General features: G+C 45.6%; 3 protein-coding genes and 6 long non-coding RNA genes across 69 annotated transcripts in view; 7 read left to right on the top strand and 2 right to left on the bottom strand.

Moving 5' to 3' along the window:
• LOC144329974 (uncharacterized) overlaps positions 1–16,261 on the bottom strand; it is an 18,301-nt gene extending 2,040 nt beyond the window's left edge. The window contains exon 1 of the long non-coding RNA XR_013395743.1: positions 15,248–16,261. This is a non-coding gene — a long non-coding RNA (uncharacterized LOC144329974). The remainder of the gene's footprint in view (positions 1–15,247) is intronic.
• The window catches only part of HEXA (hexosaminidase subunit alpha), a 36,159-nt gene extending 2,155 nt beyond the window's left edge, over positions 1–34,004 (top strand). The window contains exons 2-14 of one of the 2 annotated variants that reach the window (XM_077937817.1): positions 18,346–18,471; positions 19,373–19,438; positions 21,234–21,280; positions 21,799–21,909; positions 23,733–23,834; positions 24,317–24,449; positions 25,706–25,886; positions 26,830–26,916; positions 27,207–27,279; positions 28,552–28,735; positions 28,936–29,026; positions 29,711–29,815; positions 31,130–34,004. In XM_077937817.1, the coding sequence (XP_077793943.1) occupies positions 18,346–18,471; positions 19,373–19,438; positions 21,234–21,280; positions 21,799–21,909; positions 23,733–23,834; positions 24,317–24,449; positions 25,706–25,886; positions 26,830–26,916; positions 27,207–27,279; positions 28,552–28,735; positions 28,936–29,026; positions 29,711–29,815; positions 31,130–31,193 (1,370 nt within the window). In that variant the 3' untranslated portion in view covers positions 31,194–34,004. 2 annotated transcript variants of the gene reach the window in all.
• Positions 3,612–9,029, top strand: LOC144329959 (uncharacterized). Its single transcript, XR_013395728.1, has 2 exons — positions 3,612–4,485; positions 7,414–9,029. It is a non-coding gene; the product is annotated as an uncharacterized LOC144329959 (long non-coding RNA).
• Positions 34,005–35,139: 1,135 nt separating the features above from the next.
• LOC144329961 (uncharacterized) lies at positions 35,140–35,525 on the top strand. The gene is made up of 2 exons (XR_013395730.1): positions 35,140–35,310; positions 35,444–35,525. It is a non-coding gene; the product is annotated as an uncharacterized LOC144329961 (long non-coding RNA).
• Positions 35,526–36,350: 825 nt separating this feature from the next.
• Positions 36,351–44,155, top strand: LOC144329965 (uncharacterized). Its single transcript, XR_013395734.1, has 2 exons — positions 36,351–36,982; positions 43,341–44,155. It is a non-coding gene; the product is annotated as an uncharacterized LOC144329965 (long non-coding RNA).
• A 2,139-nt stretch (positions 44,156–46,294) lies between these two features.
• On the top strand, positions 46,295–48,212 carry LOC144329969 (uncharacterized). Its single transcript, XR_013395738.1, has 2 exons — positions 46,295–46,444; positions 46,580–48,212. It is a non-coding gene; the product is annotated as an uncharacterized LOC144329969 (long non-coding RNA).
• Positions 48,213–52,775: 4,563 nt separating this feature from the next.
• On the top strand, positions 52,776–88,368 carry CELF6 (CUGBP Elav-like family member 6). 11 transcript variants are annotated; one of them, XR_013395112.1, is made up of 13 exons: positions 52,776–53,347; positions 57,046–57,128; positions 68,534–68,582; positions 82,570–82,698; positions 82,807–82,886; positions 83,055–83,198; positions 83,318–83,450; positions 83,538–83,687; positions 83,895–83,957; positions 84,210–84,287; positions 84,415–84,517; positions 85,716–85,871; positions 86,757–88,054. XR_013395112.1 is itself a non-coding variant. In XM_015142598.3 (13 exons), exons 1-12 carry the CDS (start codon positions 53,086–53,088, stop codon positions 85,841–85,843), a joined length of 1,443 nt encoding a protein of 480 aa, XP_014998084.2. In that variant the 5' UTR covers positions 52,776–53,085; the 3' UTR covers positions 85,844–85,871; positions 86,757–88,367.
• A 12,081-nt stretch (positions 88,369–100,449) lies between these two features.
• On the top strand, positions 100,450–132,132 carry PARP6 (poly(ADP-ribose) polymerase family member 6). 50 transcript variants are annotated; one of them, XM_077939758.1, is made up of 25 exons: positions 100,450–100,608; positions 101,818–102,082; positions 103,181–103,258; positions 105,392–105,588; positions 106,241–106,318; positions 107,074–107,168; positions 107,593–107,653; positions 107,895–107,985; positions 108,445–108,511; positions 111,353–111,502; positions 112,360–112,510; positions 113,388–113,441; positions 114,874–114,969; positions 115,562–115,654; positions 116,421–116,546; positions 118,163–118,228; positions 119,178–119,245; positions 121,740–121,788; positions 122,041–122,150; positions 122,890–122,962; positions 123,669–123,738; positions 130,629–130,708; positions 131,092–131,155; positions 131,327–131,411; positions 131,757–132,132. In XM_077939758.1, the coding sequence occupies exons 4-25, from the start codon at positions 105,586–105,588 to the stop codon at positions 131,857–131,859; spliced, it is 1,833 nt and encodes a 610-aa protein (XP_077795884.1). In that variant the 5' UTR covers positions 100,450–100,608; positions 101,818–102,082; positions 103,181–103,258; positions 105,392–105,585; the 3' UTR covers positions 131,860–132,132. The 50 variants fall into 50 exon arrangements, 37 of the variants coding, with proteins under 37 accessions (XP_077795884.1, XP_077795875.1, XP_077795860.1 ...); XM_077939749.1 differs by having other exon boundaries at positions 122,038–122,150; XM_077939734.1 differs by having other exon boundaries at positions 112,360–112,570; positions 122,038–122,150.
• LOC144329970 (uncharacterized) lies at positions 117,361–120,521 on the bottom strand. The gene is made up of 3 exons (XR_013395739.1): positions 120,366–120,521; positions 119,625–119,916; positions 117,361–119,315 (listed from the first exon to the last, which is right to left on the bottom strand). It is a non-coding gene; the product is annotated as an uncharacterized LOC144329970 (long non-coding RNA).
• Positions 132,133–141,377: the final 9,245 nt, after the last annotated feature.

Raw genomic sequence — 141,377 nt, 5'->3', positions numbered from 1 at the left:
TTTTAGTAGAGACGGGGTTTCACCATGTTAGCCAGGATGGTCTCGATCTCCTGACCTCGTGATCCGCCCGTCTCAGCCTCCCAAAGTGCTGGGATTACAGGCTTGAGCCACCGCGCCTGGCCTTTTTTTTTTTTTTTTTTTTTTTTGAGATGGAGTCTTGCTTTATCACTCAGCATACACTGAGGCTGAGTGCAGTGATATGATCTCAGCTCACTGCAACCTCCACCTCCTGGGTTCAAGCGATTCTCCTGCGCCAGCCTCCCGCGTAGCTGGGACTACAGGTGTTCGCCACCATGCCCAGCTAATTTTTATATTTTTAGTAGAGATGGGGTTTCACCGTGTTGGCCAGGCTGGTCTCGAACTCCTGGCCTCAAGTGATCCACCCGCCTTGGCCTCCCAAAGTGCTGGGATTATGGGCATGAGCCACCGCGCCTTGCCTAATTCCTATACTTCTAAATTAGGCCTTCACCTCCATTGCTATAGTACCATAGTTTAATCAAGTAGATAGAAATGGAGAGATTGTGAGACAATGAAATACTATAAATTCCCTAACGAAAGAGATTTAGAGCCAGATAAATTCAATAAGATGTTTATTTCCATATATTACCTTCCTGTAAGTTCATTTGCTTTATTAGTTGAGGGTTCTTGTCCTTTGAGAGAAAATGAAGACTGGGTTGGGTGAACATTACTAAAGACTTAAAAGTAACTTCTTTCTCTATTGTTCTTCCCATGGAGTCTTCCCTTTGGAACATAGTTTCCTGTGGAGGCTTTTAGGTGACTTTAAGCTAAAATCCTAGTTCTGCAGAAACAAGGATGAAGCAATAGCATGGGAAGCAAATAGAGGGAAAGCAGTACCAACAAGGCTGAAGCCAGAATACATGCCTTTATGAGTCTGATTTTAGTAAAGAAGGCAACATATGCAGGTTAAATCTTAACTAACAGATTTCCGTCCTCTTCCTCCAAACAGCTTAATTGTAGGTTCTGGGCCAGTGGGTTTTGTTTGTTTGTTTTTGTTTTTTTTTGAGACAGTCTTGCTTAGTCACCCAGGCTAGAGTGCAGTGACACAGTCTTGGCTCAGTGCAACCTCTGCCTCCCGGTCTCAAGCGATCCTCCCACCTCAGCCCCTTGAGTAGCTGGGACCACAGGAGCATGCCACCACACCTGGCTAATTTTTGTATTTTTTGTAGATGGGGTTTCACCATGTTGCCCAAGCTGGTCTCCAATTCCTGAGCTCAAGTGATCCCCTTGCCTTGGCCTACCAAAGTCCTGGGATTACAGGGTGGAATGAGCCCCCCTGGCCGACCCAGTGTTTTTCATTAAGCAATGCAACTTCTGGTTTTGATCTAAACCTGAAACTAAGAATTCATACTCCCTTTTCTGGAAAACAAGGCTGGTATTGAGGTTCAGTTCTATTTTGAATTCACCTTCAAAGGTTAGTCCCACCAGTTGCTAAATGTTCTGTGAGGGTGTTTAGTATTTGCCACCTTTCTTTGTCATTGAAAAGTGTACCAGTTGGAGGGTGTGTGTTGCATGTTGTTGAACCTGTTAAATAGACTTGTTTTAGGAACTAGATACTTGAATGAATCTAGTTCCCTGTGTGATTATTAAGCCACATCCTGTTTGCAAAGCAAAGATGTGATCATTTGGAATTTGGAATGGCACCCATCTAATGTTGCTCCAGACACTTAATAAGCATGGTGTGGAGCATGGTGATTGATGGAGCTGATAAAGCCCAGATTTTTCCAAGTAAAGTGGCTAAGTCTGTTTCTGCCATTTGACTGCGTTTTTTTTTTCTTTTTCTTTTTTTTTTTTTTTTTTTTGAGATGGAGTCTTGCTCTCTTGCCCAGGCTGGAATGCAGTGGCGTGATTTTGACTCACTGCAACCTCCACCTCCTGGGTTCAAGCGATTATCTTGCCTCAGCCTCCCAAGTAGCTGGGATTACAAGCGCCCACCACCATGCCTGGCTAATTTTTTATTTTTTAGTAGAGACGGGCTTTAGTAGCGACAGGGTTTCACCACGTTGGCCAGGCTGCTTTCGAACTTCTGGCCTCATGTGATCTGCCCACTTCAGGATTACAGGTGTGAGCCACTGTGACTGGCCATTCTTCTTTGCTTTTCCTGAAACTGATTGATAGAAGCCATAGTATATCATAGATATTATAAGGTTCCCATCCTGGTCTGATGTTCACCTGCACATCTCTATGAGTTGCTGAGGATGCCATTGTCCTTGAACAGAATAATCCTCTTTCCCTTCTCCAGCCCTTTTATTCTGGAATGGAAGATGATTATATGAGAATCTGTATCCTTCTACAGCTTTTATCAATATTTGATTTGCTCATCTTCAGATATGAAAGAAGTGACTGGGTTAATAAGTGGCATAGTTCAGTATAATCTGGCTCTCCTAAAATACCTTCTTTGGCCTTTTCTTCTATATCTGGAACGTTGTAGATATGTAGTTATTATTTGTAGAATATATTAACGTTAAAGAGCTACTTTGTGTAAATATTTGTAAGAAGGCTTTATGGGTTTGGGTTTTGTTTTCTTTCTTTTCTTTTTTTCTTTTAGAGACAGGGTCTTGTTTTGTCACCCAGGCTGGAGTGCAGTGGCACAAACACAGCCCACTGCAGCCTCGACCTCTGAGGCTCAAGCTGTTCTCCCATCTCAGTCTCCTGAGTAGCTTGGACTCCAGGTGCACAGCTAATTTTTGTAGAGATGGAGTCCCACCGTGTTGCCCCAGCTGATCTCAAACGCCTGGGCTCACCCAGTCTGCCTGCTTCAGCCACCCAAAGTGTTGGGATTACAGGTCTGAGAAGATCATCAGAAAGATATGATTTGCAGTTTTTCATTGAGGATTGCCTTTCCTTTCAGGTTTCCAATTTGGAGTGTAAGTGTGTGATTCTGGGCAAAGGATAATCACACTGTGCTGCTTATTGTGTGATCCCAACTTGTGCTGCTCTTAACTCAGCACACAGTGGGAGATGCATTGGGATTGCGTGTAGGAGGGAAACAGACAAGGTCAGGCAGCTGGGCTGGGGAGAAAGAATAATGCTGATTAGTTCTCTCCACTTTAATTAGGCTAGTGGCTAAGTATACTTTAACCTTTCCCACGGCAAAGACAAGGCATATTCCTGCCAAAGGCATGGTTGCCACTAAGTTTATTGTTTTGAAAGCAAAGAGGAAGAAAACAACATGGGAAGAAGGTTTTGTAGTAGAATTACTTTTCTTGTGAAGGGGTATGTGGAGAACAGAGGGATACATAGGAGGAATACAGTGATGAATAAATTTTCTTTAGAAAAAAGGTGATGGCAGAAGCACAGTTTTTAGTTGAAGGGCAAAATAAGTGTCGTATTTGATTTTGAATCCCAGGGCCTAGATTAGCTCGGCCCGCAGTCTTCTCACAGCCCTGTTTTTTTCTTTTCTTTTCTTTCTTTTCTTTTTTTTTTAAAGAAACAGGTCTTTCTCTGTCATTCAGACTGGAGTGCAGTGGCGTGATCGTGGCTTACTGCAACCTCGAACTCCAGGACTCAAGCAATCTTCCCGCCTCACTCATGAGTAGCTAGGACTACAGGCGTGTGCCACTGCACCCAGCTAATTTTTTTTATTTTTTACATTTTGTAGAGATGGGGGTCTTAGTATATCGCCCAGGCTGGTCTTGAACCCCGCTGGCTTCAAGCGATCCTCTTGCCTCGGCCTCCCAGAGTGCTGAGATTACAGGTGTGAGCCACCATTTATTACCTGAAGCATGATACTTTTCCAGTATCCCTGGATAGTACTGAGTCCAAGAAGCTAAACTTGATCAAGGTGTATGTGGGTAGCCTAGCCCTGGTTTATAAAAAATTCGAGTTTTATTTCCATGAGCTGTAGGTATTCCCCTGCCTTGGATATTCTGTTTGAACACAGTATACGTGTATTAGGGTCTGGAACATGATTTATTGAGGAGTCAGCCAAGAAAGTGTTTATTAACCCCTTAACTATGTGCCTTCAGACTAATTGCCTAATTTCCAAGCTGTTGCTGCTACTTCCTTCTTTTTTTTTTTTAAACTCTGCCTACCTTCCAGACATTTCTAAGGATAACAAGAAAATAGTTATGTTTTTTCAGTCTTTGAAGGAGGCTATAATAGTGGGAAGAACTTGGTGATTTTAAAAATAAAACAATAAAAATTAAAAGTCCGAGCCCCAGAGATACCCTTCCTTCCATTTCCTTCTACCCCAGTTCCTTACCTCCAAACAGAAGCAAGAAGCATAGCATTGGAAGGTTTTTGACAATGGATACCTGTTGTTTTGTTGTTGTTTGTTTGTTTTTAACAATCTCATGCTAGAGCATGTTGTCTGTTTCTTAGCCTGTTAAAGGCATAAGCCTCAATCCCTTTCCTGTTGATTATATAGAGGGAAAGGAGTTTTACTGCCTTATCAGTACTTCTTTTAAGAAATAAAACTGGGCATGGTGTCTCATGCCTGTAGTCCCAGCTACTCCGGAGGCTGAGGTAGGAGGATGGCTTGAGCTCAGGAGGTGGAGGTTGCAGTTAGCCAAGATCGTGTCATTGCACTCCAGCCTGGACAACAGAGCCAGACCTTGTCTCAAAAAAAGCAAACAAATAAACAAAAACCCAGAAACAAAAACAAAAGAAGGGTCACTCTTATGTTTCTGCAGTTTCCTAAATTTCTTTTCCTGGCCCTGAAAATAAGTGATAAAATAGAATCAATTTGCATCATCCTCAGGAGGTTCCACAACCTTTGTGGAGCCAGTGACGACAAAGTCAGCGGAAGAAAGGAGGTTGGGTCCGTAGGGGTCAGAGAGGTGTATGTTTGAAGAGTTTTCTGTGGTGTGAGCTGTCTCAAGGTTTACATGTTCACAGTCTATTGTAATACCAAAATGAATTCTATTTTCTTCTCTATTCCTGGTTGTAATGAACAAAACCCATTATTGGGTCAGGAACTTCAGTCTTCTCTCTTCTTGTCCTTTGTTCCTGTTTTAAGCTATGGCATTTGCTTAAGCTTCCTGGCCACACACTCAGCCCTGATCCCCAGCCAACTTTGGTATGCTATTGTTGTGTCCACATCTTGAAGCTGGTTAGGCTTGGGTGTGGTGTGGAGCTCCTTCCTGTGGAAGTGTATACTCAAATGCAGGACGTATGGGTGCTTGTCAGCTTGTCACCTGTTAAGCAGCCTTCCCCTTCTTTTGTAAAACTCTTCGGATTGAGGGGGTAAGGGGGATGACTTACCAGATACACTGTGTTATACATGAACAGTTTAACTACTGTACTGTTTGTTCAACCTTGTCCTTGTTGTAACTAGGATTCCACATTAGTGGCTTTGTTGTTTTGCCTGGAGCTGCAGTCCTAGGTTGGGGGAGATTCAGAGTTCTAAGGCTATGTCGCTTTTGTATGTTGAAGTGTCAGCCTGTTCACATACTGAATGGCATCTCACAATAGTGAAGCCTTCAGTCTCCTATAAGAGGCTCATGAAAAACCCTTCATGGAAGCTGCTCCTAGAGTGTGGCTTTGCCATAGATGACCCTACCCCAGGACTCCTCTGGCCAAATGAGAGAATCGAGGTTTGCTGGGGCAAAACTGTCTTATTGGGAAAAGGGAAGTAGAACACGGAAGGAAACTAGCATTTATTGTCTGGCACTTGATGTATGTTATTGCCCTTTCTTTTTTTTTTTTTTTTTTTTTTTTTTTTTGAGACGGAGTCTCGCTCTGTCCCCCAGGCTGGAGTGCAGTGGCCGGATCTCAGCTCACTGCAAGCTCCGCCTCCCGGGTTCATGCCATTCTCCTGCCTCAGCCTCCCGAGTAGCTGGGACTACAGGCGCCCGCCACCTCGCCCGGCTAGTTTTTTGTATTTTTTAGTAGAGACGGGGTTTCACCGTGTCAGCCAGGATGGTCTCGATCTCCTGACCTCGTGATCCGCCCGTCTCGGCCTCCCAAAGTGCTGGGATTACAGGCTTGAGCCACCGCGCCCGGCCGTTATTGCCCTTTCATCTTCATAACAGCTCTGTGAGGTCAGTGTTATCCGAATCTTTGAGAATGGAGACATAGAAGCTAAGTAACATGCCCAGGGTTACACAGTTTGTAGGGGTGGAGCAGAAATTCCAGTATGCATAAATTTTGCTCCTGTCACTGTACAGTCTTGTGGCATACTCATACACGCCTTTGTCAATCCAGTTAGCAATTTGGAAAACTACTGGCCTCTGGCAGGATTAAGCTCTAATCATATCTTAGCATTAATTACTTCAAATAGGTAATAACTTCTAACATCTAGTTACTCAGTAGCACTCAGGTTATGAATATTTTGATCCCTGGCCCATTGTTACCAGATTCCAGTAGCATTTCTTTCTTCCTTCGCATCTATTCTTAGTACAAGTAGTATTTATTAAGTAACTTTAATTGTCAATAGTACTAGGGCCAAGGAATATTAAGTTGAACTGCCCTGTCCTTAAAGTATTTACAGTTCCTGGAAGTGGGGATACAGACAGACAGGGTGTGATATTTTTCTATAATAACTGAAGCACAAAGTACTTTGGGAGTGCAGAAGAGGAACACCCGACCTAAGTGTGTGGAGGGGAAAGGAGAAGGTGCATATTGAAAAGGCTTTCCTAGAGAGCTGTTGAAGGAGGTCTAAAAGTAGAAGTTGGTGGGGGTGAAGATAGTATTCCACATAGAAGGAACTGCACGTGGAAAAGGCCTACAGGCGAGAAGCCTTCATGCCATATTCAAGGAATTCAAGGTGTCTAGCTGAAATACACAACTCTAGGGTGGATCAGCAAGTTCTGAAGCTAAAGAGGAGATAGATGGAAAGGTCATGAAATGACCTAATAAGCCCTGGTAAGGAATGGAGCTTTATCCTAAGGTCAAAGAAGGCCAGTAAAGTGCAGTCAACAGGATAAGTGATGTGACTAAACTCTGGCTACATTGGGGCTTGCTGTAGAGTGGAATTAGAGGCAGGAAACCCAGTTAAAAGGCTGCCAATAGTGATCTAAATAAGAGAATAGTGGCTGAAGTTGGGTTGATGGCTGTAAGGACAGAGAAAACTAGAAAGACTGAAGAGAGATTTAGGAGATGGCTGCTTGGAAGTGGGAGTTAGGCTGGAGGGAAAGGGTGCTGAGGATGACTCCCAGATTTCTGACTTAGCGGTTTGAATGTTGGCTCTCGTTCACTTGTGCTGCCATTAACAAAGATAGGGAAAATAGTAGGAGAGGAAGGGAAGGAGTAAAAAGAGAGCTAAATTGGCCAGTCGTGGTGGCTCATGCCTGTAATTCCAGCACTTTGGGAGGCTGAGGCGGGCGGATCACCTGAGGTCGGGAGTTCAAGACCAGTCTGACCAACATGGAGAAACCCCATCTCTACTAAAAATACAAAATTAGCTGGGCATGGTGGCGCATGCCTGTAATCCCAGCTACTCCGGAGGCTGAGGCAGGAGAATCGCTTGAATCCAGGAGGCAGAGGTTGTGGTGAGCCGAGATTGTGCCACTACACTCCAGCCTGGGCAACAGGAGCAAAACTCCATCTCAAAAAAAAAAAAAAAGCGAAATTGATGAAGAGGTTGAGAGGTAGAGTGAGAATCATGAAAAGTAAATTTAATTTTGACGTGTTGACTATGAGGTATCTAGCAAGCAGTTAGCTATGTAGTACTAGAGCTTGGGAGAATGAGTTTGAACACTTCCCGAGGAGAAGAAGGTCCAAAAGGCAACCATAGGAGGGTGGTTGAGGAAGAGGAGGATGTTGTTGGATGACTGCTAAGCCAGAACATGGGTTAGTTCTTCCTTTTGGGTGTTAAAATCATCTAGGATAATAAGCAGCTTTGGGGTGGAGAGGAATACTGGGCACCAGGATCCAAAGTATTAAGTAAATAAGGTCAGGTGCAGTGGCTCATACCTGTAATCCCAGCACTTTGGGAGGCTGAGACAGTTGGATCACTTGAGGTCAGGAGTTCGAGACCAGCTTGGCTAATGTGGTGAAACCCCGTCTAATTTGTAAACATACAAAAATTAGCCGGGTGTGGTGGTGCACACCTGTAATCCCAGCTATTTAGGAGGCTGAGGTAGAAGGATCTTGAGCCTGGGAGGTGGAGATTGCAGTGAGCCGAGATCGTGCCACTGCACCCCAGCCTGGGCAATGGAGTAGGACTCCATCTCAAAAAAAAAAAAAAAAAGTGAATAAAGAAGTGATCAGGAAGCTGCAGAGGGTTGTAACAAGGAGAGCTGGAAATTTAACAGCTGGGTGACATGAACCACAGAAGAAACGTGTTTTATTACTTGGTGGCGGTGGAATGGATGACCCAGAAGCAGCCCTATATCTCAACCCTGTGATGTGGGAGGTGGCTGCCTCTCAGAGCATGTTGTAGGGGAAGTGGTGTGTGGTATTCCTGGGGAGAGCCAGGCTTTGGTTAGGGAGGAAGTAGAAGAAGCTGAGTAATTAAATAGCTACACAATAAGATCTCAGAGGGTTTACAAGGTGAATGATATGTAGTACCTGTGGTCTGGTAGAGAAGAGGAAGCAACATGTATAAGAATAGAAGTACAGGACCAGAAGTGAGCAAAGGGGGTTATATATTGGGCAAAGTGACAAAATATGGTAGAGATATGACATGGTGGATTTCCCTGGCAATAAGATTGCCAAGAAAATAGATTCCAGAGGCAAGCAAGCATGTGTATGTATGTGGGAATTTAATATATGATCAAAGAAGTATTTCCAATCAAAAGTGAAAAGATGTATTAGTCAATAAATACGTGAGGATAACTGGTTATCCAATTGGGAAAAAAAAATTCTTTACCTCATATCAAACTCAAAAGTAAATTCCAGGTATTAAAGATCTAAAGATGAAAGACCAAGTGTTAGGCAGAAATGAAGGACACTATTATTAAAATTTTAGGGGTAGAGGAGGCCTTTCTAAGTGAGCAAACAAAGAGACCATAAAGGAAAAGAGTCATAGCTTTGACTGCATAAAAATTAAAGCAAAAGAAAGCATAAGGTTAAAAAATAAAGGATAAAATGAGGCAGATATTTGTAACAAGTCAATAAAAGAAAAATAACTCCCCCCCCCCCCCCCCGAGACGGATTCTCGCTCTGTCGCCCAGGCTGGAGTGCAATGGTGCGATCTCAGCTCACTGCAAGCTCCGCCTCCCAGGTTCACGCCATTCGCCTGCCTCAGCCTCTTGAGTAGCTGGGACTACAGTCACCCGCCACCATGCCCGGCTAATTTTTTTTTGTATTAGTAGAGACAGGGTTTCACCATGTTAGCCGGGATGGTCTCAATCTCCTGACCTTGTGATCCGCCCACCTCGGCCTCCCAAAGTGCTGGGATTACAGGTGTGAGCCACTGCGCCTGACCAAGAAAAATAACTTTAAAAAGTAAAGAATTTGGCTAGTAGGTGCAAAGAAAGACTTGAGGCCAGGAGTTCAAGACCAGCCTGGGCAGCATAGAGAGACCCTGTCTCTACAAAAATATAAAAATAAAAATTAGCCTGACATGCTGGTACACGCCTGTAGTCTTAGCTGTCTGGGAGGCTGAGGCAGGAGGATCACTTGAGCCTAGGAGATTGAGGCTGCAGTGAGCTATATTGGTGCCACTGCACTCCAGCCTGGGTGACAGAGCAAGGCGCTGTCTCAAAAAAAAAAAAAAAAAAATTAAAACTTAAAATTAAAAAAATACAAATTGAAATTGAAACAATTTTTTTTTGTTTTTTGTCTTTTTGTTTGTTTGTTTTTTTGAGACGGAGTCTTGCTCAGTCACCCAGGCTGGAGTGCAGTGGCGCGATCTCAGCTCACTGCAAGCTCTGCCTCCTGGGTTCATGCCATTTTCCTGCCTCAGCTTCCCAGGTAGCTGGGACTACAGGCACCCGCCACCAAGCCCAGGTAATTTTTTTGTGTATTTTTAGTAGAGACAGGGTTTCACCATGTTAGCCAGGATGGTCTTGATCTCTTGACCTCATGATCCGCCCGTCTTGGCCTCCCAAAGTGCTGGGATTACAGGCGTGAGCCACCGCGCCCGGCCTGTGTTTGTTTTTTCAAATCCAGCTGGCAACGGTGAAAAAGAATTGAGATGGTCTAGTGTTGGAAAAATGTGGAGCAATGGGCCCATATATGTGGATTTGGGTATAAGTCAGTACAGTAACTTGGAAGAGGAATTTGGCAGTATCAAAACCAAAACTTTCATATCTGTGGCCTAGCATTTCCACCTCCAAGAATTTATCCTACAGATATCTTTCACAATTGCTTATATACATATATATGAATATTTGTTTACTAGAGCATTGTTTATAATACTAAAAACTTAGAATAAATGTCCATAAACAGAAGAGAAGTTAGGTAAGTTAATGTATATCTCCTCATTGGAATTCTATTCAACATTTATAAATAAGGATGTAGATCTATATGTATATTGACATTAACAGATCTACAGCTCATTTTGGTAAGGGGAAAAAAGTTACAAACTAATAGTATTAGGATCCCATTTTTGTTTTTGTTTTTTGTTTTTGGGGTTTTTTGAGACAGTCTCGCTCTATCACCCAGGCTGGAGTGCAGTGGCATGATCGCTCGGCTCACTGCAACTGCCACCTCCCAGGTTCAAGTAATTCTCCTGCCTCAGCCTCCCAAGTAACTGGAATTACAGGCGCCTGCCACCATGCCTAGCTAATTTTTGTATTTTTAGTAGAGACAAGGTTTCACCATGTTGACCAGGCTGGGCTCAAACGCTTGAACTCAAGTGATCCACCTGCCTCAGCTTCCCAAAGTGCTGGGGTGACAAGTGTGAACCACCGTGCCCAGGCCCATTTTTATTTTAAAAATTAATAAATTTATGTATTTACAAAAAATTGGAAAATTGTGCAAACTGTTATAACTAAAGTTATCTCTTGAGATCTAGAATTTTAGGGAGATGTTCTCTTTCCAGTGGGGATAGGATTGGGAGGGGCAGATCAGTTTTAAAAGTAGGGGGAAATAGAAAATTTTTAACTACAACTTTTCCCAAAAAAAAAAAAAAGAGGTGCAACTTTTACCCAAAAAATATGTGATGGGAATGAGAGGAAGGAAGAACATTCAGGATTCACCTGTGGGCTGGAGAGAGTGATACTTCCAAGTAGGTATTAGTAGTCTGTGGAGGGTGAAGAATCTTGGGACTTGCAGGAGGAGATACCATGATCTAGACTGAATTCAGCAGCACTAAGGAGAAGGCCCCAGCTCAGGGCAGCTGGCTTCACAGACTCCCACTTTGTTGGGATAAGAAGTTTGACAAGGTTGGCCTTGACTTGTCTCCTAGCCACACCAGTTCACTTCCCAGGCTTGGAATACCTTTTCTCCTCTTGGTAGCTTGGTGAATACCAATTCAGTGTTCAAGATCCCACTCAGAGGTCCCCTTCAATGTCAAGCCTTCCACCTTCGCTGGACGTGGCTATTAAATCTACCATAGCCCTTATCACAATGTTTGTGATCATTGTTTGTGTTTATCTCTCCTGCTAGATTGTGATCTCCTCAAGGGCAGGGACCAGGGCTTGTTTTTCTTTTTAACTGCCCCAGCACCTAGCACAGTTCCTAATGCACATTAAATGCTCAATATATCTTGGTTAGAATGAAGAAATGACTGAGAAGTGAATGATATAATGGGCTTTTATGAGGCTGAATATGGGGGAGATGAAACCTGGATATGATGTTTATAAAGGTGAGAGGGGGAAGAGAACAAAGTGGGCATGGGAACAAACTTTGGCACCAGCCTAGGAGGGTACCAGGGGATATGGGGGCACAGTAGACATTAAAGAGTGGGAAGGTGGCCAAGCCTGGGTTGCCTTTCTTAGTTTCCAATCCAGAAGCAAAATCAAGTACCACTTTATAACCGAAACCAATGTGTTTTTTTTTACATACTGCTAGGATTCTGTGAATCAAACACATTGATAGGATAGAACTGTTTTGATTCAGGAGGGAACAGGGGTAGTGGAGGGAAAGGCTGTTTTGCACTGAGGTAAAGATTGATAGTTTCCAGGTTACCCTAATAGTTATTAGTTACCCTAATACAGCAATGAGTTCTTCCTTTCAGAGAAGTGGAAAGACCTAAATCTTGGAATTTATGGATCCAGAGGTCTTCAGAGCAGTGTCTGAAAAGGCAGTTTGTGTAAGTCTGGGTGTCTTAGCATCGCCCACCCCAGTCTCAGGATTTCAGAAATACTAGGTTTGAGGATATAAAAGTAATCTCTACATTAACTACTTGCTATTTATGCCTGATTGTCACATAGCACAATCATAACATTAAATATGCATTTTGTAAATTCCAACATCATTCATTTTTTCAGCAAACATGTATTGAATGACTGCCGTGTGTCAGGCACTGGGAATACAGAGACACTGAGATTGGTCCCTCCTGTTGAGGAACTCACAACCTAGGTGAGGAGCTAGACAAATAAACAGCATATCTTAAGATAAGTGTTTTGAAAAGTGTGTGTATACCTTGCTGCATGATTACATAGGAGGGTCTCTTAGGAAAGGGCAGGGAAATAACAGAAAAATTTCCTAAAAGGAAAACAGAGCTGTTTCTTAATTGGGAGAGATGTGGAGGGAAGGCAAAGTTTGTTTCAATTGGAGGAAACAATATGTGCAAAGAAAAATATGGAGAAAATATGGCATTTTCAGGACAGAGTTCATTGTTCATTGTGAGAGTTCCTGCACAGGAGCAGAAAAAGACAAGGCATTTTCTTATGATTACCCAGTGAATTCTGGACTTGATTCTGAAAGCTGTGGGAGCCATTGGAAGATTTTAAGCAGAGATTGTCATGCTCCTATCTTCATATTCTAATATCCCTGAGGATAGTAGATTGACATGGGTATTCCTGGAGGCAGGGGAAGATTGCCTGGGAGATTTTTTTATAGTCATCCAGGTGAGAAATTACAAGAGGCCGAATTAAGGCTTTGGCCCAGTGGGGTTGGGAAAATGGCGATGTGTTAAGAGATTATAAGTATTGTGTAATTGTAAGACTTTTAAGAAGTCTTTTTACTGTTGTAATCTCAGTGCTTAACAGAATGTTTGAGCTAGCAGACAGTCTGTGAATGTTATTTTGAGTTAATGAACTTGTGATCTACTCAGTGAGATGGAAGGTGTAGAAGAAGGAGATTTCTGGTGTAGGTAAATAGATGGGGCTGTTATCAAAGTGAGAGAGAGGATCAGCCAGGAGGAGGAATGAAGAGTTAGGTTAGTCTTGTGTTGAAGATTCAAGTGGCGTTTGAGACATTTGCGTGGAGGCATACAAGTCTAGAGCTCCAGAAGAGCTGGCTTGGAAAGATAGATTTGGGAGTCATTGGCCTGCTGTGGGAGTGGATGGCATTGTCTAGGGAGAGTGTAAGGGAAGGGAAAAAGAGAAGTTTGGAGCCTTGGACACCCTGGGTAACACTAGCACATTGGGGTTGGTGAAGGAGAAGTAGAATGAAGAAGCATATTCAAGGAGTTAGAAGGAAAACCAAGAGAGCACTGTCCCCTAAGCTAAGGGAGTTTAGTTTCAAGAAGGTCAGGGATGTCCGATGCTGTCAAGAGGTCCCAGAAGGAGTGAGTGGTTTCTATGAGCTCTCTGACAGCAGGGATTTTTGTCTGTTTTGACCACTGCTGTATCCCCTGGCACATAGTAAGCATTCAGTAAATTACTGTCGAATGAATGAATGAATTGAAAAGAGTCCCTTGAATTTGGTTACAGAACCACAGGACTTTGGTGAAGCCATTTTGAGAGAAGTGGTGGTGAAGGAAGCCAGATTATAGTGGATTAAGGAATAGATAGGTTGTAAGGAAGCAGCTACGAAGAGAATACTAAGCATAATCAACATCATGAGCACTTACCATGTGCCAGGCCCTGAGCTAAGCACTTTACATGTGTTAACTCATTTAACCTTCCCAGCAGCCCAGTTATATAGGTATTATGACCCCCATTTTACAGTTGAGGAAACTGCAGCTTAGAGAGGGTAAATAACTTGCCTAGGGAAGGCCTGCAGCTAGAAAGTGTTAGAACCAAGATTTGGATCCAGATCTGTCTTCCTTTGGAGTTCAGGTCCTTAGCTGCCTAGGCTACATTTCCTCTAGAGTGTCTTTGTGGCAGGAAGGCAAAAGAAACAGTGAGTGTTTGAAGTGACATGCAGTTGAGACCAGGAAGATTGCAAACATTTTAATGCTGATGAGAGTTGAAAGAAATAATCTGAAGGCTTTGGGAAAAGGGGAAATAATTTATACGAGAGGAGACTGAGAAGAGCTCCAGAGCACAGGGAAAAGGAAACCCCTTCCATCAAGGTGAAGGTCTGGGAAAGGGTACAGGCGGGTGTGTGTGTTGCAGATATTTTTGTCAGCAGGGAGAGGGGAAGAGGGTAGGGATAGTTGAAAGTTCTCTTCTGATTGTCTGCTGAGCATAAGGGAGGTGGTGATCAAGTAGACTTGAGGAAGGTGTAGAAAATAGAATGAAGCAAAGGTGGAGATAGAAGATTTTCAGGGTAGCATCACAGGCCCAGCCAAGATAGAGACCATGATTTTTGCAGTGGTCCAATCCTGCTCTTTTGTGACTTTTCTCCCTTCCCTCCAGTAGGGTACAGTAGCCAGGGTCGGGGCACAGCCGGCAGATGTTAGATTGATCCAGGGTTGAAAGTTTTGCCCATTGGTTGTGACAGCAGAAAAGAGGCAGATCGCTGAGAGTATTGGCTAGATTGTGTTTGAGGTGATGGATCACTACACATAGGCCAGCAGGGAAGGAAGCAAGGATGAGAGAGGACTGAGAACAGAAGGGAAATAGAGGGGTCATAGTACTGGAGTCTGGAGAAGGTTCAACAGTAGGACTTTGGTGGTAGGAGTGTCCTTGTTCTGAGAATTCCATGTCCGGAGATGACCTGTCTGTGATGAATAAGGCTAAGGCAAAATTACACTACAAGGTACTACAGGGGTAGAAAACTACCAGTGATGTTTATCTCTTTACTGAGGGGACTAAGGAAGGGTGCCAAAGATACTTTTTTTTTTTAATTGTAAACATTTTCTACTGTTTGGTAGTACTGTTTTATTTTTTTTTATTTTTATTTTTATTTTTTTTGAGACAGAGTCTCAGTCTGTTGGCCAGGCTGGAGTGCAGTGGTGCAATCTCTGCTCTCTGCAGCCTCCGGTCTCTTGGGTTCAAGTGATTCTCCTACCTCAGCCTCCTGAGTAGCTGGGATTACAGGGCACACCACCATGCCCAGCTAATTTGTTTGTATTTTTAGTAGAGACCAAGTTTCACTGTGTTGGCCAGGCTGGTCTCTTAACTCCTGACCTTAAGTGATCCGCTCTCCTCAGCCTCCCAAAGTGCTGAGATTATGGACCTGAGCCACCACACCAGGCCTGTACTACTGTTTTGATTTTTTAATTTCAGTGTACCCAAAGAGAAGAGTAGGTCTACATGAAAGCAGGGAGACGAGTGAGCTGCAGAGGTAGGAGGCTGTGGTCCTGGAATGGGACCCTGGAGTGTATTATCTGTCTGTGGAATCACAAGGTCTTAGATCTGAAGAGAAGTAGCTGGAATCTGGTCCCACCCTGCCATTGTTTACAGGGGAGGAAATGGGAGCCCTGAGACTTGCTCAGCTTGGCAGCAGCAAAACCAGAACCAGAAGCAGCCTGTCCTGATTTCCCAGCCCTCTGGTCTGTTTTTCATGCTGCCTCCTAAGCTCTGGAGGCTCCTCAATTTCCTGCTGTCCCAGCTGGACTCATAGCACATGTGCTCATGACATTGCTGGCTGACCGGGCTGTTTGCCATACCGTGCTTCCCACACATCAGTGCTTCTCAGTGTTCAGGTTGTGGGCGGGTGTGTGTAGAGGCAGCTGTACTACTGTCCCCTGCCTATTTCCTGCCCTCTTCATAGCCAGGCAGAGTAGCAACTTGGAGGCGGAAAGCCACAGTGGTGATACCCTATTTACATCATTTTCAGTGACCTAGTGTCCCTGCTGTTTTGCCAGCTCTCGTGTTGCTGCCTCCCCCAAACATCCCTCTCATAATTTGTTTAAACAGCAGCCATGCTCCTGTATATACGTCTTTCAGCCCAAACCCAGATGAGTCACTGAGAGAACTTCGGACAGGGATTCTTCACCATGAGATTATTGGCGGGGACTGGAAGAATTGTAATTCTGGAGAAACAGCCCTTAAATTAGGGGCATTGTTCTGGGGGAAAAAAGTGCTTTCCTATTCAGCAGATCTGGGGGGAGTCTGTGACTCTCCAAAAGACTACAGATTTAGGGAGTACAGTACAGGTGTGTTTTAGAAAAATAAATTTTAAAAAAACGAAAGATTAGGTATTTTTCTGTCTTCCAAGTAATAGTTCAGATAAACCTGGTGTTTGTGCAGCCTCTCTTGTTTTGTCATGAGGGCGGCGAGCCACGGTAGTTGCATATGGATTAGTTGTGATTTCTCCTTATGTGGCATGCTGAGCCCCAGTGGATTAGAACTAAAGCTCAGGACTTTGGCTGTCTTTTGGATGGCTGCCTGGGTAGATATGCAATGAGCTCTCCACACAATGATATTGGGGCTCCATGATGTCGTGGGGTTGGGAGTGGGGACAAGAAGGCAGAGGATGGGGTATAGTTTTTCCTCACCCTTGCTCCTAGGTTAAGTCCTCATTGGTCTCCCTGTAGAGTCTCCTGTGGAGATGGGTTTGTAGCCTGTCTGCTTGGATGGCCCTACAGACTCTGCCTTGAGTGTGGTCTTCGCCTTGAAGGTCTGCTTGTCCTTTGTGTTGTAACAATGTAATTTTAGGGTTTGAGAATGGAGTTGTGAATTGACCTGGCCCAGAGTTGCTTCAGATTCCCTCCTCTTTGCAGAATGGAGGCAGGTATTGGTGTGGGGATCCACGGTATTTACTGATAAAGGAAAGAATGTGTTTATTCATGATGGTAAGAAAGAACCCCTTATTGGCTTGCTTCTTGGCAGACCTAAGAGCTGAGATACAGCCATGTGGTAGTGCTCAAGAGGTCTGAGCAGGCTTCCTTGAGATGATCTGAGTGCTTGGATTCCCTCTGCCTGGAGATGGGTAATGTTTGAGATTCCATTTTGGTTCTGAATTCTCTCTCGTTGCCTTCTGCCAGGCCATCCTATCTCTGACATTGTAGTGCCATAAAAAGTCATGGATGTTGTGTTGCCAGTGGGATGAATGTTTCTCCAGGAAAGAATAGAATAGAGAGGGGTTCATTAAGTTAAGGCTTGGGGCTATAACATCAGAGCCATCCTGAAAATCACAGGGAAGAACCAGTAGGAGGGTGAGAAGAGACAGTGTATTCATATTTGGCTTGGCATTTTTTCTGCATAGGCAAGGGTCTCTAAAGCTATATTAGGTACTACGTTGGCTCATACTGGATGACCGTTCACTGTTAGGGCAAAATCTACCTTGGACAGAGAACCTGTTTGGGAAGAGGAAGGAAGGAAGCAAGATGGACTGGTGACCCTGACCTTCTCTGAGGTATCAGTTGCATCATTTCAGGCCTCCTCTGCATGTGAGATCCTTCTGTCATCTACTCCATTAGCTCCTAGGCTTTTGCAAAACTGGAAACCCTTCATCTGGAGCCCTCAAGAGCAGTACTACTTAATATGCCAATCTGCAATGAGATAAGAAGCATATGTACCAGAATGTAAAACTGATCTCTTCTTCGAGAAAATCTTGGCTGGGCGCAGTGGCTCAAGCCTGTAATTCCAGCACTTTGGGAGGCGGAGACGGGCGGATCACAAGGTCAGGAGATCGAGACCATCCTGGCTAACACGGTGAAACCCCGTCTCTACTAAAAAATACAAAAAACTAGCTGGGCGAGGTGGCGGGCGCCTGTAGGTTGAGGCAGGAGAATGGCGTAAACCCGGGAGGCGGAGCTTGTAGTAAACTGAGATCCGGCCACTGCACTCCAGCCTGGGCAACAGAGCGAGATGGAAAATCTTGTATGAAAAAATGTTAGAACTAGACACTGTGTTCACTCTGACATAATTGATTTCCATTCAGGCTTCATGTAAGTTTTCTATATAGTGACCAACCAGTAACACAGTTTGCAAATTGGCAGCTAATCTGTAGACCACACTGAGAGTAGCATGCTCTAGAGCTGCCTCTCAGTCGGAAGCAGTTGTTGAGGTCATGGAATTGTTTGTTTGGTACAGGCCAAGGGCAGCCAGAAGTATAGAGCCCTGGTTAAGAAGAGCTGTCACCCAGAGCATTCAGACATGGGTCAGGGTGGCTACTGAGGAGAAGAGGGGCACAACCAGAATGAAACAGCTGAACAGATGATCAGGCAGTACCTACACCAAGAGTAAATGCCATGTCCTCCCTTTACCACAGGCGTATGAGCTGGGGTACTAGAGCTAGGGCCTTGGTTTTGCTTGTTGCTTCTAATGGCAGGTTGGCCACACCAAGCTTACCCTGTCTTCCCAGGAAAACGGCATACACCTGAGAAGAATGTGTTGGTTGTCTCTGTAGTCACACCTGGATGTAACCAGCTTCCTACTTTGGAGTCGGTAGAGAATTGTAAGTATCATCCTGTTCCCTGTCTTAGAAGAGCAAGCACTTGTCTGAAGCTGTAACTCTGGATGGCCTGGCCTAAACTGCTGATGCTCGGCCTGGAGTCTCCCTTGACCATGGGGACCGAGGGTCACCAAGTGCTGAGAGCCATGGAAGATGAGTTTTTCCTATGCAGAAACTGAACCAGTGCTAAAGGTTGGCTGTGGAACATTGCACTGGCTCTTCACTGAGTCCCACAGGACACCTACCTGCTGGACAGAATACATTTCTATTTTAGGAAAGTGTATACTTTGCTAGTTTTCTCTAATAGACCATTCATTGGGGAAACAAGGGGTTCTGGTCACTTATACTGAGATGAAGTTAAGTCATTAGTCCAGTGACCGCCTCCTGTCTTCCCTGAGCAGCATTTGGGGACTTCTCAGTCTCCAAAGTGAACATCTGAGTTTTGGCTTCTTCCTCACATTCTTGGAGGAAGTAGCTGAAGCACAGAGGAAAGGGAAAGGAGGGTGATTACAAAGGCATTGGGAGCATTGCATGCTGCACTCCCCCCTGCAGGCATCCCTGTTCCCTTTGCCAGGAGAAGACTTCCTTCATCTTTCTGCTGTGGAAACTGACCCATGAGGTAGGTGGTGCTTTGCACAGAACTCCGCTCCAGCCTGACTCTTGCTGTACGTCATCATGCAGGGTCTACAGAATCACTGTGGTGACCACCCTCCCGCTCTGGCCCCAGACCAGCCCATCCTATAGCTATCTTGCTCTGGGGACATCTCCTCATTGAAAGATTTTTTAAAATATATGGTCTTACTGTTTTTTTTTTTTTTAATCCAATGATTTATAGAATATCTGGTCTATAATCTGAGAATAGAAAACCTTAACCAACTAAATGAGTTCATTTCTGTCATTTCAGATACCCTGACCATAAATGATGACCAGTGTTTACTCCTCTCTGAGACTGTCTGGGGAGCTCTCCGAGGTAACAAATTAAAAGAGAGAGAGAAAGGATGATGTGGGAAGGTTGGTGTTGGTGGAGTTCAGTAGCCCAGTCCCTGCTCACTGCAACCTCTGCCTCCTAGGCTTAAGCAATCTTCCCTCTTTAGCCTCCCAAGTAGTGGGATTATAAGTGCCTGCCACCATGCCTAGCTAATTCTTATATTTTTAGTAGAGATGGGATTTCACCATATTACCCAGGCTAGTTTTGAACTCCTGAGTTCAAGTGATCCACCCATCTCGGCCTCCCAAAGTTCTGGGATTACAGGTGTGTGCCACCTCGCCCAGCCAGGAAGCTTTCTTTATGGGAACAGTTGGCGTGTTTTCCCATCTCTGTGGAGCTGTCCCTGGAGGTTGACAGGTTTTACCCTGTGCAGCATCAGCAGCTGCTGCTGCTGCCCTAGTCAGGGACTCTGGGAAGCAGTGTGAGAGTCTGCAGGCTGATGCTCTAGGTGCCAGCAGGGGACAGGTAGCTGGGGGACAGGGGGAATGATGCTACCACAGACATTGCCCGTCCAGCTCTTGCTAAAGACATGTAATTGGAAAGGTATTTTTTAAAAGGAAAACTATAACAAAAGAAATAGATACATGCAAGAGAAAAGATAAATAGTAGTGAAATATTTAGAACTACATTATTTCTGGAGAAAATGAGTTTACTGGCTAAACTGTCAGCCCTTGCCCTTCCTCTGGGTTTACTGAGAAGGTATTTGGTGCTTAGATACAGACTTAGCCAAGTACCTCTTCCACTTTTGGTAAACCCTCTGCTGGTGAATGATGAGGGAAATTCTCTCGGAATTCCACACCTTGCTTTGGTTTGTCTTCCTTCCCTTTCCCCACTTCTATGCTTGGAACAACAGCATGCTGCCTCCCCTTCCTGCCCTCTTGTAACTTTGGTGCAGGTGCCGATAGTAAGGGAGGACCTCGGACTCCAGAATGCTGGGTGTCAGAGTCAGAGTGGGGAGAAGCCAAAACAGTACACTAGCAGTCTGCTCAAACTAGGTGCTGAGTGACTGCTGAAGTCTCATGGATTCTTTCACTTTGAAATTGGGGACTCTGATAATTTTTCATGGGGTTTCTGCAGTGTTTCCAGAAGAGGGTCCCCAGCTGTTGAGAACATACAATGCTCTGGATTCAACATACCTGTGTGTGGGCCTTGCTAGACTCTAGGAGACAGTGTCAGTGGACTAGGGGAGTCCTTCTGAGGCAGTTGCTGTCCACCACACCTCAGCTCCCTATAGCTGGGTCTCTTCTCAGTCTCTGAAGAGGAAGAGTGGATGATTTTTTTTTTATTTTCTAGGTCCAGCCATGAACCCAGGCTCCTTGGAAACCCAAGCTTATGATCACTTTCTCACAATTTATTCTGGGACCCCTTTTCTCAGCTCTGTCAGCTCCTGATAGGGGTTAACTATGGAAAGCCTTACAGGCTGTCTTGTCCCTGTGTCTGTCCTTATGAGTATATGTCTTGGCCTCTCTTCTCAATATTCTTGTCAAGGCACAGGAAATATAGATGAGAGGTTTGTGGGTTTTGAAAGTTAGTGTGTTGTAAGAAGGGGCACTAAAACCCTTACTCTGACATCTCCCAAAATGAAATACAGAGTAAAGATGGATACTGGCTTCCTAATATCCCCTTTTCATCGGTGTTAAAAATTGTCAAGCCTACACTACATCCATTTTCACTGTGTACCCAAACGTTACACTCTGCTACATTGAGAACCTTCCAAATAGATACACCTCTTTCTCCACTCCCTGAGTCTTTACTCTGCCTCTCTACTTCTTCCTAGGTCTGGAGACTTTTAGCCAGCTTGTTTGGAAATCTGCTGAGGGCACAGTAAGTGTGGACCCTCAAAAAGGGCTCCTTTTTCATCTCCGGGGTTTGATCCCAATGTTGAGAATCCTAGAAAAATCTTGTTTTGCCTTAGGATCCTGGTGACTTGAGATAGCCCCAGTAGAAATGGAAGAGGAGATGTGGGTGGAAAACTGGTTTGGTACTGTTTGGAATCACTGTAATTTGGTTCCCTTGAGTCATCATTTAGTCATTTAGTCATCATTTAGACCTTGGGGCCACACTGCTTTGAAGAAAATAAACTGTGTTAACAGGAAAATCCAGAATTTTTAGGCTGAGTGGTGTATGGGACAGTTGTTTTAGGCCGGCGTTGGACAATTGCTCTATGGGAAGGTGGCTGCTCATGGTCATTTATAGAGGTGGGGGGCATTTGGGGAGACAGTGACCCTGAGAACAGTCAAAGATTGGCTTTTTAAGAATCCTGGGAGAGGTATCTTCATCTCCCTGTGCCCCTGTAGTAAGCTTCCTTTGAATCTGACATGTTCAATGTTTGTTCTGCACAGTTCTTTATCAACAAGACTGAGATCGAGGACTTTCCCCGCTTTCCTCACCGGGGCTTGCTGTTGGATACATCTCGCCATTACCTACCACTCTCTAGCATCCTGGACACACTGGTACCCAGGCCTGAAGGCCTTCTTCACACTTAAGAGTTCTGGGGTGATGGAGCAACGGACAGACCAAGTTCCAAATTCTTAAAGAGTTAGAGAGAGAATGTATGGACTGGGCGTGGTGGCTCACGCCTGTAATCCCAACACTTTGGCAGGCCGAGGTGGGCGGATCACCTGAGGTCAGAAGTTCGAGGCCGGCCTGGCCAACATGGTGAAACTCCGTCTCTACTAAAAATACAAAAATTAGCTGGACATGGTGGCGCATGCTTGTAATCCCAGCTACCTGAGAGACTGAGGCAGGAGAATCGCTTGAACCCGAGAGGTAGAGGTTGCAGTGGTTGGAGATCACGCCACTGCACTCCAGCCTGGGTGAAAGAGTGAGACGCCGTCTCAAAAAAAAAAAAAGAGAGAATGTGTGTAACTCTATGAGCTCCTGGGAAAAATGTAGAAGATGAGCTGCTCCAAGACTCAAAAAATAAAGAGTGACTTAAATCTACCTTACAGGCTACCGTAGATCAATGCTCAGGCTGTTTCCAGGGATACAAATGTTTAGGGGAATTGGCTTCATTGGCAGAACTAACTTTATTTATTTGTTTTTGAGAAAGGGTCTCAATTTTTTTTTTTTTTTTTTTGTAGAGCTGGGGTTTCATCGTGTTGCCCAGGCTGGTCTTGAACTCCTGGGCTCAAGCAATCTGCCCACCTTGGCCTCCCAGAGTGGTAGGATTACAGGCATGAGTTACCACACCTGGCCAGCAGAGCTAACTTTAGTTAGGAGAAGGTCATAGGAGAGAAATGTTCAAAGCCTTACCTCTGGGCCGGGTGCAGTGGCTCACACCTGTAATCTTAGCACTCTGGGAGGCCAAGGCGGGTAGATTGCCTGAGCTCAGGAGTTCGAGACTGGCGTGACCAACACGGTGAAACCCCATCTCTACTGAAAATACAAAAAATTAGCCAGGCATGATGGCGCAAACCTGTAGTTGGCGCAAACCCAACTACTCAGGAGGCTGCAGTGGGAGGGTCACCTGAGCCTGGGGAGATCAAGGATACATGAACTGTGATTGCACCACTGCCGTCCAGCCTGGACAACAGAGACCCTGTCCCAAAAATAAATAATAAAATGAATGAAGGAAGGAAGGAGGCTGAGGCACGAGAAGCCCTTGAACCTGGGAGGTGGAGGTTACAGTGAGCTGAGATTGCGTCACTGCACTCCAGTCTGGGTGACAGAGCAAGACTATGTCTCAAAAAAAAAAAAAAAAAAGCCTTACCTAGGAGGTTCCTGACTCTCTTGAGTTTTAATGTGCAGTCTTATCTGACAGTGCCCGATCCAGTTCCTGTGTCTGCCTTTTCCTTTGCTCCTGTGACGGAACCAAAGGAGGCAACACATCTGCCAGCCTTGGCCTCTGAGATTATGAGTTAAGAGACTACTAAGTTCCCAGGAGGTCTCACAGTTGGGATTAACATCAGTCAGACAACACAAATGGCAAGAGGAAGTGTTGCTCTTCAGGCTTTTGGAAGATTCCAGGGTACCACAGTAGCTGCAGCCCTCCTCTTAATGTGGCCAGAATTTATTTCAAAAAGAGGAAAGACCACTTCTATCATCCATCTTTGGATGTGTTCTGGGAAGAGTAGAAGTGTGCGGGGCCTTCCCTCCATGCCATCCCTCCCTGATGGGAAGGTTTGATAGACCCCATAGACACTTAATTGAGAGCTGAGGCAGGTCAAGCCTGTAGGGGTATGTGGAGCGGCCTGAGAGCCTGCCCAACATTGCAAGTTTGAGGCTGAAACGGGAGAGACTGTGATGGGTTCACAGTGTGCACTTTAACCTACAGGATGTCATGGCGTACAATAAATTGAACGTGTTCCACTGGCATCTGGTAGATGATCCTTCCTTCCCATATGAGAGCTTCACTTTTCCAGAGCTCATGAGAAAGGTATGTCCCCATTTCACTCAGACCAAGTTTATGGGTCAGTGTCTGAATCTGGCTGTGGCCCTCCTGGCAAGAACAGGGTCTCTCATCCTAACCAGTCGGTTTTAGACCAATATAGGGGAAGGACACTGGATTTGGAGTCAGAAGACTTGAGTTCAAGTCCAAAACTTTGCCAATAATTTTCCTTGTGACCTTCAGGAGAGAATCTCTTCTGGCCTTATTCCCTTTCTATTTATTTATATTCTGTTAAATGGACATAATATTAATACCTACCATGATTATCTCACTGGCATTATGATACTCAGATAAAATAGATGTGATAACTTCTAGGAAATTATGATCAAGTTTTTTGAAGACAGTCCCTGATACCAAAAGGCTATGGGCAGGTTTTCTGATGTCTGGGGAGTCTTGTGGGCATTTTGAGTATCTTCTACTCTGCTAGCTTTCAGGAAATGTGAACCTGAAGGGTGTCTTGTGCCTTTCAGGGGTCCTACAACCCTGTCACCCACATTTACACAGCACAGGATGTGAAGGAGGTCATTGAATACGCACGGCTCCGGGGTATCCGTGTGCTTGCAGAGTTTGACACTCCTGGCCACACTTTGTCTTGGGGACCAGGTAAGAATGATGTCTGCGGCCAGAGGGACTCTGCTCATTATGCTCAGAGTGAAGCTTCAGGGCAATGGCTCATGGAAGTGGCATATTCCAGCCTTGGTCCTTGGAAGAATGTTTTCCATCGACTTCTTCCACCTGGGAATTTAGATAGGAAGAACTCACTTTGGGCAGTGGAAGCCACTTCTTACTATTAAAATATGTACTGTTAGACTATGTAAGGGCACATTTTTCTCAGATGCCATTGCAGGTAGTTTTGCCTCGAGTGGATGCTGAGGAATCTGACCACCAGGGTAGAATCTGAAAGAAAGAAGCCCAAGGGCAGCCTGCAGAGGTCAGAGTCAGTTACTACCCCTGCTCCCTTTCTTCTGTATACCCTCCGCCCTCCAGTGTGAGTCCCCAACGCAGGTTAAATGACGGTTGAAAAGGGCTACTGGCCTGATAGAAAACTGAAGATACTGGCCAGGCGTGGTAGCTCATGCCTGTAATCCTATCACTTTGGGAGGCCAAGGCGGGTGGATCGCCTGAGGTGAGGAGTTCAAAACCAGCCTGGCCAACATGGTGAAACTCCATCTCTACTAAAATTACAAAAATTAGCCAGTTGTGGGGACAGGCGCCTGTAATCCCAGCTACTCAGGAGGCTGAGGCAGGAGAATCGCTTGAACCCAGGAGGCAGAAGTTGCGGTGAGCCAAGATCGTGCCACTGCACTTCAGCCTGGGTGACAGAGCAAGACTCTGTCTCAAAAACAAACAAACAACAACAACAAAACCCTGAAGACATCTTGTGACCTCAGCAGCAGGAAGTAGTCTCTGGGCCAAGGGAGATACTCCTTAGGAAATGTAAAAAGATTCTGGGTGATGGTTGACCCCACCTGCAGGAGGAGATAGAGAAGAAAGATTTTGCCAGTTTGGCTGGATTAGACTCTCCCTCAGCCTAAAGGCCTGTGAGGAGAGCAGCCTTGGGAGCAAGGGTGGTGCCTGCTAGAAGCAGTGTGTCAAGGCAAGAGTGTGTGCACTGACAGTTGTCTGGCTGAAACTCAGCCTCTGCCTGTCTATGATTGTGGATATATTTGTATCTTTTTACTGCGACTAAATGGTGGTGACTACCAGTGTCTGTGAGTGCCTGAGTGTGCCTACCTAAATGTGTGTGATGTTTATGAATACACTTGTCTTACTTTGTGTGACTTGTGTCCTTACGTGTAGGACTGTGCTTGGGGGTTTATGTATTTGTGACACTCGTATGGGGTTTTCTGTTGGCTTAGGTATCCCTGGATTACTGACTCCTTGCTACTCTGGGTCTGAGCCCTCTGGCACCTTTGGACCAGTGAATCCCAGTCTCAACAATACCTATGAGTTCATGAGCACATTCTTCTTGGAGATCAGCTCTGTCTTCCCAGATTTTTATCTTCATCTTGGAGGAGATGAGGTTGATTTCACCTGCTGGTATGAGCCCTTTGATCTTCCCTTTGTGGCCTGATCAGTTGCTTACTCAGAATAGAGGTTAGCCCCCGAGGGGCCACTTAGCTCAGCTGCTGCTCTCAGTGGTCTGTATGGACTCACATTGCTCAGGTCTTAGGCCTTCCTCTGCCCATCTACGTAGAGATCCTACCTGATTTGGGCAAGGCGTTCACTGTGAACCTCTTCCTTCCTACTCTCATATCCTTGAGGTATTGATAGAAAAACCAGCCCTGGACACAGAATTGTGTTAGAAAAGTTCAGGATAGAGAAAAATAATCCCTGTTTATGAAGGCTTAAAATTGTCTGGTTGAAGAGTCAAGACACAGAATTCAAGACTAATAGATGACAGTGTCTAATTAGTATTCAGTTGTAAAGTCCAAACCTTGGTTCTGGTGAGCTCAAAAGAGGCTAAGGGGCTTCTTTGAGAAGGGGGCACCAGAGCTGAATCTGGGGAAATGATTTGGCTTTTTGGAGATGTGAGCAAGGGAGAATATTCCAGAAGGAGAACAATGTGAGCAAAATGTGGACGTTGTAACGCAAGGGATCTGCAGCAGGTAATAGACAGCAAGACTTGTCATCCAATTGGAAGAGCAGATGAGAAAGCCGGAATCCAGTGTGCTGGAGCTCTTAAGTTAAGACCTTGGATCCTCATGTTGCAGTCCGGAGAGGATTAACATGTTTTCTCTTTCGGAGTTTGAACTTAAAACTCTTCCGGTCCAGACTCAGCCTTTCTCAGCCTGTGTCAACAGCTCACCTGCTTCACATAACTTTGCCTGGCCACACTTTCTACATGTAGGGCTTCTGAGATCCTTGCTTATTTGATTTTTCAGGTGAAAAAAGGAAGTTATAGGGGGCCAGGTGACTAATCCCCAGGCATTAGGCTTTCAGGATGTTGAAATATTAATCTTCATTTTCTCTTGGGATTCAGGAAGTCCAACCCAGATATCCAAGACTTTATGAGGAAGAAAGGCTTCGGTGAGGACTTCAAGCAGTTGGAGTCCTTCTACATCCAGACGTGAGAAGGGAAGGAGGGCGGGTGGGGTCCCTTGGGGGTCCTCCTGTGGGGTCCTCCCTTTCCATACCGGAGTCAGGCCCTGCTTGGCCACTGTCTGGCCCCTGCAGGGTTCCCTTGTCCTTTTTCCCATCCTTTCAGGTTTGGAGTGGTCAGTTTCCCACCCTGGGGAAAGACACTGCTTAATGAGGAATAGGCCCCTGGCCAGGCTCAACCCCTAGAGCACTGGCACAAACAGTCTAGAGCCCGTCTGAGCTAAGCAGACACTTACGAGACACTCCTCTCCTCTCCAGGCTGCTGGACATCGTCTCTTCTTATGGCAAGGGCTATGTGGTGTGGCAGGAGGTGTTTGATAATAAAGTAAAGGTGAGCCGGGGCAGAGAAGAGAAGAAGCCACCAGCGGTGCCTCCCTCTGGTCTCCCCAGCTCCTCCCTGCCTCTACAGAGACTGAACCTCCTGGTTTGGATTGGGCTTTAATGGTCAGAGCACTCTCCTTTTCTCTCTAGAAAGGCCACAGAGTGCTGGGTGCAGTGGCTCACGCCTGTAATCCAAGCACTTTGGTAGGCCAAGGCAGGTGGATTGCTTGAGCCTAGGAGTTCAAGACCAGCCTGGCCGACATAACGAAACCCTCGTCTCTACAAAAAATACAAAAATCAGGAGGCTGAGGTGGGGGTACTGCTTGAGCCCAGGAGGCACAGGTTGCTGTGAGCCCAGATGTGCCACTGCACTCCACTCCTGGGCAACAGAGTGAGACCCTGTCTCAAAAAAACCAAAGGCCGCTGTGGTATGAGCCCTGGGTTTATGTGTCAGAGTTTCTATCTTCCCTCACTACAAACCTGATTAAGAACTATTTCTGGGCCGGGTGTGGTGGCTCACGCCTATAATCCCACCACTTTGGGAGGCTGAGGTGGGCGGATCACGAGGTCAGGAGATCGAGACCATCCTGGCTAACATGGTGAAACCCCGTCTCTACTAAAAAAAATACAAAAAATTAGCCGGGCGTGGTGGCGGGCGCCTGTAGTCCCGGCTACTCGGGAGGCTGAGGCAGGAGAATGGCGTGAACCCAGGAGGCAGAGCTTGCAGTGAGCGGAGATCATGCCATTGCACTCCAGCTTGGGTGACAGAGCAAGACTCCATCCCAAAAAAAAAACCTATTTCTGCTGCTAGGTTACTTGGATAGGCTGGATTTTTCTTCCTAAATCATAGATTAGGGTCTTCTGGGTCTGTGGGACCAAGGCTACCTTCTCCTTTATTGTTGATCAGTAAGATCCCACTCCTGTCACATGCAAGGACTCTTCAGGAGCCTTGTCCCATTCCCAGAATCATCTGGAGACTTTTGGACATGGCAGCTCCGGGGTCCCCCTGCTTGCCGCCCTCAGCTCACAGCTGGTATTACTGTGTGGACAGGGAGGTTGCAGAGGGACAGAGAGGGGAGCTGCAGGGAGGCCTTTTGGGGCCCTGGGTTCCTTGGCCTCTGTCCTGAGGTGTGAGCTCAATGGTCAGGAGTCACAGAGACATACTTTGCTGCTGGGGAACAGAGGGAGCACACACCTGTTGTCCCACGTTGCCTGTGTATGAATAAGGCCCAGGAATCTCCTCAGCTTTGTGTCCTTACTGCCATTTGACCTTTTATAACAGATTCGGCCAGACACAATCATACAGGTGTGGCGAGAAGAGATTCCAGTGAACTATATGAAGGAGCTGGAACTGGTCACCAAGGCCGGCTTCCGGGCCCTTCTCTCCGCCCCCTGGTACCTGAACCGTATATCCTACGGCCCTGACTGGAAGGATTTCTACATAGTGGAACCCCTGGCATTTGAAGGTGAAAGCAGAGAGCTCTCCTTGCTGACCAGAGGAGGCTGGGCTGGGGCACAGGATGGGAGGCAGGAAGGTCTGGGCCAGACATTTCCGATTAGTAAATGAAACAACTTAGCTGGGGTGAGGGCCACATTGTGAAGGTAGTTGAGAGGGACCCTAGAGTTACCCACCATCACCAGACTGTTGTTGCTTGTTTTCCCTCAGGTACCCCTGAGCAGAAGGCTCTCGTGATTGGTGGAGAGGCTTGTATGTGGGGAGAATATGTGGACAACACAAACCTGGTCCCCAGGCTCTGGTAAGGGTTTTCGGGGGAAGGTGGAGGGTTGGACCTGAGAGCAGGGGTTCTCCCTTACAGACCCAATCCCATCTAGCCACCTCTGGACTAGTACCCTCCTTTCAGGCCTGAGAGAGAGCAGGCCGTACAACGAGCCTTCTGAAGATTTGTGTGCAATATTCACTCTCCACATGACTTCCATCTATATCCCTCCAGCCACCCATTAGGTGTGTGGGATAGGGATTGTTAACCTCACTTCCCAGAGAGATAATGAGGCCTGGAGAACATCGGTGACTTGCTCAGGATCCAGCACAAGCATCCATGATTCCTGTAATAAGGCTTCCCTCTGCTCTTTTCACTGCAGCCTTACCAAGTGTGGTTGGTTGTGCAGAGTTTACATTTTAAGGACATCTGCTGCTGTCACTGTCATTGTGGTTAATGATGCCTTTAAGGTTTATTCTTATTCCCGTATCTTTGAGAGAGGAAGAGAGTGGGATTGCTACCGACATTTTAATGAAGGTGTAGCTGAGCCCTAGAACTTTCTGGGAGCCATCTAACCTGACTGTAGCTCATAACAAAGTATTGATCACTTCCTTTGGCCTGAGCTAGTCCAGGGCACTTAGACAAGAGGTAGCAGCCTATGGATGTCCAGCACCTTTGCAGGGAATACAGAGCCCAATCTGGCACATGCCCCCTTTCCTCCAGGCCCAGAGCAGGGGCTGTTGCCGAAAGGCTGTGGAGCAACAAGTTGACATCTGACCTGACATTTGCCTATGAACGTTTGTCACACTTCCGCTGTGAGTTGCTGAGGTAAGCAAGCTGTGGGGCCTTCGCAAGGCAGGGTAGGGCAGATCCAGGGCTGGGGAACCCCTTAGAGAGAGGAAGAGAATAATAACAATAGCTAACACTTACAGAGGCTTATAGTCGGCCCTCATCCATGGATTCCACCAACTGCGATAAAAAGTATTCAGGAAAAAAAATACAACAAAAAAAAAATACAAATAAAAAATACTGTATAACAACTATTTACATAGCATTTATATGTATTAGGCATATGTAATCCAAGATCATTTCAAGTATATGGGAAGTTGTACATTGGATATATGCAAATACTATGTCATTTTTATATAAGGGACTTGAGCATCCTTGGATTTTGGTATCCACGGGGGTCCTGAAACAAATCCCCTGTGGATACTGAGGGACAACTGTATTTTGTGGCAAACACTGTGCTAAGTTTGTTACACATGTTGTCTCATTTAGTCTTCACCACAACCCCATAAGATAGGTGCATTTTTGTCCCCAGTTTAGAGATAGACACTGAAGCACAGAAGTTCAGTACCTTGCCCAAAGTCACTAAGAAGCAGGATTTGAACCAGGCTGACTTACAGGATCTCATGACACCTTTGCCTCTGTCAGGGATGTGCCTGTGTAAGATAGTCATTTCCCTGATTCCTTCGTTGGCTAGGTCTTGAGAACTTGGGGGACATAGCCTAATGCAGAGCAGAGTCCTGGGCTGAGAGTCAAGCATGGTAACATCTAAGCCTTAACTATGTCATTCACTGGGTGACTTCCAGCTGGTTCTCTAAGCATGTTGCTTACTTGGAAAATAAGGGAAGCATACCTAGATGTCCCCTAAGGAGATTGGTCAGGTTATAGTCTGAGACCCAAGGACAGGATTTCACGTCCATATTCGTGGACAGGACAGCACCTAAGTCCCCCAATGCTACCACATTTACAGTGTTTTAGAATCAGGAACAGAGGGCTAAGTAGGCCAGGAGCATTGGCTGCCTTTCAGACATCTACCTATTTTCCAAAGGGATTGAGTTATTTGGGGTTAGGGTACGAGATAGGCAGGATAGAAATAGACGTTGCCAACATTTCTGGATCTCCAAGACCTGTATCAAAATCACATGAGGCACCTGTTCAGCTTGCAGATTCTTGCCCATACTTTGCCCCACCCCAAGTGAGAATCTGTGGAATTGAGATCCCCAGGTACACCTGGTGTACAGTGACAGTTTGAGAGTCACCGAAATGGGGAAGGAGAGACTGTTGACGGGTGTGAAAAGTGTTGCTGGGGCCCCTTCTTAGGGGCTTATCTTGCCATTTCTTCATGTCCTCCTGCAGGCGAGGTGTCCAGGCCCAACCCCTCCATGTAGGCTACTGTGAGCAGGAGTTTGAACAGACCTGAGCCCCAGGCACCGCGGAGGGTGCTGGCTGTAGGAGAATGGTAGTGGAGCCAGGCTTCCACTGCATCCCGGCCGGGGGACGGAGCCCCTTGCCTGCGTGCCCCTGTGCTTGGAGAGAAAGGGGCTGGTGCTGGCGCTCACATCCAATAAAGAGTAATGTGGCATTTTTCTATAATAAACATGGATTACCTGTGTTTAAAAAAAAAAAAAAAGTGTGAATGGCCTTAGGGTAAGGGCACAGCCAGTCTGGAGTCAGTATCTGCCCCTGAGGTCTTTTAAGTTGAGGGCTGGGAATAAAACCTCTAGCCTTTGTGCTACTCTGCTTAGCCTATGAGCTATGTCACTCCCCTCCCACTCCTGAACATATTCCAGACACCTGCCCTAATCCTCAGCCTGCTCACTTTATTTCTGCATTATATCTCCAAGGCGTTGGTATATGGAAAAATGTAGGGGCTTGGAGGCGTTCTGGACAGTGGGGAGGGCTCCAGACCCAACCTGGTCATAGAATAGCCTCTCCCCCATGCATACTTATCCACATCCCTCCCCTAGAGCTATTCTCCTTTGGGTTTCTTGCTGCTTCAATTTCATACAACCATTATTTAAATATTATTAAACACATATTGTTCTCTAGGTCAGTGAGGTTTTTTTTTTATGTTTTTGTTTTTGAGACAGAGTCTCACTCTGTCACTTAGGCTGACAGTGCAGTGGCACAGTCTTGGCTCACTGCAGCCTCTGCCTCCTGGGTTCAAGTGATTCTCATCCATCAGCCTCCTGAGTAACTGGAATTACAGGCACGCACCACCACGTCCATCTAATTTATGTATTTTTAGTAGAGATGGGGGTTTCACTATATTGGTCAGGCTGGTCTTGAACTCATGAGCTCAGATGATTGCTTGCCTTGGCCTCCCAAAGTGCTGGGATTAGAGGCGTGAGCCACTGCACTCGGGCCTGTGGTAAATTGTTGAATTTGAAGTACTCAAGAGGCCCTGGCCAATGCCAAAATAATGCAGATGACTTCCATCGCCCTCCTCCCAACCATTTTCAGCCCAAAGCATATTCACAGGGAATGGATGGTGGCGTGGAGGGTGTGGAGGTGGGCTGTGGCTCTGGAGAGGGTCTTTGCAGGTGTGATTTTCTCTAGAAGGAAATGTCTCGTAGTGAACCCAGACTGCCCCCTGGCGGTTTCAAGTGCAGAAGTGACACTGTAGGCCAGAGGTGGGAGCAGTAATGCATCGCAGCCATTTTAGGTGAGGATTTCCTTGACTGTTATTTGTTAAGTTCTTTGGCTGGGCCCTGGGCTAGCGGTACAATGGACAGGTTTCAGGCATTTTTTTCAGAAAGCTTCCAGTGTAGTGGATACAGAAACTTGGGGAAGGCAGGGCTGAGAAGGATCTGAGTAAAACTCGTCCTTCAACACCATCCTTCAGCCCCTGGGTCATGTTCCTTCGAGGTCCTGGTGGGAGGTAGACCAGCCTAGCCTTGTGCTGTTCCTGTAAGGATAGGGTGAGCATTTTCTACCAACAGAATTCTTGGAATTTTCACACAGCCCAGCCTAGCCAAGTCCAGGGCTATAGCCCAGATATACATAAGTTAAGGTCCCAGCACTGGCACCCACCACAGGAGCCCCCTTACCTCTATTAACCAGAAGCTTGTAGGAGGGGTGGTCCCCAGACAAGGACCCTGCAGAGGTGCAACCCTGCTTCCATCCTGGTCATAACTTTCACGTTACTATTGCTTGGGATAATGTTAAATAAAAATAGCAGACACTGAGTTTTAAGTCTCAAGTGGATGAAGGCAGAGATTGTGATACACTTGAGTTAAAGCAGTAAGGTTCTGTCATTTTCTATTCCTGTTGTAAACATTTTCTTTAATGTTATTATTTTTACCACTAAATTAACATGGCCTGGTCACGACCTTCATTGGTAGAGTGCTGTTCCTCACCTCCACCGTTGCTCCTTTGGTCCATTGATCATGAGAGCATTTACCTGAAGGTCATCAGACCTCGGATGCCAACAGGTCAGAGGCAGTGGCCTGCAGTTACCACCCAGACTGTTCCAATGCACAGAATCGCTATTTCCCCAACTCATCTCCCTTCACCTGGGCTGCAAATTGAGAGTCCCACCCCTGAGCGGAACACAGGCGGCCTTGTGTGCTGTGCACCGCCAGGGGGCGAGGAAGTTCCCAGACTGACTTCCTGGCTCCAGTCATCCTAGGAAAAGAGTTCTCCGGTCGCTCCCCACCCCCACCCCTTCCCTTTCCAGGAGTCTATTAAGGAGGCAAAGCAGGCCTAACGGGTATCAAAGCAAAGGAGTGAATGGAGACTGGGAGAATTTTCAACCTCCCCTGTCGGTAGGAGCTGAGGCTGCATGCCAGGTACTGTTCCTTCTAGGAATCCGTTAAGTTATGTCACTGGTGTTTTCAGGTGCGTCTCAAAGGATTACCGTAGGGATAGGATATCAGGATATGGGAGCACAGGTGCCATCACAGCACTAGTGATGGAGAGTCATTGCCCCTAGACTTCTGGGACTGTGAGGAAAGCTGAAAAATACTGGGAAAGGGTGAAACAAAGGATGTAGGTGGAATTTATTTAGTATTAATGTAGGTACACATGCCTTATGGCAACTTTCCTAGCACTCTAAAATCTAGATTTGTATAGTTTTTGTCAGTATCTTTTGTAAGCTTAATACAGGGCATGACAAGTATGTGTCACATACTTTTTTTCCACGAAGAAAAAAACATAAGTAGGAATTGGGTGCTTTGTTTATCAAAATTATTCTGTATTTCCTTTATAAATAAATAAACTTTGAAATAAAGGTTGAAAATTAGTATCTTTTCTAGCCCAGCCACCATTGTTTTTAAAAATCCTCTTTGAAGCAGGGGTGTGTGTGTGTGTGTGTGGGCGGGGGGGGTGTCTATGTTTTTCAACAAAATTTTTAAAAATCGCAATGTCAGGGCCAGGTGCAGTGGCTCATGCCTCTAATTCCAGCACTTTGGGAGGCCGATGTGGGAGGATTGCCTGAGCTCAGGAGTTGAAGACCATCCTGGGCAACATGGTGAGACCTCATTTCTACTAAAAATTAAAAAGATTAGCTGAGAATGGTGGTATGTGGTTATAGTCCCAGCTACTCAGGAGGCTGAGAAAGAAGGATCACTTCAGCCTGGAAGATTGAGGCTGCAGTGAGTTATGATCTCACCACTGCACGCCAGCCTTGGCAACAGGGTGAGACAATGTTTCAAAAAAAAGAAAAAATTGTATATGTCCAGGAACCTTGCTTTTTTTCACAGTAATTACTGTACTCTAACCACACCCATGTTTAGTCTAAACTACCCCAGTAAATACTCCTATTTTTTGCTGATTTCAAACGTTTCAAACAACAGAAAAGTCTGGAAACTAGTAAACAGTGTAACCGCCCAGCTTTGTTGCATCTCAATAGTCATATTTGCTTCAGATTCGTTTTTTTAAAACAAAGATGAAACATTAAATTATTAATATCGCCCTTCCCTATGCTATTCCCTTCTCCAAAAACAACTATTTTCCAGAATTTCTTTTTAATCTCATTTCCTCTGGAGAATCTGATACTTAACTGTGATTTTTTTCATCATTGTTAATAAATTCTTTATGGCTCACTCTTTATAGCAAATTAGAAAGAGATGTTTTGGAAGCCACTCAAAAAAAGGAGTGTGTGTGGGAAAGGAGGAAGAGCAGCTGGCAGGCAGACACGGGTAGGAAGGGGTGCCATGCTCACTGGTGAGCTGCAGTGTGTGAGTGAGAGCGTGTGGCTGGGTGTCTGGATGATCTATTATGAAAGAGGATATTTGAACATAGGAACTCAGAGAACTGCTGGTGTTTATCTAGACTCACATGAGTCAGAAATCTGAATGAAGATAGATGTGGAGATCCAGCTAGGAGAACAAAAGTGCTTCGTCATTTTTATGTGCTTGCTGTGTCAGGCACTTCTTTTTTTTTCTTTTTTTTTGTTTTTTGTTTTTTGAGACAGAGTCTTGCTCTTGTCACCCAGGCTGGAGTGCAGTGGCACAATCTGGGCTCACTGCAACCTCCACCTCCCTAGTTCAAGCAATTCTCCTGCCTCAGCGTCCCAAGTAGCTGGGACCACAGGCGTGTGCCACCACACCTGACTAATTTTTGTATATTTAGTGGAGACGGGGTTTTACCATATTAGCCAGGCTGATCTCAAACTCCTGACCTCAGGTGATCTGCCCACCTCGGCCTCCCAAAGTGCTGGGATTACAGGCATGAGCCACCACGCCCAACCTGTCAGGCACTATTATAAGCACTTTACTGGATGTTAATATATTTAATCCTCGTCCCAACCAATGCAGTGTCAATATTATCCTCATTTGACAGATAAGGAAACAAACATAGGAAAGTTAAGTGACATCGTATGGTTACACAGCTACGCTGAGTCCCGATTTGCACTGGGGAGTTGCAGGGGATGATTCGTAGCTCATCTACCTAACTCTAGCCCCTACTGCCGTCAACCACTGTCCTGGGCTGCCCCACGTCAGACATCTTCCTCCTCTTGGACACCAAATACAGACATACAGATAAAGCTGGCAACTCAGCTATTTCTGGGCTCAAATCCATTTCTTCTCCTATGTTTAAACTAAATTGAAACCTCTCGGTCCTGCTTTTATTAGTGAAGTTGCGTGAAACAATTGCCAAGTTTGTCTATTTCACCACTTTCCATTCAGGCCTCATGATCCTGCAGTTGGGCTATAATCCTCATAAGGGCCGCTTCCACTAAGGCCAACAATAACCTACATGTTGCCAAATCAAGGGACATTTCTCAATAATAAGGAAAACAATTACTTGACCTTTTCTCAGATTTTACCCCTCCCTCTTTGAAATTCTTTCTTCGCAGGCTTTTGTGACACCATTCTTTCCTGAGTTTCTCAATGTCTATCACTGACTCCTTCAGTAAACTCCCAGCCCATAACCAAGGTTTTGTCTCCTATTTTTTTTTTTTTTTCTTCTTCTTTGAGACAGAGTCTCACTGTCTGGCTCTATTGCCCAGGCCGGAGTGCAGTGGTACAATTTCGGCTCACTACAACCTCCGCCTCCCAGGCTCAAGCGATTCTCCTGCCTCAGCCTCCCGAGTAACTGGAACTACAGGTGTGCACCACCACTCTAGGCTAATTTTTTTGTGTTTTTGTAGAGACAGGGTTTCGCCACGTTGGCCAGGCTGGTGTCGAACTCCTGAACTCAGGTGATCAGCTCACCTCAGCCTCCCAAAGTGCTGGGATTACAGGCGTGAGCCACTGCACCTGGCCTTTCCTCTTATGCTTTCTTCTTAGTTATCTCATTTACAGTTAGACAGTCTTAGTGTACAGTCTTACACCTGGACAGCCATAGGTAGGTAAGTAGGTAGGTAGATAGACAGATTAGATAGAATAGATAGATAGATAGATAGATAGATAGATAGATAGATAGATAGATAGACATATACATAATATATGTATGTGTATTTACTCTGGGCTCCAAGCTGAGGTAGCCAATGTCTTCATATCATCTGAATGTCCATTACATACTTAAAGCTCATGTCCCAGGCAGAATTCATCTCTTCATAGCTCCCCACTCTATTCCTCCTGTACAACTATTCTGCTGGTCATTAGAGCCAACATCTGGGAATCATCTTTAACTCCTTACTTCCTATCATAATTGTCACCACGACATCCCTACTCTGTATAAATAACTCTTAGATTCATGTATTCCTCTCTTTCTACACTGCCACCATCTTTATTTAGGATCCTAATGAATGCATCTGCCTCAGTTCTTCCAGTCGTCTTTTTAAACTGCAAGTCAGTTTGTGTGTTTCCTGCTTTGCCCCATTGTCCAATTCACTCAGAAGTATACGCCAGTCTTCCTCTTCAAGATGATGCCTTTGACCATTCAATAATCATTTTCTGACACTCCACCTATATTAGTTACAAGGAAATAGCTCAAACTGGATTATGCAAAAAAAGATCTAACATTGTGTCATGTTATACATCTCCACATACACATTCAAAATTCTGACTTATGTCAGCCTAGATAAACATCAACAGAAGTACATAATTATATGACCCTAGGGATAAATCTATTAAAAGACATAAGGACTTTGCGGAGAAAATTACTAAATTTTGGAAAGACACAGAAGATAGAGATGTAGAGATAGAACATGTTCATGAAAGAGAAAACTCAATATTCATAAGGATTTTAAATTTATCTGCGGGTTCAATGTGGTTCCTATTAAAATGCAATTTTCTTTTTATTTTGGAACTTGAAGCTGATTTTAAAGTAAGTGCAAATCTTTTTTGGAGTAGGGGAAACTTGAAGCTGCTTTTAAAGTAAGTGCAAGAATACCTAAGAATAATGAAAAAGTCAATTTTTAAGAAGAGAAAAATAAGCTGGGTGCAGTGACTCACGCCTGTAATCCCAGCACTTTAGAAGGCCGAGGCGGGTGGATCACTTGAGGCCAGGAGTTCGAGACCAACCTGGCCAACATGGCAAAACCCTTTCTCTACTAAAAATACAAAAATTAGCCAGTCACGGTGGCACATGCCTGTGATCCCAGCTATTCAGGAGGCTGAGGCAGGAGAATTGCTTGAACCCGGGAGGCAGAGGTTGCAGTGAGTCGAGATTGCACCACTGCACTCTGGCTTGGGAGACAGAGCAAGACTCTGTCTCAAAATAATAATAATAATAATAATGAGAGAAAAATGTACAACATGGAATAGAGTTGATATCCAGCCAGTATACACTTTGAGTGATCTCATTTACACTCGGATGTATCTTCAGCTACCCTTATATGAAGTCACAGACTCATGCCTGTATTTCCAGCACTCTGGGAGGCCAGGGCAGTAGGATCACTACAGCCTGAGTTCAGGACTGCAGTGATCTATGATTGCAGCATTGCACTGGAGCCTGGCCAACAGAGTGAGACCCTATCTCTTAAAAATTAAAAAATAAAAATAAGTCATTATAAAAGTGTAATTATCAAAACAGTTGGTGTTGGTGCAGAAATAGACAAAAAGCCCCATAAAACAGAATGCGGAATCCAAAAAGAGGCTTATCCATATACAGAAACCTGAAAATGTGCAGAGGTTATGTAACAAATTGGGAGACTTCAGATTCTTGTAGGAACATGGTAGAAACCTGGTTTTTAATCTTCCAACTTCTGTAAAAACCATAAAGAGCAACAAGGTACATTTAAAAACAAAAAGGCCCAAACTAGTGAAACAAGAAGAAAGAGCCTAAAGACTCCAAACTACCTGAATTTAATGCTAATCACTTGTTCAGGAAAATTCATTTTATTCAAATTTTCTTACATTTATTCAAATATGAGTAAAAATACTACAGATATACATACAAGAAAAAGATAAAAATCATTTCAAAAATTAAGGCTGGCCGGGTGCAGTGGCTCACGCCTGTAAACCCAGCACTTTGGGAGGCCAAGGTGGGTGGATCACCTGAGGTCAGGAGTTTGAGACTAGCCTGGCCAACATAGTGAAACCCCAGCTCTACTAAATATACAAAAATTAGGTGGGCATGGTGATGCACGCCTATAATCCCAGCTACTCAGGAGGCTGAGGCAAGAGAATCACTTGAACTCGGGAGGCGGAGGTTGCAGTGAGCCGAGATGCACCACTGCACTCCAGCCTGGGCAACAGAGTGAGACTGTCTCAGAAAATAAAATAAAAAGTATAGGCCGGACACGGTGGCTCACGCCTGTAATCCCAGCACTTTGGGAGGCCAAGGCAGGCGGATCACGAGGTCAGGAGATCGAGACCATCCTGGCTAACAAGGTGAAAACCTGTCTCCACTAAAAATACAAAAATTAGCCGGGCATGGTGGCGGGCGCCGGTAGTTCCAGCTACTCGGGAAGCTGAAGCAGGAGAATGGCGTGAACCCAGGAGGTGAAGCTTGCAGTGAGCTGAGATTGCACCACTGCACTCTAGCCTAAGCAACAGAGCTAGACTCTGTCTCAAAAAAAAGAAAAAAAAATATACACACACACACACACACACACACATATATATATGAAGGCTACTTTCTCATAGTGGTAGACTAGATAATTTGGAACAATCTTAACACTGGAGACAATTAGAAAAGCTTGAAGGCATTGGAATGGTAAAATATTATGAAACATTACTTGGATGAGATGTAAGAGAGACTAAAACCCTGAACAGTAAACCTCGCATTTCTGGGTCCAACTGCCAATTCCAAATAAGGCTGATAAAATGCTCTGAAGCACTTTTGACAACCTCACAGGGTTGGGGATTAAAAGTTGTAGTCCATTCCTTGTAATTCCAGGAGGTAGGAAAAAATAATTAAATAAAATGAAAAAATTTTAATCCAGGGCCCACAAAAAGGACCCTGGAAAACTCTCCACTTTTTGGACTGAGACCTCAAAAGACCAAACTCTACAAGATAAACTGAAAACAGACCATTCATTGCAGAAACTGCTTAGATTTGAATCATCTCAATCACTAAAATTAGTTTATCTCAGATTGCTAGAGCCCCTAGATGCCTTCCAGAAACAAATGTATATCCGTTCTGTAGAAGGCAAATGTACCCCTAGACCTCCAGTTATTTCTAAAAATATTTTTCAAACACAATGCCTATCATATAATCAGAAATAACCAGGCACATGAAGGGAATATTAAGGGAGTAATAACAATCAAGAATTTTACAAAATTAATGACAGCCAACAAACCACAGATCCAAGAGTCTCAGATAGCACCAAGCAGGATAAATGCCAAGTAATAATCTACATCTATACATTATTATATTCAAACTGCAGAAAATCAAAGACAAAATATTGAGAGGAGTCAGAGAAAAATAACCCCTGCCTATAGGGGAACAAGGATAAGGATTACATTGGCCTTCTCTTCAGAAAACATGCAAGCAAGAAGAGAGTGAAGTGAAATATGTAAGAAAGAAAAAAAGGGGGGATAAACCCAGCAGCCTAGAATTCTGTATCTGGCAAAATTATCCATCAGAAGTGAAGAAGAAATAGATTTTCTCAAAGAAGACTTGAGAAAATTTATCACCAGTAGATCTGCCTTGCAAAAAAATTAAAGAAGTTATTTAAAGAGAGAGAAAATGATCTAGGGGCTATATGAAAAAACTTGGGGCTATAGGAAGAAAGGAGGAGCATTAGAGAAGGAGTAAATGAAGATAAAACATTTTATTTTTCTTAATCTGAAGTGATCTAACAAATAGCAGTTTGTTTGAAATAATAATACCAGCAATGTATTCAGTGATTACCTTATGAATAAGTGAAATACATGATAGCAATGTTATAAAGAATGAGGCTGGGCACGGTGGCTTATGCCTATAATCCCAGCACTTTGGGAGGCTGAGGTGGGCGGATCACAAGGTCAGGAGTTTGAAACCAGCCTGGCCAACATGGTGAAACCCTATCTCTACTAAAAATACAAAAATTAGCTGGGCATGGGGGCATGCACCTGTAATCCCAGCTACTCGGGAGGCTGAGGCAGGAGAATCACTTGAACCCAGGAGGCAGAGGTTGCAGTGGGCCGAGAGCACACCATTGCACTCCAGCCTGGGTGACCTTGTCAAAAAAAGAAAAAAGAAAAAAAAGAATGGGAGAGAGGAATTCATAATCTCAATGCTTTGGAAGAACAAGATGGGGAGGATTGCTTGAGGCCAAGAGTTCAAGACCAGCCTGGACAACATAGCAAGACCCATATTCTCTATAGAAAATAAAAATTAGCCCAGCTACTCAGGAGGCTGAGGCAGGAGGATTGTTTGAGCCTGGGAGGTAAGGCTGCAGTGAACTATGATTGCACCAGTGCACTTTAACCTGGGTGACAGAGAAAGACCCTGTCTCAAAAGAAAGAAAGAGAGGGATGAGAGAAAGAGAGAGAAGAAAAGTAAGAAAGAAGTATGAAAGAGAGAAAGAAGAATGAAAGAGAGAAAGAAAAAAGAAAAGAGGACTTGGATTACTTATAAATGTATATTGTGAAATTTAGGGCAGCAACTAAAAATTTTTTTTAAGGAGAAGGATTGAGTGCAGTGGCTCACACCTGTAATCCCAGCACTTTGGGAAGCCAAGACAGGAGAATCACTTGAATCCAGGAGTTTGAGAGCAACCAGGGCAACATAGTGAGACCCCGTCTCTACAAAAAAAAGAAATTTAAAAATTAGCCAGGCATGGTGGTGCAGACTTGTAGTCCCAACTACTTAAGAGACAAAGTGGGGAGAATCAATTGAGCCTGGGAGGTTGAGGCTATGGTGAGCCATGATTATGCCAGTGTACTCCAGCCTGAGGGACAGAGTGAGACCCTGTGCCCCAAAAAAGTATAACTGCTATATTAAGAGAAAAGAGAAAATGGAATTATATTAAATGATCAGTTAAAACCAAAGAAGACAAAAAAAGAAAGAGAAATGAAAGAAATAGCAAGGGCAACTTTATCAATGGTCTAAACACATGAACTTTTTAAAAGGGCCAGGCACAGTGGCTTGTGCCTGTAATTCCAGCACTTTGGGAGGCCGAGGTGGGCAGACTGCTTGAGCCCAGGAGTTCAAGACCAGCCTGGGCAACATGGCAAAACCCCATCTCTATAAAAAGTACAAAAAGCCAGTGTGGTGGCACATGCTTGTAGTCCCAGCTACTCCAGAGGCTGAGGCAGAGGCTGAGGCAGAGGCAGGAAGATCACCAGACCCCAGGAGGTCGAGGCTGCAGTGAGTTGTGATTGCGCCACTGAACTGCAGCCTGGGCGACAGAGAGACCCTGACTCTAATAATAATAATAATAATAATAATAATAATAGTAATTTTAAAACAAGACCCAACTTCTGTTGTCTATAAGAAATCAACTTTAAATATGGACACAGATGGGTTAAAAGTAAAGGAATGGAGAAAGACGCATCATGCTAACACTAATCAAAAGAAGGCTGGAGGCTGAGCATGGTAGCCCATCTCTTTGGGAGGTCAAGGCAGGAGGATCACTTAAGGCCAGGAGTTTGAGACTAGCCTGGGCAATATAGTGAGACCCCCATCTCTATGAAAGAAAACAGAAAGCTGTATTAGTTTCAGATGGAGTCAGCTTCAGAGCAAGGAAAATTATCAAGGATAAAGAGGGCCAGGTGCGATGGTTCATGCCTGTAACCCCCGCACTTTAGGAGGCCAAGGCAGGAGGATCACTTGAGACCAGCCTGGGCAACATGGTAAAATGCCATCTCTACAAAAAATACAAAAGTTAGCCAGGTGTGGTGGTATGTGCCTGTAGTCCCAGCCACTCGGAAGGGTGAGGCGAGAGGATCACTTGAACCTGAGAGTTAAAGGCTGCAGTGAGCCATGATTGCAACAACAGTGCACTTCAGCCTTGGTGACAGAGCAAGACCCTGTCTCAAAAAAAAAAAAAAAAAAATAGAGAGGGCTATTACACAATGATAAAAAGATCAGTTCTTCAAGAAGACGTAATCCTTTATGTGTATGCCCTAGTATCAAAATACAAAGGAGAGAAAAAAAACTGATAGAACTGCAAAAAGAAATACACAAATCTGCTCTTACAGTTAGAGTCTTTGACAGCCCTGTATTAGGAGTTAACAGATCCAGGAGAAAGACTGGTAGTGACATAGTTGAAGTGAACAGCAACGTGAGTCAACCAGGTTTAAATATTCATTTCAGGTTCACATGGAATATTCACCAAGATAGACCACATTTTTGGGCATAAAACACTCCTTAACATATTTAAAGAGCTTGAAATCATACAGTGTATGCCCCCAAATCACAAAAAATAATTAAGCAGAATTCAATAACAGAAATATAGCTTGAAAATACCCAAATATTTGAAGATTAACCAATACACTTTTTTTTTTTTTTTTTTTTTTTTTTTTTTTTTTTTTTTTAGTAGAGACAGGGTTTCACCATATTGGCCAGGCTGGTCTTGAACTCCTGACCTTGTGATCCGCCCGCCTTGGCCTCCCAAAGTGCTGGGATTACAGGTGTGAGGAGCCACTACGCCCGGGCATTTTTCTTCTTCTTCTTTTTATTTTTTTTATTTATTTATTTTTTTGGAGATGGAGTCTCACGCTGTCGCACAGGCTGGAGTGCAGTGGTGCGATCTCGGCTCACTGCAACCTCCACCTCCCACGTTCAAGCGATTCTCCTGCCTCAGCTTCCAGAGTAGCTTATTAACCAATACACTTCTGAATAAGGCATAGGCCAAAGAAAAGACTCAAAACTAGCCTGGGCAACATAGTGATACCCCATTTCTTAAAAATAAATAAATAATAATAATAAATTAGCTGGGTGTGGCACATGCTTGTGGTCCCAGCTACTCGGGAAGCTGAGGTGGGAGGATCACTTGAGCCCAGGCAGTCAAGGCTGCAGTGAGCTACTGTGATGGTTAATACCGAGTGTCAACTTGATTGGATTGAAGGATGCAAAGTATTGTTCCTCTCTCTGTCTGTGAAGATGTTGCCAAAGGAGATTAACAAGTCAGACCCATCCTCATTCCAGTGGTCACAATCTAATCAGCTGCCAGCGCAGCTGGAATAAAGCAGGCAGAAGAAAGTGGAAGGACAGACTGGCTGAGTCTTCTGGTCTTCATCTTTCTTCTGTGCTGGATGTTTCCTGCCTTCAAACATCGGACTCCAAGTTCTTCAGCTTTTGGACTCTTGGACTTTAGTGGTTTGTGAGGGACTCTATGGCCATCGGCCACAGACTGAAGGCTGCACTGTCAGCTTCCCTCTTTTGAGGTTTTGGGACTCAGACTGGCTCCTTGCTCCTCAGGTTGCAGACGACCTATTGTAGGACTTCATCTTGCGATCGTGTGAGTCAATACTCCTTAATAAACTCCCTTTCATATATACATCTGTCCTATTAGTCCTGGCCCTCTAGAGAACTCTAACTAATACAGCGATGATCATGCCACTGCACTCTAGCCTGGGTGACAGAGTGAGACCCCACCTCAAAAAAGAAAAAAGAAAAGAAAAAGACTCGAGAAATTTTGAAAATATTTTAAACTAAATGAAAACGATACAACTTATTAAAATTTGTGGGATGTAGTAAAAGCAATGCTCCAAGAGAAACCTGTAGCATTGAATGTATATATTCCAAAGGGAGAAATACTCTTTATTTTCTGTTTTCAATTTCATTGATTTCTGTTCTAATTTTTAAAGTTCTGGAGATATTGGAGTGGTCTGAACTTTATAAGATCTTGGGGCTAACAAATCAACACTTCCTACCAAGACAAAGCCCAAATAGAGGAGAAACTGCTGGCGGTAGAATCCAAATAGAACTTGGCAGAGACAATAAGGGAAGAAAAAAAAGAGAAGGTCCAGATAGAAGTAGGTGGAGTAGTAGAGGATGCCTGTCTCAGGAGTCAAAGATTATATTTGTATCACCCATTTTAAGAAAGGTAAAGAAAACTCTAAAGCTTTGAAGCTAGAAAAGCTATTCTTGGCTGGGCGTGGTGGCTCATGCCTGAAATCCCAGCACATTGGGAGGCCAAAGCGGGCAGATCACTTAAGGTCAGGAGTTCGAGACCAGCCTGGTCAACATGGTCAAAAAAGAAAAATTAGCTGAGTGTGGTGGCGGGCGCCTGTAATCCCAGCTACTCAACAGGCTGAGGCAGGAGAACCACTTGAACCTAGGAGATGGAGGTTACAGTGAGCCGAGATCGCGGGCGCCTGTAATCCCAGCTACTCAACAGGCTGAGGCAGGAGAACCACTTGAACCTAGGAGATGGAGGTTACAGTGAGCCGAGATCGCGCCACTGCACTCCAGCCTGGGTGACAGAGTGAGACTCCATCACAAAAAAAAAGAAAAGAAAAGAAAAGAAAAAGACTATTCTTCCTATTGCTCTTTCTAAACAGAACAACTCATTGCACTTGAAAATGACCAATTAGGTCAGGCGCGGTGGCTCACCCCTGTAATCCCAGCACTTCGGGAGGCCAAGGCAGGTGGATCACCTGAGGTCAGGAGTTCAAGACCAGCTTTTCCAACATGGCAAAATCCCATCTCCACTAAGAATACAAAATTAGCCAGGTGTATAGTAGCGTGTGCCTGTAATCCCAGCTACTTGGGGAGCTGAGGCAGGAGAATCGCTTGAACCTGGGAGGCGGAGGTTGCAGTGAGCCGAGGTCATGCCACTACACTCCAGAGCGAAACTCTATCTCAAAAAAAAAAAAAAAAAAAAAAAAAGCAATTAAAACTACTCAATTGAAGTCCATACATAAAAAAGGAGGATAGGGAATAATACCATAATGTCCCTATTGACAATGAAAACATGACAGAAAGATTTACCCTTAAAACAAAAGAAAACCATTAAGAAAAGAAAAGGGACTATGAAAAATAAATATAAGAATTAGAAAAATTTGGCCGGGCATGGTGGCTCAAGCCTGTAATCCCAGCACTTTGGGAGGCCAAGACGGGCGGATCACGAGGTCAGGAGATCGAGACCATCTTGGCTGACACGGTGAAACCCCGTCTCTACTAAAAAATACAAAAAACTAGCCGGGCGAGGTGGCGGGCACCTGTAGTCCCAGCTACTAGGGAGGCTGAGGCAGGAGAATGGCGTGAACCCGGGAGGTGGAGCTTGCAGTGAGCTGAGATCCGGCCACTGCACTCCAGCCTGGGCAACAGAGCGAGAATCCGTCTCAAAAAAAAAAAAAAAAAAAGAATTAGAAAAATTCAAAAATGTGATGATTGGAAAAAATAAGATGTTTAAAAGTGAGGTTATAGAACTCAGGAGGGAATTAGAATAAATGAAAAGTTATTTCAGAAATAAAGTCTATTCTAGAAGTTTCACAACTCTAGAAAAAATCCAAAAATGACAATGGATAATACCTTCAGACAAACAGAAGATTAAATGGGGGTGATCTGCCCTCTTTGGCCTCCCAAAGTGTTGGGATTACAAGTGTGAGCCACCGCACCCGGCCATGGAGGATTTAAAAATAAAAAAATTAAAGAAGAAAGAGATTAAAAAGGATTTGGGAGAAAGTGATTAAAAAAACAACAACAACAAAACAAAACAAGATAGGCAGAAGATCTAACATATGTATGATAGGATTTCCTGAAGAGGAAAGGGAAAGCAACAGAACAGAACATATACTAAAACTATACTTTCATACTTTTTTTTTTTTTGAGAGGGAGTCTTGTAGTCTTGTTCTGCCTCCAGGCTGGAGGGCAGTGGCGTAATCTTGGCTCACTACAACCTCTGCCTCCTGAATTCAAGCGATTCTCCTACCTCAGCCTCCCAAGTAGCTGGGATTACAGGCGCCCACCACCACGCCCGGCTAATTTTTGTATTTTTAGTGGAGACGGCGTTTCACCATATTGGCCAAGCTGGTCTTGAACTCCTGACCTCAAGTGATCCACCCGCCATGGCCTCCCAAAGAGCTGGGATTACAGGCAAAAGCCACCGTGCCCGGCCTAACAGTTTTGTTTTGTTTTTTTCCTGAAATAAAAAGGCTTCAAACTACGGGTTGAATAGAAACACATGTACCTGGGGAGAACAAACCCAGAATGGCCAACACCTGAAGAGATGACAACATGTTCAGTGCCAGTGCTGGGGCCATGTTATGCAAATGAACCAAAGATGACCTCTGTATATTGGCCCTATGTTGTTTACTTCTTCAGAGCAGGCTGAGACCCATTAGCTCAAAAGCCCATTGGCACCAAACTCAAATTTTTACATATCCAACTATTTTAAATTTAGCCCAACTAGAATGGCCTTCAGCATTGTTGTGATTTAGGCTGAGATAGCTAGACCTTTATAATCCTGTATTCATCAGTCATTGAATTTGGACTGCCCTGGGAAGGGGCATGACCTTGAGGCAAACTCTGAAGGGGACAGCACTCCCCTAAACTATAACAACACATTGTTCACTGAAGGGTTGGGGGAAGGGAGGTCCTGACCATCACATCACAATGGCAGCACATCACACCACATGGGAGAGAGAAAATAACTGAGGAAACAATGTCTGACAATCCTCTAGAATTGAGGGAAAACATAAATGTGCAGATTTAGAAAGCACAAGACATTTTAAGCAATTAAACACATCCTTGTAAAAGTGAAGATTGCCAAAAGAAATCAAAAGATCTTAAGAGCAGTCAGGGAAACACTAAGTACCTGCAAATTGACTGCTAGTTGATGTCTCATAAGCAAAAATGGAAACCAAAGTATGGTGAAATAGTATCTTCAAAGTAAAAGTAAGAGAAAATAATTGTAATTATATATTTACTAAGTTATTATTCAAGAAGTGACTCGAAATAAAGAATTTCCAGATAAGCAAAGCAGAGCTTATCACCAGCAGTCTCTTGACTAAAGGAAGTTCTAGAGCAGTAATTCTTAACCTTGCTTCCACACACATTGGATTCAACAAGGGAGCTTTAAAACATGCTGATGCCTGAGTCCTACCCCAGCAATTCTGATTCAACTAGTCTAGGCTATGGATGTAACAAGGCCCCTTCTCCGACCTGCCATCAAGGTGTCATCAGAGAATGTCAAACGAGGAACTAGGACTTGTATACCCACCCAGCATTAACAGATACGCCCCTTATGGGTTCAGTGGAGACCACATGGGACTCTTCTCCCTTCTTGATAGAGTAACATCATAGGAGTCTCTAATTGGAAGCTTTCACTCCCGCCCAGCAGTAATGAGGCCACCTTCCCTTTCATTCGAGGTGGTTTCAGCAGAGACCTAGTAGGAAACCTTAACTTCCACCCTTATCTCACAATAACAAGGTAGTGTCCTTGTTTCCTCACTAGTTGGGGGTCAAAGAAGGCCTGCTAAACATGTTTAAATTAGATATAACATTTAAATAAGATCTAGAGTCTCATAATAAAATACCCAAAATGTTCAGGAATCAATTGAAAATCTCTCATTATACTAAGAATCGAGAAACTCTCAACTTTAATGAGAAAAGTCAATCAATAGGCATCAACACTGAGATGACACACATATTAGAATTATCTGTCAAGAATTTTTAAGCAGCCATCATGAAATGCATCATAAGCAATTGCAAACACACTTGAAACAAATGGAAAAATAGAAAGTCTTAGAAAAAAATAGAAAATGTAAATGAAGACCACATGGAAATCTGTTTTTTTCAGAGTCTCGCTCTGTTGCCCAGATGGGAGTGCAGTGGTATGATCTTGGCTCATTGCAACCTCCACCTCCTGGTTCAAGCTATTCTCCTGCCTCAGTCCCCCAAGTAGCTGGGACTACAGGCACATGCTGCCACACCCAGCTAATTTTTATATTTTTAATAGAGACAGGGTTTCATCATGTTGACCAGGCTGGTCTCGAACTCCTGACCTCAGGTGATCTGCCTGCCTCAGCCTCCCAAAGTGCTGGGATTACAGGTGTGAGCCACCAAACCTGGCCCACAAGGAAATTTTAGAATTAAAAAATACAACCAAAATGAAAAACTCAATGGATTCAATGCCAGAATAGAGAATGATAGAGGAAAGCATCAGTGAACTTGAAGATAGAACAATAGAACTTACCCAATCTGAACAACAGAGAGAAAATAGACTTAAAAGAAAATAGAATCTCAGGGACCTATGGGATTATAACAAAAGATCTAACACTCCTGTTATGGAGAGAGAGGAGAGGGGAGATGGGCTTAAAAAGTACTTGAAGAAATAGTGGCTGAAAACTGTTCTAATTTAGTGAAAGATGTAAAGCTACAGATTAAAGAAACAAAGTGAGCCCCAAACAGGATAAAGCCAAAGAAATCCATATCAGGACACGTGATAATCAAACTTCTGAAAGTTAAAGACAAACATAGAATTGAGAAAGAGATGACAATATCTTATGTATAAGAGAAAAACAGGATCTCTCATCAGGTACTACAAAGGCCAGAAAGAAGTGGCACATTTTTCAAGCGATGAAAGAAAAGAACTGTCAAACCAAAATTCAATATCCGGCAAAAGTATCCTTCAGAAATGGAGGGGAGATTGAGACATTCTCAGATGAAGGAACACTTAGAGAATCTGTCACCAACATAACTACTCTAAAAGAATGGCTAAAGGAAGTTCTTAAAATGTAAAGGAAATGATAAAAGAAGGAATCTTGAACTATCAGAAAGGAAGAAAAAACAACTGAAAGAAGGAAAATATGGGTAAATGCCATAGACTTTAATGCTTCTGGAGTTTTTTATAAATGGTGATTGGATAACATTGTCTAAAGTGGTTCTGAAATATATAGAGGAAGTACTTAAGATAATTATAAATGGGGGAGGATAAAGGGACTTAACAGTAGGTAAGATTTCTACACTTCACTCAAACTGGCAAAATGTCAATACCAGTAGACTGTGATAAGCTATGTATGTATAGAATAAGAAACACTTTATCCACAAGAGCACAGGAAAAACAAAACAGAAATGAACCAGGTGTAGTGGCTCAAGCCTGTAATCATAGCTGCTTGGGAGGCTAAGTTGGAAAGATTGAGGCCAGGAGTTTGAGACCATTATGGGCAACATAGCAAGACCCCATCTCTAAAAACAAGAAGAAAGATAAAGCAAAGAGAAATGAAGAACAGAGGCAACAAAAAGAAAACAAAAAATTAAGTGACAGTCTTAGGCCCTAACATACCAATAATTACATTAAATGTAAATGTTAATTAAATGTAAATGTAAATTACAGACTCATACCTGTAATGCCAATAATTACATTAAATGTAAATGGTCTAAATATGTCAACTAAGACAAAGATTGGTAGCATGGACTTTAAAAAAATGACCCAATTATATGCTGTCTAAAATCAACTCACTTAAATACAACTATATAGGTAGCTTGAAAGTAAAAGGATAGAAAAAGGTTTATTTTGCAAAGATTAATCAAAAGAAAACATAAATGGCTATATTAATATCAAAGTAACTCTCCATGCAAAAAGTTTACCAAGAACAGAGTGACATTACATAATAATAAAAGTATCAATTCACCAAGGCATCACAGTTTTTAATGTTTATGCCCCAAATGACAGAGCTACAGAATATGTGAGGCAAAAACTAATGGAACTGAAAGGAGAAATAGACAAATCCACAATTACAACTGAAGCCTTCAACACCTTTCTCTCAACAATTGATAAAACTATTAGACAAAATCAGCAAGCATATAGGGCCGGGCACAGTGGCTCTCACTTGTAATCCCAGCACTTTGGGAGGCTGAGGTAGGCAGATCACTTGAGGTCAGGAGGTCAAGACCAGCCTGGTCAACATGGTGAAACTGCATCTCTACTAAAAATACAAGGCTGGGCCAGGCGCGGTGGCTCAAGCCTGTAATCCCAGCACTTTGGGAGGCTGAGACGGGTGGATCACGAGGTCAGGAGATCAAGACCATCCTGGCTAACACGGTGAGGCAGGAGAATGGCATAAACCTGGGAGGCGGAGCTTGCAGTGAGCCGAGATTGGGCCACTGCACTCCAGCCTGGGCGACACAGCAAGATTCCGTCTCAAAAAAAAAAAAAATTACATAGGACTGAATGAAAATGAAATGTTCCAGTAACCCATTTCATGGTCAACTTATTACAAGGAGTAACTTTCTATTAAAGGAGAAAAATAATTTATTTTATTTTATTTATTCATTTAGTAAAAATGGGGTTTTGCCATGTTGGCCAGGCTGGTCTCAAACTCCTGATCTCAAGCAATCCACCCACCTCGGCCTCCCGAAGTGCTGGGATTACAGGTGTGAGCCACCACATCCTACCAGAAAGATAATTTTTGAAAATCATAATTTGCTGCTGCAATTTTTTTTTTTTTTTTTTTTTTGAGATGGAGTCTCACTCTATCACCCAGGCTGGAGTGCAGTGACACGATCCCGGCTCATTGCAACCTCCACCTCCTGGGTTCAAGCGATTCTCCTGCCTCAGCCTCCAGAGTAGCAGGATCCGGCCACCAATCCTGGCTAATTTTTGTGTTTTTAGTAGAGATGGGATATTGTCATGTTGGCCAGACTGGTCTCGAACTCCTGACCTCAAGTGATCTGCCCGCCTTGGCCACCCAAAGTGCTGGGATTACAGGTGTCAGTCACCACGCTCAGCCAGAAAAATAAATGATTTAAAAATCATTATTTGCTTCTGAATTGAGTATTGTTTTAAGAACTTTTTGATGATTCCAGTTGCTACTGCTGGTCTCGCGCAGTTTCTTAGAATAGTCGATGGACACAAGTTACGTTAAAATCTCTATTAAGCCAGGTGCAGTGGCACACTCTTGTAATCCCAGCACTCTGGGGCACCAAGGTGAGTGGATCACTTGAGCTCAGGAGTTCTAGACAAGCCTGGGCAGAATGGTGAAACCTCAGTCTCTAGCAAAAAAAAAAAAAAAGTTAGCCAGGCATGGTAGCGTGCACCTGTCATCCCAGCTATTCGGGAGGCTTAGGTGGGAGGATCACTTGAACTCAGGAGGTTGAGATTGCAGTGATCTTAGATCGCACTACTGCATTCCAGCCTGGGTGACAGAATGAGAACCTGTCAAAAAAAAAAAAAAAAAAAGGAAATCTCTATTAAAAAATTAGCAATTTTACTGAAAGAGGCATGAAAAATACATTATGGAATAAATATATAATTTATGAAGTATGCATCTTTGTCCAAACATTGTTTTACTACTTTGTGCAAACATCACTGATCCATGAAGAGAATACCTAGACATGTGCAAGAGTAATAAAATTCCGTCAGCTCTGCTATTTTGCCAACTTTCAGTCATATAAAAAGCGTAGCTGTATGTGTGTCTTTCATTTTCGTAATTCTGAACCTGTATTTGTGAAAATAAGAGGGGAACATATTTAACAAATTGTAATTTGATTTGTATCTTTTAAATATTTAGACACACAGTATGTCGATTTCCATTTCTTCTTTTGCGCTGGGCCCAACAAATGTTGGGGTGGGCCTGGCCCTAACCTGCTCGACCCTCAGAACCTCAGCTACCTTTTCCGGAAAAAGAGAACACTCCTGAACTCACCGAACTGGGATGAACCCGGCACCTGGTGCATAACGGGTTCTGAGTAAATACGGCTAAGTTCCCTCACTCTCCTAAGGAGGAATCCGTGTTCAAGGAGTGTTTAAGGGGTTTTTATTTTATTCTTTCTTTCTTTTTAAGGCTGCAAGGGAGACGAACGTGTTTGAGGCTCAGGGGTAAGAAAGTGGTTAAAGACACCAAAGACAGAGATGTGTGATGGGGCGGGGTGGGATTGGCTCCGAGGGACTGGCTTGATAGTGGGAATGGAGAAGAGGAATCCCCATCCACCCCCGCAGGAAACGCTCCAGCCTTTGGAGGTGTGCGTGCTTGCGTGTGCCTGTGTATGCCAGTGTGTGCAGTGGGGATTAGCTCCAACTCTGGCAGACACCATCACGCATGACGAAGCTGCTTCCCCTCACGCGGCCCAAGGCGCACACGCGCGATCCACGGCCACGCCCGCACACACTCGACACACAGGGCATTCGAGGGTCCGGTTGCCATGGCAAGCAGGAGCGCGTGAGCCCAGCCGCCCCTCCCGCCCCCGGCGAGCCCAGTCAACTCCCACTCTGATTGGCCGTGCTTCCTTATTATGCAAATCATTTGCGTAGACTCGGCGGCCAGCTGTCTGACGTCACCAAGCACGGGGGCTGGGGCTCGGGGCTCGGCTCCGGGAGAGCTCGGGCGGGAGCCCAGAGAGAGCCGCACGGGGACCTCAAGCCAGACCCCAGCGTCCCGCCGCCACCTCGGCCCGGGCCCGCCCCGCCCCGGCCCCGCCCCTTTCCAGCCCGCCCCACCCCCTCTACGCCCCTCCACCCGGACCCCGCCCCCTGGGCAGCCCCCCCGCCCTCTCCGCCCGGGCCCCGCCCCCTCCCCCTGGCCCTCGCCACCGGTCCAGGGAGGGGACGGCGGGACAGGCGGGACCGGTGGGACCAGCGGGAGGGCGGACAGGGCGGGGACATGGCCGCGGCGCCGGGAGGGTCAGCGCAGCCTGCTGGCCCCGGCCCGCGCCTGGGTTTCAGCACCGCGGACAGCGGCGTCGGCATGAGCGGGCTACATCCCGGCCCCGCCGTGCCCATGAAGGACCACGACGCCATCAAGCTCTTCGTGGGGCAGATCCCGCGGGGCTTGGACGAGCAGGACCTCAAGCCGCTGTTCGAGGAGTTCGGCCGCATCTACGAGCTGACGGTGCTGAAGGACCGGCTCACCGGCCTCCACAAAGGTGCGCGGGGTCAGCCCAGCCCAGCCCAACCCCAGTCCGATTAGAGTGTGGCCCGACCCCAGCCCTGCCCCAGCCCTAGCCCTGCCGAGAGCCAGTCCAACACCAGTCCAACATCAGCCCCACCTCAGCCCAGCCCCCTTCCCAGATCACAGAATTTTCTCTCTGACATCCTCCCTCTGATTATCACTGTGGTCCCCTAACATGTTATCCACTCTAACCTCCAAATTCCTGGCCTCCACCTCTCACATCCCAGCAGTCCCTGCCTTTCAGTGGGACCTCTCCTCCACCTCTCCCATCAGACCTAAAATTCCGGAATTTGAAAACTTACTCCACCTTCTAGATCTCGAATACCCTCAATTTCCCAAACCCTGAACCCAAACATTCCTGAATCCTCCAACTGGTGGTGCCTCACTCAGGCCTAACCACTCACATGCATATCTTGGACTTGCACCCCTCCTTCTGGCCTCCTAGTCCAGCCATCCCCCTCAAGAGCCTTCTTTTGACTCTCAGACTGCCAACCTAAAGCACTGGAGACCCAAACCCTCCCCTTCTTCAGAACCCAGACCTGTCTAACACAAAATCCAATTCAGTTCCCAGGAGGCTCTCAGTTCCAAATAACCCCTCATGTTCAACAACAGCCCCAATCTTTCCTGCCCTTCACCAGAATCCCAATGCTCTCCACCTCTTCTGATTCCAGGTCAGAACCCTGACCTCAGCTGGGAACTCCTGCCACCCTGTGTCCCTTTCCTCTTGGATTTCCCTCAGCTGAATCCACACTTCTTTCCTTCTCTAATCCCCCCACTCCTGTGCCTCTTCTTTGCTCCTCCCCAATCCTCTTTATGGCCTCCTTCTTTCCCTCCCTCACAGGCTGGTCACAATCCAGACCCATTCTCAGGGTGAGTCAGGCTGAAGAGACAGAAGGAGATCTTCTCCCCGCCCTTTCTAGAGAGACACAGGCACCACGGTTCGGCCACACCCCTTTCTTCCTGTAGAGAGAGGGAGGAGGCTTGTTTACATGCAGAAAAGTCTGTCCAGGCAGGGCTGGAGTAAGAGAGCCAGAGACACATGTCGTACATGGGCAGGAGAAGGGGAGATGATTTGAGAAGAAACCCTCTTATATCCTCCCCCCGCACCACCACCATGCTGTGGTTTCACATTTTTGCTGGGAAAGAGTCACCAACTATCCTCCACGATCTTCCTAAGAGAGGAGTGGTGGGCCTTGGGTAACAGCTAAAGGTACATTCCTAAGGACTGAGAGCTGGAATCAGACTGCCACCTCTTCAACTGGGAGGCCTTGTGGGGTTCCTCGGCACACTAATGTAGGCACTTCGAGAAAATGCCAATAGAAGGGCTAGGACCATCCGGCTAGGAGTACAGCTTCCACCCTTTGGGGTGGGGTTCTGTTAACGGGTGTGTGAAAGAACAATACCACACCATCTAGATTCCTTCTAATGCACTCCCACTACCTGCCTGTCTGTCCATCCCTCTATAGCAACTCATTTTCTTATTTTTAGACATTGATTTCAGTATGTAAGTACAAAGCTAATCTTTGTAGGCCATCTGTACAATAAGGGAAGTGTATAGAATACCCTTAAATCTCACTCTTCTTACTATCAAGAGTCCCTGAACTGTTCCCTCATCCTCTCTCTTTTCATTTAGCTCTAATTCTGCCTGTTACTTTCATTCATCTGTCTCTCAAACCATGCTTCTCTGTCTTTTCTTCCCCTCATTCTTCCACCCTCCATCCTGGCTAGTCCACATGGGGCTTCTTTAGGCAGCAACTGGGCCCCTGAGCCTTTCAGACAGGCAACCCTGACCGATTTGGATGTCGGATGATATGGGTTGGTGGCAAAAGACACAGCAGGGATGTAAGTGGAATCAGGTGTTTGGTGATTTATTTCCAAACTAAATCAAAACTCTCCAAGGCAAGTGTTGCCTTCCAAGATGATTGTGGAGGGTCTCCAAGTCAACATCTTCCTCATCCTCCCCCCAGCAACAGTGACTCATTTTGCTTTTGATGGCTGGATACCGAGGCAGGCAGCCACTTGTTACCCAAGTGCTTTGAAAACAACCCCAGCTTGGGAGTTAAGACATTCCAAATCCTGCCCTGCCACTGACCCACTCTCTGGGCTTCAGTTTCCCTGTTGATATGGTAAGAGTTTTGCTCAGTTCTCTAAGTTCCCTTTACCTCAATGAATGGCCGACAATAAACCCATCTGAAGGGGGCAGCACTGTAGAAGAGGCCAGAAAAAAAATGGTTCCATTTGCCTTTCTAATCTGCTGAGGTCTAAGTGGAAATCTGCCCCAAGTTCCTAATGGCTCACCATATCCACTTTCTCCTCCTTCAGTCGTTCTCCCTCCTACACTCAGAAGGCTCCTTTTGAAAACAGATCTTATCTCACAGATCTGCTTAAAACCCTTTAAAGTGGCTCTCCATTGCTCTTAGGAAAAAGTTCAAAATCTGACTGAGGCCCACAAGGCTACATATGACTTGATTCCTGCATACCTCACTAGCCACTCTGCCCCCATGCACCAGCCTCCAGTCACACTAACCTTCTATCCATTTCCCCAACACACCAAATTCTTGATTCAGCCTTCATATATTCTTTTCCCGCTGTCTGAAATAATCACTGTCCCTTTCATCACCTGATTGTTAAGGACTCAGTGTTCTTGTTCTTGAGGACTCAATGCCTTCTTTGAGACATTACTCAACCCTTTGGACTCGTTTAGGGGCCCCTCATGATTTGTCTAATCCCCATGAGGGCAGGGAATGTGTCTGTCTTGTTGCCACTCTATCCCCAAGCTCATCAAAAGGCCCCACCATAATAAGTAAGCGTTCAATAAATATTTTCTGAATGAATGAGTGCTCTGTGGCTGTTGGAAAGGAGGAGAGTGCTGCTTCAGTGCTTCCTAGCAGGCTACAGGTCCTGAGGCTGAACAAAGAGAGGGCTGAACTTGACACTTTGGCTCAACCTAGACCTCTTCGCTGCCCCATATCTGCTGGCCCTTTTAGAGGAGCCAGATTTGGGGCACAATAACTCTTTAAGAAGCCCTACCTCAAAGCCCTAGGAGGGTTGACAGATCAAGATCCTTGAACAGGATTAGGGGGTCCCTGGAAACTACCACCTATGGGAAGCCCTTAAACCAATCCCATCTTCTAAGTCTCAAATCAATCCATTCCCCAGCTTCAAACTTAGGGAAGGGAGATATGGAAAAGAGCTGGGAGGTGCTGGGGTTGGCCCCCAATCCTTCTTTTACTCTTTTGCCTCCTCCCATCTGAAACTGAGTTGGGAAGGAATTGAGGCTGATCCTGGGAGACTCCATGAGTCTGAACCCAAAAAGGAAGGGGAAGTCTGGGTTAAAGATGATGATAAAGCTGCTTAGGGAGGTTTAACCCCAACAGGACTTATGACTGGAGTGGGGAGGGGAGATGTGGGATTGTATGCACATGTGACTGGGTGTGGGTGCATATGTTCTCTGGGCAGGATGCCAGGAGCAAATGAAAGTGAGCCTGGGACACTGGTCCCCAGGCACATGAAGCCCCTCTCTCCAGAGGTGGGAGGCAGAGAAGGCTTCTCAGAAAGCAGAGTTCTTGTTTAAAGGAGAGTGGCCTTAAGTTTGTCAACTTAGTGCGGTATTTCAAAGAAGAATAGTTGGGGGTTTCAGGAAACCCCCTGAGCCAGCCTCTTCCTCCTCAGGCTGTGCCTTCCTCACCTACTGCGCCCGGGACTCTGCTCTCAAGGCCCAGAGTGCACTGCACGAGCAGAAGACCCTGCCAGGGGTAAGTTCTCCAGGTTGGGGGGTGGGAATCACCTCAGGCTGGGGACAGTGCCCTGTGTGCATGCCAAAGCAGCGTGTGGCGGCTGGGTTGGGACCAAGAACTAGAAGCAGAATCATCTTTCTAGAAGAGGGCTTCCTATACCCTGAACAGCAACAAATTCTTTGTTACATCCAATCTTCTCACTCAAAAAAGGGGCTCAAGATCCTTGGGCCAGGCGCTCCACCCATATTTAGGAGAGGCATCAGTGTTGTGGGCTAAGCTAGAATTTATTCACCTTGGCTAAAATTATGGCTTTGGGTGTCACTTGTCACTGGTGTGAGCAGGTATTCAGATAGATGGGGTAGAGGTTCTGCTGGACTGGTATCCCTTTTTCTCTAGGGTCTTTGCTGGCACTTCTCTCTAGTCCTTTTCCTGTAATGGTTTTTTTTTTTGGTGCCTTGACTCACTAAGATTGTCTTCCCTCCCTCCACACTGCAAACACTTGGCTAAAGTTAGGGGAGACCTGATTCTACAGGCAGCTAGGCTTGTAGGCACCAATGGTACCTGGTCTGGTCTTGGCCAATGCATAATCACTCAACAAGAGGCAAGTTGGGACCTACTGACCATGTGGTAGAATGAAGGGGTGATCGTTAGTAATTAGCATGGGTTTACCAAGAGCAAGTCATGCTGTACAGCCTTGTTTTCTCTTGTCCAAGAAGTGGTGTGTCTAGAACAGGGCACTATTTAAATGCCATTAACAGGCCAAACTTGGGACTATGTCCAGTTCTGGGCCTCAGATTTAAGAGAGTCATTTGCCTACAAGAACGAGATGAGGATAAAGTTGGCCAGGCGCGGTGACTCTTGCCTGTAATCTCAGCACTTTCGGGGGCCAAGGCGGGTGGATCACCAGATCAGGAGATGGAGACCATCCTGGTTAACACAGTGAAACCCTGTCTCTACTAAAAACATACAAAAAAATTAGCCAGGTGTGGTGGTAGGCACCTGTATTCCCAGCTACTCGGGAGGCTGAGGCAGGAGAATGGCGTGAACCCAGGAGGCGGAGCTTGCAGTGAGCCTAGATTATGCCACTGCACTCCAGCCTGGGCGACAGAGCGAGACTCCATCTCAAAAAAAAAAAAAAAAAAAAAAAGGAGAGATGAGGATGAAGTAAAGGCACAAGATATATTTGGAATAATAGTTTGGAGGAGTTGGGATGATTTAACTGGAGAAGATAGGGCTTAGAGGGACTTTAAAAAGGAGGCATCATAAGCTAATAATTAAAAATACTGGTTTTTGAGGCTGATTGTGGTGGCTCACACCTGTAATCCTAGCACTTTGGGAGGCCAAGGCGGGCAGATCACCTGAGATCAGGAGTTCGAGACCAGCCTGGCCTCCATGGCGAAACCCTGTCTCTACTAAAAATACAAAAACCAGCTGGACATGGCAGATGCCTGTAGTTCCAGCTACTTGGGAGGCTGAGGCAGGAGAATCGCTTGAACATGGGAGGCGGAGGTTGCAGTGAGCCAACATCATGCCACTGCACTCCAGCTTGGGCAACAGAGTGAGACTCAGTCTCAAAAACAAACACACACACACACACACACACACACAAAAAAAAAAAAAAAAACCACTGGATTTGAATCCCAGCTCTGCCATTTGTCAGTTCTGTGTCTCTGGGCACGTTCCTTGGACTCCTGAGCTTCAGTTTCTTTAGATATGAGGACTGGATTATACTAACACCTAGCTCACTTGGCTGTAGTGAGGATTACTTGAGGCTTAGCAAGTGCCTGGCACAGAGTAAGATCTCAGTAAGTACTACTGTTGGGGTTGGGGTAACTACCTTCAGATTCTAGAAGAGGTGTTTAGTTTTCTATGAGTGGCCCCAGAAGACAAGATTCGGATCAGTTAATATAAGAAACAGACACTGATTTCAGCTCAGTATAAAGAAGTCACTTCTCTGAATTGTAGCTGCCAAGCAATGGAGCAAGCTTCACCAAGAGCTAATCAAGCTGTTAATGGGGTGACAGCTCCTAGAACCAATCACAGTAACTGAAGCACCTTGAGCCTCACTTTTGGGGACTAAGTGCCAAGTAACACCAGCTTGTCACCATCACTGATCCTCTGTACGCAAGCTCCTGAGTCAGAGAGACCTGCGTGTGAACCCAGGTCCCACCACTCACTAGCTTTGTGACTTTGGGCAAGTCTTTACTGCTAAGCCTAAGTTTCCTCATCTGTAAAGTTAAACTCATAGGGTTGTTGTCATGGTTAAATGAGCTAAGTCATTAAGTGAACTAAAGTACTCAATGCTGTTCTTGGCAGAAAATAAGCACTTAATACGAGTTAGCTGGTGGTTGTAGTGATAGTAACAGTAATAGTAACAGCAGCATTAGTAGGAGTAGGAGTAGAACTCATCATTCATCTAACCATGGGAGCAAATGACTTCTGCTGCTAGAACTGAGAGTCAATGAGATAAGCTGTAACATTCCATGTGGGAAACAGCATGGTAAAGGTGCAGACACAGATGGAACAGGTGGGTGTGAAATGCAGCTGGCACTGTGGGGGAGGCCCACATGAGCATGGAGGGAAGCTGGAGGGAAGATCTACAGAGGGCAGCAGTTGAAGATGAAACTTTGAATGCCGGGCTTTGCCCTGAAAGGAAATGGGAGACCCCCCCCCGAAAAATTAAGATAAACTTTGGGAGGGAAAACATCTCTCTTCTACAAGACACAGGGCTCTGCTAGATAAGGGGCACCTGGAGAGCTCCATGAGGCCAAGGGTACCTGAGATAAGGGCTATGACGCCCTTAGAGTACTGCGAGGATTTCTGGAGGAGAAAAGCAAATAATAGTAATGAGCATTTGTTGATACTAGTCTTCCTACCACTTTACACAGTATAAGTCATTTAATCCTCCATAAAGAAGGTTGTTTGTTTGTATTTGAGACAGAGTCTTGTGATGTTGCCCAGGCTGGAGTGCAGTGCCGTGACCTTGACTCACTGCAACCTCCACCTCCCGGGTTTAAGCAATTCTCCTGCCTCAGCCTCCTGAGTAGCTGGGATTACAGGTGCACACCACCGTGCCCAACTAATTTTTGTAATTTTAGTAGAGATGAGGTTTCACCATGTTGGCCAGGCTGGTCTTGAACTTCTGGCCTCAAGTGATCCACCCACCTTGGCTTCCGAAAGTGCTGGGATTACAGGCATGAGCCACTGTGCCAGACCTAAATAAGGTATTGTTATTGGCATTCTCATTTTACAGGTGAGAAAACTAAGTCATAAGAATCAAGTGACTTGCCCAAGGTCATATAGTTAATAATGGGAGTATCTGGACTTTGGGCCCAGTTAATCTGGCCCTAGAACTCATTCACTTAACCACTGTACTGTGACCTGAGACAACTAGGTAGCAGACAGAGGTCTTAGGTTCTGGAGAGAATGGTGACTGGGGACATCTTCCCCCTCTCACTGTACCATCTGCAGGTCTCCAACATGGCCTAGCTTCCTCTGATACTGTCAGCATTGGCTTTATTCGCCCTCTCCAGCTTAACAAAGTGAAAATTAATATTTAATTATTCTCCTAAATGAAAATCAATGGCTGTGTTGGCCAGCCCCAGCAATGCCTGTGCCATCAATCTTTCCTCTGGGCCTGCCAGGGACAGCAGCAACTTTAGTCACCTGGCCTTAGGCCCACCAGCATGGAGGGAGGAGTGCCCAGCTCTCTGCTGCCACTGGGTCCTGAGCACAGCTGCCACCTGCTGGAGAAGCAGGGACAAGACTTTAATCTGAATTCCTGCTGGCATCAGGCAGGACTGTCGCCATGGGACCAGAAAAGGCTGGGTCAGCCCCCAGAGAGAAAAGTCTGAAACCCCAGGGGAAATTTCATAGTTTGTTTGTTTTTTTTGGGGGGGGAGTTGAGACACAGTCTCATTCTGTCGCCCAGGCTGCAGTGCAGTAGTGCCATCTCAGCTCACTGCAACCTCCTCCTCCAGGGTTCAAGTCATTCTCCTGCCTCAGCCTCCCAAGTAGCTGGGATTACAGGCACCCGCCACCATGCCTGGCTAATTTTTTTTTGTATTTTTAGTACAGACAGGGTTTCACCATGTTGGTCAGGCTGGTTTTGAACTCCTGACCTCAAGTGATCTGCCCGCCTCAGCCTCTCAAAGTGTTAGGATTACGTGAGCCACCACTCCCGGCCAAGAATGTCATGGATTCTGATGGACTGACACCTTCTCTTGCTTGGCTCCTCTCCATTTGTCCCCTGACACGTTCTGTCCCTGTGAAAGCTTGCCTCACTATTTGAGAACTCCTTCAAACCTCGGTTGATCTGTCCCACCTGGCTCCCACCTCCTGCAGCCTCTTCCTGATGAAGCCAGAATTCCTTCTTTTAGCCTCACTTTATGCTCCAGAATCCACCTGAAGAGGGTAAGGCCTAGCCTCAGCCCCATTTCTGGGATGCAGAAGCTGCCTCCCTATTTGTTTATCTCCCTGTTCCTGACTTCCCTTCCTTTGGGAAGCCATCCCTTCAAACACTGTGAAGGAGGCAGATGTTACTGAGTAGGGAAGTGCATTTGGTTTTGCAAGTTGTGCCCTGCACAAAACAGCTTGGGTGCAGAGGGCAGATGGGGGCAAAAATCCAGCCATGCTCTATTGACCAAGTCATGCTCATTATTTCAAGGCTTTGTCAGCCCAGAGGAAAGAGCACATTTTTTTCTCATTCATCCCAGGGCTGGGGAGTGCCTTTTTATAATTTACAGAAAGGCACTGCGTGTGCTAGCAGCCACTTCATGAATGAGTCTGAGTCTTTGCCCTCAAGATGCTTCTCAAAAATGAGCCTCATTGCATCTCACTCAGGCATACATCTGGGCAAGTAAAAGAGAGACTTTTACTTGGGGAGGGAGTCCCAGAGTCAAACCATAAAGGAAAAGGCCGGCTGCGATGGTTCACACCTGTAATCCCAGCACTTTGGGAGGCCGAGGTGGGCAGATCACTTGAGGCCAGGAGTTTGAGACCAGCCTGGCCACCATGGTGAAACCCCGTCTCAACTAAAAATACAAAAATACAAAATAAAAATAAGTAAATAAGTGAAAAAAGAATAAAAAGAAATGGGGAGGGAGTAGATGCTTTGCAGAGGAGATGTTATCTGAGCTGAATCATGATCATATTTTATCATATTAGAGGATCTAGAAACCTAAAAGACAAGAAATTCTGGGGGCAGTGTGAACACTGGCAGGGAAGGTGTCTAGCAAAGATGGCTAAGGCTCCACATGAGTAGAGAGAATCGTGCATGTTGGGCAGCAGTGGGAGCAAGACTCACAAGTTTTGACAACCAGTCTTAGAATCTTGGGCTTTAACAGGAGGCTTGCAATGGGGGAACAGACGTGGATTTTAAGCAGAGAAGAGTAAGAGACTAGTTTCAAAAGATTACTCTGGGCCAGGCATAGTGGCTCATGCCTGTAATCTCAGCACTTTGGAGGATCGCTGAGCCCAAAAGTTTGAGACCAGCCTGGACAACATAGTGAGACCCCATCTCTACAAAAATTTTTCAAAAATTAGCCAGGTGTGGTGATGTGTACCTGTAATCCCAGCTACTTGGGAGGCTGAGGTGGGAGGGTTGCTTGAGCCCTGGAGGTCGAGGCTGTAGTGAGCTAACTGCACTACAGAACGAGATCCTGTCTCAAGAAAAAAAAGAAACAAAAAAAAAGATTACTCTGGCTATGGTGTGAAGAAGGTTGGGTTGGAAAGGAAGCAACACTGGAGGCTGGATTACCCTTTAGTGCAGTGTTGCTTGAGTGCAGATGAATGGTGATGCTGGCCTAGAGCTGGAGATAAGCCAGGAAAGGAGAGGAGAGGTTAGATTTCAGAGCTGTTCAGGATATCCACATAGATTCTAGAACCAATGGGACTTGACAGTGGATTGAATTAGAGGAGGGGGTGGGCTAAAACAAAGTACTAAAAATGATGAAGTTTGACTTCCACTCTGCCCTGCACCTCCTGACACCTTTCCCAGACCTACCAGTGTTCCCTTCCTCAAGAAGGTTCTAATAACTATCTTCCCATGGAATGGGGAGTGCTGAGGGTGTGAGTGCTGAGTGAAAAGAATAGTTGGCATCAGGGCAGAAGAGTCTAAAAAGGGCGATGCTGAGCCCAAATGGAGGAATTTTAGACAAGTCAGGGCAGAGAGTTAGGTAGGGTCTTGCTCTCCCTTCTGCTCACTGGGCCAGAAGGTCCAGGGCCCTGTGCGTGTCTGTGCTGCCTCTAACCTTCCCCACTCCATTGCCTGGAATAGGTTGTTCTCTCTGACATTCTATCCCTTGAATTCCCCTCCAGGGCTGGGCTCTGAAGCAGACATGGGCCTGGACTCCATCTGGGAAATTCTTAAGGGAACAGGTGCTCAGCCAGGGCAAGAGCTCACCTGAAGTCCCAGGACAAGTTTTTGGCCCAGGAGGCAATGTCCTCTTTTCCTCAAGGGGGACTCCTGATTACCTCATCTCACTGCCATGTCCCTCCTCTATCCATGGCAGGAACAAGGTATATACAATCGGTTGCCCAGGAAGCTCATGGGGGCAGCTCTCTTTCTCCTCCAGCCACACATAACATACCTAAATCCCAGGTGTCCTCCATCACCACTGCTCTGTGGGGACTGAAGGCTCAGAGCCCTGCTCTCCCCGACTCTGTTCTTATTCTCTTGGGTTCCTCCCCTGGGAAGGAGGAACCCAAGAGGTTCATCCTTGTACCCCCAAACTCCCAAACTCCCACCTTCCCCAACTCCCAAGCTATGAATCTGAGAGTCAGCCAATATGCCCTCTTCTTCCCAGGTCCACATATCCAGTAGAGCTATAGTCCAGTTAATTCTTCCTATAAATCTGTTAAATCTGTTCATTTCTTTCTATCCAGGTCACACTCACCTCTCACCTGTGCCTCTGATCTTCTTTCCTCTAATCACTCATTTTCCAATCCTTTCTCCACATAGTGTCAGCTTATGGGATCCTTCATAAGACAAAACTGACTAGATGATTTCCCTACTTAAAACTCTTTCCTGGCTGGTCATAGCAGTTCACACCTGTAATCCCAGCACTTTGAAAGGATGAGGTCCAAGGATCGCTTGAGCCCAGGAGTTCGAGACCAGCCTGAGCAAGATAGTGAGACCCAGTCTCTACAAAAAATAAAAAAATTAGCTGGGCATAGTGGCACGTACCTGTATTCCCAGCTATTTGGGAGGCTGAAGTGGAATAATTGCTTAGCCCAAGATTTGGAGTTTGTATTGAGCTATGATGGCGCCACTGTACTCCAGCCTGGGCAGCAGAGTAAGACCACAGGTCAGGAGTTTGAGACCAGCCTGGCCAACATGGTGAAACCCTGTCTCTACTAAAAATACAAAAATTAGCTGGGTGTGGTGGCAAGTGTCTGTAATCCCAGCTATTCAGGAGGCTGAGGCAGGAGAATTGCTTGAACCTGGGAGGTGGAGATTGCAGTGAGCCGAGACGACACCACTTCACTCCAGCCTAGGTGACAGAGTGAGACTCAGTCTCCAAAATAAATAAATAAATAAATAAATAAATAAATAAATAAAAATGTTTTAAAAAAATTTTTAAATCCTTCCCTTCCCTGGATCCTCATTGCCTTTGAAATATAACAAAGTCAAAGTCAAAATTCCTTGATGCGGTTTTCACAGCCTTCCCTAATCTGGCCCTTGCCTACCTCTCAGTTTCATATCCTTAACAACAATAACAAAAAAAAAAAAAAAAAAAAAACCCTGCCAGGTGCGGTGGCTCACGCCTGTAACCCCAGCACTTTGGGAGGCCGAGGCAGGTGGATCACCTGAGGTCGGGAGTTCAAGTCCAACCTGACCAATATGGAGAAACCCTGTCTTTACTAAAAATACAAAATTAGCCGGGCGTGGTGGCGCATGCCTGTAATCCCAGCTACTCAGGAGGCTGAGGCAGGAAACTTGCTTGAATTTGGAGGCAGAGGTTTCAGTGAGGCGAGATTTTGCCATTGCACTCCAGCCTGGGCAACAAGAGTGAAACTCTGTCTCAAAAAAAACAATAACTTTTTATATCTGAGGTATCTACTGAGATCTAGCAATTGTCATTGTCATCACAACTCTGCAAGGTAAGATCATGATTCCCCCTTTACTAATGTGGATGTTGAGGCTCAGAGACCTTAGAGAAGTAAGTGATAGAGCCAGGATTGAAATCCACATCTATCTGCTAGGAAGCAATTTGCTCTCCCCTGGCTACTGCCATGCCAGGTGCTCACCAGAAACTTTGCTCTTTCAGACTTGCAGCTCCCTGTCCATACCCTACCCATTCAGCATGCTCAGCTACCACTCCTACCTCTCCTATTATCTCTACATGGCCAATGACCCCAGTCCTGCAAGGCTCAGGTCAAACATTGCCTCTTCTATGCAGCTTTCCTGAGTCAAATTCTTCAGCTGGAGTCTGCCTCTTCCACAGCACTTGACCTTGCACTCCCTTGAGGCCCTGGTCCCTCTGTGCCTCACTATTTGTGTTCATGCCTTAAGAATGGAGTTGAGCAGCACTCCAATGCAAAAATCATGGGCTTCAGCCTCAGACAGACCTGGGGATAAATCCCAGCTCAACCACTTACTCACCATGTGATCTTAGACAAGTGATTTCACCTCCCTCAGCCTCAGCTTTCTCATCTATGATATGGGGACACTCGTATTCCCTTGCAGAGTGGTTGGAAGGATTTAGAGACAATGAAGAGTCCCAGGAAGGGCCTGGCACAGAGTGGGCTCTCAGGAAATGGTGACATTATCTTCCCCTCTGTGGGCCTATGACAAGAGAATCCCCATACAGATCATCACCGTCTCCCATGAAGGGATGCCCGGGGCTCGTCACAGAGTACAGGAAATGCTGGCAGCATGCCTGAGTGGTGGAAGGTCTAGGTCAGGTCCAGGGGAGAACATGTGTGTACCACCCGATGCCCACTCTCTGTTGAAGGGTGGTGAAGTGGGTGGGAGGAGAGAAGGGGGTGTCCCCCAGAGCACCATCTCCCAGGAAACCCAGCCAGGGAGGAAGCTGCCATGGAAACTGCTGCTGTCACGTGTGCTCGTCACTCTAGGTTCCAGAGAGAAATTCTCAGGATCTATTTAAGAACTAATAAAATAATGATGGTTTTGCTCACCCTCACTGCCCCCCACCCCAGGTTTCTACTCTTCTGGCCTTCTTCCCTACCAGGCTCCTCCCTGCCTCTCCTGCACCTGCTTCCTGACCCTATGTCTCCTCTTTTCCTTCCCCTCTCCTCCAGTAACTCTCTTTCCTTGCCCCTTTCTAGGACTGTCTTTCTCTCACATCATTTCTGTCTGCCGGTGTTTCTTCATCTCTCCCTGTGTCTCTGCTCTCCCTGGCTCTGTCTCTTGGTCTCTCCTCCACAATCACAGGTGGCCATGCCCAGGGACGGGTCCTGTCCTCCTGGTCCCTGGTCCAGGCCAGTCCAGACCTGTCAAGTTCGCCCTGATCTGCTTGGATTGATCTGTCATCCCCTCTAGACTGCAACCTGAGTCCTGTCGGTGTCTCGGCCCCCACCCACAGCCTGGTACACTGCAGGTGCTCCACCACCAGCGGGTGGGTGTGTCAGAGCCCTGGGTGGGAGGGGAGTTGCGCTGGTTCAGGCTTGGCCTGTTTTCCTGTCCTTTTTTTTTTTTTTTTTTTTTTGTAAGCCCTCCCTGCCCCTCCCACCCCCAAATTTGATCCAAAGGAAATTGCTCAACTGTGACTGCCAGGGCGTTACCATGGTTACTGGGTAGCACTTGTGGCTATGGTAACAGGAAGCTGCCTGTTGTCTCGGCAACGAGCATATTGGTAAGGGATGGAGTGGCCCCTGATTGGTGCAGAAGCAGAGCATTTCCTGAGGGGAGGGGGTCAGATCATCACCTTCTCAGGCCAGATGGGCATCAGTACCCCTTCCTCCATGAACGGGAAGGCCGCTGTTTTTTCCTCCCGGCACTCAGCTGCCTGCCCCCCAACAATAATTCCTCACCTCCCACGCACCCAGCTCTTGGCAGTTTACAAAGACCTTTTGCGTGCCCATTACCTCATGTGATCCCCACAACACCCATGAGAGGAAGGTGAGATGGGGATTCAATCATGAATTCACTCAGGGTGGTTGGGGGATGGGAATGTGGGGGGGATATATTGAAATCACCTAGAAGCATTTTCAAATTATACAATCCCCCAACTTAAGAGCCTCATCTGGTTCCTTGGTGATTTTCATCTACACCTCATCAGGAACCCCTAAATTGAAAGGTGAAGTTGGTGGGAGTGGGGAAGGGATGGAAGGAGAAGTCAAGCTGCTTTCCAGGCTTATAACTTGGGCGACTGGGAGGATCAGGTTGGGGCAAAAAAAAAATCAGCTCTTGTTTGGGTGTGTTGAGTGAAGGCGCCCGTGGGACTTTCTAGTGGGGATGTCCAGCAGGCAGCTGGTAACATGGCTCTGAAGCTCAGAAGAGAATGCAGGCTGGAGACACAGAGCTCTAAGTCAACCCTGTGTGGCGAGGAGCTGAGGCTGTGGGTGTGGACAAGACTATCCAAGAGAAGTAGGGAGAACCAGACAAAAAGGGCTGAGAATGGCGCCTTGGAAAACTCCAGCATCCTCAGGGAAGGGGACCCCAGGGAGGGGATGAAGCGGGTGAGTGTGGAGACTCTGGTGATACAGCAGCTTGGGGAATGTTTTCCTCATTCGAAAAATTGAATCTGGCCGGGCGCAGTGGCTCACGCCTATAATCCCAGCACTTTGGGAGGCCGAGGCGGGCGAATCACTTGAGGTCAGGAGTTCGAGACTAATTTGGTCAACATGGAGAAACCCTGTCTCTACTAAAAATACAAAAATCAGCCGGGCCTGGTGGCACGTGCCTGTAATTTCAGCTACACAGGAGAAAAAGAAAAATTGAATCTGAGAAAGGATGGCTTACTTAGAGTCATACAAGTATTAAATGACAAGTTGAGGGCAGATAGCACTGAGTCTGATTCCCAGACTCTTTCATCTAAATGACACATAGCATGATAGTCTCCATTTTAGACATAAAACACAAATCTGCAGTATCAGTTCTACCCTCCTTCCCAATTCTCTCATGCAAAGCCTTTAAGTAAGTCCAGAAGCCAAAGGGACAGGCCTCACATAGCCCCTGCCCAGAGCCCCAGGCAGAAAAGTCTCTTTAGACGCTTCATTCCATCTTGTGCTTACCACTAAGTTCCTGTCACCCATCCCTACCAGTTTCAGCACCTTCTAAATTCCTGGGTTTAAGGAAGGAATCTTGGAGAAAATCTGTAATCCCAGTGTGGAAGTGATGGAGTGCAGAGTTCAAAGGGGCTAGAGCTCAGATCCTGAGGAGTCCAGGGGTCGAGAAGCTGGGGGCTCCAGGACCAGGCAGTCACGCTGAATGGGTGTGTTGGTCCGATGTCTTTCAGATGAATCGTCCGATCCAAGTGAAGCCAGCTGCCAGTGAGGGCCGAGGAGGTAACTTCCCCGTCTGACCAACCTCAGGCTGCGACCCCTGTAAGGGAGGGTGGCCCCACACCTGGAGTCAGTCCTACCCATGGCTTAGTCTGAGAGCTTCCCTGGGTCAAGGGGACAGGTGGGGCTCAGAGTTGCTGAGCCCCTGAAATAGCTCAGCCTTCCCTACTCAGACTGAGCAGGGCTGGGGTTCTGAGGAGCCCAGACCCAGAAGAGGCAAGAAGGGCCTAAACAGATGCCAGTGATAGATAAAGGGAGTTCTTGCCACTTACCCTTGGAGAGAGATCATTCCTGTTTTGCCACATGGAACTTTCAGGATTTCATTGTTGTTGTTGTTTTTAAGAATCAGGTGGGGGTTATTCTCCTTCTCTAGATCCTTCTGATATCAGAGAACACAGTCTACTCCGGATTGAGGCCATTCCTTCATTGTAATTGCCTGGTTGTTCATGGTAAAAGATAAGGCTGGTACAACAGACCTTATGAGCCATAGTAAGTCCTCTATGCTGAGGACCATGTAAAGCTCTGATAGCTACACTGTTTCCTGGTAGAGAAAAACCAGAGCTCCTTAAGAACAGGAGGTGGGCTGGACACGGTGGCTCACACCTGTAATCCTAGCACTTTGGGAGGCTGAGGTGGGTGGATCATTTGAGGCCAGGAGTTTGAGACCAGCCTGGGCAACATGGTGAAACCCCGCCTCTACTACGAATAGAAAAATTAGCCAAGTGTGGTAATGGATGCCTGTAATCCCAGCTACTCAGGAGGCTGAGGCAGGAGAATCGCTTGAACCTGGGAGGTGGAGGTTGTAGTGAGCCGAGATCATGCCACTGCACTCCAGCCTGGGCAACAGAGCGCAACTCTGTATCAAAACAAAAACAAAACCACATAGGACAGGTAGAGAGCCTGTGCTTTCTTCCAGCCAGCTGGGTTCTGGTCAGCTTCCATGCTGTAAAGGCAATGCTGGCTTCTGGTGTCAGTTCTTGGTGTTTTTCTCACGCTCGGATCTTAGATCCTTCCGGTGTATCAGCCTATAGCCCTCCCTGATGTCTGCTGACTCTTTCTCTTGGGTAAGACTCTCTTCCTGTCTTACCCAAGATCAGCCATGGCTTTGCTAGCTGAAAGAAGCTGCCCAAGTTCAGGAACAGAATGGAACCCAAATGATATAAACATGTATTGAGTCCTACTAGTTCTGTACCCCTCTCAGACTTCATGCTCAGTCTGAGAACCCACACACAGTTCTGGTGACTTTGCGGTTCCATTGTGAAGTTTGTTCCTCCAAGAACAAACACAACCTAATGCTTTAGAAAGTCACAACCTAACACAACCTAATGCTTTAGAAAGTCAACTTTTTGGCCGGGCGCAGTGGTTCATGCCTGTAATCCCAGCACTTTGGGAGGCCAAGGTGGGAGGATCATGAAGTCAGGAGGTCGAGACCATCCTGGTTAACACGGTGAAACCCCATCTCTACTAAAAACACAATAATTAGCCAGGTGTGGTGGTGGGCACCTGTAGTCTCATCTACTTGGGAGGCTGAGGCGGGAGAACACCTTGAACCCGGGAGGCAGAGCTTGCAGTAAGCCAAGATCGCATCACTGCACTCCAGCCTGGGCAACAGAGCGAGACTCCATCTCAAAACAAAACAAAACAAAACAAACAAAGAAAATCAACTTTTTAAAATGGCATTGGATTTTGCTTTTAAAATGTAACATTTGGCAACAATGTGGAACAGCCTGTCCCATTTAAGTTTTATATCTGTGACCTCAAACATTCTATAAACCTTCAGAATCAATGGTCACACCTGACCAGATATATTTACACCAGTGAGCCTGTGTTTTCTAAAATTATTCCTGAAATCAAATCCCTTAGTTTACCATTGGTTAATAATGGCTTCTTTATCTGATAAGAGTATTGATGTCAATGAAAACAATCTAAGGGATATCAAGGCCAACATATTCTTCCAAAACCTTCCACTTTCTTCTAGAAGGGATTATTGCATGATTTTTCTTCCCATCAAGTAGGGATCATCAGCTCAAATACTACAGGAGCCCAGGTAGGTAACCTTAAATGGGTGAGACTCCCATGATTTAATAAAATAATTTAGAGCTGGGCATGCAAGCTGATGCCTGTAATCCTAGCACTTTAGGAGGCCAAGGTGGGAGGATGACTTGAGTTCACAAATTTGAGACTAGCCTGGGCAACATGGCAAAACCCTGTCTCTGTAAAAAATACACAAAAATAAGCTGGTGTGGTGGCATACATCTTTGGTCCCAGCTACTCGGGAGGCTGAAGCAGGAGGATTACTTGAGCCCAGGAGTTAGAGGCTGCAGTGAGCTAAGATGGCGCCACTACACTCCAGCCTAGGTGACAGAATGAGACCCTGTCTTAAAAAAAAAAAAAAAAAAAAAAAAAGTTCATTTTAATTATATTAAATGTTGGCAACTAATTCAATTTTTAAAAATAGACCAGCACTGTGAGAGCCTACTCAACCTATAATTGCTTCTTTTTCCATCTGCCACAAAGGAGGATTGCACTGTGCACACATGAGCTTTTTTTTTTTTTTTTTGAGATGCAGTTTCGCTGTCGCCCAGGCTGGAGTGCAGTGGCACCCTCTCCACTCAACGCAACCTCCGCCTTCTGGGTTCAAGCAATTCTCCTGCCTCAGCCTCCTGAGTAGCTGGGATTACAGGTGCCCACTAGCACGCCTGGCTAATTTTTGTATTTTTAGTAGAGACGAAGATTCGCCATGTTAGCCAGGCTGGTCTTGAACTCCTGACCACAAGTGCTCTGTCTGCTTTTGGCTCCCAAAGTGCTGGAATTACAGGTGTGAGCCACCACACCCAGCCTAGCTTTTTAACAAAAAAAGCTACTTTATCTTCTGTCACTTGACTTTTGATGTAACAGTGTAGTAGTATAGTAGTCTTACTTTTAATCAATAAACATGAGGTTTGTGGTTGAAATAACCAACATACATATTGTATATTTTATGTTTTTATTTATTTACTGATTTGTCTGTTTATTTATTTTTTTATTTTTTTAGAGACAGTGTCTCACTCTGTTGCCCAGGCTAGAAGGCAGTGGCACCATCATAGCTCACTGCAGCCTTGAACCCCCGGGCTCAAGTGATCCCCCTGCTTCAGACCCCCGAGTCGCTGGGACTACAGGTGCATGCCACTACGCCCAGCGAATTTTTTGTATTTTTATTTTTTGTAGGGACAGGGTCTCACTTTGTTGCCCTGGCTGGTCTCAAACTCTTGGCTTCAAATGATCCTCCCACCTTGACCTCCCAAAACGTTGGGATTACAAGCAAGAACCACTGCGCCTGGCCCCTGTTGTATCAATTTTAATAGTTATTGGTAACACTTGTTAATTCTATGCCTACAATACAATTAACATTAGCAATACATCAGGATCTGTCTGATGGAAGATGCCAAGGTCCTTTTCTGTCATGGCCATCCCCTGCAGCCTTGGCGACACTTTTCTCAGAGTACCAGAGGTGCATCTGGGTCTTTGTGGAATATATTATAGCAGCCTTTTAATGCATTCCAGTGAGTTTGCATAAATTCTGTAGCTAAGTTCCACACTGTTCCTATACTCCACACTCCAGGCCTATATTTTACATACTGTGGCAGCTACACATTGAGCAGTACTCTATTAAAGGAAAATGCATCCAACTTTCTAAAATGAAACTATCTCCTAACATACATTAAATACACATAGTGTCAAAAACTTTTCCCTCAGGGCTGGGCGTGGTGGCTCACACATGTAATCCTAGCATTTTGGGAGACCGAGGCGGGTGGATTGGCTGAGCTCAGGAGTTCGAGACCAGCCTGGGCAACACAGTGAAACCCTGTCTCTACTAAAATACAAAAAAAAAAAAAAGAAATTTATGATACTAGAAAAAAATCAAAAATAAAAATAAAATAAAATACAAAAAAATTAGCTGGGCTTGGCGGTGTGTGCCTGTAATCCTGGCTACTTGGGAGGCTAAGGCAGGAGAATCGCTTGAATCCAGGAGGCGGAGGTTGCAGTGGGCAGAGATCGTGCTACTGCACTCCAGCCTGAACAGAGTGAGACTCCATCTCAAAAAAAAACTTTCCCTCAGCATTTGTGTGTATTTGAACATGAACATTAAAATGTTTGTATGGGTAAAAATTCAAGGTTCATGTATTTTTGTTGTTGTTTTGTTTTGTTTTGTTTTTGAGATGGAGTCTCACTCTGTTTCCCAGGCTGGAGTGCAGTGGCATGATCTCGGCTCACTGCAAGGTACAACTCCACCTCCTGGGTTCAAGAGATTCTCCTGCCTCACCCTCCTGAGTAGCTGGAACTACAGGCACCTGCCACTGCACCCGGCTAATTTTTGCATTTTTAGTAGAAATGGGGTTTCACCATGTTGCCCAGGCTGGTCTTGAACTCCTGACCTCAAGTGATTCACCGGCCTCAGCCTCCCAAAGTGCTGGGATTACAGGCATGATCACTGTGCCTGGCCTAGGTTCATGTATTTTTAAAATGTTAACCACAAATTATATGAGGTCAGAAATAAGGATCCCCACATCCCTCAGACAATGGTAACTAAATAAGTCTGTTATATTTGCTGTTTAGCATAGGGACTGTAGCTGATTTTTCCTCACTTACATTTTCTCTAGTTTGGAAACACCAATAAGTTAAACTGTAAGTACCGATCTTATAGGAAAAGTATTTTTTAGTCCTAAAGCAAAATATCAAAAATGATTGAATTGTATATTCTTCCTCTTTCAAATTTCATAGCATAGAATCAATACATAAATCACAGTGGTGATTGCTCTGCTTGTTCCACTTCTCAACTTGGCTGTATCCTTTGCTCAGCAAATATTTGTGTATCCAAGATGCCTAAGGTACAGAAATAGGTTAGGTAATCAATCCATGCACTCTTTTGACTTTAGTTATTTTCTTTTAACGTTCAAACTTAAAACATGCTCTGAGGATTTTAAAATATATTTTGAGGCATCTCGTTTTTTAATCCTGTAATTTGGTTCAATTCAAAAGCCAATTATCTGTTATCCAATTAACCCTCCTATCACTATCTTATAATTGCTTAAGTAATTTCTGCCTGAATTTGCAAGGGTTTGGTTAGATGTCAGCCTGGATTTTGAGTATAACCATATATGCATATATGACTATCTTACCAGCAGAGCCATTTTTCTTGGATTTCGCGGTAGAATTTTCAGAATTTCATAGTACTGGGACATATTCTCTGGCCTAAATCAGAAATAGACCTTAGCAACAACTATTCTGTCACAGTCAGTTGACAGTCATATCTGTTATTGGTCCTTAGACTAATTTAATTCTAAAAAGTATTTTCCAACTAAGATTGGATCGGTTTCACCCGTACTACTTGACACTTTCCTCACGTTAACTCTTCACTTCCTGAAATGCATTCTACCCCCAAAGGTAATGAGAGGTGCTTTCCTTAGGCTTGGCTCAGAGCAGATCACCCAAAGCTGATTGTCAGAACGCTTTTAGGTGTACAGTTGCTAGAGCTAAGTACATTCACATTGTGTAACCAATCCTCAGAACTTTTTCTTCTTGCAAAAACGGAAACTCTGTATCCATTAAATGATTCTATATTTCCCCCTTTCCTTCAGTCTGAACCATCATTCTATTTATTTCTGTGAGTTTGACTACTCTAGATACCTTATATAAGTGGAATCATACAGTATTTGTCCTTTTGTGACTGGCTTATTTCATTTAGCCTATCTTCAAGGTTCATTCATGTTATAGGATGTGTCCGAATTTCCTTCCTTTTTAAGGTAGAATAATACTTCTTTGTATGTGTATACCACATCTTGTTTATCCATTCATCTGTTGGATATTTGGGTACCTTCAACCTTTTGGCTTTTGTAACTAATGTTGTTATGAATATAGGTGTACAAAATATTTCTTCAAGATCTTGTTTTCCCAGGCACAGAAAGACAAACACTGCATTATCTCACTTACGTGTGGAACTTGAAAAAGTGGAGCTCAGAGAAGCAGAGAGTAGGATGGTGGTTGGCAGAAGTTAGGGGCATCATGGGGGGTTACAAAGGGGAGATGTTAGCCAAAGGATAGAAAGTTAAACAGCAGGATGTAGTTTAACAGAAGGATGAAATTTTAGTGATTTACTGTATAGCATGGAGACTGTAGTTAATAATAATGCAATATGCATTTCAAAATTGCTAATAGAGTTAAATCATTTTCACCATAAAGAAGTGATAAGTAGGCAAGGTGAAGAATATGTTAATTAGCTCCATTTAATCATTTCACAATGTCTACATATATCAAAGCATCACACTGTACCCCATAAATATATACAATTATTATTGGTCAATTGAAATAAAAATATAGATTAGTTTTTGAAAAGACCCTGCTTTCAGTGTTTTTGGATATATTCCCAGAAAAGGTATTGCTAGATCATATGGTAATTCTATTTTTAATTTTTTGAGGAACTGCCATACTGTTTTCCATAGCAGCAACACTATTTTACATTCCTATCAACAGTGTGCAAGAGTTCCAATTTCTCCACATCCTCGCCAACGCTGTGATTTTCTGTTTCTTTGATAGCAGTCATCCTAATCGGTGTGAGGTGGGTGATATCGCATTGTAGTTTTGATTTGCATTTCCTTAACAATTAGTCATTTTGAGCATCTTTTCTTTTGTTTGTTGCCCATTTGCATTTCTTCTTTGCAGAAACGTCTATACGAATCCTTTGCCCATTATTAAATAGAAGGTTTGGTGTTTGTTGTTGTTGTTACTATTTAGTTGTACGAGTTCTTTTTTTTTTTTTTTTTTGAGGCAGCCTGTTGCCCAGGCTGGAGTGCAGTGGCGCGATCTCAGCTCACTGCAAGCTCCGCCTCCCGGGTTCACGCCATTCTCCTGCCTCAGCCTCCCGAGTAGCTGGGACTACAGGAGCCCGCCATTGCGCCCAGCTAATTTTTTGTATTTTTTTTTTTTTTAGTAGAGACGGGGTTTCACCATGTTAGACAGGATGGTCTCGATCTCCTGACCTCGTGATCCGCCCGCCTCTGCCTCCCAAAGTGCAGGGATTACCGGCGTGAGCCATCGCACCCAGCCACGAGTTCTTTATATATTCTGGATGTTAACCTCTCATCTTGATATGTTGTTTGCAAATATGTTCTCCCATTCCAGAGGTTGCTTTCTCATTCTGTGGGTTGTGTCCTTTGATGGACAGAAGTTTTTTAGTTTTTTGTTTTTGCCCTCCAATATATCCTTGTTAAAGTTTATAATTTTGATGTAGTCAGTCCAATTTATTTATTTTTACTTTTGTTGCCTGTGCTTTTAGTGTCATATCCAAGAAATCATTGCCAAATCCAGTCATGAAGTCTTTTTCCCCTCAGTTTTCTAAGACATCTATTGTTTTAGCTCTTACATTTAGGACTCATCCATTTTCATTTAATCTTGTGTTTATGGTGAAAGGTAAGAGTCTAACTTCATTCTTTTGCATGTAGATACCCATTTTTCCCAGCCCCATTTGTTGAAAAGACTGTCCTTTCCTTATTGAATGATCTTGTCTCCCTTGTTAAAAATCATTTGACCATATATAAGAGGGTTTATTTCTGGGATTTGTGTTCTATTCCATATGTCTATATATTTATCTTTATGCCAGTACCATAGTGCTGATTGCTATAGCTGTGTAATACGTTTTGAAAACAGGGAGTTCTTCTTCTTCTTCAAGATTGGTGGGTATTTGGAGTCCCTTGAGATTCCGTATGAATTTTAGGATGGATTTTTCTATTTCTGCAAAAAATGCCATTGGGAGTTTATAGAGATTACATTAAATCTCTAGATCACTTGGAGTAGCATTGACATCTTAGCAATAGTAAGTCTTCTAATCCATGAACACAGGTTGTCTTTTCATTTATTTGTGTCTTCTTCTTCTTTTTTTTTTTTTTTTTTTAAGACAGAGTCTCACACTATCACCTGGGCTGGAGTGTAGTGGCGTGATCGCGGCTCACTGCAACCTCTGCCTCCTGGGTTCAAGCAATTCTGCCTCAGCCTCCTGAGTAGCTGGGATTACACGCACCCACCACCATGCTCAGCTGATTTTTTGGATTTTTAGTAGAGATGGGGTTTCACTATGTTGGCCAGGCTGGTCTCAAACTCCCAACCTCGTGATCTGCCCGCCTCGGCCTCCCAAAGTGCTGGGATTACAGGTGTGAGCCACTGTGCCTGACCTCTTAATTTCTTTTAGCAACATTTTGTTGTTTTCAGTGTATGAGTCTTTTTTCTTTTTTTTGAGACGGAGTCTGGCTCTGTCGCCCAGGCTGGAGTGCAGTGGCTGGATCTTGGCACCCGCCACCTCGCCCAGCTAGTTTTTTTGTATTTTTTAGTAGAGACGGGGTTTCACCATGTTAGCCAGGATGGTCTCGATCTCCTGACCTCGTGATCCGCCCGTCTTGGCCTCCCAAAGTGCTGGGATTACAGGCTTGAGCCACTGCACCTGGCCCAGTGTATGAGTCTTTCACCTTCTGGGTTAAGTTTATTCCCAAGGATTTTATTTTATCTTATCATTTATTTATGTATTTTGAGACTGTCTTACTCTGTCACCCAGGCTGGAGTGCAGTGGCTCAATCTCGGCTCACTGCAAACCTCCACCTCCCAGGTTCAAGGGATTCTCCTGCCTCAGCCCCTTAAGTAGCTGGGATTACAGGTGCTTGCCACCTACACACGGTTAATTTTTGTATTTTTAGTAGAGACAGGATTTCGCCATGTTGGCCAAGCTGGTCTCAAACTCCTGACCTCAGGTGATCCGCCCACCTCAGCCTCCCAAAATACTGGGTTTACAGGCATGAGCCACCATGCCCAGCCTCCAAGTATTTTATTCTTTTCAATGCTATTGCAAATAGAATTGTTTGCTTTCATCTCTCTCTTTTTTTTTTTTTTTTTTTTTTGAGATGGAGTTCACTGTTGTCACCCAGGCTGGAATGCAACGGCACGATCTCGGCTCACCGCAACCTCCGCCTCCTGGGTTCAAGTGCTTCTCCTGCCTCAGCCTCCCAAGTAGCTGGGATTACAGGCATGCGCCACCACACCTGGCTAATTTTGTATTTTTAGTAGAGACAAGGTTTCTCCATGTTGGTCAGGCTGGTCTCAAACTCCTGACCTCAGGTGATCTGCCCGCCTTGGCCTCCCAAAGTGCTGGGATTACAGGCGTGAGCCACCGCGCCCAGCCTTTTTTTTTTTTTTTTTTTTTTTTTTTGAGACAGAGTCTCGCTCTGTCTCCCAGGCTGGAGTGCAGTGGCGCAATCTCAGCTCACTGCAACCTCCACCTCCCAGGTTCAAGAGATTCTCCTGCCTCAGCCTTGCAGTCGCTGGGACTACAGGCACATGCCATCATGCCTGGCTCATTTTTGCATTTTTAGTAGAGACAGGGTTTCACCATGTTGGCTAGGCTGGTCTCGAACTCCTGACTTCATGTGATCTGCCCGCCTTCGTCTCCCAAAGTGCTGGAATTACAGGCGTGAGCCACTGTGACTGGCTTTTGCTTTCACTTCATTTCATTTTCAGATTTTTCATTGCTAGTGTATAGAAACGCAACTGATTTTTGTGTGTCGATTTTATTTCTTGCAACTTTGCTGAATTGGGTTATTTGTTCTAACAGTTTTTTGTGTGTGTGGAATTTAAGTCCCTCCTGATGCCTGTCACATCTGGCCAGGAGACTGCTCATCCTGGCTACTTCCTTCCGTCACTTTCCCCGTGGCTTCTTATGCTGCAGTCGTCACTAAGAGTATCAGGAGAGAGTTGCTTTGCTATAATACAAGTATTGCCACCAGCAAGACTTTCTGGGTTGGCATTTAAACCGAAAAATGGACCAGTATTTTTAGGATGTGTCTGGTAGTTGGTACCCCAAGGCTGGACCTTTCCCTACACTGTCCCTACAATCATTACATTTCACCAACATGGAGGTGATTTGGTGTGAGTGGCCTAGAAACCAGAAACTTGAACACCTCAGGAATTTCTTTGGAGCAACTTGAGGCAGAGGCTCCTTCCTTGAACAGCATCCTGGTGCCCTTTCTGAAGAAGCAGTCTGGACTGATTCTGCTATGATTACTGGGATGTCAACCCCATCATTTGCCGCATTCGAATCCCTGACCTATATGACCAGCTGCACAAGGCAGCTTCATGGAGATGGGCCTCTGGGAGCCTAAGCCACTTGTTTTGGATTCAAAAAGCTTTTGAGGCCGGGCGTGGTGGCTCATGCATGTAATCCCAGCACTTTGGGAGGCCTAGGCGGGTGGATCACCTGAGGTCAGGAGATTGAGACCAGCATGGCCAACATGGTGAAACCCTGTTTCTACTAAAAAATACAAAAATTAGCCGGGCATGGTGGCGTGTGACTATAATCCAGCTACTCAGGAGGCTGAGGCAGGAGAATCACTTGAACCCGGGAGGAGGAGGTTGCAGTGAGCTGAGATTGCGCCATTGTTCTCCAGCCTGGGTGACAGAGCAAGACTCAGTCTCAAAAAAAGAAAAACAAAAAGCATTTGATAGAAGATCAAGCAGTACACATCAGTTGCCAACAGGAAAATGCAGTTATACCATTCAACCATATGGCTTTCCAACTATGTCTCAACTCTACACTGATGCTGCTTTCTAATTCCTTCCAATCCAGGACTGTTGAGCCTCCATGTTTGATATTCCCATCTTTCTAGGATCCTACCCACCACTAATGGGATACTTTTATTCAGACATTTCTGATTTGCCTCTTGTAGCATCCACTTTTTACCAAAATGATAGAATTTGACCTAGAGGAAATTGAATTATTTGGGCTATATCCCATCATCATCTCTCTCTGGAGGCAATGATCAGCCATCAGAACCTTTAGATCTGTGGGTTTGGGGGGCTACTCTTAGGGGTCCAGCATGTACTTCTCTTTGACTGGGTCTCTTAAGAAACTTATCCCACCATTTCTGGGTCACCTGAGGCTCATGACCACTGTGACCCAGCTTATCCTCCTGTCAAACACAATCAAGGTCCCTGTAAAGTGGCAAAGACGATACCAGGATTTAAGGTGATACCTGGGAAACAGGAGCCTAGAGCCCACCCCATGGTAGGTACTCATTTCCATTCCAAACTCTGTACATCCCAGTAGTCCAGAACCATAGGGTCAGTACCCTGAAAGAGAAAAGGAAAAAAAAATTCTTTTAGATGGAGTTTCACTCTGTCACTCAGGCTGGAGTGCAGTGGTATAATCTCGGCTCACTGCAACCTCTGCCTCCCGGGTTCAAGCCATTTTCCCACCTCAGTCTCCTGAATAACTGGGATTACAGGCATGTGCCACCATGACTGGCTATTTTTATATTTTTAGTAGAGATGGTGTTTTACCATGTTGGCCAGGCTGGTCTCAAACCCCTGACCTCAAGTGATCAGCCCACCTTGGCCTCACAAAGCGTTGGGATTATGGGCGTGAGCCACTGTGCCCTGTTGAAAATTCTTAACTTGTGAGATTCTCACTGGAAAAGACGATCAGAAAATTTCATGGGTCATGACATGAGTTTGAACTGACCCCCATCAGCAGAAAAAGCAACAAGAGGCAGAGCAGATGAAGGATCAGATCACCACTGTCAGTACAAACCTCTTTTCTGTCTTATGGGCTCTATCTCAGCCTGTGATCTCTCTTCCTACACAGGGCTACCTGGATTCTGGTCCATGTGGTATGACATCTTATCTGGGTGCCATCACCGTTTTTCAGACCCTACCCAATGACACAGCTCCACTACAAATTAGGGCATTGTGAAGCCCCCCTTGGAACTATGAAGGTCCTAGACTCTTCTCCAGCCTCTCCCAGGCCTTCTGCAACCCAAAGTAACTTAGAACAATGGCATGATCTTTTGGGGTTTCATTCTCTGGCCAAATGAGCCCATTTTCCAATGTCAAGGCAAAGCCATCAGGTTGGTCAAGAGACTCATGAAAGACCTTTCCTGTCTTCTCAGGCTCCCGAACAGGATGATCTCAGATCCCCCCTCATACACCAGCTGGAACTCTGTACTCTATCTTCTAGGTCAGTAATTTCAAAGGGCTTTCCTTGGAGCCCCTCTAGGGTGTATTAGGGGAGGATCAAGCAAGACGAACTCCACCCCTCCTTTTCTGGCTTCAGTCACAGCAGTTTCTACTTTTCTCTTACATTTTGAGCTTCATCCTAATATTTATGTTAGAACAATGTATTCCACTGATTTTTCAAAAGGTTGGGAAACCAGTGGTCTGTTCCAAGGGCACTATTCTATGGTTGACACCCGCAGAAGCAAAGCACACCCACTGGGTTGTACTCTCACCACAGAAGGTCAGTGCTGAGACCTTTTTTCCTCCATCAGAATTCCAGCCACAAGTCCATTATCCATCCCCTCCCCAAGGATCATCAGGTAGTACCTCTCTGGACAGAGGGCAGAATTTTGCTAAAATACATTCTGCCTGCCTCTTATGAACTGCAGCCCCTGCCCTCCACACTGACATAGCATCATCAGACAGACAGACACCTCAGGATCCCCAGGGCAGCCTAGGCCAAACCCACCCACCTAGGCCACCCACACCACCTGGGTGACATATGGACACACACATAGTCTTGTTGGAGATTTCTCCCCTGCTAACTTCAGTCAGTTCTGAACAGTCTGTTCTTCCTTTGCTGTCACCCAGGCTTCAGTCTATGACCCCCCCACTTGCCTTGTTTCCCCTGCACTCAGAATCCAAGGATCCCCATCTGCCTAGTCAAGCTGGTCAAGGAGTAGAACCATTTAGGATGGGTTTTCCTGCACTCCAAGCTCTTGAAGATAAAGCCTGAAGCCAGTTTCCTATCCACTCCTTCTCTCCCAACTTGTATTGTCCCCTACATGATCAAGCCCCATCCCAAATTCAGAGATTTACCTTGGTGCAGAGTAAAAAGCCAGACTTTAACAGCAGGCTGAACCCCTCTACCCCAGGCTCCCAGAGAGTGTTCCTGAGGCCTAACTTGCTGGATGTGCAACAAAACCCTAGTTTCCAGCCCCAGCTCTCCAGTTTTCTTCGAGGTACACAGGCCCAGCATGCCTTTCCTGCATTTCTGCCGCTCCCATAAAAAGGGTGGACACAGGGAGGAATCAGACTGGTTCTCTGATGGCAATCCAGGTCTACAGGCAGAACTTTTTCTCTAATAGCATGAACATTTTGGAAGGCATTAAGGGCAAGAGGACAGGGGAATCAGAGGGAAGGATACAGAGACGGCACGAGAAGCTTGCTGAAGGGACAGGGTGGTGGAGGTGGGAGTTAAGGAAAGGGGTCAGAGGTTCAGCAACTGTAGTAGGGAAAATGCTAATGTTGGAGGCTCAGGAAACCAAGGTCCTGCTCTCTGTAGGCCTTTGGGAGGAGCATCCAGGTTGGATGTGGTGCAGAGGTTAAGGATTCATCATGCCAGTGCTCAGTGCCTAAAGATGAGGCAGTAGGATGAGAGGACTGTTTTGTGTGCTATTTCTAAATCCAGAACCCTCCTTGATATGAGCAGGAAGGGGCATTGATTCTAGCCAGCACTATCAGGCTGACCAGCAAGGATGTACTTCTCTTCTCTGGACCCAGTCTGAATAGAAAGGCTTTCTCTGAGCACCCTCTTCCTTAATACTACAGAAATGGTCCGAAACAGCATTTCCCGAACTCTAAGAACAGAAAGGTCAAACATGTAAAACCATGCATATAGGGCTCTACCCAGTCAAAGATATCAAGACTGCATCACTCCCCACAAGAGCAGCCCTGAGACTCTCTGGGTTTCCCCAGGACCCAGGTTTTCCTGAGGGAAAGCTGAGCTGAGCTCCCTTCTCCAGATCCTTTCCCCAGATCCTGCCCCTTAATGAAAACCAACCCTGGATGCCCAGGGCCTTCTCACTCTCTCTGCTTCCCAGAGTGAGACTGGTGAGCTACCTTCCTAAGTTCCTCGGGCTACTCTTGGGGGATCTAGGAAGACTTGGGGTCCCTAGGTCATTCCTGGCTTTGTCCCCAGAGGACCGAAAGCTGTTTGTGGGGATGCTGGGCAAGCAGCAGGGTGAGGAGGACGTCAGACGCCTGTTCCAGCCCTTTGGCCACATCGAGGAGTGCACGGTCCTGCGGAGTCCTGACGGCACCAGTAAAGGTGACCTGAGCTGACCCCGGGATTTCCTGGTGACCCTTCCTCACTCTGGGCCACATGACTCTTTGGCCTCTGTGGCCTGAGCCACCCGCTCCCTCTGTCCTGTCCCAGGCTGTGCCTTTGTGAAGTTCGGGAGTCAAGGGGAAGCTCAGGCGGCCATCCAGGGTCTGCACGGCAGCCGGACCATGGCGGTGAGGGCGGATTCCCCGGGCTGAGGGTGAGACCAGTGGGATGGGGACGGGCTTCTCCTTCCCGAGTGTGCTCGGTGCCCCGCGAAAGGACCTGATGGGGAAGGCGCTCGGCCCCGGGCCGGGGCCAGGGTCAGAACCGGTCACCACGGTCTCCCCTGCCCTGCCCAGGGCGCCTCGTCCAGCCTCGTGGTCAAGCTGGCGGACACTGACCGGGAGCGCGCGCTGCGGCGGATGCAGCAGATGGCCGGCCAGCTGGGCGCCTTCCACCCCGCGCCACTGCCGCTAGGGGCCTGCGGCGCCTACACCACGGCGGTAGGTACCGGGCACCTGCGTGCAAGGGCGCGCAGGTGGGTGGGCCAGGCCTGGGGCTGGGAGCACGGGCAGCTGACTGCCCCTTGGCCCTCCACTCTCGCCCATCTTTCCTCCCAAAGATCCTGCAGCACCAGGCGGCCCTGCTGGCCGCGGCACAGGGCCCAGGCCTAGGCCCGGTGGCGGCAGTGGCGGCCCAGATGCAGCACGTGGCGGCCTTTAGCCTGGTGGCTGCTCCTCTGTTGCCCGCGGCAGGTAGGGTGCCCAAGGACTGGGGCGCGCCTGGGAGGGGCCGGGCGGGGCCGGGCGGCGTCCTGACTCTCCGACCTCTTCCGCCATCAGCAGCCAACTCCCCGCCCGGCAGCGGCCCTGGCACTCTCCCAGGTCTTCCGGCGCCCATCGGGGTCAATGGATTCGGCCCTCTGACCCCCCAGACCAACGGCCAGCCGGGCTCCGATACGCTCTACAATAACGGGCTCTCCCCTTACCCAGGTGGGCCCCCCGCTCCGCCCAAATCCCCCCGAAATGGAGTGGGGAGCGGGGGGGTGGGGGGTAGGGCCTGGCTTCCCTGGGAAGAGATCTCCCTCCTTCCCTGCTGCCTCTCACAGCCAACGTCCACCTCCCACACTCCCTGAGCTTCTCACCCACTCCGCTCGCCCGCTTGCCTTCACCGTGGGCCTTGCGCCCCTCTCTCCCCAGCCCAGAGCCCTGGCGTGGCTGACCCCCTGCAGCAGGCCTACGCTGGGATGCACCACTACGCAGGTTTCACTTGGCGCTACGCGGCCTGGGGGAGGTTGAAGGGCCCCAGAAAGAAATAGGGAGAGTTGTGGGGGATTTAGGCTCTGTTCCGAGGAGTTGATCCTCCCATCCTCTCCTACCCCCAGAACGACCTCTCTTGGGGTGAGGGTTATGGTGGACTGGGCTGAATTGGTCAAAAGCGGCCAGGCACTTGGGGCCCTGCTTGGGGAAGGGCTCCTGGGGATTACTGCCCACTCCCACCTCTGTCTCCAGCAGCCTATCCGTCGGCCTATGCCCCAGTGAGCACAGCTTTTCCCCAGCAACCTTCAGCCCTGCCCCAGCAGCAGAGAGAAGGTGAGGGACTGGGGGCTGGAGAGCAGAGCCTGGTGGGGCTGGACTCAGGGTCCCTCCCCTGAACCAGCCTGCTACTGTTCCTGCAGGCCCCGAAGGCTGTAACCTCTTCATCTATCACCTGCCTCAGGAGTTTGGTGATGCGGAACTCATACAGACATTCCTGCCCTTTGGAGCCGTTGTCTCTGCTAAAGTCTTTGTGGATCGAGCCACCAACCAGAGCAAGTGTTTTGGTGAGCTGAGAACCTACCCCTATGCCTCTCCCACCCCTGACTATAAAGGATTCCCTACAGACCCTACGATTGTCCTTCCATAATGCAGTGATTTCCTGAGATTGAATGTATGGCACAAAATGGGGTCACAAACCAGTGATGGGGCTAAGCTTAGGCTAAGAACAAGCCTTGGTCAGGCAGGGTGGCTCATGCCTGTAATCCCAGCACTTTGGGACGCCAAGGCAGGTGAATCACTTGAGGTCAGGAGTTTGAAACTAGCCTGGCCAATATGGCAAAACCCCATCTCTACTAAAAATACAAAAATTAGCTGGGCGTGGTGATGGGTGTCCGTAATCCCAGCTACTCAGGAGGCTGAGGCAGGAGAATTTCTTGAATCCGGGAGGGAGAGTTTGCAGTGAGCTGTGATGGCACCACTGCACTACAGCCTGGGTGCCAGAGCAAGACTCCATCTCAAAAAAAAAAAAAAAAAGGCCGGGCGCGGTTGCTCAAGCCTGTAATCCCAGCACTTTGGGAGGCCGAGACGGGCGGATCACGAGGTCAGGAGATCGAGACCATCCTGGCTAACACGGTGAAACCCCGTCTCTACTAAAAAATACAAAAAACTAACCGGGCGAGGTGGCGGGCGCCTGTAGTCCCAGCTACTCGGGAGGCTGAGGCAGGAGAATGGCGTAAACCCGGGAGGCGGAGCTTGCAGTGAGCTGAGATCCCGCCACTGCACTCCAGCCTGGGCGACAGCGAGACTCCGTCTCAAAAAAAAAAAAAAAAAGAACAAGCTTTATTTCAGGTTTACCTGGGACGACAATCAGGTGTCCACCGGGAATGTGGCCAGCTAGGTCAGAGCTTTGGAGTCTGGCCAGGGCAGGAGGAGTTTGGTTATGAGACCAAAGATCCCCTCCGACTCCAACTATGTTCTGAGGACCAGAATGGGAGCTGTGGAGGGAGACAGCCAACCCATGCCAGGAAAAACACGGAAACATCCCGATCAACACACTGACCCTGCACACACACTCAGAGTTGCCTCCTATCCTTCCAAGAATCACACCTTTAGGAATCTCAGGCCGTCTGCCTGTGACTCTATATCCATGTGTGTACGCAAATAGTGGAGGGGTATGTGTTTGATGGAACTGGCCGGAGGGGGCTGGGTCAGAGGCCCTGCCAGGCAGAGTTCCCAGCTAATCTCTTTGCCCACACCCTCCAGGGTTTGTTAGTTTTGACAATCCAACTAGTGCCCAGACTGCTATTCAGGCAATGAATGGCTTTCAAATTGGCATGAAGAGGCTCAAGGTCCAGCTAAAGCGGCCCAAGGATGCCAACCGGCCTTACTGACCTGCTCTCACCGACCAGCCACAGAAAGGTGAGTCCCTGATGGACCCCAGGTAGATGAGGCCTGAGTGATGAGGCCCTCCCAGCTTTGATGGTCCTCCTTTTGGGACCTTGGAGGCACCCACCTCTGAGAAAGTCTGGGATAGAGAAAAGAGCCGGGAGCTAGGAGGAATCCTCAGATGGTGACTTTGCTTTTCCTTCAATCCAAGGAGATCAATTAGACAACATTCCTGCCCCGTAGTCTAGGAGACATAATCAGAGTCTTTTCTGCCTGGGGAAGCAGTTCTACTCCAGAGATAGCCAATGAGAGTACGTAGGGAGGGTCCGGGAGGCTGGAAAATGAGACTAGAAAAGTTGCTCTGGGCCAGTTTTCAAGAGTCTTCAGGCCATGAGTTTCGACTTTATCCTGAAGATGAGAAAGAACCGTTGAGGAGCTTAAGCAGAGAAAGGACTAGAAGTAAGGGCTGAGATAATGGCAGTGAACATGGAGATGGAGGAAGAGAAGCAAACATGCTTCAGAGGTTGGAATCTGCAGGGCCTGGTGGGTGATGGAGAGAGAGATGGGCCAAGTTCTTCTACATTTTTGGCAAGGTCATGGGTCCATAGGATGCTGCCTGCAACTTTTAGAGATTTTCTGTCTCAGAAGGCCCACATGGCCCTGCCTCACTTTGAGCTACCCCAGGAGTCTTCTGGAGGGGATGTGGGGTTGGGGTCTTTTGCTCAGGACTCAAGTCTGGCTTCAGTGGACTGGGCTGCTGCCTGGGTCCTGCTGCAGCCCTGCTCCTCAGGAAGAGAGGTCCAGCCACTCACCTGAGATGTCACTGATGGGGGCAAGCTGCTCTTCTGGTCTTGCCCTCCAAGGTGATTTTTGCCTTTTTTCTTCTCTCTCTCTTTATCAATTAATACACAACAACAGAAACGGAAGAGTGAGAAGAAAGGAGAGGAAAAGCACAGAAACGCTTGAGCAGCCCTTCCCAAAGGAGCAGCTGCGGACAGACGGAGGTGGATCGGACCCAAGGCTGGTGCCTGGGGCTAAGGCCACTCTAAGGATTGTTTTTATCAAGTGGGTTGTTCTGTGCCTGCAGCATAGAGCGCAGGCTGGCAGAGCAACTAGGGCTGGTGAAGAGTGACTGTCCAGGGGAACCAGCAGAGGGCGTTGGGGGTGCCAAGGGCTTCTCCACAAGGGAAGCCCAGATTCACTTCTTACAAAATCATATCATTCCTTAGAGTTTAGGGACCAAAGGACTATTGCTTTTTTAAGAATATATATATCTATATAAATTAAAACAAAGAAACAAACAAAAAGACAAACAACAACAAAAAAAGACAGTATAGAGTCTCATAAAAGCTGCCTTTAAATATCCCTAGGAGACAGGGTGAAGGAGACCCTTGACAGCCCCAGCCTAGGCAGAGGGAGGCTGTGGAAAGATTGTTCTGTGTCTCATTCCCTCTGAAGCCACTCCCCGACCCTTCCCCTTTAAAAATAATTAAGGATTTGAGGCTAGGCTCATATGCAGGTAATGAGAAAGTTATAGAAGCAGTGAACCCACAATCCACAATCCTCAAACTCAGAGTGCATCCCGGAAGAGGCCCCAGGCGGAGCTCAGGTCCGCCCTGGCCTTTGCCATCCCAGGAGGCCCCCTAGCCAGCAAGAGTGGGACTGCCTTTCCTGTGGAACCACTGCTTCCCCAGGCAGGAAGAAAGAGGGAGTTCTGGCCACCTGAGCCTTTCCCTTGCCAATCCAGGTAGACAGAGGCCCTGCCTTTGGCTGAGCTGAGACACCTCTTGTTTCCCTTCCCCTTGAACCAGTCCCAATGTCCCCTTGCTCCAGGCTACCTTCTGTCTCTTAGTCTAAGTTTGCCCACCTGTAAAGTAGATTCAGGATATCTGTACAGGGCTGTGACAACAGACTTGGAAGGTTTGCTACTGTATATACTGCCATTGAGAAGGGGAAATTTTTCAACATGTAGAAGCTTCAGAATTAGAGGTCCCTCTTTACCCCGGACCTGAGAGGAAAGTAGATGTTTTGCCAAAATACTACTTCATTCCTTTAAAAAGTACATCTTTCCTATGCAAGAGTGTCTCACATGTGCTTAACCGAGGTGCTTCTAGTTGGTGAGCAGTGTTGAGCTTAGAAGTGGTGTGTGCTCTGTCTGTCTGTCTTTGTCTGTCTGTTGTATACAGTGGGTGCCATATAAAGCTGATCAATGGTGGTGCTTCCTGCCTGCTTCTGTGAGATGGGCAAAAGATTCAGCTTAGAACACCATGACTCACCTTGCCTTGGTCAGCCTTTCCTGGGCCTGTAGGGCCTTGCACATATTTTTCCCAGGAGGATTTCCCCTCCACCCCACAGACATGGATCAGCTTAGTCTGAGGCCCCAGCTGTGTGGGGTCACTCTAATCCCCAGATGTTGCTGAGGCTGAAGGCCTCTGATCTGATAACATGTCAGATAGTAAAAGATGTGGGGGTGGGGTTGGAGGACTCCTCCTTCATAACAGTTTCTAAGAAAACTTGTTCCCACCTGTTCTTCTGTCTTTGACTCATTTTTGGAGGGAATGGGAATGAAACATAGATCTGGCAGTAATATTACCAGGTAAGTTGTGATAGACATCCACAAATATTTTCCAACTGAGAGAAGAACCAGAGGGTATATGTACACCAGCACAATGCTGATACCCAGAGTGACCATCCTGGACACAAACAGAGACACACAGTACCTGCACCCTCAAACTGATATTCACATGGAGGCACAGAGTCCTCTCAGGCTAGGTGCTAAGCACTATGCTACATGTTGGGGCTCAGGCATGTTCCAAGTACTCAGAGTCAAGGGGAACGAGAGACAAATAATCCAGTTACAATGGAGGGCCATAGAAGGTCTGTGCTAACAAGAAGGAGAGTACCTAATTCAGACTTTATTGGTAGGGGAGGTCTGTGAAATACTTTCTGAAGGAGATTAAGAAGGGGAAAAGTCTTCAAGGATGAACTGAGACATTTGGACAAAGCCATTTAGACAGCTCCATCATTTTGAAAAATTATCTTTATTACCAAGAAATAATAGTAATTACCATTTATTCAGTACCCGTTGCGTGGCAGATAATGGGCACAAGATAAGACCCTTTTCCCATTCCTAACGCTACCCTGCACCTTACCATTACTGAGTCATGTCAAGACACTTGAACCAAAATGATATTTAAAATATCTTGCTTCATACTTTACAGTATGGGCTAGGGACTGGCAGACTGTGTGGTTCCAAAGCTTTAGGGTTGACATGGTCTAGATTAGGGGTTGGCAAACGATGGCTTGTGGGCCAAATCTGGTCTGTGGCCTATTTTTATATGAACTACCAAACTAAGAAATTTCTTTTACATTTTTGAAGCGTCGTCAAAACGAAACAAGAAAGCGAAACAGAGACCACATATGGCCCACACAGCCTAAAATATCTATCTTGTTCTTTAGATAAAAAGTTTGCTGACCCCAGTAAGATCATGGAAGACTTATATAATGTCTGATGAGTTTGAACAATATGGTGTTTGTGTCTCTCTGTGTGCATGTATTAGTCTGGACCTTTTCAGTTGCAAGTGTCAAAAACCCAACTCAAACATGTTTAGGCCAATTGGAATTAATTGGTTTACATAACTGATAAATCAAAGGATGTATCTGCCTTGAATCATGGCTGGATCTAGGGGTTCAAAAGATGATGCCTCCATCTCTTGGCTCCCCTTCCTTCCATATGTTGGCCTCATTAGCTCTAGTTCTAAAATCCCAGGGAGGACTTTGACCAGCTTTGGACACATGCCCACCACTAGGATGGAAGAGTAGGCCACCATAATTGACAACTTCATCAGGACTGTGTGGAGGGGGAGAAATCGGTCCTGAAGGAAGAGATGATGAGCAGATAAATAATATGCATCCACTATATCCCACCCTTTATTGCATCCACCTATACTTTTCTTGACAGACATACAATTTCAAAAATGTGCCTGCCTGAGAATGCAATAATCATAGACCCAACAAAAACCACATTCACCTATTTCCCAATGGGAGATAAAACAGAATCACATCCAGTTGCTTTATTGAGTCCTCAGTCCAGGGTCCCTTGGTGATGGGCAATTCTTGCTCAGGTCTGGATATGACTTCTTAAGATTTTGCCATCTATGGGTAAAAGATAAACTTAGCTACCCCATACTTGTCCTATAACCAAGGTAAAATAATGGAGAGAAAGAGGATAACAATTTGTTTTAAAGAGATGGGGTCTTGCTAATGTTGTCCAGGCTGGACCTGAACTGCTGGGCTCAAGCAATTCTCCTGCTTCAGCCTCCTGAGAAGCTGGGACTACAGATACACACGACTGAATAATTTTTAATTCTTTTTTTTAATTAAGATGGGGACTTGCTATGTTGCCCAAGCTAGATTTGAACTCCTAGGCTCAAGTGATCCTCTCACCTTGGCCTTCTGACTAGCTGGGACTATAGGTGCATGTCACTGCACCTCGCTATAACAGTTATTTTAAAACCTTCCATTTGGAATAGGGGAGAGGAGAATACAATGGTCGCTAATCTACAGTATATAACACATCCTTCTGGACAGTGGAGTGAATTTCTTGGTCAACAAAACCTATTGTTTTTGGTCCTTTCCACTGGGAAATGTCTCCTTTGTCCGTTGTTCTTTATGCACATCCCTGAGAGGATGGACCTTTGGAACTGAAGCATCCCACTTCCCTTTTGACATGGTTTTGAGTTATTTATTGAGACAGTCTTCCTCTGTCGCCTAGGCTGGAGTGCAGTGGCATGATCTCAGCTCACTACAACCTCTACCTCCTGGGTTCAAGTGATTCTCATGCCGCAGCCTCCTGAGTAGCTGCGTTTACAGGTGCCCACCACCACACCTGGCTAATTTTTATATTTTTAGTAGAGATGGGGTTTCGCCATGTTGTTCAGGCTGGTCTTGAACTCCTGGCCTCAAGTGATAACACCTCCCTTGACCTCTCAAAGTGCTGGGATTACAGATGTGAGCCACTATGCCCAGCCAGTTTTGGGTTTAAAGGTTGCCGTAGAGATTAAGCATTCCCAGATCCTTGTTTGTCAGTTGTGAGGATTCTATGATTCGTGGGCTTTTTTTTGAGCTGGTAACCATCATGAGGGATCCTTGATAATGTCCTGCTCCGTGAGTCTCAATCTAGCTCATGTGGTTTCTGCGTCTTAGCACCAGGTCACACTTTGGCCATTCCCCTACCCCTCAGCTTCATGGTTTCCATAATGGCCTGTCCAAGGTGGTAAGTCAACCTTAATCTGCTCACTACCCCCAAAGAGAGATTACCTATTCAACACTTGGCCAACTCACGCTCCAGTGAGCTTGGTCTTGGCCAGATAGTCAAAATCCCTGAGCAGTACTGGCTTCTAGGCCTCAAGCCCCAAGGAGATGCATAGGACAGGATGGAAGCAACCAGTCAAGTACTCTTGGGCCAGCAACCTGCAGCTTGCTCTACTCCTCCAACTCTGGCCCTGGCCCATTATTACCCTGAGGCCACATTGTTGAAAGACTGCTCAGGGGAGTCTATCAGTTGACACTGAATTTTGGGGGCCCTCTGAGAACCTCTAGAACTTGGGGGCTCTGGGCAGAGTCTTCAGCCTCCAGCAGAGCCCCTATAATGAATTTCTTTTGCTGGATGCAACCTGGGTGTCTTGGATGTAGGGAGAAAAGTCCTCTGGTCTGAGATAGGACTGGTGACCTCTGACCTTGAAGCAGCTCTGGTTCTGCTATGTCCTCTGACCAGACCTGGGGGCTCACCCTGGCCTCAGTGGAGCAGAACATGCATATAATACCTTCCAAAGGAGGGTGCTGTGATGTGGAGATCACAGAATCTCACTTGATCCTTTCCAGCTTGGGCTGTAATCTTTGAGCAACCACTGTCCTGATTGTACTTGCCTCCATCATGACATAGCCAAACCCAGCAGGGACTCACAGGCTGTTTCTGGCCTCTGGGCCTCATTCATGGCTAGTATATTTGCACAATTATGTTACACAGCCCTGTATTATTTGGAAGAAACCGCATGAGTTCAGGGAGCTAAGAACCAATGTGGGCCATTCTGCTGCCCTTCCAGCCTGCAGCCTGAGCCAGCTGGGATTTGCAAAGAGGTGGCCAAGTCTGTGCCAAGTGCAAACTAAGAAGGGGCAGAGGGCCACACTTTTTCTCCCTAGCCCTAACTCCAGACACAGCTATTATGGCAACCTCTGCCCTCTAGAAGCCTGGGCTGACCAAAGCCTTTAGCTGACCATCTGTAGAGGGGACTTTGAACTTCCAGACTCTGGCCTCCTGCCCTCTAGTTGCCTAAAAGAATAGAAACTCAGAAGACAGAACAGGCCACAAGCTTTTGGCCTGGCTTTTCCCAAGGGATATCTTAGGTGCTCAGCAGAAAATGCAAGAGAGTAAAAAGAAAGCCTGTGGAATGGGCCTCAGCCTCCTGGGGAGTAGTCCCAAGATGGCCTGACCCAGTGACCTGACACTGGATTCCCGAGAGGAAGCCAGCAGTCTGGGCTGGATTCCCTGCATTTGAGTAGGGAAACTCAGCTGCATCCTCAGGTCCTTTATGTTACCCCACTGTTGGGACTTCGTGTAGCGATGGGGGCTTTGATTTTGTCTCCGTATCTTAACCCAAGTAGTCTAGAAAGCAGACTCTGAGGCAAGTGCTGACATTTTGCAGGGAGGTGGAAGTCCAGGATGGTGAAAGGGAGAAGAGACGAAGGCAATGCAAGATGATGCAGTACTGTGCTGGCCACCACTTCATATGAGCCATTAGGAGAGAGCAGGTCCCTTGTTGGGCTTGTTTGCCAAGCACATAGTGTTTGCAAGGAGAAATGGCACCTTGGGGCAGTTCACCAAGGGGAGATTTGAGAAGGAATTAATGCTTCTGTTCCCCTCTTTTCTCCTGTTTTCTGTTGGCCAAGATTGTACCCCACAAGGAGCTAACTCCCCTGCACTTCTCAGTTGCATCATTTGCTCCCTGGGTGGCTGTTGGGAAGTTAGCTCCCATGGTCTGCTGTGTGGCATTTCTACTATAGACGTGGAAGTAGAAAGGCTACTTAGCACAGGCAGGGTGCCAACCAAGAGAGAGAAAGAAGGAGGTGGCTTAGGGAATCCAAGAAGGTGCATGAAGTGCGTGCCCAATACATCCCATTCTCTCCCACAGGATTCACAGCCAGAGTCCCCAGGCACCAGAACCCCCAACACTGTCTGAATTCCAAGCCAAATACATCTTATTTAATTTGGGGGTGTGGAAAGGGAAGCATTCAGGTATAGCTTGGAGGATCAGAATTCTCCCCTTTTTTTCTGGAACTTCCCAGACCCTAAACTCACTCCAATATCTCCTACTGGATTTTCCACCTCTAGGCCTTTGTTCTTACTCACTTTAGTTTGGGGCAAAGGATTTGGCCCTTATAGTCTATAAGATGCATGATTATATGACCTTTAGCACCCTGGATTGCTGGTCAAAAGCAGAAAAGGCAGCGGGGCAAGTGCCTCATGCCTGTAATCCCATCACTTTGGGAGGCCAAGGTGGGCGGATCACCTGAGGTCAGGAGTTTGAGACCAGTCTGACCAACATAGTGAAACCCTGTCTCTACTAAAAATACAAAAATTAGCCAGGCGTGGTGGCGCGTGCCTATAATCCCAGCTACTCATGAGGCTGAGGCAGGAGAATCGCTTAATCCCAGGAGGCGGAGGTTGCAGTGAGTCAAGATCACGCCATTGCACTCCAGCCTGGGTGACAGAGAGAGACTCTGTCTCAGAAAAAAAAAAAAAAAGGCAGAAAAGTCAACTCTAAACAAAGCTGTATACTGTTCTGATTCTGCCAGCATGGAGGAAAGTCAAACTGGAGGACCTTACTGAAAATCTCAAGAAGAGGTCAACATACTCCAACATCCAAGCTTTTTTTTTTTTTTTTTTTTTTTCCAGTGCATGCTGGAAATCTCCACTTTGATGGATACATGACTTGAATCTCAAGATAAAATAGACGATCATTTAACCAGCTGGTTTGATACCAAATAGCAGGGATTTCCAGTTCCCCAGCCAAGTGGGGATCTCCACGGCTTCAACTTCACTTCAGTGCCATCAATTCCATACTTCATTCCATTTCTGTGTTAGGTCTGATTTAATAGCAAGTTATAGGAACCCAGGCAAACCAAGACAAACTTAAGCAAGATGAGAATTGAGAAATGTGGTGGTATTACTGACCTCAGGCAAGGCTGATCTCAGGGGCTCAAACAATGTCATCAGGTCTCTCTCATTCCACTTCTCAGAGCTCTGCTTCTCTTTATGCCTTGGCCCCATTCTCTGTCCTATGGCAGGGAGAGCTGGGTGTCGGCAGCTTCAATCTCATATCCTCTTAGTACATTAACCTCAAAAGCAAGAGAGCTTTGAGCAGAAGATTATGGTTGGCTTTGCTTAGGTCACAAACCCACACCTGAACTAATCACTTTGGTCAGGATGATGGAGTCCTTTGCCTGACCTGATGGGTCATGCATCCATTTGTGTGGAGTAGAAGGGGCAGGAGGTAGCATTGTGATTGTCAGCCCCACTAAGTACCAATACTTACAAAGTATAAAAGTATGCGTCCGGGCGCGGTAGCTCACACCTGTAATAACAGCACTTTGGGATTGCTGAGGCGGACGGATCACCTGAGGTCGGGGGTTCGAGACCAGCCTGACCAACATGGAGAAACCCTGTCTCCAATAAAAATACAAAATTAGCCGGGCGTGGTGGCTCATGCCTGTAATCCCAGCTACTTAAGAGGCTGAGGCAAGAGAATCACTTGAACCCAGGAGGTAGAGGTTGCAGTGAGCCGAGATCACACCATTGCACTCCAGCCTGGGCAACAAGAGCAAAACTCCATCTCAAAAAAACAACAACAACAACAAAAAAAAGCAAAAACAAAAACAAAAACAAAAAAGTATGTCCTGCATGGCCTATAAGAATGTATAATCTGGCCAGGCTGGAGTGTAGGATGCATGTGAGGGGGTGGTAAGAGTCCAATAGGGTCATATCTATAGAAAGGGTGTATTTATCCTGAGAGTAGTAGAGAGACATTGAAGGGTTTTATTTTTATTTTATTTTATTAAAATAAAATAAAAGGCCCGGCCCATTGAAGGGTTTAATAGAGGAGTGACGTGATCAGATTGAGTTCTAGAAAGATCCCCTAAGCAGCTAAGTGGAGAATAGATTGGAGGAATAGATACTGGATAAGGAGTCTATTAGGAGGCAAATGCAATAGTTCTGGTAGGGAGGAATAGGAATATAAAGGAGGGATTGATTTAAGATGTATTAATTTGCCGGGCGTGGTGGCTCAAGCCTGTAATCCCAGCACTTTGGGAGGCCGAGACGGGCGGATCACGAGGTCGGGAGATCGAGACCAACCTGGCTAACACGGTGAAACCACGTCTCTACTAAAAAATACAAAAAACTAGCCAGGCGAGGTGGCGGGCGCCTGTAGTCCCAGCTACTAGGGAGGCTGAGGCAGGAGAATGGCGGGAACCCGGGAGGCGGAGCTTGCAGTGAGCTGAGATCCGGCCACTGCACTTCAGCCTGGGCGACAGAGCGAGACTCCGTCTCAAAAAAAAAAAAAAAGGATGTATTAATTTGCTCACACTTGTAATCCTAGCACTTTGGGGGGTCGAGGTGGGAGGATAACTTTAGGCCAAGAGTTTGAGACCAGCCTGGGCCACATAGTGAGACTCTGTCTACTACTCCCCAGGAGGCTGAGGCCCATTCCACAGACTTTCTTTTTAGTCTCTTGCATTTTCTGCTGAGCACCTAAGATATCCCTTGGGAAAAGCTAGACCCAGGCTTGTGACCTGTTCTGCCTTCAGAGTCTCTGTGCTTTTAGGCAGCTAGAGGGCAGGAGGTCAGAGTTTGGAAAAAAAGAAAAGGAAGAAGAAGATGTATTAAGATGTAAAATTTAGAATGTTTATGAGGTAAAATTGGTTCCATTTAAATGAGGCTGGGAGAAGTCTAAGATGCTTTCTTCTCAGGGTTCAGTCTGAATAAGTCACAGGTGAGATTTACTAAGTTAGGAACATGAAAGAAATACAGTGAGAAGATGTTTGCCTATGTGACATCCAAGTGGAGTTGTCCAAAAGACAACTTGACCAAAGTCAACTTGAAACTCAAGAAGTACAGGATGGAGGCTGGGCATGGTGGCTCACGCCTGTAATCCCAACACTTTGGGAGGCCGAGGCGGGTGGATCACAAGGTTAAGAGATTGAGACCATTCTAGCCAACATGGTGAAATCCCGTCTCTACTAAAAATACAAAAATTAGCCAGGTGTGGTGGCGTGCGTCTATAGTCCCAGCTACTCAGGAGGCTGAGGCAGGAGAATTGCTTTAACCTGGGAGGCAGAGGTTGCAGTGAGCAGAGATCACACCACCGCACTCCAGCCTGGCAACAGAGTGAGACTCCGTCAAAAAAAAAAAAAAAGAAGAGGAGGAGGAGGAGGAGGAGAAGAGGAAGAAGAAGAAGAAGAAGGAGAAGGAGAAGGAGAAGGAGAGGAGAAGGAGAAGGAGAAGGAGAAGGAGAGAAGCAGCAGCAGCAGAAGCAGTAGTACAGGATGGAAATATAGACTTGGGAGTTCCAGTCTATAACTGTGTGTCACTAGGTGGATTTAAACGAGCCATTTGTTGAAAGGGCACTAGGTGGGTCACGGGATTGCCAGGCAAAAGACCCAAGCTTGGAAAATAGGCAGGAACAATGAGAGGCCAGTCCACCAGAGCACAGGCCAAAGTCAGAAGCCAGAACCAGTCCCACAAGACCACTGCTGCTGTCATCATTATTGGACATGGGATGTCACCACTACCAGTACCCACACCACGAGAGTCCCTGGGCATGGGGTAAAGCTGACCCTGCTCTCCTGTCACCATTGCCACTGGCATGAATTCTCTATGATTCTATTTCTCTGAATCACTCCAGAATCTACATTTCTGGAAGATGCTTGGCCAGGCCGAGGCCACATGCCTCTGTCTTAGCTAGAGAGCTGGGAAAGCAAAGATCCAACCTTTATACTGTCTGTCATGAAAGATAGGCTCTGCTTACTTCTAAGACTTGTAGCATAAGAAGGAGATTCTGTTTCTGGGCAACTCCGAATTATCAAGATCTCATTCAAGTGGCCACGGAGGCCACCAGGAAGAGTAACAGGAGAAATGGGCATGGGCTGAGCTGCTTTTATACTTAAGTAGGGAATGAAGGAAAGGGAGTATAATAAGGATACTACGAAGGAGTCATGTGAGGTGTAGCAAGAAACTGGAAGAGTGTAGCCCATAAGAGCCAACAGAGGAAAGGGCTGCAGGGGCAGGATGATCGACGATGCCAAATGATACCATGCGGTCGATTGCAGGGGCAAGACGATTGACAATGCCAAATGACACTGTGTGGTCATATAAATTAAGCCTGAAAATTCCCAATGGATTTGTCCATTTGTAAGTCCTGTGGCACTTTGGTGAAAGTATTTTCAGTAGAAATTTTGGGGAGAGGTCAGATGACACCAGATTTAAGGAACAACTGAAGACAAGGAAGTGGAGAGGGAGAGTATAGCCTACTCCTAGAAGCTTGGTTGGAGGCAAGAAAAATCAGTAGCATGGCATATAGGATTCAAATTGGATTTTCTTTTTAAGGTTGGGCTAGTTGATCAAGTTTATATACTGAGATCAAAGAGTAAGGGAGAGGAAAAAGTTGAATATAAATGAAAGAAAGAGATAAGTGAAGGAGCAAATTTCCCAAAGAGGCAAAAAGGAATGAAATATAGATCACAGTGAAAGGATTAACTTTGTATTTGAAGACAGACCTTGCCATTTCTGAAACAGAAAGGATGGGAGAGATTCAAATGTTTGGAGGGGACAGAAAATTGAGGCAGTTCCCCCATGGCCTTTTATTTTTTTAAAAGAGATGGGGAGTCTCTCGTTCCATTGCTGAGGCTGGAGTGCAGTGCCATAACCACAGTTCACTGTAGCCTTGAACTCCTGGGCTCCAGAGATCCTCCTGCCTCAGCCACCCAAGTAGCTGGCACCCATAGCCTTTATTTTTTCTGTGAAGCAGAATGGGGGATGGTGGGAGAGGCTGACATGTGGAAGGGTTGCTGGGTACACTGAGGGCTCTGATGAGGAGACAGTGAATTTATAGGAGCTCTGTACTGAGCGCACATTAAGTTAGCTTAAGCCATTTATTCTAGATAAAAACTGACTCCTAGTCCCCCAAGATCAGAGGGCCTCAGAAAGTGCCTGGGGCAGGGTGTGGTGGCTCACACCTGTAATCCCAGCACTTTGGGAGGACAAGATGAAGGACTGCTTGGGCTCAGGAGTTCAAGATCAACCTCTGCAACACAGGGAGACCCCATCTCCACACACACACACACACACACACACACACACAAAATTAATTAGCCAGATATGTTAGTGCATACTTGAGCCTTGGAGGCTGCAGTAAGCTATGATGACACCACTGTACTCCAGCCTGAGTAACAGAGTGAGTGACACCCTGTCAAAAAAAAAAAAAAAAAAAAAAGAAGAAGAAACGGGGGGTGCCTGGGAAGCTGCCAGGAAGCAGACAGTAGTCTCACCATTTCTGGTCTCTGCCTCTCCATGCTTCATTCTGTGTCCCCAGATGGTCTTTTTTCCTTTTCTCATTCATCATAGTAGGTGGGAGGTACCATAGCTCCTAAGTCTATGTCTCTTTTGCTTAAGAAACCAGTCCAGTTAGAATCATAATGTTAGCTCTAATCCCAGATTTTCAGGAGAACATCTGCTTCACACAGCTTAGATCAGGAATCCACTCACAGTTCAATAAACTGCAGCTACAGTGCTAGGGGTCACATAAGATGAACATGGCCCTGGGGCCTGTGGATCCATAGTGTGGGTGTGGAAACTATAATTCCCACAGAATAGGGTTCATGGGCTAAACTAACCTAGATGGTGTCCACTTAAGTGTGCAGGATTCGGTGACGTCCTTTATCCTGGTTTAGGACGGGAGAGTAGAGAAGGTAGATAGCTGGCATGACCAGGGGTGTGATTTTTACAGAGTCAGTGCAAGCATATTAACAAAAATGTGATTAAAAGTGACTGACCAAGGATCTGGACTAAGTAGGAAAACAGGTGAAGCCTGGAAGATACTGATAAACTATGAGGTGGCTGAGATTCATGATATAGAAGAGCTGGTGGTATGCTGGGAATGGGGAATTCTAAAGGTTATTGAATACTGGAGTTGGACTTGTCACTCATGGGCACACTGCTTATGTTCCAACACTCCCATACACACTTGGTTCTCAAAAGCTATTATGGGGCCCTTGATGGTGAGTTGTTTTAGAGAGCAAGCCCGACTCCTTCCCCTACTACTCTGAACTTCTGCACTCTGAAACCGAGGCTATACTGATCCCTCACTTTTTTCAGTTACTATAAGCAATAGGTGTAACAAACTCATACTGAGACAGTGTTGCGGCCCAGGCTGAGTGGCAAGGTGAGCAGAGGGGACATCAAAAGGGAAAGGAGTTAGAAAGGAGAGGCTGAGAATGTGCAAATGTAAATCAACCAACAACAAAAAGTTAACTGGGAAACTTCTGAGACCAGCTTAGGAGGGATAGACATGACATGTTTATATCATTCAGAGCCAAAGCCTTCTTTGTGTGTACTGTGTCCAGCTACAAAGAGGGAGTGAGGAAACAGAGTAGGTCTAAGATAAGCCTTTTTCCATTAGTGCTGATGGAAAAGAGGGTCACGTGGAAGCCCCAAGACTGATAAGGATGAAGGAGGTCTGGCCATTTCTAGGGTTAATAACCATAATAACCACAATTACAGCTTCCATGTATGGACTACTTCCTAGTCCCAGGTACTCTGCTGGTTACTTGACATGGCTTAGTTGGAATCGTATGAAATTGAAGGTATTGGACTGTTTAGAAACTACAAAAATAGCAATTTCATACGGTTCAACGTAACACTATCTCAGTTCATCCTTACCACAACGGCTCCAAGAAACACGTATTACTGTCTCCACCTCAAAGAGGAGAAATCAGACTCACAAAGTCAAAGTCATTGTTTAAGGCTGCACCATCAATAAGTGCCAAACCTAAGCTTCAGACCCAGATTGACTAGAAGGCTAGGGTGCTTTCCATCACGCTGCAGCTACTGGGGAACAAATAAGTTAAATGTCAGAATTTTTTAAAGCCCGAGGTGTTCGACTTCCACTATCCAACCAGAGAATCCAGCAGTCAGCAGGGCCTCAGGACTTCCCTCAGTCTCTACCTGCCAGCCCCAGCCTCCAGCGAGGGGACTCCCAGCCTACAAGCAATCTGGGTTGCCCTCCCTGCTCGTTCCTCCCAACCACACGGGGCGCTAAATGCAAGCATTCTCCTTTGGAAGGTTCCCCGCACGCCCCCGGAGTCCCTCTTCCTTCTCCACTGCCTCCCCGACCCACGGCGCAGGCGCCACCCCCGATCCGCGCCCCTTCCCGACTAGCGACCGTCGCGCAGGCGTCCCAGGGCTGGCGTCGGCGGCTGAGGCGCGCCCTGGAGCGGGCCGTCAGGCTGTTGGTTAGGAGCGGGCCACGTGCCATGGTGTCACCGCGCGAGCGTGCGCAGAGTGGCTGAGCGCGCCCGTGACGGAACGGCGAGGCGTGGGGTGTGCGACCTCGCCCGCCAGGCCCGGCCCCCGCCCCTTGGTCTGCCGCTCCGCCCCCGCGGGGCGTCCCGGGCCGCTCGTCCCGTCGGCTGCGGCCGCGCGCGGCCCGGGGTCGCCGTGAGTACTCGCGAGGCTGGCCTGTGGGGCCGCCACCACGGGCACGGGGCGGTGCGACCGGGCCGCGGGAAGGGTGCGGGGTTCGCCCCGCCTCCGCAGGGGTGGACGAAGTGAGGGGCTTGGACCGGGAGGTTCCGAGGGTCCCTCCTAGGCTGGACAGGCTTCTCAGGCCCGGCGACCGAGCGGCATAGATCGGGCACAGAGCGTCTTCCCTGGGGAGGCAGGTGTTGAGTGTTTTTGGGGTCTTCAGGGGAGCCCCGGAGAACCGGTGTAACTGCTTCACCGGGAGAGGCCTCAGGGCCTGTCCTGGAAGCACGGGTACCAGAGAGTTTTCGCGGGGTGGGGGCAGCCCTGTCCTCTCTCCTTACTGGGTGCCCGAGATAGCGCTGCCTTGCGGGAATCGCCCCTCAGTGATTCTTCGTAGTAGTCTTTGTTTAGTGGCCTAGTCCTGAGAAGGGAGCACACGGGATGGAGTGGGGTAACCTCTTCCAGGACCACAAAGCCGGGAGCCCAACCCCCATTTTTAACGTTGAGCTCTGAAGCTGCTTTGACTAGACATGAAGTTGTCACACCCAGAGAAGCGCCCATGGCCTAGGGAAAGACGTTTGTGATCCAGACTTGCTCGTTTACATTTGACTTATTCCCGTGGAAATTCATAAAGCGTTCTATATTAGTTGCTGAGTTTAACACCTTCTCTGGACACTCATCATATAATCTTGTTTTTGGCCCAACTTCTTTTGTAAGGTCCCATTCTTTACCTCATTTAGATAAATCAGATAGGTCTTTCTTGCTTAATTCATGAACAACTCAATTATAAGCACACCACGTGAAGATTAGATGTAATTAGGACCTGTCCAATGTCTTTACATCCCAGTCCTTCTGTACTCCTAACCTTAAGCAAATTGCTCAACCTCTATAGGTCTAAGTATTCTGTGTGTAATATGAAAGCTTTGAATTAGGCCACCTTTCCAGCTTGTTTTTTAAAACGTGTCTGTGATTCTGTGAATTCCATGACCCATCACCTTCCTTTTCCAACTCTTCACCTTTTAAATCCACTTTCCATCTCTCCAGAGGAAAGGGCATTGAGAGGAGAGGGAGCAAGTCCCTTTCACTAAAGCAGCCTGGTTTGAAAAAGCTGGTAATCTCTGAACTGTCTCTTCCTTGAACGAGACGATCTCCCTCTCAACTACCTTTTTCTCCTTGTGATAGCAACAGAAACCAAGCAGCAACAGCCCTTGGAAAGAGGCTAAATTTTTCTTGACTTCTGCAGCGACAAAGACCGTGAAAAGTTGGCATTTCTGGCCTAACGCTGCCATCATCCTACCCCTCACGCCAGGGCAACCCAGGCTGGACATTTAGTGCCTCCCTCTTTACTTCTCTGTGATCATCCAGATCAGCACTTGACTGTTTATTTTCAAATCTCACGAACCTCACCCCAAGATCTTCACATTCTGGTTCTCAGCTACTCTTGAAGGTGAATGAAGTTTTGGTTTTTAAAATCATTTTTTGTGTGATTTTTGTCTGTGTGTAGAAACATGTAGGTTATTGTATATATCTCCCATTAGACTTCAGTATCCAGCAGAGGGTTCATTCATTCATTCACTCATTCAAGAAATGTTTTAAGGGACTAAGATTGTAGACTGAAAACAGTCAAAGCCTCTGCCACCAGAGTGTATATTCTGATAAACATTTCATGTGTTAGAACATGGTAAGTGGAAAAAAATAAAGCTGGGAAGGGAAATAGAGAGTGCTAGTATGTGGGTGTTGAGTTGTTGCTGTTTCAATAAATAGGATGGTCAAGGTGGCCTTTGAGCAGAGATCTGGAAGAGTGAAGGAACAAGCCATGTGGATATATGGGTGGAAAGCATTCCGAGAAAGGGAAACAGCAGGGACAAAGGCCCTGTGGTGGGAATATGCTTGGGAATATGATGGGAATATGCTTGGTGAGTTTGAAGAACAGCAAACAGCAAAATGAGGCAATTGTAGAGCCTTGGTTAATCTTCCTGTTAACATTTAGAGTTGACTCTGAGGAGAGTCCATTAGAGTAGCTTCTGATTTTTTTTTTAACTTTTTATTTTGAAACTTTTCAACTTTACACAAAAGTAGGGAGGTAGGGATTACCAGAAAACCCTCATGTACGTCACTTAGCTTCATTGGTAATCAACATTTTGCTATTTGCTATATTTATTTCATCTATTATCCTCCCTCCTTTTTTTATGTGTGTGTGCCAGGGTAGTATTTTAAAACAAATCTCAGTGATCAGGTCATTCCATCTCTAAGAACTTCAGTTATACTTTCCTTTTGCATGTTGTTTCTGAGAGATCAGGCAACACTATCGGCTGGAAGACTCCTATGCTGGCTCTGCTCTGGCATTGTGCCTTTTGTTCCCATCCTGGCTTAGTTACCAGATTTAAGTTGGTATCTAAGGAATGAACCACAGGTCCTTAGAACACACAAGGATCTAGAACTGGAACAGTGGTTCTCAAATTTTATGCATCAGAACAACTTGGAGGGTGTGTTAAAACACAGATTACTGGGTCCAGTTTCTGGAATTTCTTTCTTTTTTGCGCAGTTTCGGCTTGCTGCAACCTCTGCCTCCTCGGGTCAAACGATTCTCCTGCTTCAGCCTCCCGAGTAGCTGGGAATACAGGTGTGCACCACCATGCCCGGCTAATTTTTTTATTTTTAGTAGAGACGGGGTTTCACCATGTTGGCCATGCTGGTCTTGAACTCCTGACCTCAGGTGACCTGCCCACCTGGGCCTCCCAAAGTGCTAGGATTGCAGGCGTGAGCCTCAGTGCCTGGCCATTTCTGTAGTTTCTAATTCACTAGTTCTTAGAAGGAGTCTGAGAATTTGCATTTCTAACAAGTTCCTAGATGATACTGATGCTACAGGTCCACCAACCCCAGTCAGAGAATCACTAATCTGGAAACGTGACATTCAGTAGAACTTTATTAGAGACCACCCAGGCACAGTGGCTCACGCCTGTAATCCCAACACTTTGGGAGGCCAAGGTGGGTGGATCACCTGAGGTCAGGAGTTGGAGACCAGCCTGGCCAACCTGGTGAAACCCCTGTCTCTACTAAAAATACAAAAATTAGCTGGGCGTGGTGGCTGGCACCTGTAATCCCAGCTACTTGGGAGGCCGAGACAGAATTGCTTGAAGCCGGGAGGCGGAGGTTGCAGTGAGCCAAGATCGCGCCATTGCTCTCCAGCCTGGGCGACACAGCAAAACTCTGTCAGAAAACAAAAAGAAGAAGAAGAAGAAGAAGAAGAAGAAGAAGAACTGTATTAGAGACCAAGAACACCTCTATTTGAGGTTGGAGTGTTTTCAAATGAGATATATGCAGAGCTAGTGACTTGCTGGTCTAGAGATCAGCAGAAAGCTTTTTTAGCCTGCTCTTAGGATAACTTTGCCATCTTCATTTGCCATCTTCAGCCATTAAAGCCTTCATAATTTCACAGATGAGTTTTTTGTTTTGTTTTTCTGCTATATGTGGAGGCTTTAGTGGGGCTAAAAGTTGCTGGTATAGGATTAGGAGTCTGTGAGATTAGAAGCAAGCAGGGAACTGTATATGAAAGGGCTCTGGATTAAGTGTTTTTCTAAGCATTTTTTGGGATAATTATTGCATTTTTATTTGGGAAGCAGGTTCCAAGCTGACTCTAGGGCATTATTTTGGCAATGACAACTGAGATCATAACTGGCAAAAGATGTTCAGTGTTGTTGTTGAGGACTTTTTGTTTTGAGACAAGAGTGTTTGCTCTTGTTGCCCAGGCTGGAGTGCAATGGCGCGATCTCGGCTCACTGCAACCTCCGCCTCCTGGATTCAAGCGATTCTCCTGCCTCACCCTCCTGAGTAGCTGTATTTTTAGTAGAGACAGGGTTTCACCACATTGGTCAGGCTGGTGTTGAACTCCTGACCTCAGGTGATCTGCCCACCTTGGCCTCCCAAAGTGTTGGGATTACAGGCGTGAGCCACTGCACCCAGCCGTTGAGGACTTTTTAAGTTAGCTATCATTGCCATATAATAGCTAGTAATACTGATGTTTAAAGAGAGATAATGGCTCAACATGGAGAAATAACTAAGAATAAAGAGTCTAGAAATAATCCGATTCTGAAGCTTAACTCTGGTGTGAGTTGGTACTCTGAAGAATTAACGGACAGAGTAAACATAAGCATCTTGTCCTGCCACCATCACTTTTGGCTTTAGGAGTTGTAACATGATGAGCTAGAGCAAGGTCTTGCTCTAATCCCAGCTTTCCAGTTTAAGTAGAATAGCAATATCTTGTATATAGTGCTTTTGTGTTTCATTATCTATAAAGAACTACATGTGCAAGTGTGCATGTATATGCATACAAGCATGTCTTTTTATATGCAAGTATATGTATAATAAAAGTGTATTAATGGCCGGGTGCAATGGTCCACGCCTGTATTCCCAGCAATTTGGAAGGCCGAGGCCGGTAGATCACATGGGGTCAGGAGTTCGAGACCAGCCTGACCAACATGGTGAAACCCCATCTCTGCTGAAAATATTAAAATTAGCTGTGCATGGCGGCGGGCACCTGTAATCCTAGCTACTTGGGAGACTGAGGCATGAGAATTGCTTGAACACTGGAGGTGAAGGTTGCAGTGAGCCAAAATCACGCCATTGCACTCCAGCCTGGGTGACAAGAGCGAAACTCCGTCTCAAAAGAAAAGCGTATTCATAAATATGTGTGCCTGTATATATACCACCCAGCTATTAAATGGTGATGAAACCCATTGTTTTCTACTTTCCACAGGACAGTGACTTGTTACCACCACAGCAGCAGAGCCTGCCATCCCCAACAGATCTCCAGTTGTCCCTGACATCGTGCCCTACTTTCCCTCCTTTTGTGGTCTCCTAAATGCCGATTTCGTTGACCTTGGTTCGGCTGGTGGTATGGAGGGGTGCTGCCTAGCACTGACCTGAGAGTGTGTGTGACCCACTGACCCAATGGTGAGAACTGACTGCCCACCTCTCCAACTGATTGTTCAAAGGGTGGAGGAGACAAAGTGCAGATCTCACCCTTTCTTGGTATTTTCCCTTCTACCCTTGTGGAAGATAGAGTGGCTATTTGAAGTTAAAGGAAAGGGAAGGGGCACAGAAACAGTATTACTTGGTGTGTTTGTGTAGGTGGGTTTTCTTGGGGAGAGAGAGGAGAGTTAAGTACTTTAAAGGATAGAAAGAAAATAATGAGACGAGAGCTTAGGTATGCTTGGGAACTGTCTTAGGTAATGATCCTGGAAGAGGCCAGCTTGTACTGGAACTGAGATATGCTTAGGAATCAACCTTGACATTGAAGTTATTTGCATTTCTCTCCTACTGGCTACCAGAGCCTCTCAATCATCATGCTGAGACTTCAGAAGGCCAAAATTCCCTAGATGTTTTCCTCTGTCCCATTAAGAGCTAGTCTATGGATATGATCATATTAGGAAGAGACTGAGACTCTCCCAAAGGGTGAGGTGAAAGGTGTAAAGGGATCAGGGCTTCAGTTATTCTGTCTTTTCCCAATCTTTGTGGGAATTTGTTTCCCATCATATCATCCCACCCGCTTCCATGGGATAATAGGGACCTAACAAAGCATGATATCCTTATTTCTCATCACTAGGACATCAAAGGCCAGTTCTGGAATGATGACGACTCGGAGGGAGATAATGAATCAGAGGAATTTCTCTATGGAGTTCAGGTGAGGTTCCATCTCCCAAGACCCCCATGTTGGATGGTCTAGATGTGTGCTGCTCTTTGGATACATCAGGAGTGAAAGAGGTTCTGGAGCACAGATGAGATGAGGTTATAATGTTGGTGTGGTCTGAGCATGGTCTTGTCAGAGCTGATCCCATGCCCTTGCTCTTTCTTTGGAATCATACTTGTTCCACCAGAGTAAACTACATCCTCTGTATGTGGAGACTACCCATATGTTCTTAATTAGACATAATTATTTTCTGACTCTTAACACTAGCCAGTGGGGGTAGTTTCATTCATTAGGGTCACATCTTAAAAGATTATTCTGCCAGCGATTGCTTAATGCCATCACTACCCAGGCACAGCCCTGAGCAGAAATACCCAGACTCTCAGAATACTCTTCATATAGAACCAATCTTAGGAAACCTGTAACTTCAGCCTATGCTGAGTTGTCATAGAAGGTATCCTGGTCAAGGTCTGAGAGGAAAAGCTGGAGATTTAAGGAAGTGAACTCCAAGCAAAAGCCTACATTTGGTATGCTGAACCTTTTTAAAGTCGTGATGAAATGCAGACCTCTGTTAATGAAATCCCTTGGTAGGGTCACCACTGAGAACCCCTTCACATAAGTGGCTTTCACTTCCCCTATATTACTGTCTGATTTCTCCTGTTCCTGGTGTCTCTTCATATTCTTTTTATCATCTATCTCTTTCCCTCGTCTTTTTCCACCTCTCTCCACCGCCATTTTTGCTGCTATCTCAGGGGAGCTGTGCAGCTGACCTGTATCGACACCCACAGCTTGATGCAGACATTGAAGCCGTGAAGGAGATCTACAGTGAGAACTCTGTATCCATCAGGTGGGACTCTGCTTCAGGGGTGGCAGGGGAGCAAGTCACTTCTTTCTGAGTTGTTAAAAGGCTAGAGGTTTTTCTTTTTATCATATGATAGTGGGATAAATTATGAACTTAATGATAGAAAATGCTCAGAATAAATGAGCTTGGCTGACAGTAGAGAGTAGAGAAATAAGGCCACTTTTCTTAGGAATTCCCTCTTATCCTAGACCCCTCTGGGCCAGTAGTCTCACCTTTCAGGTAAGAAATGCTTTTGGCCTGGGAGAAGACACTGATCATGTAAGTGGTGTAAGGCTGTAGCTAAGACCCTAGGTACAAAACTGTTGTCCACTTTTCCCTTTCTCCTGTCCCCAGGCTAAGTTCTCTTTCCACCTCAGTTTCTATTCCCTTCTTTCTCCCTTAATGACTGTTGTCACCTGTATCTCTGTAGAGAATATGGAACTATCGATGACGTGGACATTGACCTCCACATCAACATCAGCTTCCTCGATGTAAGTGGGGCTAGTACCTGCCAACAACATGTCTAGCTGGACTTGTGGAATTTGTCATGTAGGCCAGGAGTCTTGTTCCCGAGTGCTGTATTTGGAGCATATATTCTTCATCTTTGTCTTTCCTAGACCTTCAGCAGACAGTGGTGTGTACTGTCATGTGCATGTGTGTGTCATATAGGGGAAATTTCAGGTCCATTCCTGTATGTTGCTAAACTGGAAACTATTTCCCGTCTTCTTTCAGGAGGAAGTCTCTACAGCCTGGAAGGTCCTCCGGACAGAACCTATTGTGTTGAGGCTGCGATTTTCTCTCTCCCAGTACCTAGATGGACCAGGTAAAGGCAGTGACTTTGGGCAAGTGGGTGGTCTGAGTGTGGTCTAATCCAAAGCCCTAAGTTAACTAAGGTAGAAAAAAATTAAGAACAAGGTCCTTGGGCTCAATCTGCAGGCTATTGGTAGGGGCTCTTTAGTCCCGTGTAATTGGTGTCTTCATCCCCTGTCACCTGATAACCATTCCCTAAAGGCCTTCTTGCCTAATGACATTGTTTTCTTTGGTTCCAAGATAAAATTTCTTTCTCCTCCTTTTCTCAACATCCTACTGAAGATATTTCAGATTCATATGAGAGCTTCTAGAATCTGCCTTCTGCTTCAGATGTTTTTTTTCTTCCACCATTACTGTTTAGAGTACCCAGCAGCTATGATCTTTAGAATTTACAGAAGCTCTTCCCCTGAGCTTTGGACTCCAGAAAGTCAAGAGATACATACTTACTAGTAGCCTTCTCTTCTCTTTGCAGAACCATCAATTGAGGTTTTCCAGCCATCAAATAAGGAAGGATTTGGGCTGGGTCTTCAGTTGAAAAAGTAAGAACTTTGGTCTTTTCTGGTCATGGACATGTGAAGGAAGGAAAGAGATGGAAATGTATGGATGGACAGGCAGAGCCTTGGATGGAATACCTCCTTCCAAAAATGTCTTTCTGAAATATGCCCAGGAAAAGCTAAAATAAATTTAGGGAGCCAGATTTAAGGTTGTGGAGAGAGAGTGTATGGTTCTTGGGTGTCAGAACCTTAGACTTTCTAGAGGTAAAAGAGGCTCATCACTACTTAGCATTTTTACTACCCTGGAATCAGAGTCATGCTATTCATATTTCTCTAGTGGTTTCTTCAGAGTAAGTCTCTAGGGATTTAATTTTAGTTTATTGAATGTGTTGAGCATTAAGCTAAGTATTTGGTATACAAAGAAATGAAGCATATTTTCCATTCTCAGTGAAGTTTCAAATAGAGTCCACTGGATACATATTCTAATACAGGTGAATATGTAAGGTTTAGAAAGGACACTGAAGAGAGACTCTGTCTGTTGAAAGGGTGATGATTAATAATTTCCTTTTTTTTTTTTTTTTGGAGACAGAGTCTTGCTTTCACCCAGGCTGGAGTGCAGTGGCATGATCTTGGCTTACTACAACTTCTGCCTTCTGAGTTCAAGTGATTCTTGTGCCTCAGCCTCTTAAGTATCTGGGATTACAGGCACCCATCACCATGCCTGGCTAAGTTTTATATTTTTAGTAGAGATGGGGTTTCTCCATGTTGGCCAGGTTGGTCCCGAACTCCTGGCCTCAAGTGATCCACCTGCCTCAGCCTCCCAAAGTGCTGGGATTATAGGTGTGAGCCACTGCACCCAGCCAATGATTAGTAATTTTCAAAGATGGGTAAGAGTTGTCCATGTAGACAGATTCTGAGGGTGCATAACATTTGCAGGGGCTTAGTCACATAAAGCAGTATATGTGTAGGGAGCTTCAGGTAGTTAAATATTGCTGGTAAAATACAAGCTGGGGGTGTAGAAGCCAAAGCCAGAGAATAGGGAAGGGTTCAAGTTAGAGAGGGTCTTGGACTTTTATCCTGTAGGCAGTGTGAACATTGAAGGGTTTAGGCAAAGAAGTGACATGGTCAGATTAATTTTTAAAAACCATTCTGGTAGCATTGTACAAAATGGGTAGGAGGGGATGAGACAAGAGACCAGAACTAGTGTAATAGGTTGCTTTTGTAAAAGTCAAGACAAGAGATGCTAAAGGCCTGAGCTAAAGTGTGATTATAGGTGAGAATGGAGATGAGAGACAGATTAGAAAAATTTGTGAGGTATAAAGTCAATAAGACTTGAAGACTGATTTAGATGTATTGAATATAGCCATAAGGGCCAAAGAATAGTGGAAAATACGTGTAGGTTTCCAACCTAGATGTATGGGTAAATTGTGATACCACCAATGTAAATAGGGATATGAAAAGGGAGCAGTTTTGTAGGATGAGGATAGGTAATTAGTTCCACTTTTGGCATGTTATTTAAAAGTAACTTTTGGATATGCTGGTGGAGATGCTTATCCGAAATGTCAATTTGCTACTTACCGGAGAAGTTAGGGTTGAAGATATGCATCCGTGCGTGTGGGAAGAAATTACAGCCAGTGAATATGAGATTGCCTAAGGAGGGCATGATAATGGGAAAAGAAGATAGGATCAAGGACAAAATACCCTTAAACAGTCAGACAAAATCCCGAAGAAACCAGCACGGTAGGCAGAGGAAGAAGTAACACTGCAGGTAAGTCAGAGTAATGTAGGAAGAGAAAGGTGGCACAGAAGACAAAGGAGGGCAGGTTCTGCAAGGAGGGCCAGATGCCAGAGAAGATAAGGGAAGAACCTGGGAGTTTCCATTGGATTTAGCATCAGGATGAGAACAATTTTAGTGATGAAGGTAGGAACCAGAATACAGAAATTTGAGAGGTGAGTGGTTGGCAACAACATAGAAACAATGAGTATGGGTTGAGAAATTTGGGTGGGGATGGGAAAGCAACAGGGAGAGGTTAACTAGACTAAGGTGCAGAAAGTTGCCATTTTTTGTTGACTTTTGGAAAGGAACTGAGAGGAAAGGGGAATGATTGACACATCAAGGTCCCTAAAAAGGCAAGTCAGGGCTGAGATCTAGAGCACAAATCGAAGGACTGATCTTAGGTAGAAGGGTCACCTTACCTCCAGAAAATGGAGGGATCGAGGTAGGGTGGAAATATAAATAGATTTTATAGTAGGGTTGGAAAATTAAGGGAACTGATATCTGATGGCTTAAGAAAGAAGAGGGGTTATTGGTTGTAGATGAAGTTAGTAACTTAAAGAAGGTAATAAGGATTTAGAACAATACCTTAGAGTAATGCTAGAGAGAACTGATCAAGGACAAGTGAAAGGATTGACAAATCTAGCTAAGGGCGTAGCTCAAATTGGAAACCATAAATTTGGGAATATAATTTTTCAATGTCAGTACCCCTTATGTCCCTACTCCCTTTCTTCATGACTCACAAGGAACAAAGTGGTACTCACCTCCATCCTACCACTTCTGTTTCCCTGTCAACAGTATAGTCATTCTTGGCAATAGATTTCAAGGTTTGCAGCCTTCGAAGACTCACCTTTGAAATCTGCCTCTAAAGGCAAAGCATCTCAGAATTTTTCTGGTCCATTAGGATAGGTATCCTCTAGGGTAAAGGGGTGCTCTGGGGTGGTGATTTTTTTATTTACTAAGATCATTTTAAGGGATCTTCATATACACATTTCCCTGCCACAACTAGTTTTGTAGTCCCTGGGTCTGAATTTTAGATTATTTGCCTCTCTTAGTCCTTACTTCTTGACCCTGCCTCATCTTGCCTAAGCTCATTCTTTTTGATCCCTCAGGATCCTGGGTATGTTTACATCTCAACAATGGAAACATCTGAGCAACGATTTCTTGAAGACCCAGCAGGAGAAGAGGCACAGTTGGTTCAAGGCAAGTGGTACTATCAAGAAGTTCCGAGCTGGCCTCAGCATCTTTTCACCCATCCCCAAGTAAGTGCTCCCTAAAGCTGATCATCTGTAAACACCTTGTGATAGCCCCCACCCCCCACCTTCTTGATTACATAAACTTTTCTGTCCCCTCTCTTTCCTGAATTCTGTCTCTTTAACTACTGACACCACTCACATGGTCCTGTTCCCTATGTGTCCTTACCTTTCTACCTCTTACCCAATGTTAATACCTAATCCTTTACGTAAAACAGAATACCTAGCTCGTGATATGTATTTGGAGAAATGTAGGTTGAATCTTCCATCTTTCTTTTCTTTTGCCCTGATCCGTTTCCCCATCCTAAGAGGAAGGTGTCAGAGAACAGGCAGTAATTCCTTGCTAGCTTCTGGAAATAAATATTGCTCCATTCTTTGACCCCAGGTCTACATTTTCCTAAGGCAGACACAAACCCAGATTTGTGGCTTCCCAGGAATCATTGTTGACAGTCAGATAGCCAGTATTAGGCCGTTTGGGATGCAGCTACTTTTTGCCTAGCACAGTGTTTAACACTTAATCTCTCTCTCTTTCTCTGTTTTTCTCTCTCTCTCAGTAAGAAAAACAGGCAGCCTTTCCAAGGGATTATTCCATACTTGGCTTAGAAACATAATAACCTATGCTCTGCGTCTGCCCACCCTCAGTGTCCCAATGTGAAGAACCCACAGATGATGACATAAAAATTTAAATTCATATGTGTGATCTACTTGTTTTAATAGTGTTTAAGATACAATGCAACTTTCCTCAGATATGAGTTTGTCTTTCTTTGGTTTAGAACTTTTGGCTTAGGGCTCACTTATCTCCAGTACCCTGTAGGGCTCCTATGAAATCCCCAGTTTTATCACTTCTCTTTGCTCTCTCTCTCCAGGTCTCCCAGTTTCCCTATCATACAGGACTCCATGCTGAAAGGCAAACTAGGTGTACCAGAGCTTCGGGTTGGGCGTCTCATGAACCGTTCCATCTCCTGTACCATGAAGAACCCCAAAGTGGAGGTGTTTGGCTACCCTCCCAGCCCCCAGGCAGGTCTCCTGTGCCCTCAGCACGTGGGCCTCCCTCCCCCAGCACGGACCTCTCCTTTGGTACATGGGCAGAGGAGGGTTTGACTTGGCTATCAGGAGGTTGGGAGTGGAAATGTGGGAGTGTAGTTTCTCAAAATGGGGTGGGGGTATGGTTGTCTAGGCATCATAAATCAAACCTAGGTAGGTACCATGAGTGAGTAGAATGGAACACTTCTTTTTTTTTGAGACAGGGTCTCACTCTGTCATCCAGGCTGGAGGGCAATGGTAATCTCTGCTCACTGCAGTCTCTGCCTCCCAGCCTCAAATGATCCTCCTACCTCAGCCTGTTGAGTAGCTGGGACTATAGTCGCATGCCACAACTGGCTAATTTTTCATATTTTTGTCAAGATGGGCTTTTGCCATGTTGGCCAGGGTAATCTTGAACCTGAGCTCAAGTGATCCACCTGCCTTCGCCTCCCAAAGTGCTGGGATTACAGGCATGAGCCACCACTCCCAGCTGGAACACATTTTTTAACAGTAAAAAACTTACGTCTAAACTGTCTGGCAAGCTTCTCTGATAGACCATGAAGCAGAGAGTCTGGAGATGGGAATCTCAAGGAGAAGTCATGTATGATTTTATTAGTTTGTGAGTGGGACTGTAGTTAACTGTAGCTGCTGTACTAAGCTATTCCACCTACTTTGAAGGAGGGTTAAGGAATAGGTAAGCCCTTTTCCAGCACCTTTGGCAAAAATGTCTAAAAGTCTCCTTTCCAGCTTTGGGATTCTGAGCTAAGGTTTAGCTGCTTTAGGAGAGTCCTAGGTGATGGGCAAGAGTCAGGTCTGTCTAGGCCCCAGCTTCATAGGAGGTTCATGGGGTCTGTCTTTTTACTCTTACCAGGTCAGTGGTCACTGCAAGAACATTCCCACTCTGGAGTATGGATTCCTCGTTCAGGTAATCAAGTCAAAATCGTCACTCCAAAACCCTTTCCTGTTGTCTGACCCATTTGGTCTCCTAACACCTCCCAGCTCCTCAATCAAATACTTCCTGAATTGCTTTGCTTCCAAAACTAATGGTAGAAAGAAAGAAAGCATAGTTCCCATCTTCAGGAAACTGACAACGTTACTAGAAAGACACTTACCACTTATGATCAAGTGCCAATGAGGCACTGCCAGTTTTAAGTGTGTGGGTGTCGAGACTCATATGACATGAGATGAGAGTGAGATTGACACTCATTTCCCTAATGATTCCCAATAGCCCTTGCTCAAGTGATTTTTAGTATTCTTCACAGACCCCTTTCACTGCTCAGCTACTACTGGTCATTTGCTTTTTAAAATCTCTTTATTCCCTGGGCATGCTTTCACTTTTGCATCTCTGTTACCTTTGTTCATGTCATTCCTTATATCTTCCTATTGCCATCAAGAGTCAGATGGCACCTTTTCCATAAAATTGCCATTACTCCAATGCATTAACTAGAAGTGATGTCTCCCCTCACTAAACTGTTAAGATTTTTGTTTGTTTGTTTCATATGGCACCTGTGTGTCACATACTATGGGCTGCCTTGAATTGTTATTAATTTATAAACATGCCACATCTCTCCTATTGAAGCTTAGCTTCTGAGAAAACAACCTTTATTTCATAATCAAGAAGACCTTTCACAGAGCTGGGTACATAATGGGCATTCGGTAAATCTGCATTAAATGAATAAAGTCTCTTGCATGTCCTATTACCAGCCTAAAATCATGTGAAATGGGAACAACTTGATTTATGCACAAAAGCTATGTTAAGACAGGGTGTCACAAAATAAACAAACACTTCAGGATATTGTTGCATTAGCTCTGGATTTTGCTATCTTCCCAGTACAGAATTGTCTGTTTTGACTACCAGTGGACTGGCTAATTGTTCTAGGTAGTTGAAATGGCTTCTCAGGACCTTCTGCCATCTAATCATGGAATGAATGCTCTCCTGTCCCAGAAGGACAGCCTATAATTACAAGTACTTTTAATAGTTTGATTAGCACCCATTTTATATTTTTAAAATGCTTTCATGGACATCATCTCATTTCTTGCAATACCCCTATGAGGTGAATAACGCTCTGCTGTATAAACGAAGAAACCAAGGCTCAGGTTAACTGACTTGCTTAAAGTTATATATGCCATTAAGTATTAGAAGTAGGAAGTTAACCCAGGTCTTCTCAATCAAACATCATGGTCTTATTTTTACTATACCATACAGTCATCAGTTTAAGTACACAGCCTAAGAATATGTCCTACCTTAGGCATGGGGCTGGGAGGATGGAGGGTAGCTGGAAAAAAAAGCTGAAATTATTTCCCATATCTGTGTGTGCCAATACTTCCAAAAGACTTAGAATCTGTTCTCTTCCCAGATCATGAAGTATGCAGAGCAGAGGATTCCAACATTGAATGAGTACTGTGTAGTGTGTGATGAGCAGCATGTCTTCCAAAATGGATCTATGCTGAAGGTATAGGTCCCTACTCTATGACCCTCTTCCTTAACCAGGTCCTCTTCACTCCTCTCCTTTATTTCCTTCTTCCTTGGTCTGTGGTCAAGGTAAAATTCTGTCTGTACACCCTGATACTCTAGAAATCGTTGATTTTTCTTAGAAAACAAATCTCAGCAGTACTGTTTAGACAGATGAGGATATGAGAATATTTAGGATAGAGTCCACCTGACATTTAAAAATGGGGATCAGATATTAACCAAGATGATTGGATATGATGCTGTCCTCAAGGACTCTAAGTCCAGATGGGAGACAGACAAATCACAGTGTATGTTAAATTTATAGAAGAGATATTAGCATTGTTAAAAATCAGGTGAGAGAGCATCTGACATCACAGGAAGATCAGGGAAGGCTTCATAGCGGAGACAGTGTTAACTCCCAAACTTACCAGTAAGGCATTCTGATTAAGACTTTATTGGTAGTTTTCTCCTGATATAGAGGGCCTCAAATTCCTACCCTGTTTTAGAGTTGTCTGAGGGCAGGACTGTCCGTCTCTGCCTACACCTTATTGCACACCCCATCCCACCACCATCTGTTTAATATATCCTTTCAGCCAGCTGTCTGTACTCGTGAACTATGTGTCTTCTCCTTCTACACACTGGGCGTCATGTCCGGAGCTGCAGAGGAGGTGGCCACTGGAGCAGAGGTATGGGGGAGGGAAACGTGGTTGGGGAATTGGGATCAAGAAAGACAGAGGAACCCAACTATTTCATTCTTGGAATTTAACTTCCAAAAATGCTTTTGTATATAAGATACCCACTGTCGTATTGTTTGTAAAATAAAAAATGGATACAACCCCATCTGTAGGGGTACCAGTTAAAGAAATTATGGGATGTCCTTAGAGTAGATATACTATATAGGTATTATTTATGGACAGAAAATTTTAACATAGTTATATAAAAACGCAAATACAACAGTATACGTAGTAAAACTTTCCATGTAAGAAAATAATGGGCCGAGCACAGTGGCTCACACCTGTAATCCCAGTGCTTTGGGAGGCTGAGATGGGAGGATGGCTTGAGCTCAGGAGGTCGAGGCTGCAGTGGGCCATAATCACGCCACTGCACTCCAGCCTGGGTAACAGAGTGAGCCCCTGTCTCTTTAAAAAAGAATGAGAGAGAAAGAAAAGAAAATATTTCCATAGGAAAATTATCTGGAAGGATATACGTCAAATTCACTAGTACTTACCTGTGAGGAATGAGATTAGCTTAAGGGCAGGAAGATGGTTTTTTTAATGTTTCTTTAGTTACTTTGGTATTACTTGAATTTTTATGAGCTTGTATTTTCTATTTTAAAAGGCTTAAACATATTTGCTTTTTAAAAGAACATCAGAGAGAAATACTAGATACTCTGTGACTCCCAGTACTGGGAAATCATTTAGCTTCTGCCCCCTTTTTTTCCTTTCCCCTAAGGTGGTGGATCTGCTGGTGGCCATGTGTAGGGCAGCTTTAGAGTCCCCTAGAAAGAGCATCATCTTTGAGCCTTATCCCTCTGTGGTGGACCCCACTGATCCCAAGACTCTGGCCTTTAACCCTAAGGTATGTTACTTGAGAAAGTCAGGGCTAAGGAATAGAAATGGTAAAAGATAGTGGGAGACTATAGGGTGACATTCTGGTATATACAGGGCTTGGAATAAGGGACAGAACTCTTAAACTCTGTGGTTTAGCTGTTTCAGTAAATAGCCATGTTTGACACAGAAAGAGGAGAAGAGTTAATATTATGATAGGGAAGTTACATTATGATAGGGAAGAAAGGCTTTCGGAGCCAGACAGACCTGGATTCCATTTGAGGTTCTGCTAGTCCCCAGTTGAAGGGTATTAGGCAAGTCACTTAACCTTTCTAAACTTCAATCTCCTTATCTTGTAGAAAGGGATAATATTTATTTTGCAGATCATTATAAAAATGAGAAGTAATATATGTAAAGTGCTGTTTTAGGGTTTTCCAGAGAAACGGAGCCAATAGGAGATATATAGAGAGAGAGGAGAAAGAGATTTATTATAAGGAATTGCCTCACATGATTATGGAGGCTGAGAAGTCCCAACATCTACAGTTAGCAGGCTGCAGACCCAGGAGAGCCAGTGGTACAGTTCTAGTCCCAGTCCCAAGGCTTGAAAATCAGAGCGAGCTGGGCACAGTGGCTTCTGCCTGTAATCCTAGCACTTCGGGAGGCCAAGGCGGGCGGATCACTTGAGTGAGGAGTTAAAGACCAGCCTGGCCAACAAGGTGAAACCCCGTCTCTACTGAAAATACAAAAAATTAGCCAAGCATGTTGGTAGGCGCCTGTAATCTCAGCGACTTGGGAGGCCGAGGCATGAGAATCACTTGAACCTGGGAGGCAGAGGTTGCAGTGAGCCAAGATCGCACCACTGCACTCCAGCCTGCGCGACAGAGCGAGACTCTGCCTCAAAAAAACAAACAAAACAAAACTGAAAAATCAGAGCCAATGGTGTATGTTCTAGTCTGAAAGCCTGAAGTCTCAACATCCAAGAAGAGCCAATTTTTTTTTAGTTCAAACCCAAAGACTGGAAAAGACTGATAATCCAACTCAAGCAATCAGGCAGGAGGAGTAACTACAAACTCTACAAATTCATGGCGGGGTGGGGCAGAAGAGTCAGCCTTTTTGTTCTATTCAGGTCATTGACTGATTGGATAAAGCCTTTCCACATTAGGGAGGACAATTAGCTTTACTCAGTCTGCTGATTCAAATATTAATCTCAACCAGAAACACCCTCACAAACACACCCAGAAATAATGGTTGACCAGATGAGTGGGTACCTCATGGCCCAATCAAGTTGACACACAAAATTAACCGTCAGAAGTACCCAGCATAGTACCTCACTATTACTGTCATTACTATACAGAGTTCTTTATGTATGTTATTTAATCCTCAGAACATCTTTATGGGGGTGATAGTTGTTATCTTCATTTGCATAAAGGGATGCTAAAGATTCTAAGAGGCCAAATAACTTACCCTATTACTCCCAGCTGGTAAACATGTGACCCCAGAACTGTCTGACCATTAATGCTCTTTCCATGACATACTGTTGTTTCCTTGGGCCTAGACTTTTTTTGTACATCTAGCCCCTTTTCATCACATCTTACTTTCCTCTACTTTTCTTTATCTGGTTCTTCTCTTCCCATTGATTCCCCACAGAAGAAGAATTATGAGCGGCTTCAGAAAGCTCTGGATAGTGTGATGTCCATTCGGGAGATGACCCAGGTATTCTGCCTTCTCTCTGTCCCCTCTCCTCTGCCTGCCCAGTTCAAGTGTCCTATTCTGTTTGTAATTTGTGGGAGTGGGATGAAGATTTAGAGATGCTACTCACTGTATTTTTTTTTTAGTCTTTCCTCTTTAACCTTCCCAATTCTTGTTCTCTGTTTTGTTAGCTCTGTTACTCCTCTTTATTCTCTTTAGTCTTTGTGTCTCAATCTTTACCTTTGCTGTTAATTCCTTTACAAGTTGTTCATATTTAATGTTTTGCCATAATTCTTAGGGAGTTAAGAAGTGAAGGAAAGACCTCTGCCCAGGGTTGGGAGGGTGAGGAGGAGGGGGGCTTGGAGGTAAAGAACTAGACACAGGGGCCTACATCTTCTATCCTTCTAGGGGTGGGGCAGCCACATGGAGCAGTGACCATCCTTTGACTCAAGGCTGTCCCTCACCAGACTTCCCCACCCCTCGTCTGCAATCTCTGCATGAATAGACATTCATTTGTACTCATTTACAGGTGGGCCTCTTCTCAGCAAATCCTGTATATCACAGTTGAGATTTACACATAAGATACACCTAGGAGGAATGATTTACTTGTCAGGAGGACACTTTGCTTTATTTAAAGATTTACTACAGGATTCTTTAGCCTAATCTTCCTGGGACATTGATTTTATTTATTTTTTGATTTACAATCAACTTTTTAGGGCTGTAGGAATTGCATAAAATGAGGGAGACCCACCTGCATGTTGTTTTGTAAGCATCTTCAGTCATTTTCAGATTTATTTATGAGTCTTCCCAGCCTGACTGGGGCTCCTTGAGGGTGGGAACCCTATCTCCTTTTTCCTCTATGTGGCCTTTGTTGCCTACCTTGCCCTGGATCCTAATAGTAACTCTGTGAAAAGCAGAAAGCAGGTAGGCTCCCACCTCTCGGGGAGATAATGTTATGGTCATTGTCTTACAGGGCTCATATTTGGAAATCAAGAAACAGATGGACAAGTTGGATCCCCTGGCCCATCCTCTCCTGCAGTGGTATGGATAGAATGGCTTATCCTTCTTGGGTTACGGGGAGGGAGGGAGTTATTGGACATGGAACCTGTACCTTCTTTTTTTTTTTTTTTTTTTTTTTTTTTTTTGAGACGGAGTCTCACGCTGTTGCCCAGGCTGGAGTGCAGTGGCGCGATCTCGGCTCACTGCAAGCTCCGCCTCCCGGGTTCCCGCCATTCTCCTGCCTCAGCCTCCTGAGTAGCTGGGACTACAGGCGCCCGCCACCGCGCCCGGCTAATTTTTTGTATTTTTAGTAGAGACGGGGTTTCACTGTGGTCTCGATCTCCTGACCTTGTGATCCGCCCGCCTCGGCCTCCCAAAGTGCTGGGATTACAGGCTTGAGCCACCGCGCCCGGCCCTGTACCTTCTTTTAGTGGTGATTTCAACATCCTGCCCAAGGTTATAGGCAATAATGGCTGCTTTTTCTTGGAATTTGTTGATATACCTTGCCTTGAAAATAACACATCCTACAAAAAGCCCACAAATTCTGACATGATTTTTCTTTTAAAAAAATTATTTTTAATCTTATTTTAATTGGTTTTTTTTTTGTTTTTTTGTTTTTTTCGAGATAGGGTCTCACTCTGTTGCCCAGGCTAGAGTGCAGTGGTGCGATCATGGTTCACTGTAGCCTTGCCCTTCAGTGCTCAAGTGATCACCTCAGCCTCCCCAGTAGCTGGGACCACAGGCATGGGCCACCACACCCAGCTTATTTTTTTTTTTTTTAATAGAGATGGAGTCTCCCTATGTTGCCCAAGCCAGTCTTGAACTCTTGGGCTCAAGTGATCCTCCCGATTGACTTCCCAAAGTAGCTGGGATTACAGCCATGAGCCACGATGTGCTGCTAACATGATTTTTCAGGTTCTCTTTAGGTGTTCCATGTTTCGCAATAGGTTTTGTTGTTTGTTTTCCTTTTTGGTTTGTTAATTTATTTTTTAAATTGACATATAGAAATTATAGGGCCGGGCGCGGTGGCTCACACCTGTGATCCCAACACTTTGGGAGGCCAAGGCGGGCAGATCACCTGAGGTTGGAAGTTCGAGACCAACCTGACCAAGATGGAGAAACCCCGTCTACTAAAAATACAAAATTAGCCGGGCATGGCGGCCCATGCCTGTAGTCCCAGCTACTCGGGAGGCTGAGACAGGAGAATTGCTTGAACCTGGGAGGCGGAGGTTGCTGTGAGCCGAGATTGTGTCATTACACTCCAGCCTGGGCAACAAAAGCGAAACTCCATCTCAAAAAAAAAAAAAAAAAAAGAAAATTACATATATTGTGTATAACATGTTTTGAAATATGTATACATTGCAAAGTGGTTCAGTAGAGCTAATAAGCATATGCATTATCTCACATATGTATTTTTTGTGGTGAGAACACTTAAAATCTACTACCACAGTGATTTTCAAGAATATGACACATTGTTACTAACTATAGTCGCCATCAGTAGGTTTTTGTGTCCTTTGCATGTAGGAATTAACACTGTTAATTTCAACTAAGTTTTCTATGCATCCAGAGAGGTCTGTCTCCTCCTGCTATCCCCTTGCCCTGTCTCTGGGCCTCCTTGATGATATAGAATGTCCAGAGCCTTGAGGCACTATTGCTGTGCTCCTCCTATCCAAGATTTTGACGGTCCCTGCTGCCTTCCCTTCCTGATCTCGATTTCTGTTGTTTTCCTGACATAGCTTTCCCTTTCTAGTTTGCCTTCCTCTTCCTAATCAGCCTTCAGTACTTCCTCAGTGCAACAGCTTTGGCCCTCTTAGCCTGAGGAATAACTAGGCATAGACCATCTGGGGTGGCATCACAAGTACATAGATGAGGCACAAAAAACAAAGACAACAACAAACTGTATCCACCTGGGAGATAGCGCTCTCTTGCTGAGCCCTCAATGTTTTATGTCTGTTCTCTTCTGTCTTCTGTGTTCAGCCTGTATAGAGCTTAGTTTGTCCTTGACTCCTAAAGAAGTTCATTCTAGTTTGTTCTGTTTCTTTTTCCAGCCTAGGCAGTAACTTTTTCTCCACATCTCCCCATTCCTGAGAGCTTTCAGGTTTTCTCTTGAGCTCAGGAAGGATGGCTGAATCTGAGTCTAAATCCTGGGTATAAGTTGTCACCATTCTAATTCAGACCTCTTCTTTCTGTTTTTTCTTTTCTTTTTTTGTAGGTGACCTCTGTGCTCTTTCTTTTGTTCTACCCTTTTTACTCTCTACTTGTAGCAGCCCTCCTCCCACCCCTTTATTTTTTTCATCCATTGTTTAACTCCCCAATAATTAGCTCGTGTCTAGTTAGTAGCTTCCTTTTTACTTTTTTATTCACAAGCATTATCACCCACAGGAATATCTAGATAGTGACCTTGACATTTCACACAATTTGGACAGCCCAGGAGTCCTTATTCTCCGGAGGGCAGAGGAAGACTACTTGTTCAGGAAGGATAGCTTAAGTACATAATTATTCTATTCTTTTTATTTTTTTCTCTGTTTCTTCCCAGGATCATCTCTAGCAACAGGTCACACATTGTCAAACTACCTCTCAGCAGGGTAAGTGACCATTCTCCCTCTAAATGCTTTAAATTTCTGGTGAGGGGCAGGGAGGGGCTGTAAGCCAGCTAATCATATTGGTCCTAGATCTGCCTACTTTGCTCTGTCCATCAACTTAGTCTTTGGGCCTTAGCATATTTCCCTTGTGTGGGGTTAATGCAAGCCTGATTTTTTTCCCTATCCCCAACCCTTCCCTCCCTGATCTCGATTTCTGCTCTGTTTTCCTGATTCCACCCCCACCCTGGGCAGCAGCTGAAGTTCATGCACACCTCACACCAGTTCCTCCTGCTGAGCAGCCCTCCTGCCAAGGAGGCTCGGTTCCGGACCGCCAAGAAGCTCTATGGCAGCACCTTTGCCTTCCAGTGAGGAGGCTGGGGGCTGGGCAGTGGGGGTGGTAAGGGGGCGGGGATGAGCGAGAAGGATGCCCTTGAGATATGGGTTTGTGTTACATGTGTCCATCAACCAGTCAGCAGATACTTATTAAATGCTATTGTGGTAGGTGCTATAGAGGACAAAAAGGTACATATAACGTGATCTTTATTCTCAAACTATGGTGTAGCTGAGGAAAAATGACATTTACATGTGATTTGGCTGAAGAAATAGATTGGAGAGAATAGATCTGAAAGCTACTTTGATGGAAAAATCCACAATTTATATCTAATTGTGAGAGGAGGGAAAGAGAAAGAAAGAGAGGTATTAAAGGGAACTTATAGGGAGTGGTAGAACCGTTTTCTTAAAATAGAACATGAAGTCAGAACTGGAAGCCATATTTGGGGTCAGCGATGAATTTGTTGATTTTCAGATGAATTTATTGAATTGGAAATGTCAGGAGAATAGGCAAATGAAAATACTGAGTTGAGGATTTAGGATGGGAGTAGCTGAAGCACAGAAGAGAGGATGGGACTGGAAATAGAGACGTAGAGTTTAACCACACACATACATCTTGCGTGCCTGTGACCGTATCCATGTGTATGTCCATCACTAGGTGTACCTGTCCATCTTCATGTCCTGTGTGGGTGAGAATGGGTGGGCATGGCAGTCTTGGGAGTGTTCCTGAGAACCTCATATCATAAGGAGCATGTATTCTACCCTGCCTTACAGTGGGTCCCACATTGAAAACTGGCATTCGATCCTGCGCAATGGGCTGGTCAATGCATCCTACACCAAACTGCAGGTGAGGCTGTGCCCCTTTCCCATTTATTTCTGCCCGCTCCTTTCCCTACTCAGTTTTGTGGAAGGCTGCTGTAGAGTGAGCTGTTCTTGCCTCAGTGCCCTCAAGCCTAACCTGTCTTGTGGATTTCCCTAGAGAGGAAGTTAGAACTGTGTGAATAGAGAACGTGGCTGTTGTGTATTTGACCTCAGGCTGCGTTTTTTTGGTGGTTTGGAGAATGGGAATGTACCTGTAAGCAGGAATGTGGAATTGCTGATTGTAGGCACTGTGATGAATTAATATATTAGAGCTTTTCAATTTATATGGCTATTCATTCAAGGAGTAGATATGGGAGACTTGTTTCTATGCCCAGAGAGACTCCAGGGAGTGTGTATTGGCTCTCCTTCTGCCTCCCTGTTCTGTAGTTCCTCTTTTTTGGAATCTGCATATGTACCAAGGCCTGGAGACAGGAAAATGAATGCTGAGGGACTGACGCAGTGGTTCTACCATTTCCCACTCTCCAATGCATCAGTATGTGGTATTTCATAGGCAAGCGGGTTAACCTGCATCCACTTTTCAGCCAGTTGGCTTTCCGAGAATAGGTGCTTAGGGTTACTTGAATGAGAAGGTAGAAGGAGGGACAGAGGGCTGGATAAGCCTTGCAGCTGCCTAATAAATAGCCATGGGAGGGCCCAGGCTCATATTACTCATCCTGGTGTTTCCCTGCAAGCTGCATGGAGCAGCCTATGGCAAAGGCATCTACCTGAGCCCCATCTCCAGTATTTCCTTTGGATACTCAGGTAAGAAATACTCTCTGGCCACCTTGACTCTATTTACATTGCATCCATTTGTGAGTACATGATTTGTCCTGTCTGTTCCTCTGTCATTATGGATACTTGGTCTGTGTCAGCTCTCTTCCCGATCATGGATACATATTGTCTCTCCCTCTCTCTACATTTTGTTATTAGAAATTTAGATTCTTTACAAGGTGAGGCCAGTTACTGTTAAAAATGATGGTTTTATTCATAGCAGGGGCTTGGCCCTGGGAATGGGTGGAGGAATAACAGGGACATAACAAGGTTTTTTGTAGAACACATGTTTGGTATTGGCAATTATAGATTGTGTTTGTGTATACTTGTGCATGTAAATTTACATGTGAAAACATCCAAAGGCCTGAAGGCTTGAGTCCTTTCCATTGGCTTATATTTCTAGAGACATTGTTCTTCTCTCTCTCAACCATCTTTTAAAATTTAAACTGTCTATAATCATACACATATTAATCACATTGAATGCAAGATAAAGCATTTTATTCTAAAAATGAAGTCCAGATTCTAATCAGGAGATCAGTCCAGCTCAGAAAAGGAATCTGATTTAGAGTTCTCTCAGTCTTCCTGGCTCATGTCTTAGTTTCTTTTTAGTCTGCTTTTGTGCTTTTTTGATATAGTCTCTGTACAAGGTATAGCCACCATGTAGTTGCATGTTCACCACATGAAGGGGATTGTGCTAGATTCTTTATAGATTATTACTTGATATCCTCTAGTAATTTGTAACTGTTACAAAGATCAGAAAATGTAGTGCCATCAGGAGGCTGAGGCAGGAGAATCGCTTGAACCCGGGAGGCGGAGGTTGCAGTGAGCTGAGATCACGCCACTGCACACCAGCCTGGTTGACAGAGGGAGACCCCATTGCAAAAGAAAAAAGAAAGTGCCAAAATCAGAGGCCTAAAAACATCTCTAACAACAGAATAAACCAAACAAAATAGAAGAAAGGAGATAATACAGGTAAGAACTAATACCTGTGAAATAAAAATAGGTACAATAGATAGTACCAAAGAAGTCCAAAGATGATTTCAAAGAACTAACCGAACAGATAAACCCTGGTTAGATAAGAAGAAAAAGTACACAATTAAATAATATAATGACCAAGAAAAGCAGTACAACTGTAGATACAGCAGAATTTAAAAAGGTAATAAAGCGGGGCACGGTGTCTCACGCCTGTAATCCCAGTACTTTGGGAGGCTGACGTGGGCAGATCACTTGAGATCAGGAGTTCAAGACCAGCCTGGCCAACATAGTGAAATCCTGTCTCTACTAAAAATACAAAAATTAGCCAGGCCTGGTGGCATGGGCCTATAATATAATCCCAGCTACTCGAGAGGCTGAGGCAGGAGAATCGCTTGAACCCAGGAGGCAGGCTGTAGTCGGCCAAGATCAAACCAGTGCACTCCAGCCTAGGCAACAACGCAAGACTGCCTAAAAAAATAAATAAAAAGGTAATAAGAGAGTTCTCTACGCTATGCTAATAATTTTAAAACTTTGATAAAATGGATAAATTCCTAGAAAAAGATAACAAATCTGACAAGAAATAGCTTGTATAGTCATAATACTATAAGAGAAATAGAAATTGTTTAAAAATTTCCACACACACAAAAAACCTCACCAAGCCCAGATAATTTTACAAATTAATTTTAAACTTTCAAGGAACAAATTATTTTAGTTTTATCCAAAGTCTTCCAGAGAATAGAAAAAATGGAATTACAAATCATAAAAGATTGGTGAATTTGACTATATTAAAATTAAAAACTTCTGGCCGGGCACAGTGGCTCACACATGGAATCCCAACACTTTGAGAGGCTGACGTGGGAGGATTGCTTGACCTCAGGAGTTCAAGACCAGCCTGGGCAACATGGCAATACCCCATCTCTGCAAAAAATAAAAATAACCAGGTCTGGCGGCACGTGCCTGTAAGTTCTAGCTAGTCAGGAGGCTGAGGAAGGAAGATCACTGAGCCCAGGAGGTTGAGGCTGCGGTGAGCCGTGATCATGCCACTGTACTCTAGCTTGGGCAGTAGAGTGAGACCCTGTCTCAAAAAAGAAAAAAATTTAAAACTTACATTCTTTAGAAGACACCCTAAAGAAAGTGAAAAGACAGGCTACAAACTGACAGAAGACATTTGCAGCACATATAACCACAAAAGATTAGTAATAAAAATGTATTTTTTGGCTGGGCACGGTGGTTCACGCCTGTAATCCCAGCACTTTGGGAGGCCAAGATGGGCAGATCACCTGAGGTCAGGAGTCTGAGACCAGCCTGACCAACATGGAGAAACCCCATCTATAATAAAAATACCAAAAAAAAAAAAAAAAAAATTAGCCAGGCATGGTGGAGCATGCCTGTAATCCCAGCTACTTGGGAGGCTGAGGCAGGAGAATTGTTTGAACCCGGGAGGCGGAGGTTGCAGTGAGGTGAGATCGCATCGCACCATTGCACTCCAGCCTGGGTGACAGAGCAAGACTCCATCTCAAAAAAAAAAAAAAAGTTCAATAAAAAGAGGAAAGTCCCAGAAGACAGAGTGAGACTGTGATGCCTTTTTTATATTGTTCAAAAGCAAACAAAATAAACATTGTTTAGGCATATATATGTGTATTTTGTGTGTGTGTGTGTGAAAACTAAAGGAAAAAAAACAACTCAAATTGCAGGATAGTGATTACCTCCAAAGGGAGGCAGATAGTTAAATGTAGGTCACTGGTAATATTTTAGATTTAGAATTTAGTTCTTTGATTGGGTCTCTGGGTATTCATTGTCTTATTAAAAAATAATAATGAGGCCGGGCATGGTGGCTCACCCCTGTAATCCCAGCACTTTGGGAGGCCAAGGCAGGCAGATCACAAGGTCAGGAGTTTGAGACCAGCCTGACCAACATGGTGAAACCCTGTCTCTACTAAAAATACAAAAATTAGCTGGGCGTGGTGGCACACACCTGTAGTCCAAGCTACTTGGGAGGCTGAGGCAGAAGAATCACTTGAACCTGGGAGGCGGAGGTTGCAGTGAGCTGAGATCGTGCCACTGCACTCCAGCCTGGGCGACAGAGCAAGACTCCGTCTCAAAAAAACAAAACCAATAATGTGTCATGAAACAAAGATTATGATTAAGCCACATAGGGCAGGTGACCAACACATATTTATTGAATATGTGAGTGAATCTTACTCTCTGTGCCTGGCATCCAAAGTGGGGTTAGGGTTGGAATAGTCTTTTTGATTTGTCTAGATTCTTCACTTTTTGTCTCAGCCTAAGCACCCTTCTGATTAAGTTCTTTTGTCTTTCTGAGTAGTGAGATTCTCATGGTTCTTGGTGCCCATTGAGATTCTTTCCTGTTTTCTCCCTATCCCCTCCCTTTCTTTCTCTTTTCTCCCCCTGGCCTTTGTTTACTATCAAGTGCCTGAATACCTTTAGTTACCAGATGAAGTCAGAAATCTCTGTTGACCTCTTGTCTTTCTTCATCACTTAACCGATTACATAAAGATATCATAGACACCTTTCATCTCCCTCTCTCAAAGGGTAATTGATTATAGATACAAAATACAATAGAATTTTACTATTGGAGTTATAGATCATCTAATTTAATCCCTTATTACTTTACAGATAAGAAAGCTGATATACAGAAAAATTAAATGGTTTTCTCATGGTTACATAGCTATGAGTAGCAGAGATAGGGCTGCAATCCAGGTCTCCTAATTTCTAGGCCATTGTTGTTATCACTATATGATACGGTTTGGCTGTGTCTCCACCCAGATCTCATCTTGAATTCCCATGTGTTGTGGAAGGGATCCAGTGGGAGGTAATTGAATCATGGGGGCAGGTTTTTTTTTTAGATGGAGTCTCATTCTGTCACCCAGGCTGCAGTGCAGTGGCGTGGTCTCAGCTCACTGCAAGCTCCACCTCCCGGGTTCACGCCATTCTCCTGCCTCAGACTCCCGAGTAGCTGGGACTACAGGTGCCCACCACCACACCTGGCTGATTTTTTTTGTATTTTTAGTAGAGACAGGGTTTCACTGTGCTAGCCAGGATGGTCTTGATCTCCTGACCTCATGATCTGCCTGCCTTGGCCTCCCAAAGTGCTGGGATTACAGGCATGAGCCACTGCGCCCGGCCCATGGGGGCAGGTTTTTCCAGTGCTGTTTTTGTAATAGTGAATAAGTCTCATGAGATCTGATAGTTCTATAAGGGGGAGTTTTGCTGCACAAGCTCTCTCTTTGGCTGCCACCATCCATTTAAGATGTGACTTGCTCCTCCTTGCCTTCCACCATGATTGTGAGGTCTCCCGAGCCATGTGGAACTGTAAGTCCATTAAACCCTTTTTTCTATATAAATTAGCAAGTCCTGGGTATGTCTTCATCAGCAGTGTGAAAATGGACTAATACATTATTTTAGACTGAAAGAGTAGGCCTTGCTTGAATGACGGGTCTCTGAGGGCCCTATAGATATGTGAGTATGTATAATGGGATGTTTGGGGAAATGTGTGCAAATGTTCCACTTACTGTAGTTACTCCAGCATTTGACCAGCTGTCTTGTATGTTTTCTTCTACGCTATTCTGCTCTGGTTTTCTGTTTTTTCTTTCTCACACTATCTTTAGTCTAATGGCATTGGGTGCCCTCTGGAAGTGGGGGTTGGTGTAAATAGTGTTCATATATCTAGTAGAGGTTCCAGTGACTTGGCTATAAAGTTCAGGTTGAAATAGGGGACAGTGAAAAAGGAGGTGATATACTCCATCTGTTTGTTTAGTCTTGTTTAGGGACTTCTGATAAGTGCATAATCTGGACACAAAACATCTAGGGATTATTCTAGCCACCATGATCTCAGGGTCTGGGCTCAGGAAATGGACAATCATTGGATCAGTATGGAAAGGACGGTGTACAACAGGATTGAGGTGGGACAAGATCTGGGTTCTATCATAAGGGCCATCTTTAAGACCTTCCAGAGGAATCAGATTGTTCTTTATTATCTTCTTATCTGCCTCCTCTGGAGTATAACCTGAATGGGAATTTTACTTCTTGTCACTGACATACCCAATTTGAGAGAAGGTCATGGTATTTGGATGGAGAGCTGAATCTAGTTAAGGCTAATGGGGAAGGTGAAAACAAAGGGGTTATGAGTATCTGTCCTGTAAAAGGAAGAAATTGGCAATTCAAGCCTTGAGGCTCTTGGTGTCCTGAGTTTTGTTCTGGCCCTACCTAAATCTGTCCTGAGACTTGAATGTGAATGCATGATGAATTGACAGCCTGAGCAGTGAAGAATGTCAGTTCAACAGCTGTCACTCTATTTCTACACCATGGGTATCAGAAAACCAAGAACTAATCAGAGTAGAATTAATAATAATAGAAAGTTCCAGGGTAGAGTGATCAGAGTGCTTATGACCTATAATGATAGCATCATCTCCATCTTCATCTCTCTCCCTGGTGGACACACACACAGGCACCTATGTCCACACATGCATACACACTTTTATCCCTATCTGTGGTAAGATTGGGCCTATGATAAAGCTGAGTACAGAGACTTAACGTCCTATCCTCAAACCAAAAAAAGTGAGGAGTGGGAGCACACAAGCACATTTTCTTTTTTTTTTTTTTTTTTTTTGAGACGGAGTCTCACGCTGTTGCCCAGGCTGGAGTGCAGTGGCACGATCTCGGCTCACTGCAAGCTCCGCCTCCCGGGTTCCCGCCATTCTCCTGCCTCAGCCTCCTGAGTAGCTGGGACTACAGGCGCCCGCCACCGCGCCCGGCTAATTTTTTGTATTTTTAGTAGAGACGGGGTTTCACTGTGGTCTCGATCTCCTGACCTTGTGATCCGCCCGCCTCGGCCTCCCAAAGTGCTGGGATTACAGATTACAGGCTTGAGCCACCGCACCCGGCCACAAGCACATTTTCATGTCTAAATAAGAAAAGTCGAAGTTGAGTCTATAAATGTTATAAACAGGGGTAAGGAAGGTAGAGAGTTTATGGATTCAGATAATGTGGAAACTAGAAGAAATGGGCACTTCTTTCTCAAGCCTAGGAAAACTTTTTGAAGTAAGATTCTTCAAGGTAGTTGCCATTGTGATTTCCTGTACAAAATTATTCATCACTTAACTGCTGATGAGTGCTTTTCTCTTGAATTACTGGTCAGATTTTTAATGTAACTTTGAGACTAGAGCAAATCTGACTTGCTCTGCTCGCTTCCTTTCCATTCATTTCGCTCATCCAGGCACTTGACACCAAGGTATTGCTGTCCCACTCTCCTGGGCCCCTCATTCCTGGATGATTTCATGTGCTACTCCCCTATCTTAGAACCCTGCAGTGGTTCCCTAATGTTCTGAGGATAGACTTTAGTTGCCTTAACATAGCCTGCAAAGCCTGCTTGATCTGATCCTAGCTTGCCTCTTCTACATCATTTCTCACCACTCCTGTGCAATTGACTATTCTTTATGTGACTAACACGCACTATCTTATCTTTCCTTTAGGCCTTCTGTATCCTGTTACTTCTTCCCAGATACTTCCTCCCTGTTTATTTAACTCTTCCTGATCCTGCAGTTCTTAGTCTAGCTGCCACCACATGACTTCTTTAAACCCTTAGGCTAGGCTAGTTGCCCTCCTCTGGGCTCACACCATGCTCTATAATCTGCATCACAGCCCCTTACCATACCGTGTTGTAATGGCTTGTTCTTGCCTGTAATTTCCAGCAGACTAAATTCTGTGGGGGAAAATATCTTGTTTGTTTTATTTTCTGCTGTTTTGATGAGCATCTAGCTCAGTGCTGGGATGAGCATCTAGCTCAGTGCTGGGATGAGCATCTAGCTCAGTGCTGGGATGAGCATCTAGCTCAAGCCCTTTAGTAAATTTTTGATAAATGAACTGGGTGTATTGTTCTGTGACAGGAATGGGAAAAGGACAGCACAGGATGCCCTCCAAGGATGAGCTGGTCCAGAGATATAACAGGATGAATACCATCCCCCAGGTATTGGAACTGTTCTAATGAGGCAGGACCTTTTCCTGGGGCTAATTTAGGCTCCAGAGCTGGACAGGGAAACAGTGGGGTGAGAATGGGTTGGGGAGTGATTTGAAGATCATTTAAAGGAATCAGGTATGTTCTAAAGTGAACACATGTCTGGAGTCATATGTAGCCGAAGTCATGAGTATAAAAGCAGAGGCTGAGTTTAGATGAAAATGTAAAGATGGAAGCTGTCACCCTATCCAGACTGATTATGGGAAAGCAGAATTTTGGCGGGGTTGCTGGGAGCCCAGGATATCTCTGATCCCCACTTCCAGTCATCAGCTAACTAGCCTCTCTAGGGAAAGCTGTACCCTGGCTCTGGTCTCCTTTGCCTCCTTCTCTTCCAGACCCGATCCATTCAGTCAAGGTTCCTGCAGAGTCGGAATCTAAACTGTATAGCACTTTGTGAAGGTAGGTAGCTTGTCCATGTCCTATTTTTCTGGGTCTCTAACCTTTGTTTCTGATGTAATTTTGGCACATGATCTGGCCAAGAGTGATGTTAAAGCGGTATGGCTTCCTTCTCTTGCCTGGACTCCATGCCTTAAGCATTGTATCTATGATTTCTGGCCCTCTTTCTCCCAGTGATTACATCTAAGGACCTCCAGAAGCATGGGAACATCTGGGTGTGCCCTGTATCCGACCATGTCTGCACAAGGTTCTTCTTTGTGTAAGTCTCAGAGGGACTCTGGGGATTCCTCGAGGAGTGAGGTTGGGGGTGTAATGGTGTGTGGTTACTGGGAAAAGTGTATTTCTGTTATTTGAGACATGTCCTTGGCTAGCTGAGTGGAGCTGGCACTGGGACTTTACCACTGGAGGATGGGAATGGGTATAGATTGTTGGGATCTATCTAGAGGAAACCAGATAAGCTGAATCTCTTCCACTATGAAGAGTAGTGAGAAAGGGCTTTGACTTCTGGGATGGGATGGCCATACCTTCAAATACAGTTCCACTGATTGATGTTATTCTGGTATTGTTCTCCCTCTTATGCTCACACTTGCCCTATCTTTGGCAGATATGAGGATGGTCAGGTGGGCGATGCCAACATTAATACTCAGGACCCCAAGATACAGAAGGAAATCATGCGTGTGATCGGAACTCAGGTTTACACAAACTGAGGGGGCCCCAGCCCTCGTACCACCCCTGTTACCCCAGGATCCATCTGCCCTTATAAAAGTGTTCAGGTACAGCAACTGAGGCTGCCCTGAGGAATCAAGGGGCCATTACCAAGGGGCAGGAAAAGGATATGTAAGAGGTGGCCTCCATGGTGGAGCTTGACCAAGAACTACTCCACATTTGGATGGCCCAGACTGGCTTCAACCCCTGACTTTCCCTTTGACTTCACCCTGTTTGTAAATAAAACAATAAAATGGAAGGTGCTGTGGACTGGATATGATCACTGTGGTCTGACTAGCTTTGGAGCAGCACCTGCCCCAAGCCCTCACAAGGGGCAGGGGGGTGGGGAGAATGGAATATCCTGTGGGTTGGGACTGTTTATGTTGCATGGTATCAAGTTGTGTCCATTTATTGTAGTATACTACAGATCTGTCAGCTTTTTGATCAGTGTATTAAAGGGAAACTTACCAGTTGTACAGATGAAACAAACCGAGAATATGGAATACCAATAATGACTATTAGTCAAAATTTAAAAGGGCCATTGAGGCCAGAGCAGCTAAGATTTACTGCCTTTAGGGCCTATTGCTTTCTGCACAAACCTGCCCAGTCTCCCTTGCTCTATATCTCAGGAACTGAGCCCCTACTCTCTTTCTCCTCCAACCTATTTCTTTGGGGTAAGTGAGGTTAGGGGAGAACTGGTGGGAGCAGGAAGTGGGGTTTATCTCTCAGTCGAAATCTATAAAGACATCCTAAGGGAATGCAGCTTCACTTAATGAAACAACCCAATTTCGCCAAGGTTAGCAAGGTGGTAAAGGAAGGCAGCTCTTTCTAGGAAACCTCATTGTTTTAGTGAGTTTTTTCTTCTCCCTGTTGAAATTCCCATTTCAGCATTTTGCTGTCCTTTTCAGGCTGTGCTTCATGTACCCCAAATCCTTAGTTATAAGCATAGATGGCTGAGTCGGACATTTCCAAATATTTTATGAAATTTTTTTTTTTTTTTTGAGACACGGTCTTACTCTGTTGCTTTGACCTACCAAGCTCAGGTGATCCTCCCACCTCAGCCTCCCAAGTAGCTGGGACCACAGGCAGGTGCCACCATGCATGGATAATTTCCATACTCTTTGGAGAGATGGCATTTCACCATGTTGCCCAGGCTGGTCTCCAACTCCTGGGCTCAAGCCATCCGCCTCTGTCGGCCTCTCAAAGTGCTGGGATTACAGACTTTATGAAATACTAATGAAGAAAAACAGGCGCGGTGATTCTCGTCTGTAATCCCAGCACTTTGGGAGGCCGAGGAGGGTGGATCACGAGGTCAGGAGATCGAGACCATCCTGGCTAACTATAAGGTGTGAAACCCCATCTCTACTAAAAATACAAAAGTTAGCTGGGCGTGATGGTCCAGCCTCCAGCTACTCGGGAGGCTGAGGCAGGAGAATGGCCTGAACCTGGGAGGCAGAGCTTGCAGTGAGCGGAGATCGCACCACTGCACTGCAGCCTAGGTGACAGAGCAAGACTCCATCTCAAAAAAAAAACCAAAAAAAAAAAAAGAAAAACAGGAATATAAGCACAGAGAATACAAAAAGCATTAACTAAGCCTGGCATTTCAAGGATAGGGTTTTCTTAATCTGTTGTAGCTTAATTTACAAAGCCCACTCTAGACTACCTGTTGTCTTTTGTTACGTTCACCGTACTTTAGAGGTACCTTCTTGCCTGGGTACCTTACCCTGGTTTTTAGTTCTGACCTGCTTTAACATGCAAGTACCATTCTTAAGGTCCATCCCTCTAGAAGCTGTTTCTTAAACTTTGCTCATTCTTGATCAACACTAATACGTTCTAATTTACAAGTCTCCTAAGCCCTCTTCTCCTGTTCTGATTTCAGGTCTAGGAAATAACATCTTCACCAAGTAAATGACCTCATCACTGAGCCCACTCTAACTGAAATACCTGCCTCCTGAGAGGACTTTGTGCCCATCTCTGTAGTAGTAGAGATAGCTGACATTTTCTTTAGTTTTTACTAAGAAGGTGCTGACATTATGCTGAGCACTTTAATAATTTGTTAACACTTTGGATTACTTACTGTGTGCTCGGTATTAAAAGTTTTCTTTTCTTTTTTTTTTTTTTTTCTGAGATGGAGCTTCACTCTTTTTGTCCAGGCTGGAGTGCAGTGGTGCCATCTCAGCTCACTACAACCTCCGCCTCCCCAGTTCAAGTGATTCTCCTTCCTTAGCCTCCTGAGTAACCGGAATTACAGGCATGCACCACCACGTCCAGCTAATTTTTTGTATTTTTGGTAGAGACGGGGTTTCACCATGTTGGTCAGGCTGGTCTCGAACTCCTGACCTCAGGTGATCCACCTGCCTTGGCCTCCCAAAGTGCTGAGATTACAGGGGTGAGCCACCGTGCCCAGCCAATATTGTAAGTTTTCTACATATATTGAGTCGTAATTCTCAGAACAAGCCTGTGAAGTAGGTGTGATTATTCCTATTTTGTAGATGAGAAAGCAGAGACACAGAGCATAAGTAACTTATGTTCCACAGCTAGTGACAGGCTGCCTGACTCCAGACTGCTGTTCTGGTTCTATGCTGTAAAGTGTTCAAACTTTACAAATATTTTTTCATTTAATCCTGACCACAAAGCTGGAAGATAGGTTTTCTTTAGAGATCTTACATAATGTATCTAAGGCCCCACAGCTGGTTAGTGGCAATGTTAAGTTTTGCTTTTTGGTTTTTTATGAGACTTGGTCTCAGTCTCACCCAGGCTGGAGTGCAGTGGTGTGATCATAGCTCATGCAACTTTGAACTCCTGAGTTCAAGTGATCCTCCTGCCTCAGCCTCTCAAGTAACTATTACTACAGGCATGTGCCACCGTGCCTGGCTAATTTTAAAAAAATTTTTGTAGAAATGGGATCTTGCCATGTTGCCCAGACTGGTCTTGAACCGCTAGCCTCAAGCAGTCCTCTCAAAGTGCTGGGATTACAGGCATGAGCTACCGTGCGCAACCAGTGCTGTTTTTAACTAGATCTGCCCAACTCCAGAACCTGAGTTCTTTTAACCACTGTTATCCTAGACCTTCTCCAGGTGTTCTCACTGATGCTCTAGCAACTGAACTTTGGTGTGTGGCTACTCAAATGGTATAACAACATTTCTGTTCAATTTCAAAGATTGTTAATAGATTTTTCTCAGTTGTAAACATTTCTTACAGTTTCTCTGTATCACTGACATCCAATATAGCAGTACTAGCAAATGATGGAATGAGAAGGAACAGATGGTGTATATTACCAGAAAAACTCCAATAGCTGAGCTAGCCTATGGGTGTCACTTAACAAAAAAAAAGCATCTGTCTAATAATCTTTTTATGCCAATAAAATTGTAATAAAATTAAATACATCATTTCATAGTACCACAGAAAAGCAATAGGACTTTTTGGATCTAAGAAGTTTAGAAGCTACAGATGATAATATCTTAATGTATATGAGGTAAAACAAATATAATTAAAACCCCACAAATACAAGAATGCCTTCATTGTAGGGAAACTTGGGTGGGACCCTGAGTTTCTGGAGAGGAATCCTCCCACAGCCTGGAGGGGGAATTGAGGTAAAGTTGCCCCTTTTCTCTGCCCAGGCCTGGTTCTTCTGGAAGTGGGGAAGCTGGAGCCTGTGAAACCCAGGTGTGAGCAACAAGGCATTATCCTTCACAGGGCCAAGCCTATTGCAAATACCATAAATACAGGTTGACGGGGTCTACCTTTCACATAGTCCTCAGCTCAAGCAGTCTCACTTCATAGACCTGGACATGCTTGGTTAGGACTAGGGTCAGGAAAAGAACTATTTTCTTCATTAGTTCCAGGTACAGAGTAGATGGCTATTTTTTTTTATTTTTGTGGGTACATAAATAGGTATATATATTTATGAGTTACTTGAGTTATTTTGATACAGGTATGGAATGCACAAATCACATCAGGGTAAGTGGGATATCCATCACCTCAAACATTTATCTGATTCTTAGGTTGAGAAATTACAAACCCCTGGAGTTTAACCTTCTGTTTCCCTCCTCCTGGTAATTTTCCATCAGGCAGGGTGTGACCATGACTCAGTTTGTGGTGAGGATGTGGCCATCCATTGGGGAGGAGCCTGCTCGATTCTGCCTTTCATTCTGGCTGGTGGGCAGAGGGGAGAAGAGTCTGGTGCTGAGTCATTACTGGGTTTCTTAACCGGCTTCTCACAGAATGGATTCTGAGATGGAGGTTTGAGGGATGCCACAACTTCTGGGACCAATTCAGGAGTAGTATAGAGGAAGCTCTGTGGGTCATGTAATTCCTCTTAGAGCCCTCCTCCCCCAGGAGAAGTGGGAATAAGGTAGGCTGCAGTTCATTTGAAGATTCATTGGCTCCTTTGAACACAGGACTTGCCACAAATGCATCAGACCTCTCCTCCTCTCACAGTGAGCCAGAGATGCCACTATAAGTTAAAAATTATTTTGCTGGCCAGGCACGGTGGCTCATGCCTGTAATCCCAGCACTTTGAGAGGCCAAGGTGGGCGGATCACGAGGTCAGGAGATCGAGACCATCCTGGCTAACACAGTGAAACCCTGTCTCTACTAAAAATACAAAAAAAATTTAGCCGGGTGTGATGGTGGGTGCCTGTAGTCCCAGCTACTCGGGAAGCTGAGGTAGGAGAATGGCGTGAACCCAGGAGACAGAGCTTGCAGTGAGCCAACATGGCGCCACTGCACTCCAGCCTTGGCAACAGAGGGAGACTCTGTCTCAAAAAAAAAAAAAAAAAAAAAATTATTTTGTTTAGGAGAAGACCCAAAGTCTTCTCAGTCCTAGCTGTCCTTCCTGGGATAAGTGGGTCAGATTAGCTGGCAGCCAGTGAGCAAGGGCAGACACAGGTGAAGAGTGGAATTGTGTCAGGGAAAAAGCAGACTGGTGGAACTGAAGCCAGAGGACCCCTGGGGAGGGAGCCACTTGTTCAGGGCTTCACTGATGCCTTCTTATTCTAAGTGCCAGAGTACACCTAGGCAGATTACTTTTGGGGGATAGGGTCTGTTTATAGTGCCACTTGCATCTTTGGGGGCCTGAGCTCTGGCTACATTTACAGGGAAAAAAAAAAGAGCACAGGGCCTCCAAGGGAGTTGCTTGGTGGATAGGATTAGATCACTCTAAGGAGGCTTTGTCCAGTGAACCCAGCATTTCTGGGCTGGAGAAAGATTGCTGGAGGTCACATTGGCTTCCAGGGTCACCTTGGCTAAGATTATACTTCCATCAGAGTGACCAAGGACTCCTTAAGCTTCAACCCTTCCATTCTAAGCACTGATGAGGTTGCAGGAGCCTGGGGAAACCTAGATACACAGTTGCATTCAGAAAACATTCAGTATTTGTTTACTGTCCCTCCCACAGCCTCCCCCCACAACATGGCCTTCCCATACCCATCTCTATTCTAATCAATTTTCCATGCTTAGCTTGAATGTCTCCTCCATGAAGCATGCCCTTTCCACACAGACAGCCTGTTCTCTCTTTATCCCTAACTCCGAAGGCTAACTTTATCTTCCAGGATTTGTCTGGGGAAACTGATATGCCACCCTCATAGGCCTGGAGAAATTGGAGGAGTTTGAAGGAAGAGGTAGAATAGAAGTTGAGGCCAGGCGCAGCGGTTCATGCTTGTAATCCCAGCACTTTGGGAGGCCGAGACAGATGGATCACCTGAGAACAGAAGTTCAAGACCAGCCTGACCAACATGGTGAAACCCCATCTGTACCAAAAATAGAAAAATTAGCTGGGCATGGTGGTGGGTGCATGTAATCCCAGTTACTCAGGAGGCTGAGGCAGGAGAATCACTTGAACCCGGGGGGTGGAAGTTGCAGTGAGCTGAGATCACACCATTGCACTCCAGCTTGGGCAACAGAGCAAGACTCTGTCTAAAAAAAAAAAAAAAAAAAAAAAAGTTCACCTGGGCTTGGTGCAGTGACCCACACCTGTAATCCCAGCACTTTGGGAGGCTGAGGCAAGCAGATCACTTGAGCCTAGGAGTTTGAGACCAGTCTGGGCAACAGTGAGACCCCATCTCTACATTTTATTTATTTAGAGACGGAGTCTCCCTCTTGTCGCCCTGCCTGGAGTGCAATGGCACAATCTCAGCTCACTGCAACCTCCGCCTTCTGGGTTCAAGCGATTCTTCTGCCTTAGCCTCCTGAGTAGCTGGGATTACAGGTGGCCGCCACCACGCCTGGCTAATTTTTTCTATTTCTAGTAGAGACGGGGTTTCGCCATGTTGTCCAGGTTGGTCTCGAACTCCTGACCTCAGTTGATCTGCCCTCCTCGGCCTCCCAAAGTGCTGGGTTTACAGGCGTGAGCCACCAAGCCTGGCCCTGGCTAATTTTTAAATTTCACGTAGAGGCTGGGCGTGGTAGGCTGCCCTGGAAATTGAATTGTCCTGAGAGAACACTGCCATTTCAGAGAGAGGCTAAGATGTCACATAATTGATGTAAGGCTTGTAATCTCACCCTCTTCATCAGGGCCAAAGCTTGTCTTTAGGCTCCAGGATTAGGTTCATTATGGTTTGTTGACACACCTACCACCCCTTCTCCAGGGACTCCAAATGATTTTAGAGAGTTAAACCATTAAACTGTAGATTCTGTGGTCAAGAATCCAAACAGAAAACATACCAATTTCCACCTATACTCACACCAAAATCCAGTGAACCTAGCAGTTTCCCCTCCCATCCTGGTCAAGTCCAGGAACACAGTGGAAGAGCTGGCTCTAGGGGGAGAACCCTGTGTCCTCCTTCAGCAACCCCAGTTTCCTGGAGTCCTGACCTGTTACTGGGTCAAAGAAGTGATGGCCCAGAGAAGGGCAAGCTTATATTCAGGAAGACATTTCTGGCTCTGGTCAGAAGGTGTTTGTGGAAAAAACCAACTCAGACTGTAGTTTTCCTCTGTTCTCATACCACCACTACAACAATCAACACAGACTTCTGTGACCAAATATGTGGGGGGTTTTCCCTCACACCAAGCAGGCAATCAGTTCTGCTGCAGGCATCATCTGGGTGTCCTCCAGTTCAATTCTGGCACTGTACCTGGCGATAATGTCAGATTCCACAGGTTGAGGTCCCAGTCCCCAAGACTGCCCCCGGTTTGGACATCAGTAGTTAGTATGGGTCTCCAGAACTTCTGTCTGACCAACTTCAATTTGGGATTCCCATGATCCCCTTTTTGGGTTCAATTAATTTGCCACAGAGGCTCACAGAACTCAGGGAAACACATTTACTGGTTTATTACAAGGGATATTATAATGAATACAGATGAAGAGATGCACAGGGCCAGGTATGGGGGAAGGGGCATGGAAGCTCCATGCCCTCCCTGGGAGTGATACCCTCCAGGAACCTCCTATCTGAAAGCCCTCCAAATCCTGTCCTCCTAGGCCTTTTATGGAGACTTACCCTTTTATGGAGACTTCCTTGGATAGGCATGATTGATAATCATGTAGAAATGTGCTTGGACCAAAAGATATGATCTCATACTGATAGTCTAGACTGAGTGAGGGAACCCAGCAAGGCCTGTCGAGATTTGTCTTGGCCTCTGTGCAGCATTCCGTCCTCCAAGGTACAGGGCAGGACCCCTTCTGAAATGGGGGTCTTACAACCTACCATCAGAAAAGGTATGACAAATAACTTATTTATAGCCAGATCCAAGACACCAAGTTGGGGGAAGATTTCTGCCTTGGGGGAAAAGGAACAGGTCAAAGGAAGGCAGAAGAAGGTCAGAGAGGGAGAGAGAGAATTCTGTTCTCTGAGGCCTGCTTCTGAGCCTAAAGTGCCCCCAACATTATAAACAAAAGACTAACAAGAGCTGTGGGAGTTTAAGCAAGGAACTTTGGATGAAAACGTGTGTATGTGTGTGTGTATCACACAAGGACAGCCCCCAGGACTAGTCAATTCCCAAAGAAAGAGGATGCCTATTGGGCAGTGTTGGACTCATTCACATACATCATCAAACCCCACCATAAAAGTAAATTGTCCTCAATTTACTTTTGAGGAACTGGACTTCTACACATTAAAAATTACAATATTTGGTCATAGGGCTAGTGGGTGGAACTGGAACTAAGCTATGATGGAACCGAAGCTTGATTTTTTTTTTTTTGAGACAGAGTCTTACTGTTAGCCAAGCTGGAGTGCAGTGGCGCAATCTTGGCTCACTGCAACCTCCGCCTCTTGGGTTCAAGCGATTCTCTTGCCTCAGCCTCCCGAGTAGCTGGGACTATAGGTGCGTGCCACCACGCCTGGCTAATTTTTTGTATTTTTAGTAGAGATGGGGTTTCACTGTGTTAGCCAGGATGGTCTCGATCTCCTGACCTTGTGATCCGCCCACCTCGGCCTCCCAAAGTGCTGGGATTACAGGTGTGAGCCATGGCACCTGGCCTCCAAGTTTGATCTTCTATACTTATCAGCAAAAGGAAAATTGCCTTAAATTCAGTGTGACAAATTTTTACTATGCACTTATTTATTTTTTGAGATGGAGTCTCACTCTGTTGCCAAGGCTGGAGTGCAGTGGCGCCATCTCAGCTCACTGCAACCTCTGCCTCCTGGGTTCAAGTGATTCTCCTGCCTCAGCCTCATGAGTAGCTGGGACTACAGGCGCCCGCCACCACGCCAGGCTAATTTTTGTATTTTTAGTAGAGACGGGGTTTCACCATGTTGGCCAGGATGGTCTCAATCTCCTGACCTCGTGATCTGCCCGCCTCGGCCTCCAAGTGCTGGGATTACAGGCGTGAGCCACCGCACCTGGCCTATTATGCATCTAATGTGAGCAAGGATTCGTTGGATTTGTCTCTGCCAGAGGCTTATGGACAGCATTTCTAGAACTGTCAGATCAAAATCTGCAACTGAGGAGTAACAGTTTGCCATCAATTCTACATGTGCATTTCAGTCTTGGGAACATATCTAGATTTAGAACTTTTTTGTTGTTTTTGAGACAGGGTCTGTCTCTGTCACCGAGGCTGGAGTGCAGTGGAGCGATCTCTGCTCACTGCAACCTCCACCTCTCGGATTCAAGCCATTCTGCCTCAGTTTCCCGAGTAGCTGGGATTACAGACGTGCACCACCACGCCCAGCTAGTTTTTGTATTTTTAGTAAAGATGGGATTTCGCCACGTTGGCCAGGATGGTCTCAACTCCTGGCCTCATGTGATTCGCCCACCTCGGCTTCCCAAGGTGTTGGGATTACAGGCGTGAGCCACCGCACCCAATTTAGAACTTTAAAATACAACATGGTCCAGCATCGGCCAGATCCTTGCCATCCCAGTGCTGTCCATCACTGTTCTTAGTCCTCAGCTTAGGGGCCAAAGAGGGCCTTTTATGCCATCCCTCTTTCTCTGACAGGGAGCAATCTAACTCTCCCTAGGGGGGGTATGTCTTTTTTTCTTCTCAACAACTTCATGTTCTTTCACCACCTTAATAATCAAGCATTTCCTTCTCAACAACAGCTAAAGTGACCAGGAAGGCTTACAGAAGAAAGTGAAAAATTTT

The sequence above is a fragment of the Macaca mulatta genome, chromosome 7, assembly GCF_049350105.2.
Source record: "Macaca mulatta isolate MMU2019108-1 chromosome 7, T2T-MMU8v2.0, whole genome shotgun sequence".
Classification (NCBI taxonomy): Eukaryota; Metazoa; Chordata; class Mammalia; order Primates; family Cercopithecidae; genus Macaca; species Macaca mulatta.
Note: the sequence above shows the minus strand (reverse complement) of the source record. Positions and strands in the feature narration are given on the sequence as shown.

Bases quoted from the DNA above. Each gene is read 5' to 3' on its own strand.
- CELF6 (XM_015142598.3), top strand. From the start codon at position 53,086: ATGGCCGCGGCGCCGGGAGGGTCAGCGCAGCCTGCTGGCCCCGGCCCG. The intron at 57,129-68,533 runs GTAAGTTCTCCA...GATGTCTTTCAG, and splicing joins AGCAGAAGACCCTGCCAGGG to ATGAATCGTCCGATCCAAGT. The intron at 84,518-85,715 runs GTGAGCTGAGAA...CACACCCTCCAG, and splicing joins CAACCAGAGCAAGTGTTTTG to GGTTTGTTAGTTTTGACAAT.
- PARP6 (XM_028851094.2), top strand. The intron at 106,319-107,073 runs GTGAGGTTCCAT...CTGCTATCTCAG, and splicing joins AATTTCTCTATGGAGTTCAG to GGGAGCTGTGCAGCTGACCT. The intron at 122,963-123,668 runs GTGAGGCTGTGC...TTTCCCTGCAAG, and splicing joins CATCCTACACCAAACTGCAG to CTGCATGGAGCAGCCTATGG.